Raw genomic sequence first — 143,324 nt, forward strand, 5'->3', positions numbered from 1 at the left:
CAACTCGCATCTAACTCAAGCTACACTCAAGTGACTGAAATCACCAAAAGCCAATCGCTCATCGGTAAGAAAATCACATCCGTTACAGCATCAAATGACATTCAAACGTAACAAAAATTCTAGGACAAGTTTATAAGACCTAAGCACACATGCCTATGGCCTCAAACCCCACTTTAGGTCAAGTTCCAAAATCGCGATTATTAACAGCAGTGGATTTTTGACCTAGTCGTTTTTGACCCAGAATGCATCTAAATGCTTAGCAATGATGCCCCAATACCCCGTCTATGCTTAGTTTTTGTTTTAAAAGTGTAAATTCCTAGTTGCATTTAGAGGAAGTTTCATAGATTCTGGCATTGCAGAGATTGGTTGCTTTGTAGTCAAGTATCGAGGTGTTAAGCGGTGTGCTTTGTATGGTAGTTTATTTTTATCGAACTTCAATAGTCATTGATTGTTTATTTCATAAAAGAATCTTAATATTTCCAGATACAATTTATCCAAGAAGGGAATGTGCACTTGCAATTTGTTGCCTCAAATCTCGTGTGAAGTTTATTGAGTGGGTGGTTCATGTTTTGGTTTCAAAATTGCATTCTTATACAAGATGTTGTGTTAAGTTTTTTCAAATGATTAGTATATGTAAGATAATCTTTGAATTGATCATTGCTTTGTACTCAAGTATCAAGGTGTTAAGGGTGGGTTTTCTATGGTTCTTTATTTTAATAAAATCTCAATAATTTATTGATTGTCTATTCTCATAGAAGAATTTCAATATTTTTAGTTACAGGTTATCCGATAAAATTGCTTACACTTTCAATTTTATTATCTCAAATCTCATAATACCAAGTAGGTTACATCATGTGCTTGTTTGGAACCTTGGGTTGCTAGAACCATCATGATGAAAGAAAATTGTGAAGAACTTGAGCCAAGGAAGGCTTCAAGATTGATAACAATTCACAAAGCATCTTTGACAACGGGTCCCACAACTCTTGGACCATATTTTGAAGGAGCTTTTGCATTTTTCTTTCCATTAACATATTAATTTGTGGCTAAATTAGACCCATGTCCACAACTTTCAAAACAGTTTTAGCATTTTCAAAAACTTTCTATATCTTCTTCCTATATCTTTTCAGTATTTTTAAGTGAACCCCTCCAACTATGAGATTCTACCAAGAGACTTCTCTACTTTTCATGTAGTGATGTGTTCTATTAACACTAGAATGGTAACAGGACACTTTTATGTCCTTGGACACTTTTGTGTCCTGTTAAGTGACCATTTTGCTTGAATTATTTGAAGAGTATGAAAATGAATTTCTAGGTGCTATATATCCACAAAGTTGCCTTATGAGCTGAAAAAAACTTAGCATTTTTTTTGGAGTATCGATCTCACCATTAACCTTACTCTTGCACAACATTTTTGAACCTAAACTATGTGAAAAAACGGGTCCTGTTTTTGGCTTTTTTTCAATTTTTGGCAACTATACCACTCTAAACTTCATGTTTGTGAGGTTTATATGGCTAGAGGTTAGGCCTTCATAGTTCTCAACATGTTTTGATGCTTGTAGGGAGAGCTAAGTGTTAAAATTGAAAGTTATTGCCCATTTACAAGAACTGCATAATCCTGTTTTTTGACCAAAATTAGCACTTTTATGATTTTTTTGGTGGCTTTCTTGATATCCAAATTCAATTTTGATTGTGTAAGTGTAATGTATAACATAAATTTAATCTTCCTTGAGTTTTGGGGGACCTAATATGCTACATAGCATAGTATATGATGATGGTTGAGTTTTTTGATTGTTGAAGAATACGATACATTTTAGAGTAGCAAGTGTAACTTTCTCAATATTGCTAGTTTCTTAGGCCAATTGTGTGTATTTTGTAGGTAGTAACCATATCTAATCCTAGACTACAAACTTGGCTAGATATTGAGTAGTTTCTATGGGTTTCTAGAGGTCATAATGCTAAACCCAGTTTTTTCATGTTTGCTGTATTTAGCACCTTATCATTGTCTCCAAGGTTCCAATTCTAAGAGATCCATTATCCTTTTGACATGCTCCATGGCTCCTTTTGAATCCAAAGGCCTAAAGGGAACCAAGAAAACATGTATATAGTATCTGTATTGAGCGTGACTATAGAAACTTTGATGATAGGTCCGCAAAATGGCAAAAATGTAACTTTTTTGTACCTATTTTTTTGCCCCAAAAAAAATTAGTGAGGTAAAAGCAACCATATGTTTTGGTCACCAACCCATTGAAGTTAACGGGCATTTTATCTCATGTCCTACAAACATCCCCACTCTTATTTATATACAATCAACCGTAAGAAATTGTTGTTTTGGGCAAAATGCACTTGTCCATCAACTTTGGAGGCTTGTAGTGACCAAGTGATGAGAAAAATTACAAGTTTCTTATTTTTTCCATATGTAGTAGTTATTGAACTATAAGCTCATTAAAGGATTTTTCAAAATGAGTGGATCTACGATGGTTTTGGAATTTTTTTTCTAAACCCTGAAAGGACACTTTTATGTCCAGTTAGGTTACCATTCTAGTGTTAATTACAAAGTTTACCAAGAAAATAGGAGTTACAATATTCCCGATTTATCAAAATAATAATCGTTTTATAAGGAGAAAAATGGTGTTCGCGTTAGCTTGCTGCTAATAGTTATTGGTGCAAAAGAAAGACGGCACACATTATCTGTGTGTCGACTATAGAGCACTAAATAGGATCACTATCAAAAATAGGTTTCCCTTTCCACAGATAGAAGACCTATTTGATAAGCCACAAGGGTCGACCTACTTCAGTAGAATTGACCTAAAAAGTGGTTGCCATCAAATAAGGATAGTTGATCAAGACGTTGTAAAAAAGACCGCATTTCGCACTACGTTTGGTCTTTACGAATACATTGTCATGCCTTTTGGCTTGACCAATGCACTAGCCACATCCAACCGCTTAATGGAGAAGCTATTCAAGCCTCACTGAACCTTTACTGGAGTGTTCTTTGAAGATATTATCATCTACTCTAATTCACTAGACAAACACAAGCAACACGTGTAGGTAATATTTCAAGTCTTACAAGAGAATAAACTTTATGTTAATCGAAAGAAAAGAGAGTTTTTCTTACAAGAGACTCAATATTTAGGTCACATTATCTCTCAGGATGGCATCCAAATGGATCCATCAAAGTTAGAGGTAATAAAAGGATGGCCTAATCCAAGGAATCTTCATGAACTAAGAAGCTTTATAGGTATGTGTGCATACTATAGACGCTTCATAGAAAAGTTCTCACTAATAGCAAGACCGATACATGACCTAACAAAGAAAAACGTTAGGTATACATGGTCTTCCAAGGAGAACAATGCTTTTGAAAAGCTTAAAGAAAAGCTTATCTCTCAACATGTGCTTACACTGCCGATCTCTCAAAGCCATTTGAGGTCCGATGTGGTGCTTGTGGTGATGTCGAAGGCTTGACCCTGTTGAGAAAGCTCTAGGCATATATGAAAAGGAAATCCTCGCAGTTTTACATGCCTTAGACTTGTGGAAGCACTATTCACCGGGGACTCCTTTCGTTCTGGAGACGGATCACCAAAGCCTTGAGTACTTCATGATGCAGACCAAGCTCTCCAATAAACAAATGAGGTGGGCAAATTTCCTTTTGCAATCTCATTTTCATATTGCTCACATTGCTGACAAGCATAATCAAGTAGCCGATGCACTCTCAAGACGGCCGAGAGTGAATGCGGTTTTCATAGCAACTCACATTGATCTATCTTCTATGATAGATGAGTATGCTATTGATCCCAATTTTAGAGATGTGATTTCAGCTCTTGCATTAGGGAAGAAAGAGGAAACTTACTTTACAAGATGGTTATCTTCTCTATGGCAATAGACTATGTTTACTAACTCACTACGTGAGAAAGTAATGTATGAATCTCATGCTCCTCCTTATGCGGGGCATAGAGGGATTCAGTCTACCCTAAAAGGGATTGAAACATATTTCGATTGGCATGCCATGAAAGGAAACATACAAGAGTATGTTTCTAAATGGGTGGTATGCCAAAAGACAAAGTCTGATTGATTGAAGCAACCTGGATTGCTTCAACCTTTGCCAATCCCTAATTCACCATGGGAGAGCGTATCCATGGGTTTTATCTTTGGATTACCTAAGTCTATCCATGGGAATACGGTGAGGCGGTATGGGGCAGGCAACAAGAAGAGTGGCCTCCAAGCACTCTTCTAGGCTCCCATGCTGCTCAATTGGGTTGGGTTGGATAAAACAACAAACACACACACAAACCCGCAACCTAACCCTACACAAATTTGGGCACCACCTAGTTTGGATGCGAACTAGGACGCGTAAGAGAGAGAGAGAGAGAGAGAGAAGAGAGAGAGAGAGAGAGAGAGAGAAGAGAGAGAGAGAGAGAAGAGAGAGAAGAGAGAGAGAGAGAGAGAGAAGAGAAGATAGTGCTCGGGCTGCTTTGAAACGTATCGGCAATGATCAAGCAAACACAACTATATATTTAAGAAAGAGAGAGAAAGGGGGAGGGGGTGCTTGTTGCATTAATACTTTCTTACAAATCTGTCATGACAAATCAAAGTGAGATTAGTATTTGTTCAACATAGTTTGCGTAAATTTCACCACAACACATCACAAGAAAAGCCACCCCAATCACTGTCTTAAGGCTAGGGAGTCCTCTCCACCCTGTCGCCCTCTTACAGTATGTGGGATTTATGGCTAGATTGATGAAAACACCAGAGACAAGCTATCAAGAACTTAACAAAAAACACCAAGACACTTACGCATCATTGTTGTCCATTACTTCACGTTGGAAGGGAGACAAAGTATCCAAGCTTAGTCCAAATCCACCCTCCTTGATTCAGCAAATGTTGGGCTTACACTAGTAGGAGAAATGATAGATTTCCTACTCTCTTGAACGATCACTCTCTTCTTACAATGGCATAGAGTTCCCTTGCTAATCCCCTATTACAACACATGCACATGCATAAGACAATGAGCTTCCACTCAAGAGCTCCTTCTAGAGAGGTTGAGCTTGGCTTCTCAAGCTCTTATAGCATAGTGCCTTGCTTATGGCTCCCCCATTTTTGTGCTAGCTACACCCTCCTTTTATAGCAATTTTGAAGGCTAGGGTTACTCCTCTAACCATGGTTGGGTTAGATTTTCAGCAATTTATCTAATTTCTTTTGCTTGGAATTATCAAGAAGTTGGTGGGGAAAGAGAGAGGAGAGAAATGGAGGTGATAGGACTTTTCATAGTGGGTTAGTGTTAGTAGAGTTAGTATTAATTTACAAATGGAATTGGATATTTACAATGGGAGTATCCATGTAGGATACAAATAAAGGAAGAAAAACTCTTAAGAGGTAAGAAAAGGTGGATTTCTTACAAGGTTGATGCTCCAAGTGTCTTGAGTAGGGCCAATTTTGACGTTTGTTGACGGTCCACTAGCTTTGACGGTACATTTTTTCTCCACTCTTGACCTTCCTTGAGAGACAAGGTAATTGAAGCTGAGTAATCAACCACCATGATGCTGTCTTTTAAGAGAAGAGGCTGAATTTTGTGGTTTTTTTGATAGATATGGGTAATTTGGAGGAGGAAAAATGAGACTAGGTGGTCAATTTTGGAATGGAATTGTGTGTGGGAGGTATGAGTTCACCATAGTTTCTATTATTCTTCAAGGTTGAGGAGAAGGTGAGTAGGGTGCAGAGAGGAGTGGTGAGAGAGGTGGGGATGATGAGTGGAGAAGTGTGTGTGAAAGAGGAAAATGATAAAGTGGAAGAGAGAGTGTGGCTGCATAGCATGGGAAAACTGGGGTCCACTAATAAAATCATAGCTCACAGCTCGTAACTCAAAAAAATATGAAAAAATTGGAGGCAAAAGTTCAGCCCACGAGCTACAACTTTTGTTTGTATCACGTTTTCAAATTCGGAGAGCAAGTGAACTTTAAAAATTCAGCAAAACCGACTATTTTTTTCCACTGCACAAAGTCCTTGTGGGGTCCGTCTTTGGATGATTCTTTTGAATACCTCCAAGAGTGAGCCCTCCATAGTGCATGTATGCATGCCACCTACCCTTGACCTTATTTGGTAGGTCTATAATTGAAGATATTGTTGAGATCATGATATAAGTGAATAGTACAACTAAGAAAATCAAATATTGAGGGGTCTAAAAAAATATGTACATGTCAAATATAAATAATATAAGTGGAAAAAATATAAAGGGGTCAAAAGAAATATCTCTCATTATGAGGCTACCATAAAAAGATAAATATTTTTGGTGTTCTAATTTTTTAGAAAAAAAACAAAATAGATGTAGGAAGGGAAAAATCACAATAGTGAAAAAATATACACATAAATAAAACTAGTTTTTTTGGATTTTTGTTGGGGTGGAGTTACACCAAATATAAGAGAAGCTTACATGAAAATATTTCTATATGGAATAAAGAGTATGAAAAATGGTAAGAAAATTGTGGTAATGGTGAGGCAATGTACAGAGCATAAATAACACACACCTAGGTAGAAATATTTAAATAAATACCAAAATAATTATGGAAAAATCTTTTATTTAGGCCCTATATACAAAGAAATATTTACATACGCATGGGCCATAATATACTTATATTTTTATTTTTTTGGCTCAACTAGCCCAATGACTAGCTAATTGAGGGTTTTTTATTTCAGTAAGGAGATATGGGAAAAGTCTCCTAACTCACACGCACCTATATACAGTGAAAGGGTGAGGGTAACCACAGTGTTTGAGTGATTTGATAGGGTGAGATAACTCACTATGGCAATTACAGAGAGCCAAAAAACGGCTATCATTAGCCCTCCCCCAGGATGATGGTATATTCATGTACCATCATAAAGAATCTTTTCCAAAGAGAGTGCTTCAGAGTCCTTGACAAGATCTTCATTGTTTGGCCCCTTGGAATTTTGGTTTGTGTTACACTCATGCTTCATGGAACAATACTTACATGAGATAGTTGCCTTTTGCTCTGGTAGATCCTTTGGTAGAAGGCGACTCAAGTAAGGCTTCAAGCGATAGCCGTTTACCTTTCTGGAGTGCTCTTTCCCATTCAAGTCCATAAGTTGATAGTAACTTGAATTGAAAGCCTTCTTGACTATGTATGGCCCCTACCATCTTGTTTCAAATTTGGCATCAAAACGATTATCGAGTCGATTGTCATACCTTAGCACAAGATCTCCTTCATTGATGCCTTTGTCCTTCAGTTTCTTGTCAAGCTTCTCCTTTGTCTGTGTGGCTTTCCTCTTATAGCACTCATATGCTACTTCTCTTTTCCACTCAAGCTCAGCTAAGGTAAGAAGTCGATCCATCCATGCTTCTTAATCATCTTGTGCTGATTTGCCATGAAGTCGCATTGTTGGAATGTTTAGCTCAATTGGCTGTAAAGCCTCTTGACCATAGACCAAGTGAAATGGTGTGAACTCCATGGATTTCCTATATGTGGTTCGATACGCCCACAAGGCACCATCCAAGAAGTCATCCCACAACTTTGTCTTGTTTTTCACCATCTTTCTAATGATGCCTGCAATGACACCATTAGCTTTTTCTACCAAACCATTTGATTGGGGATAGTAGGGTGTATTGTGACGATGTAGAATGTGAATTTCTTCACAGACTTCTGTGAGCAATCCCTTTCTAAACCCTGGACCATTATCGGAAACAATCTCCAAAGGTGTGCCAAATCTACAACAAATGTGAGTGTAGACGAATTTGCTCATTGTCCTCTCATTTACCTTTGCCACACTTTGTGCTTCCACCCACCTAGTCATATAGTCTACAGCCACTAGAATGTAGAGTTTACCATTTTTTGTCCTAGGCAGAGGACCCATAGCATCAATGCCCCACTTTTCAAAGGGTCCATTTGCAAGCACTATTTGCCTCGGGCCATGCACCAACCTTCTATTTCCATTTATCTGACAAGTGTGACAGCTTTTACACCAATGTTGAACATCCACATGCAAACTTGGCCAAACATACCCCGAAAGCAAAATCTTCTTCACAGTTAATTCTTGGGCAAAATGACCACCACATGCCTCTCCATGAAAACCTTTTAGAATGGCTGCAATTTCCTCGATAGTTGGTACTCGTCTGCACACTTGATCCTTCTCTCTTTGATAGAGGGAGCCTTCTAGGAAGAGATATGCGCTTGCCTTCTTCATGAGTCTCCTCTTCTGAGCCTTCGTGAAGTCTTGTGGAAACTCGCCCTCCAAAATGTAGCTAATAATGGGAGTCAATGAATCCAATCCCTGGTATCTCGGTTGCTTGACAGTTGCTGCCACCATGATGACCTGCACTTCTTTCTTTACACATGCAACGGCTTGTTGTGCAAGTAAATCAGCATCTTCATTTTGTTTCCTAGGAATATGATATAATTGCACCTCCTCAAATTGATTAAATAGCCTACGGATGGTATGAACTTTGGCCCTTAGTCTTTCATTTTTGCATGCCCAAATGCCTAAAATCTGCTTCACAAAGAGAAGTGCATCCCCTTTTACCATGAGACGTTGTATACCATGGCCAATGCATATTTTTAAACCATGAAGTAGTGTGTCATATTCTGCTTCATTGTTGCTAGCTGAACTTGGTAGATTGAACTTCTCTTTCATGACACCTCTCCACTTGGGTTGAGCAACACTAGCCCTCCCCCTGCTTTTCCTGTGGCTCGACGAAAAGCTCCATCAAAGAACAAGGTAAAAGCATTAGGAATACTTTTTTGTGGTGGCAATGGTAGGGTCTTTACTTCAGGCACCTTAATCTCCTTTTCATGCACCCTATAAGTGAGAATCCCTGCCAATTGTGCACGCACACTATCTTCTACCTTGAAAGAGTATTGGAACTCTTGCAACTCCATATTCCACTTTGAGATCCTAGTACTAAGATTCATTTGAGATGACACCCAGGGAACAAATTTTCTGCAGTGAGAATTACAAAAGGTTTTGGTAGCAGGTAGGATCTAAACTTTCTCACCGCAAACATGAGAGAAAGCATCATGAGTTCTGCTTCTGTGTAGTCTCTCTCCAAAGCATTCATGACCCTACTAGCAAAGTAGATGGGTCACATCCTTGTACTGTGGGGATCTTGTTGTAGCAACACAGCACCAATTGTTTCCCTTCCAACACTAGAGCTAACAAAGAATGTGTACTCCCAACAAGGAGGCATGAGTGTTGGTAGCTCTGACAAAATGACTTTAATGTTACAAAAATACTCTTCAAGCTCATCAGACCATGCAAATTCTACTTGTTGTGTCAACTTTTGCAAAGGATGAAGCAACTCCGAGGCTAAGTGAATGAAGCGTGACATATACTTCACCTTCTGAATGAAAGAGATGACCTCCTTAAGACTCTTCGGTGATGGGAGCTCAATAAGAGCCTTTGCCTTTGAAGGATCCACCTCAATGCCTTTATAGGAAACCTTGTGACCGAGCAAGATCACTTCATCCTCACCTATGTGGCACTTGTCGGGGTTGAGTTGACCTCCCATGTCGTAGAGCTTCTTTAAACCTTCTTCTACCCTTTATAGATGCAATGATTTTGAGCTATAAATGCAGAAATCATCAATGAACACCCTAATTGACTTTCCAAAGAATGCTTGAAACACCATGTTCATGAAACGTTGGAATGTTGCAGGAGCATTTGTCAGGCCAAATGGCATGACTCTAAAAGCATAACAACCCCAAGGAGTGATAAAGGTTGTTTTCAATTGATCTTCCAATGCGATACCTATTTGAAAGTAGCCTGAGTAGCCATCACACACAGTGTACTTCTCATGACCAGCTACCTCATTTAGTATCTCATCCTGAAATGGGAGGGGAAAGTGATCTCTTTTTGTTGCCTCATTGAGTGGATGGTAATCCACACACACTCTCCACTTGCCATTTTTCTTAGGAGTGACAACAACAGGAGAGACCCACTCTGAATTCTCCACTGGATAAATGAAACCTGCTGCTAGAAGCTTTCTTACCTCCTTGAGTAAAGCCTGCTCCTTGATGACTCCTAGACTTCGTAGCTTCTGAGCCTTAGGTGTGGCCTCTGGCTTCAACTCAATTTTGTGTTGAACAACATCTACTCCATGCACATCGGTGTAGTCTTTAGCAAAAAGCCTAGGAAAATTCCTTAGCACACATTTGAACTCCTCTCTTTCATCCTTTGTAAGTGTTGTAGATAGCATACCTTCTAGCATTCTTTCATCTTCCACTTTTTGGTTCTCTTGGGAACCTACCTCCTCCAAACCTTGACAAGAGGTCTCTTGGTTGGTTGGCTTAAACCTTACCCCCATGACTTCGATGGAAGACTCCTCTTCAGTAATGCTGCCGCTACTTTCTTCTTCTGAAGTGTTATCGGTCCAACCTTCTTCCGTCTCACTTTGAGATGATTCTTCATGGAGCTCCTCTTGGCGTTGCTCCTTCATGTCAAAGACAACCTTCTTATGATTGTCGTTCCTGCAAATTAGCTTTCCACTCTCCCAATCCTGTAAAGCTCACATTTTCATTAGACATGGTCTCCCTAGGATAAATGGGTAACCATTTTCTTTGGTAGACATGACATAGAAATCCACTGCCTTCTTAATGCCAAAGGCCTCCACAAAAACATTTTTACAAATGCCTACGCACCTAGCCTTGCTATTGTTTGCCATCTTGACCTTAATTTCAGGTGTCTCATGGATGTGCATGCCTGGATTTTGCATGAGTCCCTCTGTCATGATGCAAATTTGTGCACCCCCATCCACTAGACCTTTCCTAACCAATCTCCCTTTTATGTAACAATCTAGCACAGGTGTAATGTCCTCATTCATTTCAGCTTGTGCAATTTTTACAACAGGCACACTCTCTTTCACCTTTCTCCTAGTGCTAATTGCCGTTGTTAAATCCCTCCTAACTTGTGGACATAATGCAAGAAATTGAGGCCATGAAATATCAGGACCCTTACCTCTCATGTCTTCCAACAAGTTGTACGGAGCCATACCATGTCCAAGAGGGACGTCTTGGAGGTTGATACGACATCGAGTCCTCTTAGCTTCCTTGGTCTCCTTTGCCTTCTTTTCTCGTCCATGGTCACTTTGTGATGTAACTCCTTCTTTCTCCTTACCTTTCCCTTGGCCACGCTTAATGCCATTTTCTTCCATGTCAACCTCTCTTGAATTTGTCACCTCTACCACATGCACGTTTGGGTCTGGCAAAGGTGGAACTCCTTCCACTCCTTGTGAAGGTGGTCTTGCTCCATCTGGCCTTTGTATAAGCCGTGGTTGCTAACTAGTTCCTTCACCTGCATTCATCACTGGGTAATTCAAGTTAGGTCTCCCTGGCTCCCCACGGGGCCAAGGAAAATTATACATCCCATGTCCAGACTCACCGCAATTCCAACATTGCAAGACTCTCTTTTTGTTCCGTGAGGAACCTTTCACTACCGTGTTAAAAGATTTTGATAAGAATAGTAGGATTTTTGTAGAATCTTGAACCAATAGGTACTCTCTAGGAGCTCTTAGAAAAAGCCATCCCTATAGTACTACTATCTTCCCTAGTGTCATAGACACACAAATACTCGTGTATATGAATCTCTAGATGAGAAAGACAAATACTTGTAAGAGAAGCCTAACAGCAACAACATTGTCTCCATTTGTAATTATTTTTATGAGGCTGGATTCCTCTATAAATGCAATATAAATATTTCTTTTTGTTAAATGGTGTCGCACTGAGTGAGAGTATTTTATTTAGATTACTGGAGTTTCATACAGATTTGAGAAATATTGTTGATTTTTTTGGATATTCTGATTTGTCTGTAAGATGTTTGAAGTTTCAAGTCTTAATCATTTCACCATGAAGAAATTCATGCAATATTTTGATTTCAGTTTAATCACTAATGGTTATTCTTATTAAGTGGATCATAACCTTTGTCAAGATGTCCTCATTTGGGGATGTTGAATATATATCAATAGCAACATTTCAAAAGTTGAGAAAGCTAAATTCTTGCTTTCTAAAATGTTATTGTTTCCATACTATTCCTATGCCAAGCTTGACTTAGAGAAATGACAACTTGAGATGGAGGTGTATATATAGGGGTGAATTATTATTGATTCTTGTTTCATCATATATATTATAAAGCCTTTGAGTTTCCACCTTTTTGAGTAGTGTTGACAAGTTTTTGGTCTCAAACCTTCTTAATATCCCTATTCATTCGCTATTGGTAGCTATTTATTTGGTATTGTTAAAGATCATACCAATAGCTATCACCTTGTGAACTTAATTGTTGAATTGCGGATTTGATTTTTACTATGTAGCTCATTTGGATAGAGAAAGTGTAAACATAAATTATAGATACATGCATTGTTAACATAGAAGATATGTATCACTCGAACCTATATAACTGCTAATCAAGAAACCTTTGGTCGGATACTATAACAATAGGGGTCACATGTGGTTTTAAATACCAAAGAAATGGCTTAACCAAAACATTTTCAAGAACACGAGGTGAACACAAGGAAGTAAAAATTGGCTCCTTGTTTGGTTGATTTCTAGTGCTAAATGTTCTGAGTGCACAAAATTTGTGAGGCCTTTGACCTTGCGAGTTCACTAAAGTATATGTAACATAGCACATGTGTTCAACAGAAGGGAATTTATATTCTTGTAAAGTTACAGAAACATGTGTAGGTAAGGCCTATAAGGGCTACTTTCAATCCATTGTGGTGAACGCACATGATATAGGAAAATTTGACATAGTGAATACTCCGGACATCAAACACTACAACTCTATCTCATGGCCATACATTAAAACAAAGCCCCTATTTTTCATTTTGAAGCCCCAGAGACCCTCAACAAGAGGGACCACAACGGCGCGTAGAATGCCCATCCAGGCACAAATAGGGACCAAGATATTTCCAAGAACAGGGGATGGACACAAGGAAGTAAAAAATGGTTGATAAGCATGATACAAGGTTTAGGTATCTGCCATTTGGGGGGGGGGGGAGAGGGGTTGCTATGAACACATTAAACTACCCAGTTCTATCTCATGGCCATGTATTAAAAAAAGCTTGTACTTGTCATTTTAGGTGCCCAGGGACCCTCAACAAGAGGGGCCACAAGGGCGCGCAAACTGGCCATCCAAAATTTTGGATGGCCAGTTTGCGCGCCCTTGTGGCCCCTCTTGTTGAGGGTCCCTGGGCCCCTAAAATGACAAGTACAAGCTTTTTTTAATGCATGGCATAATACAATGTTTAGCTATTTGCCATTGTGGGGGGGGGGGGGAGTTTGCTATGAATACATCAATTTGCCCAATTCTATCTCATGGCTATGCATCAAAAAAAGCCTGTACTTGTCATTTTAGGGCCCCAGGGACCCTCAACATGAGGGGCCACAAGGGCGCGCAAATCAGCCATTTTGGATGGCTGATTTGCGCGCCCTTGTGGCCCCTCATGTTGAGGGTCCCTGGGGCCCTAAAATGACAAGTACGAGATTTATTTTTATGCATGGTCATAATTCAAGTGGTAAGTTTTTTTTTTTTTTTTTTAAGTGTTGGACTTTTAGGCTGTTTTCAAGAGCTTCTAGTGTTCAGTTGGCTCTGAATCTGTCTGGGCTTGTCTCACATAAATTTGTTCATCTCGTCGCGCTCTTCGACTATCGTGTGATGCAAAAAAATCATATCCTACTCAGATTTTCCAAAAATCAACGTGCAAGTTGGCAATTTTTTTAAAAAATGATGTAAAACAGACATTTCTTACTTTTTCCTTAATCTACAGGCTCGAACGGGCATTAAAACCATAGAATCTGAAAATACTCAGAGAACCAATGTTTTTTATTGTGTTAAGGACTGCATTTCCTACATACAAAACTTTCTCAAAATCTCACCCTAACACCTTCAAAAGTGGCTTCCAAGGAGTGCCCTCGATCAAAAATTGAAACTGAAGGAAAACAATCAGAATGAACTCCTAGACTGTGTACAAACTTTAAAATAACCAAAATTTCCTTTTTTTAAATTTATTGCTAAACATTTGAAAATAGACCACCCTTAGACTTCCCACAATGATAGAAATCAAAAGGTTCAAAGAGACGTCTGGTGTCACAAGTGCATGGTAGGAATCTAATGGAGGCTTATTCCGTCAAGATCTCTTATACTTTATTATATCTTCTCATGTACAATCTTACCAAACAAAAACCAACTTACACTTTAAATGACTACAGATTTTATTTAATTTATCAAACAATCTAAAATATGGTAGACCTAGAGTGCTCTTACACATCAACAAACAAAAAAGTACAAATTTCTTCTCATTAACTTTGATAAACATACATCTATGAACACTTTACAAGGACTAGTGTGGTCATAGTTCTTACATCCATTCCATGACATGGTATGCTCCTGGGGTGACCTATCACATAAAAATATCTTTGGTAGGAGTGCCCTCATGTTAGGAAAGAGTGTGTTGCTGCTGATGAAAAGTTTTTGCATTCTCCTACTAGGGATCTTCATGTCAGCATAATGATTTTTGGTGTAGTGGGAGCCACATTGCCGCTGAGGAGAGCTTTGTGCCATCGTAAAAGCTTCCTGTTATGCCAGTTCCTTGAGCCATTGTTGCAAACAACGCCACTCAACTAGCATAGCAAGAGGTCACCTTGTAACAAAAACATGTATGAATTCAACATTTGCAAGCTATATAATGAAGAAACTTGTTAAGTATATGTTGTACAAATTTGCAAGTATTTCTATCTAGCTGGGAATAAACAATATAAAAATTATACATTAGGATGAGACTACCACCCCTAATAAGCATGGATTTGAAGCACCTACCTGCAAGATGTAACAAAGAAGACTGTTTTAGCAGAAAAGTGGTGACACTTGGCCTCTCTAACCTGCAGCCTTTCACTATTTGTGCATAAAAGCAAACTTTGTGCCAAGCACTACAAAACAAGTAGAGGAAACACCTTAGACTTCAAAGTTTATGATAAGAAGAACACAATCAAAAGTAAGAAGTATATTGTTACCTTGCATAAAGGGGTGTTTTATTCAAATATGTGATGGTATTGGCAAGATATTGAAGAATCGTCAACATTCATCTCACCGATGGTACGACATTCCTGGGATGACCTCTGCTCACCCTCACGTGCAGCCTTCGATGCAAACGTTGCGAACAAGCAAATATGTATGCATACGATTTGTGATGTCCTTGAGCACCATGGTAGCTGTTGCATGAGGAAGCAAAGGATGAAAAGAGAGAGGGGGGAGGGAGAGAGAGAGAGAGAGGAAACATGGGTAGTGGGGAGAAGACAAGGGGTAGAGGGGGAGAGAGAGAGAGAGAGAGAGAGAGAGAGAGAGAGAGTGAGTGGAGAAGGAGGAGAGAAGGGGGCAGGGAGGGAGAGGGAGGAACATGGGAGGAGAGAAGGGGACAGTGGGAGAGAGGGAGAGAGGGGAGGAGGAGGAGAGAAGGGGCAGGGTGGGAGAGGACAGGGAGAAAGCAGGGAGGAGGAAGAGAGAAGAAAGGTTTTTTTTTTTGGGGGGGAGTTTTTTTTTGAAAAATTGGACTTTTAGTGCTTGTAAGTTTAAAAAAATGTCAAAAAATACTTTTTTGATATGGATATATGTTGGGGGAAAGTTTTAAGTCAAAAATAAGTAAAAATAAATTTTTTTAAAAAAAGTCAAATTTTGGCTCTTAGTGATCCACGTTTTTGATGATGTGGCCACACCTCTTTACTCCCTTCACTTCCTCAAGAAGTTTTACGCGCTACCAACTCCTCTCTATTGTAGAAAAAAACACACTAGTATTGATAATAGTGAAAATCGCTACACTATGTACATGTTGTCCTACCTGTACACATGTGGGCCCCACGTAACCACCTGGCTATGAAAATTGGGTAATCCTTTATTCGATGCACCATGCATGTATATGTACATATGCGCAATCCCTTGCTCAAACAAACTCCTGACATAATTTGCCCATCCCCTAGCCTGCTAGATCATTCATGATCAGCAGCAGCAAAGAGAGATATGAGACTCGCCGCATCACAGGTCTCCTCATCCTTCACACACATTGCTTGCTCCACAGACAGCTCATCTTGCTCCACCATCATCAATCTAGCATGATACAATTTAAGACGCAATCCATTTACCCTTGACTTATGTAGAACACCATCCAGGTTAGCCAGCTGATATGTGCCATTTGGAAAACACTCCACTACCTTGAAAGGGCCTTCCCACTTAATTTGAAACTTCTTTTGGAAGGTGTTGTCCAGCTTACTGTTGTAGCACAAAACCAAGTCATGTTTCTTGATACCCTTACTTTTAACCTTTTCATTTATCTTTGCCAAAGCCTTATCCTGCATCTGCCCATAATGCTCCAATGCGCTCATCCTATCCAACTGGACCTCTTGTAACTGCAAGAGCCTCTCTTTGAATGCATCACTAGGCGACCCAAGCAACTTCTCTAACATCTTGACCGCAGGCAACTCTACCTCCACAGGCAATAGTGCTTCCTTTCCATACACCAAATGAAATGGAGTAAACCCTGTACCTGTCTTCACCGAAGTACGGTAAGCCCATAATGCACTAGGCAATTCCAAATCCCAATTCTTTCCTTGGTGCTCTGTCACTTTAGAAAGAATTTGTACCAACTCACCATTGAATCTTTCATTTAAGCCATTACACTGCGGGTAATAAGGAGTGGTATGTTGGTGCCTAATCTTCATCTTTGTGCATAAGAAGTCTAGCAGTTTAGCTCTAAATCCTGGGCCCTTATCTGAAAGTAGCTCTAATGGCACCCCAAACTTGCAACATATTTCATCATACACAAATTTTGCCACATCCTTTGCACTGATCTGTTTTACTGCTATAGCCTCTGCCCATCTAGAGAGGTAGTCCACTGTCGTCAAGATATAGCTTTTGCCCCTGCTTGTGATAGGTAACGGGCCTATTGCATCAATCCCCCACTTTTCAAACACATCAAACGCCATAATGGTTTTTCGTAGCTCTGGCTTCAACACTCTCTTCCCAAATGCTTGACACCTATTGCAAGACAGACACCAATGGTGAACATCCTTGTGCAAACTAGGCCAGACATACCCCTCTTGCAAAATCTTATGCAAGGTGATCTTTAGAGCAAAATGGCCACCACATGCGCCTTCATGATTCTCTTCCAACACTCTGTAAAGCTCCTCCCGCCAAGGTACACGTCTCAACACGAGATCAGCCCCTTTCATGTATAAGACATCACCAATCAATTTGTACCTGTATGCTCTACGCACAAAGCCATACTTCTTAGACTTCTGAATCTCCGTTGGAATGATTCCTGTTAGCAAAAACTCCTCTTCTTGAGCCAAACTTTCCCGGCCATGATAAAGAGGTAAATTGGTCCTCAACACGAATAGCTCCCCAATCATGCCTTGAGCTGCTTCATGTGCCTCTCCATTTAGAGCACGTTCAATGTGTCTGATGCTCCATGCTTCAAACTTTTTTAACAGGCCTTTAATTCTAAAGCACATTTCCTTCAATCAGGTGTTCTTGCTCTTCCACACACCCAGCACTTGATTCACCACTAACAAGGCATCACCTTTTATGCTCAACCTTCGAACCCCATGCTTCAAACAAATGTGTAATCCGGCTTCCAATGTAGCATATTCAGCCTCATTGTTACTATGCGCATCCAATTTGAACCCTCTCTTGCATACTAGCTTCCCCTCTGGATCATAAAGTGCTATACCCCCTGAAGCTGCATCATGGCTCTTTTTATATGAACCATCAAAGAACAACACATGTGCATTGCTGATCTGTGGAACTTCTTCAACTGCCTTTCTCACCACCTCTTCCTTAACAATAAGGGGATTCTCCTTGTAGGTCAACAAATCAGCTAGGGTAGCCCTTGTACTATCTTCCACTAGAAAAGAGAACTCAAACTCTTGCAGCTCAATTACCCATTTCTTCACCACATTTGACATGTTAGTACCATTAATTAACTGTGGCAAAAAGGCATAACTCGTGAAGAAAACAAAAGGCCGTGGTAGCAAGTAATGACGAAATCGTCGACAAGCAAATATTACACTGGCCATCACTAGCTCTACTTCCGATAATTTTCTCTCCGCTACCAACTTCACTCGGCTTGCACAATACACTGGCCTCATATAATGGCTGCCCTTCCCCTTTTGCAATAGCATGGCTCCAATGGCATCATCCTCTACTGATGGATTTACATAAAAAACTTTCTCCCAATCAGGAGCCTGCATGGCTGACAACCCCCTAACACCTCTTTCACCTCTTGAAACACTTCTTCACACTTGTCATCCCATTGCAATGGATCATGCTTTGCCACTTGCTGTAATGGATAAAGAAGCTGCGAAGACAATGGAATAAACCGTGCCATGTACTTCACTTTGTGTATAAAGGTTGCCAATTGCTTCGTACTCGTAGGTGATGGAAGAAGAATAATAGACTTAACCTTGTCTAGATCAGCCTCAATGCCATTTTCTGACACCATGTGGCCCAATAACTTCACCCTTGGCTGTGCTAGAGATTTCTTTGGATTTAGTTGTCCTCCACATTCATCATATCGAGTCAATACCATCTGCAGCTTCTCATGGTGTTCAGCCCTACTGCTATAAACACAGAAGTCATCCATAAAAGCTTTAACACAACTACCAATGAATGGTTCCAACACCCAATTTGCTCTCTCTTGATAGAAGGAAGGTCCATTTGACAACCCAAATGGCAATACTGTGTAGCAATAGCAGCCCCATGGCGTAATAAAAGTTGTCTTTGTGCGGTCTTTAAGAGTAATCTTCAATTGAAAATAGCCTAAAAAACCATCACACACACTGTACCTCTCATAACCTGCCACTGAATCTAAGATCTGATCGATGAATGGAAGAGGATATGGGTTCTTCTTAGTGGCTGCGTTTAAGGGTTTAAAATCCACACAAATTCTCCACTTCCCATCCTTCTTTGGACTGACTACAACTGGACTCACCCATTCTGTGGTCTCCACTGGAACTATGAACCCTGTCTTCAATAACTTGTCCACCTCTTCTCGCAAGGCTTCCATTTGCTCTTGACCCATCCTTCTTAGCCTTTTCCGCACTGGCTTAGCTCCTTCTTTCAGCTCTATATGCATCTCTTCGCCCTTGAACCCTCTGATCTCTTCATATGAAGTAATGAACAAATAAGGAAAACTAGCCAGCATGTGCAAATATATATCCTTCTCCATAGTTGAGATGTCTCCACTGATCATTTGTGTCATCAATTCCTGCTTCTTTGACAACTCAACCTTGGTTTGCATCAGCCCTTCAATCACTTCATAAGGCCCTTCACTTTCATCTTCAACCTCATTCGAAAATGCAACTAAACCAAACTCCTGCATTTCTTTGTCCATCAAAAGAAATGCAACATCAGCATCCTCATCACTGTTGGTAGTGCTATCACTGTCCTCATCTGTCACCGTGGAAGAGTCTTCATCACTAGACTCATCCTCATCTTCATAAAGCTCCTCTAATCGTTTCCTTGTGTCCATATTATAAAGCTTCTTGGTACATGTCTTTCCATAGAGGCTAATCGTACCATGTCGCCAATCTTGAACAGCTCCCACTGCACGTAACCTTGGTCTGCCCAGTATAATAGGATATGCTCCCAACCTTGCTGGCATCACATGAAAATCAACCAATGCCTTTGCATCATATGCCTCCACTTCTAAGCTCTTTACAACACCCAAGCATTTTACTTTTTGATGGTTTGCCAATCTGATCCGAAACCTTGACACCCCAGCCACTGTGAGACCCATCTTCTCAACGCATGAGTGTGTTATGACGCATATTTGGGCTCCGCCATCCACATAACCTTGTCCCAAATTTTTCCTTTTATGCCACACATCTACTATTGGACAAATGTCTGGTAGCTCGTCCATTGCCAACACCTTCACTGAACCTCTCTCTAGCTCTTTCTCCATTGGGTTAACCATCCTCTTCCACTGTCGCTTTAGCTTAGGCACCATCTCTATAAGCTGCCCAAAAGTAACATCTGCCTTCCTGCTCGTCAGATCCTCCTTCAAGTCATAGATTAATTGCCCATCCCCTAGTGGAAAATCTGAAACATGAAACTTTCGACGAGCTCTCCTTTTCCTCTTGGCCTTGACATCCTCGCCTTCATGGCTCTTTCCTTTCTTCTTACTAGGACTTGGGGCACTTCTTCCTTCCTTTTCCTCTGTGGTCCTCTTCCCAATAGGCATCACTAATGTATCCTCTAGCTTCGATGCCTTCTCCAAGGTGACTACACTTAGCACTTTTGTCTTCCCTTTTTCCTCCTGGGTCAGTCCACTGGTTCCTTCGTCTCCCTTAATTTCGATGCCATAATCATTTGACCTAGTTAGCACCTGTCTTGGCAATGGATACATGTCTCCCCCCATCCTTGGTGGCTTATCACATTGCGGGCTGATGTGACCCAACTCTCCACAATTATAACATGTGGGCGTCTGCCTCCAAAACCTACCATTGCTTTGTCCAACACCATTCCTAGGCCTTTCTTCACCTCCTGGCTGATTTGCAAACCGCCCTCGACCTCGATTATTTCCCACTTGACCTAGCATGTTTAGGCTGAGATTCTTCATCAAATCAACCACTTGCCTCATGTCTTGCCTTAGGCCATCATCTTGCACTACTGTAGTGACCACTGTTGGCATAACCTGAGTAGTAACAGGAACCACTGGTTCATGATGAACCCCTGACATACGACCTTGTAAAGAGTCCATAGGCTGAAATTCAGACCTCATGGGCGAAGACTCCACCCCTAACTGGCTCATTTTCCTCAGCTTCCACTCTTTGTTCCTTGCTACCTCTAGTGCATCTTCATATGTCCTAGGCTTCTTTAGCTCCACTCTCCAACGTATATTCTCCCAAAGACCAGCTAAGAACCTGTCCTTCTTCATCATGTCAGGCGGGGGTACCTGTGGTGCTAAGGCCTTGCACATTCGCTCCCATGCGAATGAAAACTTACGTATGTACGCATCTACTGGCTCACCTTCCTTTTGCACCAAAGCCTGTACTTCTTGCCACACTTTGTCAGGATCTTCTATCTTCACAAACTCCACTTCCAACCCATGTTGTAGATTGTCCCAACTCAACTTTAAAGGTGGATCAGCCAGACGCAACTCCTCGTCAAATGCTTTGGACCAAGCTCGTGCATCACTCTTCAAACAAATTTGGAGAAGACGTAACATTTGCGCCGGTTCATGAATCTGGTTGCTAATGCAGGCAACCTCCATCTTTTCCAGAAAGTCCTCCACATCTTCATTACTTCTTCCATAAAACTCTGGATAAGAGAAAGCCATGGCTAGAGGACCCCTTCAAACACACGTGCAAGAACCCAAAACTTTTCACTATCCAATCCCCAGAAACTTCAATGGAGCTCAGCTTTAGATGAGAACAAACACATGCACATCAAATGAGTTTTCATAGTTGTTCATCGGAATTACAACAGGCAAAGGACATTCCAGGATCTCTCTCAATCTTCTTGGCCCAAACATAAAGACTATGCGCTGCTGGAAAAAGATCTTCGTGGACACATGAACATTAATCTGAATTCTTTGAGTTAAATGAAAAGGAGTGAACTGAGGGCCATTTTGATCATCCATTAAAGCCAACCATGAAGCTCCCAAGAAAGCACACCTGTCTTATCCTCTGATTTTGCCAAAATTTCAGTAGCATAACAACATAAAATGGCTCAAAAGACCAAAAGACCAGCCATCATAACTTGGAAAAATTTTGACAGAGTTTCCCCAGAAGTAGAGCAATGAGAACCCAAAATATAGACTGCATCTGTATGCAAAAACTGCCAACAATAGAACCCGAGCATCAAATAGGAATCACTAATACATAGCCTATGGCGAGGTCACGAAAAGGGTGCTCCAGCTACCTGTATCACCGAAAGGATCTCCACATTTGAGAATCCCCTAGCTCAATAAAAACCTCACACTATCGACCCTCACACGAAGGCTAATGCAAATCGCGTATAGTCAAGTCTCAGAAATGACTATCTTCCAGACCAAGTCTCAAAAATGGCTGGGACTGCCAAATACAACCAAGTATGGCTCCACAAATGCGTACAATGGCAGTTTCCACAAGTAACGTACAATCCAGTAGACAATGCGCTCAAACAGGCGCCAAATGATGCATACCCACGGCAACTGCAACTGAATCTCACTGTCAGTGTAACACTGAACTCCAGCTACCTGTACCTATGTGAATCACCTATACCTGTACCTATCCCTGTAACCTGTAATCTGTAATCTGCAACCTGCAACCTGTAATCCCGAAGCTCGAAGCTCGAAGCTCGAAGCAGAAGGTACTCGAAGAAGATCCTCCGTGGGGGCACCAAAAGAATGTGAGCGGGATGAAAACACACACAGAGCCTCTATAACGACCCGACACACACTCTTGGGAAGATACACACACACACACACACTATGGGGCACCACTCGACTTACACAACACACCTGGCCGAGACAGGGAACACACCTCTGGAGTGAGAGGAAAGAGACTATCCACTTGCCCACTCCACACAGACACACACACACACACACACACACCCAAAAAACTCAGCTCAAAAGAGGATAATTTCTGATTTTTAGATACAAATGAGCTTGGGCCAACACCAATGGGGCAAATAGCTCACACAATATGGGTAAAATAAGCCAGATACAATCACAAACTAGAGCAGAAACTTCGCTCATAGGAGAAACTTACACAGAAAAACAGCAGGAAAAGAGTGAGGAATTTGGCAAAATGGACAGAACCATCGCGTCCGGAACGGCCCAAAACCCCAGTCTACAATGTCAAAGTGCTCAAATCCGACCTCGGATGAGCAGTTTACGGCCAAAACAGGCTCCAAAAACACCAAAAACACACTTGCGGCTGTTCCTCCTCTCTTCTCCACGTTTTTTCTGGTCTTCTCTCTGTTTTTTCAGTCCCACACTTCGCTTTTTTACTTGGGCACCCTTGGCCTTTTAGATGACCTCAAACGGACCCCGAACAGGCCAAAAACTGACCTCGCAGTGCATAGTTGTCACCTTTTTGCATCATTCGCACACCTGGCACTCGGCGTTTTTCCAATAATTCATCTTGCCACCACGTGAAGTGGCCCCAAAAAGTGGTCCTAATGATGACCTTTCTGCATAACTCTCACCAGAAAACACCCACGTTGTGTCCGTCCTCATCCGCGTGCAAATATTGACCTCGTTCGCCCTCCTGACGCCACTAGATGCCATCTGACGCACCTGTTGACCTCACGTCGTCGTCCCGCGGATAGCTTCCTCGAGAAGTTTTACGCGCTACCAACTCCTCTCTATTGTAGAAAAAACACACTAGTATTGATAATAGTGAAAATCGCTGCACTATGTACATGTTGTCCTACCTGTACACATGTGGGCCCCACGTAACCACCTGGCTATGGAAATTGGGTAATCCTTTATTCGATGCACCATGCATGTGTATGTACATATGCGCAATCCCTTGCTCAAAAAAACTCCTGACAACGCCATTAATAATACCAACCATTTATAGCTAGCTTCAGGACCTCCCTTCTTGAGCAAGAAAAGAGAAACCTTGTGCTCTGATACCAATGTAACATTTAATGGCCTAAAAACTTGTTTGTAGCGGAAATTAGCATGAACATAGTGAGCATTTCATTACAATAGATTCCTAATGAGAATTACAAGAGTGCTTGGGTGGAGAGAGCAACAAAAAGCATAACACCTAGTTAGATAGCATGAACAATACTTTCAAAAGAGAGAGAAATTAAGCTATTGACAAAAGTTGAGGACCAGATTTACATGGAGCCCGGTCCCCCCTCCAAAAGTCTTTGTATTATGGTTTCCCCCATAAAGAGAGACATTGTACAATACAATTGTTTGTGTTCCTTCAAGACTAGCTAGTGCAATGAAGATGAAAGCTTCATGCACTAAGCAAAACACTTATCAAACACAACATCAATTCTCTCCGGTCTCAGACCCAATATCTCACACGCCTTCAAAGATGGTGAGAGCTAGCGAGGTATGAGAGTAGATTGAGGGGAAGAAGGAGTAGTCTTACGAGAAAGATGTACATCTCCTCACATAATCACTCATATTAGCATAGCTTAGCTTAGTAATTAGCATGGTAGAGGAGATGAGCATGCATTGAAGCTTGGCTCTTGGTTGGATTTGCATCACAAAGCCAAGAGTTGTTGGTGTAGGCCTCCCTTCTCACAAGCTTGAAGGAGGTGGTAAGCTTTTCATTAAAGCTTGAGAAGGAGAGAGAGTCTTCTTTACTTCACACATGAAATTGTTTGAGTGTGTGTGTGATAATGCCCTTGCAAAAATTAGCCCCCTCTCTCTCTTGGTCGACCCCTCTTGCTATTTGCTCATGCTCCACTCTCATTGGACCTCCCTAGGGCTAGCCAATGATAATTAAGCAGTATAAGTGATAGCCTTCTGACATGTGTCCCCCTTTCCCCTTTTGTGAGAGCTTTATGTAATTAATAAATGCATCTAAACTCTCATTGGGCCCATTTGCCTCCTGGCCATTAGGAATCAGGCAAGCCATTGGGCTACTGAATGCTCATTGGACCCCTTGGGAAACTGTCCAATAGTCTTCTAGAGAGCTTAATTCTCATTGGTTCTTTTATTAAGTGTTTTTAAATAAATTAAACTAGATTTACTCTAGCCTAATTCTCATTGGTCCACCTCCAAGGCCATCCAATAGGAATTGGGTACACCTTGTGGGCATCTGGGCTAGGGAGTTGACATGTGTCCCACATTCCCTTTGTGTAAAGGGATCTTGTGTGTGTGTGTGAGTTTCTCTCTCATCCCCTACTCCCAAGGCTCGCCCCCTCCTATGTAGGGATTTGTAAAGACTTTTGGGACACACACAAAGCATCCAATTCCCCCCATGCTTGACCTTTGGACACAACCTTTGAATTTTGGAACCTTAGCATTTTGGAAGTCTTAATGGGCTGATCCTTAGGGTCTTTTAAGCCCATTGTTGCACATGGCTCTTTTGCATATGGCCCCCCCTTTGGATCCCTATTTTCCCTCCTTTGGATCCCTATTGTGGCCGGTCTGCTAGCTTAACCAATATTCTAGCTTTTTCTCCCCTGGCACTTCCCCATAGGGTGAAGCATGTTAACCTGGCATGCTTTTTCATGTCCCAGACAATGCTAACTAGCACAATTTTGGCATATGCTAACTAGTACAATAACTTGAGCTACATCTCCAAGATCTATCACATATGATATATCAGTAGAAAGCACTTGAAACAAGGAATCCAAATGTACAACCTCCGAAAAGTTTTGATATTATTTGTAAAAAATTTACCGGACGCCCAACTTTTTGAAGCTGTGCTTACTTGAAATGCTAACTAGCACAAAAAGCTAGTTTGAGAAAGTGTTTTAGTGTGTTTTCATTGCCAATTTGGTGTCCATTGTAAGAGGGTATTGTGGTGAGAGGTCTCCCACACCCTAACAGTATGACATTTGGAGCACATTACCGCTCAGATAGACGCACAAAAACAAAGGAAAAGCTCAAGTCAAAAAATATCGAGGGCGGTAGTGCTCGAGTCAATGCTCGCGGTAATGGTCCTTCAGCAATGCACGCGGTAATTGGCCCGGCTATATTTCCGTTGGATTCACCGCAAGGATTATCGCCACCATTACCGCGCACGCAAGTATTTTTTTAAAAAAAGCAGATGACCATTTGGATGGTCCTTGGTAGGACCCATCCAAATGGTCATTTGCCTTTTTTTTCCTATACATTTAATAAATAAAAAAACAACAATTTCATTGCACAAAAACTTTGGACCAAAATCAAATGTTTAATTATATTGGAGAAACTGTTCATTACAAAATTGCCCAAATAGGTGATGCATGGTGGCTATACAACTGTGGCCAAAAGAAGACTTTGGGCCAAAATCAAGTGTTTAATTATATTGGATATTACAAAATTTCCCAAATAGGCGATACATGGGGGCTATACAACTGTGGCCAAAAGAAGACGGGCCCAAAAGCACTTGGAGGATTGAGCTACTCGGATCCTGGGACCTCTTGAGGGACTCCTTGACTCTGGAAAAGAAAAAAACAAAAAAAACTTTAATTAATACAAATGGATACATAATTCTGCATGCACTCATTTAAAAAAAAAGTTCACACTTACAGGCTGTAGTGTACGACATGCATTTTCAAATTCTTCGCGATTGATTTTGTTATTTTCATACAGCCAGCACCATGTCTGATATTCGGAGTGGCTCTCTCTATATCTCTGGATCTCTCGGCTTGGGCGGGTCATAGTAATATTTTGTTGTATATCAATTAAAAAATATCACAAACCTAACCTTATTACCACAAATAAATCAATTCAAATGAAAATACGCGCACTCACAAATTTATATTTCCATGCTGCTTTTCCTCCCGAGCCGTAATGCGTGGGCGTTTGCTGCGCCCTCGCCTCCACCTGTCGAGTGTGAGCCCTAGCACCTGCCGCTCTCTCGTCCTCCAGCTCGCCCTGGGATTTCTCCCACTCCTCGTCGTGAACATTTCTAGGGCGATAGTTGTGACCCTCAGATTCAAATGTTCGCTTTGCTGCCGTCCGCACACTGGACTTCTTATTTTTCAAGAAATTCTTGACGTACTCCTCGAGCCACTGCCTGGAGAACTCTTCCACTTCCGGATCAGGGAACCGCATGAGCAATGTCGTGTGAATGTACGTCAAGTCGGCTGGGTCCTGATCTTTGAAAGATTTAAAGCAATCTTGGTATGTCGAGTGGATCAGCTGGTTAAGGTGCCCTCGAAATGTCCTCCCCAAAGAGGAACCTAGATCCACCTCCCCCCCTCAATGTATATAATAGTAGTAGCCACGAGAGTCCGGGGCGGGCGCATCGCGGTCCTCATCCTCATGTGGAGCTCCAAGGGGTGAGTGAGGAGGTCGGGGTGTAAGAGGAGGTGAATCTGTAGTATTTCCCCCTCCACCACCAAAGCAGCATTGCCCCCTCCACCACCACCAAAGCAGCATGAGCCACTACCTCGACGAGAGCGTGAGCCACCACTACGGGAAGAGCGCTGGCCACCCGAAGAGCGTTGGCCCGAGCCCGAACCGCTGGGTGGTGTAGGCGATGGATAACTCGACGGTGCAGGCATGGATCGCTGCGAATGCAAGGTGGAAGGAGTTGCGGGTGATGGGAAAGTCGAGGGTAAGGTGGAGGGAGGCCCACTGGGAGGCACACTCTGCACAATCGGAGTGCCGGCGCCCGGTGTCACAAGCGATGAGAGCCCATAGGCAGCCAATTGTGCTGGTGTGTACCACCCTCAAAGACTCTGCTGCGAGGATAGCCACTCTGCCTGAGCACGGTATGCCCTCTCGAGGTCGGGGTCGTGTACTGCATCTCGGAACCATCGAAAGCCGAAGGTGGATTGTGACTGGTGGGAGGAAGACTACGAGTAGTAAGCATCACAAGCGTTCTCGTAAGAGAGGCCCTCGGCGAGAAAGTCCTCTATGGATCGATAGCCGGGCGTGGAAGAGGATGCCATATCCTACAATTTCACAAAAAAGGGGACTCTAATTAACATTGGATTCTAGTCAAAGTGAGAGTATTTATTGCATAGGATTCCTTCTTGCATAGGATTCCTTCCTGCATAGGATTCCTTTTATCTCCTAGTTAAGAAATGGTTTGTGTGCTTATTTTTTTTGCATCCATTTAGAGTGTGTGTGTGTGTGTATGCTTCTAATTAATCTATTGTGTGTGTGCGTTAGTGTGTGGCAAAGAAATTAATCTAGTGTGTGTGTGTTGGACCTTAATCTTCCGTTGGGCTTCTCGGTGACCATTGGGGTCTCAATCAACTTCATCGCACACCCACATGGAGGTATGTTTTTGTATGCTAATGCTAATGGAGGTATGTTTTGGTATACTAATGCATGCCCAAGCACACACTAATGCAAGCGTTAGTGTGTGCTTGTAACGCATGCACACACTAATGCTTGCATTAGTGTGCTTGTGCACTAATTAGTGTGTGAAAACACACCAATGCATGCACACACACACACTAATGCATTGGTGTGAAAACACACCAATGCATTACACACACACACTAATGCAATCATAAGTGCACAAGCACACACTAATGCTTGTGTTAGTGTGTGCAATTTTTTCACACACCAATGCTCACAATAGTGTGTTCTTGTGCATGCATTAGTGTGTAGACACACTAATTTGTGCACAAGCACACACTAATGCAAGCACACACTAATGCAAGCATTAGTGTGTGCTAGAGAGATATACACACACTAACGCTTGCATTAGTGTGTGCTTGGGCACAAATTAGTGTGTGGAAACACACTAATGCTTGCATTAGTGTGTGTGTGTGTGTGTGTGTGTGTGTGTATAATGCATGCATTGTGCACAAAATAGTGTGTGAAAACACACTAGTTAGTGCACAAGCACACACTAATGCAAGCATTAGTGTGTGCTAGAGAGGTATGCAAGCATTAGTGTGTGTTAGAGAGGTATGCACACACTAACTCTTGCATTAGTGTGTGATTGGACACAAATTAGTGTGTGAAAACACACTAATTAGTGTGTGGAAACACACTAATGCATGCACACACTAATGCTTGCATTAGTGTGTGTGTGTGTGTGTATAATGCAGGCATTGTGCAAAAAATAGTGTGTGAAAACACACTAATTTGTGCACAATCACATACTAATGCAAGCATTAGTGTGTGTGTGTGTGTATAATGCATGCATTGTGCACAAAATAGTGTGTGAAAACACACTATTTTGTGCACAATCACACATTAATGCAAGCATTAATGTGTGTATAATGCATGCACACACTAATGCTTGCATTAGTGTGTGCTTGGACACAAATTAGTGCGTAGAAACTAACTAATGTGTGTGTGTATAATGCATGCACACACTCATACGGACATTAGTGTGTGATTGTGCACAAAATAGTGTGTGAAAACACACTAATTTGTGTACAATCACACACTAATGCAAGCATTAGTGTATAATGCATGCACACACTAATGCAAGCATTAGTGTGTGCTTGGGCACAAATTAGTGTATAAAAACTACTAATTCTTGCATTAGTGTGTGCTTGTAACGCATGCACACTAATGCGGGGATTAGTGTGTGATTGTGCACAAAATAGTGTGTGAAAACACATTAATTTGTGCACAATCACACACTAATGCAAGCATTAGTGTGTGTGTATAATGCTTGCACACACTAATGCTTGCATTAGGGTGTGCTTGTGCATGCATTAGTGTGTTTACACACTAATTCATGCACAAGCAGACCCTAATGCAAGCATTAGTGTGTGCTTGTAACGCATGCACGCACTAATGCGGGCATTAGTGTGTGTATAATGCATGCACACACTAATGCAAGAATTAGTGTGTGATTGTGCACAAAATAGTGTGTGTGTGCGTGCATGCGTGTGTGTGCATGTGTGTGTGTATGTGTTTGTGTGTGTGTGTGTGTGTGTAGAAGAACGAGAAGAAAGAGAGAGAGTTCGAGCACTTACAGTCGTGACCTGGATCGCTTGGATATGGTGGGGATGGAGATGAAGAGAGTAATAGAGGTTGGAGATGGAGAGGGAGAAGGAGAGAGAGCTTGGAGATGGAGAGGGAAAAAGGCCCGCGTAGAAGAGGAGCTTGTTTTTGAATTTTTGGCATTCAATTTCACGGGGGTACGCAGGTGCCTCCCTTATATAAAAAAATTTGCTGGAGATTTTACTGCGCGGATTACCGCGCTGTTCCCACTTATATTACTACCTGTATTACCGCGAAAATCTCTGATGAGACATTAAGGTTACGCCGACTGCATGACCTCTTGTACCCACCTCCCCTCTATCTTTAATGAGTGTCAGTCATGTCAGTACCAACATTCTTGATTCTTATTTTTCTTATTTAATTTTTTCTTATTTAGTGTGTGGTCGTGTGTGCAGATCGATTGGGATGACGTGGGTCCGCCAGTTGGCGCGGAACGAACTCAATGGTTGAGCGAGTGACTACCATGTCCATGTACGCGATGTAAGCGTGCGATTGCACCGCTTCAGCGTATATGCTTGGCTTAGGTGGATGATTATGGACTATGGGACGATCCGAGAAAACGCGCTCGAATGGAAACTAGCGATCCGAGGGTTTTGGCGTCCATTGATGTCGCTCCCCATTGGAATGTGATCCGGGGTGGAGGCGGGAGGAGGACGGAAGAGCGATTGCGCCAGGAAGCAGTCATGGGAGGGGAGTCACACCCGTCGTTCGATGTGGGTGGGTCCACACGAGCGCATGCGCATCCTACATCCATCACATATGGGGATCTCCCCACCACCCCGCCCCACATGGAGGTGGGAGAAAGATCATTTGCGCAATATGGTTAAGGATCTTCTTGCACGTGAGGCGGCGAATGAGTGTGAGCCTGAGTGTGCATGTGAAGAAGCCGCCCAAAAAACCAAAGATTCATTGCTAGAGGCAGCACACACCGCTCTTTACAAGGGATGCTCCTACTCCATATTACGAGTGTCTCTTGAGATCTTGAATGTTCAAGCAATGTTTGGATGGAGCAATGCAGGGGTCGATGCACTATTGAGGTACATTTAAGTGTAATAAGTGTTAGTTGTGAGTTTGTTTCGTGGTTATATGCAATAACGAGTGTTCTTTAATTATGTCATAGGCTATTAGACAAGATGATGCCTATAGGCAATTATCTTCCAGAAAATCGAAGGAAGGCACGACAGGTGGTGACAGGGCTTGGGATGGACTATGATCGCATACATGCATGTGTCAATGATTGCGTGCTATTCCGCAATGAACATGCAGGGCTTGATGCTTGCCCCGAGTGTGGAGAATCAAGGTACAAAGAGGGAATTCAAGGAACCACAATACCTCGCAAGGTTCTTCATCATTTCCCCCTCATTCCCCGCATCAAGCACATGTTCAACACCAAAGGAACAAGTGAGCTTCTTACATGGCATATGATGAATCGCTCCACCGATGGGGTTATGAGAGTTCCGGCTGTACACATGGCCGAAGTTTAGAGAAGAGCCTCGTCACTTGAGGCTTGGTCTGGCTAGTGATGGGGTAAACCCATTTGGGCATCGGTCTACCTCATGGAGTACTTAGCCAGTGGTTGTTGTGAACTACAACATTCCACCATGGGAGTCAACCAAGAAGGGGAACATTTTGCTCTCTCTTCTAGTCCCAGGAAAACACAAGGTGAAGAACATGGATGTATATTTAGCACCTTTGATTGAAGAGCTTCAAGAGCCATGGAATGGCATAGATGTTTTTGATGTATCAAGACCACTTCGTGATCGGCGCACAATGATTAAGTGTATTCTCATGTGGACCATGCATGATTACTCGGGCTTGGAGAGATTTCTGGTAAGCTTATACTTTGTGATGCTCTTTAATGTCTTTGCATTGGTCACTTATATGCGGTTATGTCTTTTGTTTTTGTAGGACTATCGACATCTGGACATAGGGCATGCCCAACTTGTGGACCCTTACTCGTGACAGAGAGACCCGCTCTACTTGGTAAGGTGATCTACCCCAATAACCATCGCTTCTTGCCGCCCACACATCAATCTTACGCTCCACCCTACAATGGGATGGAGCCACTCCATTGGACCATGGCCGATCAAGACATTGGAACGAGCATCACAACACATTGCCTCCTCCCAATGATCCACCTAGGGGTATGTCTAGGTACTCTATTTTCTTATCACTACCCTATTGGGCTTCATTGAAAATCCAACACCTATTGGATCCAATGCATGTGTTCAAAAATGTTGGGCAAGCTATATGGGATCACATAGTAGGCAAGAAAGCTATATGGGATCACATAGTAGGCAAGAAAGATTCATTGGGGGCTAGAGAGGACATGAGGGCCATAAGGAGGCTCCCTCCTTCGGCCACACCTCGCATGGGGCCTCGGGGGAAGATGGTTCTTCCAAAGGCACATTGGATTCTATCAAGGGTGGATCAAGAGCGGATGAAACAAGTCATTGCATCCATCCGTACTCCAACAGGTTATATGCGTTGGCTCAAGGGTGCCTTCACTAAAACTAAGAAAGGAGGATCCACACAGCTGTATGGGCTCAAATACCATGATTGGCACAAGATTCTTCATGTAATGTGTGTGTATATGTGAGTGTGTGTGTATGTGGTTTAGGGTTTTGGATACTAATAAGTTTTTTTGTTTGTGCAATAGTTTGTGCTTCAAATTAGCATTAGTGGATTTGCGGACACGAAGGTAAAGACTGCAATATTCAAGGTGGGAGAAGTTGTCAAGTATAGCACATTTGATCCTCCCTCCTAAACTTTACTTTGAAGACTAACTTTACTATGAAGATTATGAAGGGTTTTTTGGTTACAGGTTTGTGAGTTCCAAAGAAATCGAAGTTTCAACCATTCCAACAGCTCGACTTCTAGCGATTGAAGAAACTTGTGCTATTGAGGATGCATTCCCACGTTCTATCCTTGTTATCCAAGTTCACCTATTGCTCCATCTTGTTTAGGAGATAGCCATTTGTGGTGTGGTTCACTCCAGGTGGATGTTCTTTCTTGAGAGGTTCCTAAAGACCTTGAAGACTTTGTAACGCTACGATCACAACCGGAGGTATTCATCGATCTTAAGCCTTAAAACTTAGTAGGATTGGATTGTATTCACAACACTTTTTATTGGTTACTTTAATCACTAATGGTTTCATGTGTTCAGGCAAGCATGGCAGAGGGTTGGATTGTACAAGAGGATTTTCTGTATGTCTCTCAATATCTTTTCACAATAGACCCATCATTGCCTCGTTTAAAGACAGAGGAAGAGGATCCAAAACAAAAACGCAAACATTCCAAGTGGGAAAGGTTCTCTCTTGATTTTGGATAGGGAAGTTCAAGCCATAGTAAATAACCATTGTCTACTCAATGCTCCCATCATGGGCAAATGGGTGGATTTGTATGTGGAGGTGCGTACAACGAGAGAAAGGGAGAGGGAAGCATGGAAGAGGTCGTATGGCGGTAGGAGAGCACCTCCCTTTCCTAAAGAGCTTGCCAAATACCCTGATCTAATTCCAATTGGGTGGATACACAATGCCATGACCGAGGCCAAGGCACAAGGAGAACAAATAAGCCCTAAAGAATGGGAGTACGCACGAGGATGTCTACCAAGGGTAATATACTCAATGTGTTTAGTGTGTGTGTGCAAGTGTGTGTGTGTGTGTGGGTGTGTGATGTGTGTCATCTCTCTCTCTCTCTCTCATCACTCTTGATTGGTTTTTGCAGGACTCTATGTGGTCCGTAGGACGTCATTTTCGAACCCACAAGATAGATGAGCGTCGAACCACTCACGATAGTGGAGTTATGGGCAACTTTGACATGAAAACACAAGAGGTGAGGGAATGTGGAACAATAGAGAGGATAATCAAAGTGGATTTCAGAACATTTCACAAATATCTCTTTGACTGTCGATGGTTTGCGGGTGAGGTTAAGAGACATGAGAATGGGCTCTATATGGTAGACTCCGGGCAATTTCATCGTGGGAAGACCGACAACCTGGTGCAACCTAGTAGTTGTGAGCAGGTAAAATCCATGTGCAGCTCACTAAAACATTATATGATACATATAAAACTACATTCATGTTGTTGTTTTCTCTATGACCTACAGGTGTTTTATGTGCCTTGTATGTATCGAAGACGACTTTGGTATGTTATTCCAGTCACACCACGAAGCAGATCTATCTTTGCAGATACGAACATAGAGACTTTGGTAGATCCCACCATACCATCTCAAGAAGACGCCAATGACGATGATGTAGTTGAGGTCGAGGAGAACCAACCATTCCCAATAACCAACCATAGTGAGGAGGAGGACGAGGATGGAGAGGATGATGATGATTCAATAGGAGAGGTTGTAGAGGATGAATCAATAGATTTATTTGTTGATTTAGCTACCATGGGGTTGGACATGGATGTAAGCACTTGTAGAGATCTCTTGGAGGATGAAAATTAATAAATATCTTTTGGATTTTGTCTTCTTTCTCTACTTATGCTGTACAAAAGGGCTATTTGTTTATGAATGCAAGACAATACAATTTGATCATCGTTCGCTTGCCATTTCCATATGAATGCATAGTTGACATAAGATTTTGAGGTGAAAACAAAATATTCTTGTTTATAGAATCTCATGGAGTACAAATGAGTAGAGTAGGAGAATCATACCAATAGATGAGGCAAGCAAAGAGAAGAGAGGTACTAAAAATCCCAATGAGAATGGGATTTCTTACACTCCGTGCAAAAAGGGGGTGACAATACAATTTTGATCATCATTCGCTTGCCATTTCCATATGAATGCATAGTTGACATAAGATTTTGAGGTGGAAACAAAATATTTTTTGATATAGAATCTCATGGAGTACAAAGGAGTAGAGTAGGAGAATCATACCAATAGATGAGGCAAGCAAAGAGAAGAGAGGTACTAAAAATCCCAATGAGAATGGGATTTCTTACACTCCATGCAAAAAGGGGGTACCAATTTCTGAAAAGTAACAAAATAGAATAGGATTTATAGAAAGGGAAAAAGTGGGAGAGGAATGGGCCGCGTGGATTCTTTTTCTATTGCGGCAATATGTGCGGCTATATATGCGGTAATAGGTGCGGAAAAATCAGAAAACGCGCCAGCGGAGCTACAGCATACAATCTCTCTCTTTCTTGAAGCTCTCTCTCTCCTCTTATGCGGTAATGTTGTGCGGTAACAGCAGCATTCTCCCATAGTGTATAAGACACTGTGTGTGTGTGTGTGTGTGTGTTGGCAATGTTTAGCATTCACTAAGCATTGAGTTAGTTTTGTACAAGATCTTTGATAGCATCATAACGAACCATCTCCATTTGCAAGTCACAAACAAGGTATTACATGCAAGTTCCATTCCTCTCTCTCTTCCACTATGAAAATCTCCAAGTGTTTATCACGTTGTTTTACCGTGTTTTGTAGAGATAAGGTGCAAATTCAATTAGAGAAACAAGAGAGAGGAGGGCGGGGTTTGTTTTTGGTGTTTACAGTATTACTGTGACTTTCTCCGCTATTATTATCGAGGTTATTACCGCTGTTATTACCACTATTATTACCATGCTTATTACCATTGTTATATCCGACTGCCACATTTAGCGCCTAAACTTTCAAATTCTGGCTTAACCCTCCCCCTCCCCCCCCCCCAAATTCAAATTTTGGTGTTTCCCTCCTCTCAATAAAAATTTAAGAATATTGTATATAATTTTCAAATATAAAAAAGAAGAGAGAGAGAGAGGAGAGAGAGAGAGAGAGAGAGAGAGAGAGAGAAGAGAGAGAGAGAGAGAGAGAGAGAGAGAGAGAGAGAGAGAGGGGGAGGGGGGAGAAGGAGGCGGGATGTAAGATTACACTTGGTTATAACTCAAATAATCATTGTCAATTGATTAACATAATTGAGCATATTCTCAAATCTAAAGAGAGGAAGAGGAGGGAGAGAGAGGTGAATGGATTACACGACCAAAAAACTTCATAATTGCAAAATGTTTATGAATCATCTTCCAAATGATCTCTACATGAAGCATCATCCAATTCTAAACCCATGGCTCCTAAATCAATAAAGAGAGAAATAGAATTATTGTTTGTGGATGCATTGCTAGCTTCATCATCTTCGAGTTCGTCATTGTCCATCTCATCATCATCTTCATCATCACGACAATCATCCTCCCTAAGACTTGCTGCCGCCGGACTTGATTCATCGATCTCCCTCTCCTCTGTTTCCACCTCATCCAAAGTCAGAGGCGGAAGAGGGTCAAAGATAGTCTCCACTTCATTAGTGGAAAAAATGGTTCTCCCTCGAGGTGTTACCGGAATTACGAACCAAAGTTTTGGTTGGTGGATTACTGGGATATAGATGACCTATAAAATTGAAGCTTAAAGTGAGTAACACTGGTATAACTAGCGCTACAAGAAAATAAGAATAAAAAAGGTACATGTCAATCACCTGCTCACAATTGCACAGTAAAACTAAATTATTATACGTCCCTGTGTGATGCACACTAGAGTCCACCATGTAGAGGCCATTCTCATGTCGTCTAGACACATTTGCAAACCACTTGCACTCAAAGATGAAGGTATGAAAGGTTCTAAAATTAACCTTTAGTATCCTTGCAATAGTTCCACAATACCTTGCTTCATCAACACCATCTGTGTCAAAGTTGCCCATGATGGCACAATCCATGGTGGTTCTACGCTCGTTAATGTGGCGTGTACGAAAGTGACGACCCTTTGACGATATAGAGTTAAAGAAAAGGCACTACAAAATAGAAAAATATATTAATTTATCAAATACATATTAAAGATAATTTCAAGAAATAGCGAGACAATATGGTTTAGGTATATGAGTACTCTACCTTTGGTACGCAGCCTCGTGCATACTCACATTCTTTGTTGGTGATGTCTTCTCCGCGCCCTTTTGCCTAGGTCATTCTCTCATGAATCCACTCTACACTAATGAGATCTGGGAAACATGCAAGGTGTCTAGGCACTGGGGGTGCCCTCCTTAGTCCATGTGCTTGTTTCCATGCTTCCCTCTCTTGTAAACGCCTTGCCTTTGCCACTGTCCACAAGTCCACCCACTTGGTCATAATCTTGGCATTGAGAATGCAAAAATTATTGACCACTCGGGATAGATTCATATCCATGTTAAGTAGTTTCCCCTTTCCACTTGGCAAGTGTAAAGTCACCTTGCATCTTCCTTGTCTGACCACATGCGAGGCATTGAAGGATCCACTTGTGCCAAATGCTGTGATATGTAAACAAATGCCTCTTGAACGATCCACCCTTCAGCTATACATGCCTCTGGTTGAGACCGTAGCCGCACAAAATCTTTGAGAGTCTTTAAAACCTCTCTAAGAAGAACATCCATCATGCGTGCACTACTCCACATATAGCTATCTCCTCCACCACGTGAACCAAGAGGTGAATTTGACTAAGAAGGACCGATTGAGAAAATGCATCTTCAATGGCACACACAGTTTCTGTTTCAAGTGTTTGAGCAACAGGGATAACATCTATTTCGATTTCCTTGGAGCTCACAAATCTACACTAAATGCTAGTTGAAATTATTGTGTACATAAAAAAGGTGTAGTTGAGTGGAGTCTTGTGGTGTACCTTACTAGCTCTCCTAGTTTGAAAATAGCGTCCCTGACTTTCTTGTCCCGATACACATACTCAATGGAAGAAAGAACTACAATGTAAATCAGAGAAAGGGAAAGTGAGTGATAGTCATACACACAAACTATAGATAGAATAGGGAATATGAAGATTACCTGAAGCATCTTGTGCCAAACATAGGACTTCAACCCATGCAATCGAACGCTTCCACCCTTCTTCGCTTTTGTGAAAGCTCCCTTTAGCGACCTTATGTATCCTGTTGGTGTGCGAATAGAGGCAATAGTACCCTTCACCTTGTCTAATTCTTCTTTGGCTAGAATCCATGGTGTTTTAAGAAGCACAATATTTCCATTTGGGACACGCCGTGGAGTAGCAGAGGCAGGGAGACGTTTTAAAAGCCTCAAATCCTCCCTCGCACCCAAAGAGTCCTTCTTGCCAATAATGTGGTCCCATAGTGTTTGGGCTACATTCTTGAATATGTGCATGGGATCCAAGAAGTGTTGTATTTTTTGGTCCTTACAATATGGAAGCCTTAAAAAATATGGAATACCTTGACATACCTTTTGGTAGAGGACATGGAGCCATATTGTTGTTGTGGTGTTCCTCCCAAATGGCTGCCCAATTTGCCATTGTGATCTTTAGAGGAGTCTTCCCATTTGTTGGAGCCTTGTGCTTGTTATGCCCTTGGGGTAAGAAACGATGGTTGTTTGGATAAATTACCTTGTGTAAGGAATCGGGCCTCTCCATCACCAATGATGGCCCGCAAGTAGGTCATGCATTGTGCCTTGATGTGGACAACCCTGCATACATATCTTATGGTTAGAGAGATGAGTGAACTAAAGTGAGCTAAAGGGAGAGAGGGAAAGAGAGAAAGAGAGATAGAGAAAGGGGGTTACCAAAATAGAGGAAAGGGAAAGAGAGATAGAGGAAAGGGGGTTACCAAAAATCCCTCCAAGCCCACGATAGTCGTGCATAGTCCACATAAGGATTTTCCTCGCTTGGGCCTCTCTCTCCCCCTTTGCAAGTGAGACATCGACTACAGGAATGCCTCTGCATAACTCCTCCAACTCCTCGATGAGGGGCTCGAGGTAAATGTCAATATTTGACACTTTGTACTTCCCTAGCACAAGCAAGGAAATAAGTATATTTCCCTTCTTGGTTGTCTCCCATGGTGGAATATTGTAGTTGACGATCACCACAGGCCAAGTGCTCCATGAAGTAGAGTTAGTGCCGAAGGGGTTGACACCATCACTTGCTAACCCAAGCCTCAAGTGTTGAGGCTCCATTGCAAACTCTAGCCATTGAGTTTTGATGTGCCTCCATGCAGGTGAATCAACAGGGGCACGCATCATTCCATCATTTGAGCGATGGTTTGCGTACCACACGAGAAGCTCCACAATAGACTTGCCTTTAAACATGTGTTGGATGCAAGGAATTAATGGAAAATGTCTCAATACCTTGCAGGGTAGGTGTGCCCCGCTCACTCCTTGTTGGAATTAGGGTTGCAGAGAAACACACACAGCTTGGAGAAGACGAAGGAAGCTCAAGGCACACAATAGAGAGTGTATTACTTAGTGTGCAATGGAAAGATAGATAGCCCTAGAGTGATGGGCGTATATACAATGCACGGGGAAAAAACCTCCTAAAGAGGAAAAAAATGCCCCGGCGGTCCTAGTGTGTTCACACACATCACTACCACATGTTATGGTAACAAATCCCCCTGGAGTGATGCGGTGAACGAGAGCTGGCACATGAGTAAAGGGAAGTGCCATGCCCTGAGGACAGGATCAGTCCACAAAGGGGAGTAAGCCCAAAGCTTTGCGGAAAGCTTCAAGCTTCTCACGAGACAATGCCTTTGTGAAAAGATCTGCAAGGTTGTCCTGTGTTGGCACATAAGCCAAGCTGATCTCTCCTGCTGAGAGCCTCTCCCTGACATAGTGGTAGTGCACCTCAATGTGCTTTGTGCGAGCATGAAAAACTGGGTTCCTCGCAACTGCCAATGCGCTCTGACTGTCAGTGTAGATAGTGTTGGCAGTGTCCTGTCCAACACCCAAGTCAGCCATAAGGCGTCTGAGCCATACACACTCAACCGTAGCTGTGAAGACTGCCCTGTACTCAGCCTCACAACTCGAAGTGGCCACAGTAGGTTGCTTCTTGCTCAACCATGATATACATGAACTGCCAAGCATGAAACAAAAACCACTTGTGGACACTCGCGTGTCAAAACAACCAGCCCAATCTGAGTCCGAAAAGCATGTAAGTCTGGCGGCAATGATCCCCCCTTGGGATAAAACAAGCCAAGATGTAAAAGTGCCACTAAGGTAGCGGAAAATCCTCTTGACAGCCTGCCAATGCTTAGACCCTGGGCTATGCATAAATCTGCTGACCTGCGAGACTGCAAACTGAATATCTGGCCTCGTGTTGCATACATAAATGAGGCAGCCAACAGCAGTTTGGTAAAGAGTGACATCAGCAGGATCGCCAGCATCATGTAGACTCAACTTCAAACCTGTTTCCATGGGAGTGGCAATAGGTTTGCAATCCTCAAGTCCAAACTTACATAGCAATGTCTCTATGTAACTTTTTGACACAAGGCAATACACCTCACACTGCTTAAACTGTATACCCAAGTAATGATGCAACAACCCCAAATCTTTCATCTTGAAAGTAGCATTCAAATCAGCCTTAAATTCAGCAATAAGTCTCTCATTTGGTCCAGTGATCAGCAAATCATCAACATAAAGAACCACAATGAGAAATACATCATCCTCACGCTTTACATACAATGTGCTTTCTGTTGGACTGTTAAGAAAGCCTCGTTTAACCAAATGAGTGTCAGCTTTCTCATACCAAGCACGAGGAGATTGCTTCAACCCATACAAAGCCTTCTTACATTTGCACACTTTGTCCTCTTGTCCTTTTATGACAAAACCGCGAGGCTGCGTTACATAAACTTCCTCAAATATGTCACCATTCAAGAAAGCAGTAACAATGTCTGATTGATGTACATCCCAACCAAAATGAGCTGCCAATGCACATAGAAAACGCACAGTAGTCATACGACAAGTGGGAGCAAAAGTCTCTTCATAATCTATGCCTTTTTGTTGTGCATAACCCTTTGCAACAAGTCGAGCCTTATGGCGATCGATCTCACCATCCGGCTTGCGTTTCAACTTGTAAACCCACTTCGTACCAATGGCCTTTTTTCCAGGAGGCAAATCACATAAAGTCCATGTGTCATTCTCTATAAGTGCATCATATTCTGATTTCATGGCAGCAATCCAATTTTCTGAATTCTGTGCTTCATCAAAAGACAGAGGCTCCTCAACATCATGTAAACTAGACACAGCCAAAGCATAACAATCTGATGCATAAGATGCATGGCGAGAGCCTGAACGAGTACGACTAGATAAAGGTGCATCCAATTTACTGTCACGCAAAGTGTGCACCAGCCATTTTGGCATACCTCTAGCCTGCTCATTTTCAGCCCTTTCCTCATCAAGTACATCATGTACATCTGCATCAGTAATAGGCTGTTCTAAAACATTTTCAGAAACCCCCATAGGCTGTACATTTGCCTCATTGGAACTTACATTCGTATTTCCACCACTGAAAAGAGGCAACAAAGTGTCATAAATGTCCTGTGAGCTTACATTACTGTCTCTAGTACATGACAGCAAGGGTTGAACAGAATCTTCCACAAACACTACATCCCGTGAAACCAAAATACGTTTTGTTTGCGGATGATACAACCTGTAACCTTTGCTTTCAGCACTATAACCAACAAAAATACATTTGACAGCCTTATCATCCAATTTTCTGCGCTGCACTTGTGGCACCAAAGCATATGCCAAACAGCCAAAAACACGCATGTGCTCAATAGAAGGTTTTCTATCATGCCATGCTTCATATGGAGTAATAGACTGCAAAGCTTTCGTAGGACACCTGTTAAGTACATAAGTGGCACACATGATGGCCTCAAGCCAAAAAGAATGCGGCAAAGCTTGACTTTTGACCATACATCGTGCCATTTCCGTTAGTGACCTATTTTTCCTCTCAGCAACACCATTTTGCTGAGGTGTATAAGGCACTGTACATTGGTGTTTTATCCCACGACTAGCCAGAAATGCATTAAATTCATGAGACATATACTCCCCCCCTCGATCGGAACGGAGGGTGCCCATAGTACATTTTGAGACATTTTCAGCCATAGCCAAAAATTGTTTGAAGCACATAAAAACTTCGGACTTTGCTTTAAGCGGAAATACCCATGCATGCCTGGAGTAATCATCAATGAAAGTCACGAAGTATAGGTAATTGCCCAAGGACGGAGTTTGCATGGGCCCACAAACATCACTATGCACAAGTTGCAACCTGCATGTGGCCCTAACTGAACCATCCTTTGGAAACTTAGAACGCTGCATTTTACCCAGAATACAGCCTTCACAAACATGTTTGATAGGTGCTTCAAGAGGCGGCAAAGAAGCAACCATATCAGATTTCTGCAAACGCAGCAAACTGGCAAAATTCAGATGACCAAAACGTGCATGCCAAAGTTTTGCATCGGAAATAGCCCTTGAATCTGCAACAGCATTTGCAAAATTTTGTCCACACTTGTCATACAAAGTGAGCTTATACAGCCCACGGCACAAAAGCCCAGATGCAACAATTTCATCACCAAAACTGAGATCATGAACTGTACATCTGTCAACCACAAATTTGACTACAAGTCCAAGTCTAGCAAGTGCGGATACAGACAATAGATTCTTCTTGATCCCAGGTACATAAAGTGCATCAACAAGTGTGAAGGAACTGCCATTAGCAGCAGTGAGCACAATCTTTCCAACTCCCTGAACTGGATAAGAGGCGTTGTTGGCACAAGTGACTGAATTCCCATGAGGGACAGACTCGAGAGAGGTAAACAATTCACGATGTGAGGTAATGTGCTTTGTAGCACCACTGTCGAAATACCACACATGTGAATCTGCAGCAACTGACAAGCATGCATCATGGACAGCAGGATTGTAAGTGCACTCTGCGCTAAAAGCCCATTCTGCATCAACATCAGCATCACAATCTCCTTTCACAGAAGACTCAACAATGGCTGCATTTGTAGTGGAACCAGCATTTGCAGTGGAACCACCCTCTTTCTTCTTAGCCTCTTTGGCCTTCAACTTAGGACACGACTTGATCAAGTGATCATTGGCTTTACAATAATGGCAACGCATTTTCTTTTTGCCCTTATCACCAGAATTGCCAGACGAACTGCTGCCAGCAGAAGCATTAGGAACAGAAATTTTGCCACTCGCAGCAGAACCATAAGAAGTGGCTGCATTACTGTTACCACCCTTTCTTTGAGAAGCAATAAAAGCCTGTTCAATTGCACGCTGCCTAGTCCTGTTTTTTCTAGAAAGTGACTCTTGCAACAGCAATGTGCATAATGCATCAAACTTGACAACTTCAGGATTTCCTTGGGTCATCAGTCTCCAAGTACTAGCAAAAGTCTGGTAGGAATCTGGTAAGGCATCAAGAACAGTCTGCACAAGGGAACTGTCAGAAATGACTTCACCTGCAGAAATGAGTTGCTCATTGATATCCTTGACACTAGCAAGGAAAGTGTCCATATCATCTTCCTCATGCATAATCTTCGATTCTAGCTCTTTACGCAGCAAAGCAATTTTAGCCTCATTGCGGCTTGCATAAAGACCTGCTAGAATATCCCAAGCCTGTTTTGCAGATTTTGCTGAACGGATGTGAGGAATAATGGTGCGCTTCACAGACAACGCAATCAATGCATGAGCCTGCGCATCCTTAACATCCCAACGAGCTTGTTCTGCTGTAGGCAAAACAACTCTAACAGCTGCAATCCTTGCAGCAAGACCTGCAACATCCTCAATATCGCCTACATCTTCAGAACCAGGACGTACATCAATGCCCTGCACAATGTTCCAGACACCTTTTGACACAAGAACGTGTTGCATCATATAAGCCCACATAGGGTAGTTGTCCCCATCCAACCTGTCCTCAGCAGCAAACATCTTGAACACATCTGTGTTGTTGTTGTCAGCCATGGTAAATGCTGCACCTGATGTGAAAACTGCCCGAAAATAGGAGAAATGGAGCGGGAACAACTTGTGCTATATAGCACAAACCGTAGAAGACTATAAGGCACCTGTTATGCAGAAAACGGCACTGACAGAAAATCTGCACAAAATGACGAAATAGCCTGTGCAGTACTGCCCGTAGTGGAAACGGAGGCCGAAATGAGCCCAAAATATTTGTCGACCTGCGAACGCTTGCCAAAGCTCACTGAAATCGGAGAAAGTGAGCAGGCGTGTGCTGGAGCAGCTGGCGACTAAGCCCGGGAGGACGTGACCTGCTCTGATACCAATTGTTGGAATTAGGGTTGCAGAGAAACACACACAGCTTGGAGAAGACGAAGGAAGCTCAAGGCACACAATAGAGAGTGTATTACTTAGTGTGCAATGGAAAGATAGATAGCCCTAGAGTGATGGGCGTATATACAATGCACGGGGGAAAAAACCTCCTAAAGAGGGAAAAAATACCCCGGCGGTCCTAGTGTGTTCACACACATCACTACCACATGTATATGGTAACACTCCTGTCTTGTATCGTGCCTCCCAGCAAAAGGGACATGAGGTAGCATGCGCATGCTCATTGCGGTATAGCATGCAATCGTTGATGCATGCATGGATGCACTCATACTCCATTCCAAGTGCTGTGACATACGATCTAGTTCGTTGACGATCTGGAGGCATGTGGTGATCTTCTGGCAACATTTTGCCCATCAAACTACAACAAACATGTGTATTAATATAATTCCTAGAAGACAACACCATAAAGAGAGAGGGAGTGAGTATATAAAAGCCAAATTCCATACTTATAGAAGTAGTGCATCGACACTTGCATTACTCCAACCAAATTTTTCTTGCAAGTTGAGTACTTCCAACGATGCTCGAAGCACCGAGTACCATGCACCATCGTGAAGAGGTGTTTGGGCACTCGTCATCAATCTATCCTCCATTTCGACAGTCCCTTTAGTGCAAGGCTGACAATCCTCCTTCCATACGTCACGCTCATGACTTAGTAACTCATCACACATGTCAAACATGTACTCATCCTCTTCCTCAAAGTGCGACGAAGACGCTATAGGAGTTGCCGACATAGAGCCAACGGAAGGATCACCATGCGATGCACCCAAATCACCCAGTCGCTCTTGCCTCTGCTATTCGGCCTTGCGCGCCAGTGCACCACCACCAAACACACACCAATGGGGCACCTCCTCAAGTGACGGGTGAGTCGCACTATCATCTCTCACAGTGCTTTTTCGAGGATGCCAAAGCCCTTCGTTCTCCACATGCTCCAAAGCAATGCGTCTCAATGAGGGATTGCCCTTTTGCATTTGGCGCAAGGACAAGGTAGTTTTTCCTTGAGCCAACGATCTTGCTCTGGGCCTCCAAGAGGACCACGATCATCCCACTTGATGTCCTGCACACGCAAGATGTTGTTTATTTAGTCATGTATTCTAAAAAATAAATAATTAGAAAAGCACTTAATTCCATTAGAAAAACTACATATAGTTAAAGTCAAAGGAAATAAATGACAATGAGTGTTAAAATTATTTTTTAACTAAAGAGAATTAAAAAAATGCAATTAATAAACATTTAAAAGTACTACAAAATAAAGTATCCATTAAAAATTAAAAATCTTCATCAAAAAACTCAAAAGGCTAAAAAATGGAATAATGTATAGCTAAGGGTAGAGGGGGTGGTTTGTACCCTCCCCCCCTGCCTGCAACCTCCGATTCGCATGCATCCATTTGAAATGACCGACCGCGGTCATGACCGCAGTCATAACTGGTGCCTAAAAAAGGCAAGAAGACAGAGTATACCACGTTTTTGTAGCATACCCTGTGTTCTTGCTCTCCACCATCGCTCCCATGCTTCCCCCCCTCCCCTCCCCCATCCCCCCTCTCCCTTCCCTCTCTCTCCTTCAACAAGCCTCCCCCCCCCCCCCCCCCCCCTTACCTCTCCCTTCCCCCTCTCTCCTTCTCCAAGCTTCCCAAGTTTCGGCGAAGGAGGTATTCCGCCATCATCTTTGGAATCTCAACGTGCTACAAAGAAAGAGGTAAACACAAAAGCACATCCCCTCTCTTTCCCTTTTGTTTACTACTACTACTACTACTACTACACACACACACACACACACACACACACACACGCATAAATCCAAAAAAAAAAGAGAAAATAGAGAATCCATAACATACCTTGTTCATTAGTAAATGGTTGCTTTGCACGGCTTGTTTGAAATCGTTGCTTTGCTAAGCACGTTTGAAAATGGTTGCTTTGTAACGCACATTTGAAAATCATTGATTTGTTAGGCACGTTTGGAAATGATTGTTTGGATAGAATGTTAGATAGAAATAGAGAGAGAGAGAGAGAGAGAGAGAGAGAGAGAGAGAGAGGGAGAAAAATGTTAGATAAAGAGAGATAAATAGATAAAGAGAGTGAGAGAGAAAGAGGGATAGAGGTAGATAAGTGGAGAGAGATCATAAATGAGAGGGAGATAAATGTTGAGAGAGAGAGAGAGAGAGATAAAGAGAGAATGAAGGAAAGAGGGAGAGAATTAATGTGTGTGTGTGTGAGAGAGAGAGAGAGAGAGGGAGAGATAGAGAGATAGGAAAGAGAGAGAGAGAGAGAGACAGAGAAAGAGGGATAGGAAAGAGAGAGAGAGAGAGAGAGAGAGAGAGAGAGAGAGAGAGGGAGATAGTAAAGAGAGAGAGAAAGGGATAGATAGAAAAAGGGAGAGAAAGAGAAAGAGAGAGAGTAGATAGGGATAGATAGAAATATATATATATATATATATATATAGAAAGAGAGAGAGAGAGAGAGAGAGAGAGAGAGAGGGAGAAATAGAGAGAGAGAGAGAGAGAGAGAGAGAGAGAGAGAGGGAAAGAGGGAGAGAAAGAGATAGAGATAGAGAGAGAAAGAAAGAATAGAGAGAGAAAGAGAGGAATAGAGAGAGATAGGGAAAGAGGGAAAGATAGGGAGAGAGGGAGAGAGATAGGGAGAGAGGAAAATTGCGCTCCAAAGGGATACCTGAGCAAACAACATCAAGATTACCTTCAAGGCGGGGGCGCTTTGTTGAACGAAGTACTTGCTTTACATGGAGGCGTAGACATGACACTGGGATGGAGCTTCCACTTCGTAGTTCAACTGCACGATTAAGAAGGGGAGAGCAAGAGAGAGAGAGAGAGAGAGAGAGAGAGAGAGAGAGAGACTCAGTGTGAGAGAAGTAGAATTACTTATTGCATTAAATTAGAATCGTAATGTTACGATCATGATCACTTAGATGTTGAATCTAGGTGCAGCCAACACAAAACGATGGCTATATTTACAACCTTAATATATATTTGTGTGTACATATATATTTGTTTAAGCATGTATGTAGGCACTAAGTACGGGAGCATAGCCCCCGAAGGTTAGACGCTTCCTCTTGGGTATAGTCCTTTTTGAATCGTGGCGTTGTGGTCATTGATCCACTCATGCATGGATTACCGCAATGTACCTTTGGTTTTACCACGGTTGAGACTGCGATGATATCTAAAGAGGTGCAGTTGACCTTTGGCACTACTAGCCTCTACTTAGATCTACTAGTATGTATATGTATCTATGTGTTTGTGTGCTAATATATATATCCTCTGGGAGAGAATTGTAATATTACGATCAATTGATCATTTAGACGTTGAATCTAGGTGCAGCCAACACAAAACGATGGCTACATTTACAACCATAACATATATATTTGTGTGCATATATATTTATTTATGCATGTATGTAGGCACTAAGTACAGGAGCATAGCACCCGAAGTTTAGACGCTTCCTCTTGGGTATAGTCCTTTTTTAATCGTGGCGTTGCGGTCATTGATCCACTCATGCATGGATTACCACAATGTATCTTTGGTTTTATCGCAGTTGAGATTGCGATGATATCTAAAGAGGTGGAGTTGACCTTGGGCACAACTAGCCCCTACTTAGATCTACTAGTATGTATATGTATCTACGTGTTTGTGTGCTTATATATATATCCTCTGGAAGAGAATTGTAATGTTACAATCAATTGATCATTTACACATTTAATCTAGCTACATCCAACACAAAACGATGGCTAGATTTACAACCATAACATATATATGTGTGTGCATATATATTTATTTATGCATGTATGTAGGCACTAAGTATGGCAGCATAGCACCCGAAGGTTTGACGCTTCCTCTTGGGTATAGTCCTTTTTTAATCGTGGCATTGCAGTCATTGATCCACTCATGCATGGATTACTTCAATGTACCTTTGGTTTTACCATGGTTAAGACTGCGATGATATCTAAAGAGGTGCAGTTGACCTTTGGTACTACTAGCCTCTACTTAGGTCTACTAGTATATATATCAATCTACGTATTTGTGTGCTAATATACTTGTGGACGTATTTATAGATGAGTTAGTAGGGTGGAAAGCTTAATCTTATATTCCTCTTTGTAATATAGATATCAGACGAGAGACCAAGTGGTGAGGAGCAGCCAATTAGCTCTTCTTTTGGTTGCTTCACATCTTAGGTGGACTCCCATCCGGGGTGGACATCACCTCCAGTGGACCCAAGCCTTGAGTCGGTGAAAACAAGAAAAGCAATAAATATTGTTTCTATGTAGTTAACCCTAAACCATGAGTGTCATAGGTTTTTTTTTTTTTTTTTTTTTGCAGGCATGGCCATCCTACACCTACCCTTCTCAGGTTCCTCCACCGGTCGTAGATCCTGACTCACAGTGGGCTATCTCTTTACGAGAGGAGTACCTCCATTCAACGGAGGATTTGTTTGGCCGCTACACTCCGCAGCAGCTTGCAACCTATGGAATTCTCTGCAGACTACACCATGGGGGAGTCAGAGAGGGACTCCTTACCTACAGAGCCTCCCACGGATCGTCCTACTGCTATTCCCTTGCAGGGTCCTACTCCCATGGCATCACAGGGTCCTACGCCACTCCATTCCACTCTTGCTTTGTCAGGACATCGTTGACGGACTTCATTTGGCAGCGTGCATCGACGCTCGTCTTAGGACAGCGAGCGCCATGAGAGACAAAGCGGCGGCGGATCTTGTGGTTTCACATGTTTTGGTAGTGGTGGGGGAATGGAGTCCCCACTTTCAGAGCGTGTTGCCCCTGACGCAGAGGACGAGGATACTGACGCACCCGTGCCAGACACGCATGGATGCTACTACAGGGTTAAATATGGCAGGGAGGTGGATTTAGGCACAGCATAGGACAGAGCATCTTGACGCCATCTACAAATTCTTATACATGCAACCTATGAGAACTATTTTATAAAGTTTAAACACCAACTGCCCGATCATGCAGGGTACATTGAGGACGCTCTGTTAGTTAGATTTCCAAACGCCCTCGATCAATGTTTTTCACGACAATGGTTGGAGGGCTACTTAAAGACATTTCTAAAAAAACAAGCAGTCCAGTGTGCGGTGCGCAGCAGCCAACCAGGTCAAAGATCCAGACAGGAGTTACCACGGTGGTAACATGGCAGACACGGAGTGGGAGTGGGCAATTCAAGAGAAGAGCGATCAAGTTCTGATGGGCTCATCATACAGACAACAAGGCGAGGCTCGCGCAAGACAAACTCCCTTGCACTATGGATCAGGAGGCAAGGGAGCTTGGAAGGATAAATATGTAAGATTAATTGAATTATAACGTTGCGATCAGTGATTATAAAGATTGTAGTTGATGATTTGGTATTGTTATTGCTAACTTAGGAAGATGTCACTCTCTCTCGACCAACCAGAGAGATGGTCAAGTATCGGGAGCGACATACAACATTTGATACTTGGTGATGGTTGTTCGAAAACAACCACATCTCTTGCGAGAAATTTGACGTGATGGTTGGACCACTACAAGCGGTAAGTTTAAATTAACAAGTAATTTTGTATCAATTGTTTTGAGTTGTTGAATAATTGTTTAATTTGGTTTTGGTTTATGTAGAGTCAAAGCGATCCAACATATGTGCCTCTGCATGACGACAAGATAGAGAAGGATTAGATAGAAAAATGTTCTGTCAAAACTTTCGTAAAGTCCCAGTCTGGCACAATGTATATACAACTATTTACTCTTTATTGTAACTTTTTAAAATAGTTGATCTTTTACATTTTTAATTGTCAAGGTAAATTCAATTCAATTTCACTTCTTTGGTATTTTTTATACTCTTCCAAAAAACAATTGATGTTTCATTGTTTTATGGAGGTCAAAAATAAAGGTGCTCATTTGGGCCACCCATCTTTGGTATTTTTTATACTCTTCCAAAAAACAATTGATGTTTCATTGTTTTATATGGAGGTCAAAAATAAAGGTGCTCATTTGGGCCACCCAAATTTGAGCACCTTTATTTTTGAATTGGCGTGTAGCGGCAATAACCGTGGTAATAATAGCGGCAAAGGTCGCGGTAATAGCAGTGGGTATATTGCTGCGACTTTTACCGTACTTATTGCTGAGAAACCACTACCGCGTTCATAGCCGCGGTTTTTGCCGCCCCCGCAAATTTTTCTCTCCTTTTTCCTTTGTTTTTTTGTGGCAATGTTAGCGGTTATAGAAAACTCCTCTTATAGTGTTCACTTTGCTCTAGCTCTCCCTGCTCCATCTGGTGTGTGTCTTGGTGTGAGATTGCTTGTGTATATTTTGTGTCGCATCTTCTTAGTTGTGATAAAATCTCGCTTGCATCCTAGTTCGCATACCTCCCCTTCACTTGTTTGGCTGTGGGTTTTTTGTTGTTTCTTGCTTACGGTTGCCCCAGCCCCAATTGAGCAGCACGGGAGCCTTGAGGGGTGTTTAGAGGTCACCTCTCTTGTGGCCCTGCCCCCGATCGCCTCATTGGAAATATCTTTGGTTTGGCATGATTCATACTTCATCCATAATGGGAAAAAGTTGATCAATCCTTTAGGTAATGCTTCTAAAAGACTTGTCTTGGGCAAGGGCATTGCTATTTTCAATCATGTTGCTTTTGTGTATCAACATTTCAAGGTTGATGAATATGGGTTGCAAGAAGGCGATGTGGAGAGGAAGGATTAAAAAAATTGGAGATCAACACAGAGATTAGCAGGGCGAAAGCTGTAGGCGTGTTTGAAGGACTAGCACATTGGAAGAGGATGCTACCATGAAAGAACACTTGGAACGGAGTTGTATCTTTGTATAGTTGCAGCATATATTGACATATTTTTGTCTCCAACGAGCTCTTGTTATTTGATAGAATGAAAGCTACTGGCAATTTTCCCTTCTTTTTTGGGTATTCATATTGGTGACTTAAGATGGTTTGGAATAAATTAATGCTTACAAATGATCTACATGAATTATCTTTTGTTGTATCCTCAGGATATGGAGAATGTGGATTATGAAGCAAACAATGTACACTCTCAAAGAGAATTTTATAAGCAAAGAAGCCTTTCAAGATATTCATCTCTCTTGTTACTTTGCATTCCTCCTTATAAAGCTATTTAGGGAGAAGTTTTCTCATCTCAAAGATCCTTTGTCTTCAACTGGACCAGATACTAGTGAAAACTTATTAAGCAAAGTTGGTTGTATGGGAAGGAATGAGAGAAGCTATAATGGAGTTGATTTGTTGAATAGTGCAAGGACACTAAATAGACTTTTAGAGATCCAATCCTCCTCATTTCTTGTTTTTCCAGTAGCTCACTTTAAGCAAGAAACCATATGGATTGTCATGAATCATGCACATGGTGTTCCAATAGCTAACCTTGGTGACTACGGGTCCGTGTCCAGTGATGAGAAAATTGTAAGAGCTTTAAGAGAGGGTTGTGTGAAGCAAAGAGTGTGTGTGAAATGCTAGGTATGAGCAAGTATTCTTGGTGTCATGATGCATGGCAAGAAGGGGATCTTCAAGATATTTTTGCTACAAATGTGGAGAATAAAGTTCCCGATGGAGGGGATGTTGATGACATTCCTCATGAGATCAATGAAAATAAAGTGATTATGGCCTAGTGTGAGTTACAACATGTGCTGAACTCTATTGTTGATGAAAAGGAAAACATTCACAGTCAAGTATTCCCTTTTGTAGAGATTTATGGGAAGTAAATTTGTAAGAGTATCCTTGTGAGTCAAATAAACGACAACCCTACACTATCTAAAGATAGACTAACAAGAGTGAAAAGTGGGGCCTATCATGTAGTGGACAAAAAGGTCAGGCTTCAAACAGGGACATCTCTTGTGGTAGGCTCAGATTGGTGTGTTTTATTTGAGGTATCACCTTTTAAAGAGAACAGAAGATGCAAGAGGAAAGGAAGGATTTGTAGCACGCACATGGTATTTAGGAAGGATTGTGTGCATGAGAAGAAAACTAGGGTCTACTATGAGAGAGACAAGAGGTCCCATTGATCTTCTCAATCGGCTTGCTATTGTAGAGATACATCTTGCATAGTATCAAAAAGCAAAGGGAACCAGAAGTTACACATACGATCTTGCGGACAATCAATGTGTACCCCTGTAATCTATAATATCTCTTTCCAATTTGACATATAATGTGGATACAAAGAAATATGAGCTTGATGCTGATGACTACAAGGTCTTCGAAGAGTATGTCAAAGGTAATAAAATATTTATGCAAAGCCTCTTGAAATGGTTTTTTTAATGATATTTATTGTGAAAAGGTTTAAGCAATATGAAAAATAAATCACTTTATTTTTTTATTGAAAGCTATTATTCTCGTAAATTTCTTACAAGATGTGATTTGATTTTTGCAGGTTCACACTTGATTCTAGTTCTCATGATAGATGGGAGATGACAAGACGAGGTGACATTGTGTGCGCTTAGATTTTACATCTTAATTCTATGTACTAAGTGATCTTAACTTTGACATTCAAGCATCAAGAGTTGCAAGGAGTTTTGTTGAATGAGCTATTTTGCTATTTGTTGTTAGTAATGTACTAAAATTTCCATTGCAGAGATTGGTTGCTTTGTAGTCAAGTATCGAGGTGTTAAGCGGTGTGCTTTGTATGGTAGTTTATTTTTATCGAACTTCAATAGTCATTGATTGTTTATTTCATAAAAGAATCTTAATATTTCCAGATACAATTTATCCAAGAAGGGAATGTGCACTTGCAATTTGTTGCCTCAAATCTCGTGTGGGAAGTTTATTGAGTGGGTGGTTCATGTTTTGGTTTCAAAATTGCATTCTTATACAAGATGTTGTGTTAAATTTTTTCAAATGATTAGTATATGTAAGATAATCTTTGAATTGATCATTGCTTTGTACTCAAGTATCAAGGTGTTAAGGGTGGGTTTTCTATGGTTCTTTATTTTAATAAAATCTCAATAATTTATTGATTGTCTATTCTCATAGAAGAATTTCAATATTTTTAGTTACAGGTTATCCGATAAAATTGCTTACACTTTCAATTTTATTATCTCAAATCTCATAATACCAAGTAGGTTACATCATGTGCTTGTTTGGAACCTTGGGTTGCTAGAACCATCATGATGAAAGAAAATTGTGAAGAACTTGAGCCAAGGAAGGCTTCAAGATTGATAACAATTCACAAAGCATCTTTGACAACGGGTCCCACAACTCTTGGACCATATTTTGAAGGAGCTTTTGCATTTTTCTTTCCATTAACATATTAATTTGTGGCTAAATTAGACCCATGTCCACAACTTTCAAAACAGTTTTAGCATTTTCAAAAACTTTCTATATCTTCTTCCTATATCTTTTCAGTATTTTTAAGTGAACCCCTCCAACTATGAGATTCTACCAAGAGACTTCTCTACTTTTCATGTAGTGATGTGTTCTATTAACACTAGAATGGTAACAGGACACTTTTATGTCCTTGGACACTTTTGTGTCCTGTTAAGTGACCATTTTGCTTGAATTATTTGAAGAGTATGAAAATGAATTTCTAGGTGCTATATATCCACAAAGTTGCCTTATGAGCTGAAAAAAACTTAGCATTTTTTTTGGAGTATCGATCTCACCATTAACCTTACTCTTGCACAACATTTTTGAACCTAAACTGTGTGAAAAAACGGGTCCGGTTTTTTGTTTTTTTTTCAATTTTTGGCAACTATACCACTCTAAACTTCATGTTTGTGAGGTTTAGATGGCTAGAGGTTAGGCCTTCATAGTTCTCAACATGTTTTGATGCTTGTAGGGAGAGCTAAGTGTTAAAATTGAAAGTTATGACCAATTTACAAGAATTGCATAATCCTGTTTTTTGGCCAAAATTAGCACTTTAATGATTTTTTTGGTGGCTTTCTTGATATCCAAATTCAATTTTGATTGTGTAAGTGTAATGTATAACATAAATTTAATCTTCCTTGAGTTTTGGGGGACCTAATATGCTATATAGAATAGTATATGATGATGGTTGAGTTTTTTGATTGCTGAAGAATACGATACATTTTAGAGTAGCAAGTATAACTTTCTCAATATTGCTAGTTTCTTAGGCCAATTGTGTGTATTTTGTAGGTAGTAATCATATCTAATCATAGACTACAAACTTGGCTAGATATTGAGTAGTTTCTATGGGTTTCTAGAGGTCATAATGCTAAACCCAGTTTTTTCATGTTTGCTGTATTTAGCACTTTATCATTGCCCCCAAGGTTCCAATTGTAAGAGATCCATTATCCTTTTGACATGCTCCATGGATCCTTTTGAATCCAAAGGCCTAAAGGTAACTAAGAAAACATGTATATAGTATCTGTATTGAGCGTGACTATAGAAACTTTGATGATAGGTCCGCAGAATGGCAAAAATGAAACATTTTTGTACCTTTTTTTTTTTCCCAAATAAAAATTGGTGAGGTAAAAGCAACCATATGTTTTGGTCACCAACCCATTGAAGTTAACAGGGCATTTTATCTCATGTCCTACAAAAATCCCCACTCTTATTTATATGCAATCAATCGTAAGAAATTCTTGTTTTGGGCAAAATGCACTGGTCCATCAACTTTGGAGGCTTGTAGTGACCAAGGGATGAGAAAAATTACAAGTTTCTCATTTTTTCCACATGTAGTAGTTATTGAACTATAAGCTCATGAAAGGATTTTTCAAAATGAGTGGATCTACTATGGTTTTGGAAAATTTTCCCAAAACCCTGGAAGGACACTTTTATGTCCTGTTAGGTTACCATTCTAGTGTTAATTATGGTGATGAGAACATTTAAGATTCAACATCGTGAATCATGTGAGCCTTTATAGATGGCTTAAGGTACACTCCTAGAAGTCAAATAACCACGAGAGGAACCAAGATATAGATAGAAGAAAACTATTTTAAGTTTGACTTAAAATTGTAACCTTCAAGTGGTGCTCATGTATGAGGCTTGTATAAATTGCTTTACTTTATTTTCTTGTGAGATTGAGTCAAATATTATTTAGCTAGTGTGTGGCAAATAGGCATTATATGCCCAAGGATGCAGAGTCCCCAGCTCCCCTACCTGAGAAGGTTTGAATTGATTTTGGCAATCACTTCACTCAAACTAAGTATAATATGTTACCAAAAATCTTCCAAACACTAGACGTAATCATGGTTCTTGTATAGTTGATTGTAGTTTGGTCTAGGCAGTATAGAAAAGATCAATTTGACTTCTTGCATCAAGCTCAGCACACATTTCAAAAATCAAAAGCAACCCAAATTTAAGATAATGTATGACTCCAACTGCATCCACTTGAGTATAAGTAGGTGGGCTTTTAATGTGTCCAGCTACAATATATTCAATTGGATATTTTACATGCCATGAGCTCTGTTCAACACAAATAAGTTCATCCCTTTCTAATAAGTGTATAAGTATTATAGAGGTTAGTGGAGTGCAAAAAATCAGTATAAAGTCAAAAATACACAAATTGGACTACCAAGTTTGGGCTTGATGGGGGTATCACTAGCAATAAACCCCACCGTGAGAGCATCCCCTGGTGGTGTTAGAATGTTTATAGCTAAACTCAACCAAGCACATACATCCATCCAAGCACATCCACTTGCACATTCATCTTGACACTCCATGTCAAGAGGCCTTACTCAAAGAAGTGTTTGACACTCTTGTAGATCCTTAAGTTTATTGTTCATGTGTGTGTGTGTGTGTGTGTGTGTGTGTGTGTGTGTGTGTGTGTGTGTGTGTGTGTGTGTGTGTGTGTGTGTGTGTGTGTGTGTGTGTGAGAGAGAGAGAGAGAGAGCTCTATCTTCTTTGCCTTATACAAATCTAAAATTAATTTGCATTTAAAACATGAGAAAATAGTTGATAGGTGAAAAATCACGATGGTCATTCATTAGCTTAAAGTTGAATGATGTAGATAAGTAAAAGTGGAGAATCCTCTTTTGATTAGAGGGTATGGCACTTAGTGTATGCCTTGGAACTTCATAAATGACAGCACATGAACCTGTTTTCATAATTAAGAAGCGTAGGGAATATAGACAAGGTGATGACTCTTTTTGGTTTTTGGCCACCATGTCAAGGTGATATTAAAAATGTGTGTGTGTGTGTGTGTGTGTGTGTGTGTGTGTGTGTGTGTGTGTGTGTGTGTGTGTGTGTGTGTGTGTGTGTGAGTGAGAGAGAGAGAGAGAGAGAGAGAGAGAGAGAGAGAGAGGATGGATACAAAATCTAGTTACTTCTCATGAAGAATAGTCTTTTAAAATATGTAATAACATTGCAAGGTAGAGTGAACAAGGATAAAGCTAGAGTCATCATCAACAAGATGTAAAATTCTAATTTGATACATCAGTTTCCCCCAAAAGAGGAGAGAGAGATAGATAGATAATTTGGATTATCATCCACAAAGGTCAGGATATGACCCATGGGACCGGATACAAAAGCATTACAATGGTTTATGCCACGTGCAAGCAATGAGATACATATCAGTTAAGGATTGAGGGTCCGTAAGCAGGGTAAAGAAAAGAAAACAAAACCTAATGGGAGTCAAGTGGGAGGGGGGGACTGCTCTACGAGTTTGGAACTCCTGAATGATGGCTTTGCCTCCACGGTAGATCTCCCATTTGCCTTGCTTGCGGGCTTCATGCATCTTCTTGACTTCACTTTTTTTTACCTTGAGTTGATTTGGAGTAAGCTCCTCAGTGATCCAAAACATTGTTCCCTTGAGGAGATGTGACTGGTGTAGCAATTTGATAAGCTCTTCCTTGTCCTTGAAAGTAAGTAGCAGTGCTCGAATGGCACGTGTCTATGTGTGTCGTTGATCCAAGAGACGGTTTCCATCTTTATGACTGGTTGAAGGATGTTATTGAGCTTAGTATTTGCTTCTTCGAGAGTGTCCTCAATGGTGCACCAAGTTGAGGCAAGCCCCCCAATGCGGACCTTGAGTGCATTCTCTTCTTGGGATCGGTGCTCGCGGAACTCCGTTGTCACACAAGTTTGCACCCTAGCAATGGTTGCAGAGAGAACTTGGGTGACCTTAGCTTTGACTTCTTTCACCTTATTGGTACCTAGATTAGTAATGGAGTCAAAACGTGCCTCGAGCACACTAATGCGTGCTTTAAGCTCACGATTTTCCTCCATAACTTGATCCAGGGCTATTTGGAGTTGTCTAATCCGATCAAGGTTGCTTGGTGCTGCTACGATTGCAGCAAAGCTCGATCAAGTCCTTGGAGGGATCTTGGGGGTGTTCATTCTTGTGGAGCCTGCAGAGAAGACATCCAGCCTTCAAACTTGATAAGAGCCTTGGGCCTTTGACAACCTTGGATGAGACCTTTGGGAACCAACCCTAAGAGATCAAGGGCTCACTTCGAGGAACTGGAGCCACAATCGATGCCATCAACAAGAGCTCTATCGTGCAGCAAATTGCGAGAACCGCCACAGCAAATCGAGAGAGAGAGAGAGAGAGAGAGAGAGAGAGGTATTTGCAGACATTTTTCTCAAACAGTCTTTGTCTAGCAATCTCATTTGAATTCTTGTTGATGCCATCACTATCATATCTAATGAAAACAACACTACAGAGCTTCCTGGGCATATTCATTAGGAGCATCTCAGCATCAACACGTTCCGCTTGGGAGAAACGCTATGGAATCCCTTAGTTCCCATAGCACCTAGCTAGGTTTGCGATGCCTCCCTAACTGTATCTCTAGTAAATCATAATGTTGAATTATGGTAGTACTGAACTTTACATGGTTATGCTTACATGAAATTGCTAGAATATCAAGATTTGGATTTTCACTATTAATTGTTCTGGTGCTTTATCCCTCTACCCTACCACTTGGCCTATCCTAATGCCTTGCTAACATGCCCTCTCCTAATGCTTTGCTAACAGCTCAAGTAGATGTATGACATGGTATGTTTGTGACATGATTTCATGTCTTGTTTGTAGAATAACTAATAGTTTTGAATAGCCTTCATGTCTATGCTCGTGCAATATATTATTCATTTTCCTATGTCTTTCCTTGTATGTCTTGTGTATTTTCTGGAGTAACTTTGTCATGATAAGGCTTACATGCTATAATAAATTCCACCATGGGCATGCGTACATCTTGAATCTTGATTTATTAATTATGTGTTCTTAATTATGTCTTTTTTTTTAGCATGGTTATATTTTGAATCCTTTTTTTCTTTGCAAAACTCACAATTGTGAGTGGATAGTATTAAGAACATCAATAATATACACCAACCTCAAGCTCAAACCGAGCCTTGAGGGTCAAAAGATTACAAGTTTTCTGCTTGACAGAGAAACCACAACTACTCCTAGGCTTTACTTATTACAAGTTGTCATATTCATGTCATGTATGGTTCTAGCACAGTCCTCTGAGGCTTGTTTGCCCCCGATCATGTGGATCGTCACTCTGATCTCTTGTATGATTTCACAAAAGTTTGCCACAGCCAAATCCTCCTCAAACACGCGGTGGTTCCTTGCTTGCAAAATATGGTGAAAGAAGTAGTATCTGATTATTTGAGTGCAAACAAGAAGAGCATGACTTCCCATCCTGTTACTATCAAAGAGCAGATCAGTCTTGAAGAACTTAATTTGCCATGTCCTTTGAATCCACTTGCTTATTTTCCCGGCCATGCCACTGATAGCCTGGCATCCCATGAAAAGGTGGGCTAGATCTTCACTCACTATTCTGCACCCCGAGCAGCGAACGGACCCGATTCCTCTTTCTTGTATCTTTATGCCCGTCGGGAGAGCACCCCACATCACTTTCCACAGAAATACCTTCATATACTGAGGCCACCTTGGCTTCCAGATGTTCTCCGTGACTCCCTCCCACCGCTTTTCCGTCCAGTGCCTCTTCCATAATTTGTTGAGGGGGCTACACCAGTTAGCCTCGTGCTTTAATGCATGGTAAATGCCTTTAAAATGTGGTTTCCAAAAGAGGCTACTCCCGGGCAATCTCCAAGCGTCCCATTACATCTTACTATATTTTGAGTCCTATTTGCTTAGTTATGTTTGCTATATTACATCTTACATGGTGTAATTCAAGTGGAGGATTTTGCAATAAGAATTATAAAACCTTGGTTCATAAAGGGTATTGAATTTACCACACTTTTGGACGTGGGAAAAAATATGATAGGATGCAGTTTTCCATGAATCAAAAATTGGAAGAAGCAAAGGTTTGAGCCTGTATTGTGCCTCGTTATAAACAAGAGGTAGCCAAAGCTCTCACGTTCTAATTAACAGCTTGTCATGATTCTCGATTGTGAGTGAAAGAATCTTGGCAATTCGTTGCAAGATGTCACATGAATTGACCTGTTATTTTCTTGTTTTGCGTCAAACAATCAAGCATAAACTATAAGGAGAAAGACCATTGCATGGGAATGAGGTGATGTTGCGATTCATGGATCCAGAAGCTCTATTTTAAAAAAATGGAACATAGTGCAACAATGCACCTTGTCAAGATGTTGCGATTCATGGATCCAGAAAATCTGTTTTAAAATGGAGCATGGTGCAACAATGCACCATGCACCTTGTCAAGATGTTGCGATTCATGGATCCAGAAAATCTGTTTTAAAATGGAGCATGGTGCAACAATGCACCTTCGACTCACGATGTTGCCCGTGAAAAATTTTCATCGAGTTTTGTTACCAATATTGGCAGGCCTTGTGATTTTATCGCTTGTTTACATTCACACAATGACATGCTAATTAACTAAACATGCTCAAGGGAACTTCACTTATAGAGATTCAATACAGTAAATACTTGCTCTTATCTACAAGAATGGAACATTGTATTTGAAAATGAATATTTATTGTTTAAGGACAGTAAATCCTTGCTCTTATCTACAGAAATGAAACATTGTAGTTTAAAATAAATATTTACTCTTTAAGTTGGAAGACAATGGCCAGAAACAAAGCAGAAAAATGAAATCCCCATGAACTTTGTCTTTGGTTATCCAGGTTTCAACCGGCCTTGATCCAAGCTGATGATGAAAAGATCGCTTGGGATGCAGCATTGTAGCAATCATAGCATGTATTCTTGCACGCAAGGGACCGCATGGGTGTTGTACTGCAGTACCTAGTCAAACCTTACTCTGTTTCTTAAAGCTGCCAACTGCTCCAAACGATTTGGATGAGCTGCTAGCTGCGTGCCAATTAGCTGAAGAACAGCTGGCTCTGCGCACCGGTGGAAAGTTTGGGCAGCCTTCAACTTTTATATCTGTCGTGGGCGGAAGCTCCTCGATTGCAACAAGGCGTGACAGCTGCAGGTGCATCAGATTGTAACAGTCTATGATTTCCAACTTCTTAAGCTGGCTGACGTCTGTCAGCTCCAATTCTGAGATTTGGACACGCTCTATCTCAAGTATCTTGAGCGGAGCAAAGATGGCGCCAAGAGTCATTAGGCTACTGCAATCACGTATCACCAAGTAAGAGGGTCCATTGATTTCGTTTGCCATCAGAGAAGGAAAACCTGTGAGGGCATTGCACCCACCGACAAATATTGCTTTAAGATTGGGTAGCTGGCCCAACTCTATCGGTATTATGGAGAGGAGCTCGCAATCGTACAAGACCAACTCTTTCAGGCTCTTCCATTCATGCACATACCAAAAGCCTGTAAACTTATGACAATTGCAGATTCGGAACCTTTCTAAAAGCTGCAGCCTATGTGCGGCTGGCAGGCTAATGAGGTCTTCACACCCATCCAGAGTGATTTCTTGGATTGTGCTGGTGCACGCTGAAAACCGGCTGGATTCGGGACAATTTGCATCCAAGACCTTGAAATTAAATAACCTTTAAGGTTCAAAACACACTCTCTCTCTCTCTCTCTCTCTCTCTCTCTCTCTCTCTTGAAACACTACAGTTCACGATCATCTAATAAGAGTATAAAATGAATGATGATTTTGTACTTCTGAAAAGACAGGGCTATATCCCCCCGTGGCCTCTATCTCACACGGGCATGGGAGGAGATGGGATCTACGGTGGGATGATTGAGGACCGTAGATCCCGGGCCTCCGTGGACAATGTAAACTCGGGTACAATGTAAACTCGGGTACCCGAGTTTACTTCACCCCTCCCCCCCCCCCCAACGGGATTGAACCCACAACCTAGGGTTTGAGGGCCATGTGGCCTATCCACCACGCCCACGCACGTCATTGTGGAATGTACACGTTTCCATGGAGTTTTGAAAAATACCCGGATTTACTTTTGCAACAAGATCTACGGCACGCGCCTAATGTCGGGGCCCAATAGTGATGGGAGCCTTTGATCCCATCTCCCATGCCCGTGTTAGATATAGCTGAGGATATCCCACCTATAGACTGTTTCCTAGCAGGCTAGCCGTTAATATTTATGTCGGCTTCTATTCTATTGTATTCTAAGCACCCTAAAAGTACCAGGTACTCATGACCTGCTACGTGGACAAACGATGTGATTCCTCATGGCGCGCTTAGAGAGAGGTCTACTGTGTGTGTGTGTGTATCTATATTCTATATATATACTATATATTAAGGAGACTGGTTTTCCAGTGCCACATGTCGCAATTTGCTTTATCCGGCTACAGTGAGGACAGTTTGCACACAGGGGGAGAGAGAAAGAGAGAGAGGCGACCGAAGGCCGCCGGCCACACTAGTATATATATATATATATATATATATCGAGAGAGAGAGAGAGAGAGAGAGAGAGAGAGAGAGAGGCGCTCATTGCCGCTCAATTATACACCTGCAAGAAGCCTACTGCAGTGGCATCACTCCTTTGCAAACAAGACAATTGAAAACGACATAAACTCTCAATGTGTCTGTGTGTGTGTAATGGCTTGCTTTGTGGAGTCAGGACTTAGGACTCAGCAACAAGTGCACCATTGGGTTGGGGGTCAAACAGGCGGCAATTGCGCCCGTCGCAACGGTGGTGTCACCACAGCTGCACTATAATTAGATACTCTCTCTCTCTCTCGCTAGTGTGTCGCAATGTGTGTACTGTCGTGATAATAATCAGAATAATTATATTAACTTTACATATTATTAAAGGAAAAGATGTCAACCTCTAATGTACAAAAAAGGCTACGCCCAATCAATTGAAACGTCATAACTAATTAATCGCGTCTCTCAATCATGTCGTCTTCTCTCTTTGTCTGTGTGTGTGTTCCACTACATGGTATCGGAGCAGCATACTTAGGGGAGCCCTCATACATAGCAAGCGAAGAGCGATATTCAGCGCAATACTTCCAATGCAAGCGGGTGCGCACGCTCACAGCAAACAAAAACAAAAGCTTCACATGAAATTCTGATCGTTAGAAGAGTAGTTTCTCGCTGAAAACCTCTTGGCGCAGAAAAAAGGCAGCCCAACCTTTGGCTAACTTTCACGAAGCAAGTTTGGCGGTATCATCTTTCCAGTACGTGCTGCATTTTCAATCTTGCTATAAAAACATTGTAATACTTGACATTAAAGTTTGATTCTTGGTTTCGTAAACATGGCTCATACCAGCCGCACCTACAAGGTGGCGAAACTCAATGACAAAAATTATCAGCCATGGAGATAATAATGGAGAAACAAGACCTCCTTAAAATGGTTGATGGGATAGAATTATACCCTGCCCAAACTAGCCCCGCAACGGCGGCTAATACCACAACATTAATTGCTGTAAAAAATTAGACTCCAACGCATGCTTGGAGCTACTCCTTCACATGGAGGATCCCTTAAAACAATCCGTGCGAACATTGACTACTGCACGTGAAATATGGCTCCGTCTCCAGGAGATGTACGAACACAAGGATATTGCGAGCCAAATTATGAACTTACAAAATCTAGTGAATCTTACACTAGTTGCCGACCAAGATATCCCTAAATTTGTGGAGTCTTGGCGCCTTTTTCTTGATGAGACTATACTCTCGGGCGTTGATCTCTCCACAAGTGTCCAAGAAATGTTACTCTTGGCCGCTTTACCATCCACATGGCAACCTTTCATCACCACAGGCACCGCCGCTCATCTTTCCGTTCCCGCCCTCATTCCCATCATTCTCCAAGAGCACACCTTATGCAATACAATATCCAAGAGCACACCTTCTCCAAGAGCACACCTTATGCAATACAATATCCAATGCTCCTACCACATCCACCATGTCCATGTTTGCACGGCAACATCGTCCATGCCAAGGTCAAAACCACAACCCCCCCCCCCCCCCCCCCCCCAACTATCGAGGTAGTCGAAATCCTAGTCGTAATTCTACCTCACATTACTCTCACTCTCGTCCTTCATCATCACGTCCTTCCACCACTACATCACATCCTACCCATCCTGGCTTTCGCCTCAACAAACCATTTTGTAAAATATGCTCTAAATCCGGTCATCGTACCTCTGATTGTTGGCATAATACACACGGTAACAATCGCTCCCGCAATCAGGCCCATTATGTCTCTGACCCTGATGCACCCTCCACTTCATCTAATAATCCAGTTCACTCTCTTCCTAACTCCAATTCTGAGTCCAATGAAGGTGCTCATCTTGCTTTCACGGCCACTCATGACTATGACATTAATAGCAATACCACCTGGATTCTTGATACAGGTGCTACCTGCCACCTCACATTCAATAAATGATGGCTTCATAATTATCACTCGCTTTCAAATTCATTTAGCATACGCTTTGGTAATAATGAGTTTCGTTATTCAGAAGGTGTAGGCACAATTAATGTCGAGCTCTCTGATGGAAATACGGTTTCCATCGATGATGTTTATTATGTGCCTTATCTTGCTAAACATCTAATTTCGGTTAGCAAACTAACTTCTATAGGCACTACCATTGAGTTTTTCCATGATCATTGTTTAATAAAGCATTCATTACCTAATGGTTGCACTTACGTGGTTTCATGTCCTAAGATAGGACGCCTCTACCTTCTAGGGCGTTCTCCAATAGTACATGAAGTTCACTCCGCTACACACCATGTGAACGATGATCACAACACACTACTATGGCATTATCGCTTAGGTCATGCCAATGTACGCACCATGCAACACATGGCACAACACCATCGTGTTAAAAAAATTCCATTTCGTTCTAATAGCGACATTAGTTTATGTGAAGGATGCATTTATGGAAAATTTGCACAGCAACCCTTTCCACACCACCATCGATGCACTACTGTTGCATTACAACTTGTGCATACTGATTTGTGTGGGCCTCTTCAAAAGTCCCTCATCTCACACAAATATTTCATTACATTCATCGATGATTACACTTGTTTGACCATAATTTCATTTTTAAAAGAAAAATCAATGCATGTTGTTTTTTACGCATTCAGATCATACCATTCACTTGTGGAAAATCAATTAAATACACGACTCAAAGCACTTCAATCCGACAATGGTTTTGAATTCAAAAATTCACATTTCCATAACCACTTTACTAAACATGGCATTGTCCATCGTTTTACCGTTCTTGCTACTCCACAACAAAACGGTTTAGCTGAACACAAAAATCGCACTTTGCTAAATTCTGAAAGAGCAATGAGCTATTGGCAAGAAGCCATTACTACTGCATGCTACCTTCAAAACCGTACACATCATCATTCCATCCACGCCATTCCTTATACATTATGGTTTGGTCGTGCACCCGATCTATCTAGCCTTCGTGTTTTTGGATCCATGGTCTATGCTTATGTCCCTGCCGAACATCGCTCAAAATTACAAAGCCATGCCATAAAGGCTTTATTTGTGGGATATGGTGAGCCTCATGGAGTCAAAGGTTATCACTTATATGATACCTCACGCCATCAATTCTCTTTTTCTTGCTCACTTATTTTTTATGAAGCACCACTTCTATCCACAAGTCCCACACTCACTCCTTCCATTCACACCCCTAAAATTCACACTCATTCATCATTACATGACATACCCTCCACCTCGGTACACTATCGGGTCCCCTTTCCTGATCCTCTTGTGCCTGTCGGTGCTCCGCCACCTCCCGCCGCTCCACCTCCTCCTCTTCCACTTCTTCCACTTCCTATTGCCGCACCACTACCTCCTCCCATTACTCCTCTTCAACCTACAATACAACAACCTCCCTCTTATCTTAACGCTGCTCAAAGGGCCTCTCGCACCCTTTATCATTCACCTAACCGGCGCCCACCATCAACCAATCCCATTACATCTCACACGTTACCCTCTACTTCAGCTCCTAATACATCCCACCATTCTCGTTTACTCTCAACCTACTTACGACTTCATGATTTAGATGCCCCTCCACCCAAATCTCCTTCTACCTCCACATCCATCAATCCATGTCAGTCACCCAGTCCTCCTCGTACTCGTTCTCTCACTGAGCTCTATGATGCTACATCTCGCCTCGATGCACTTCTTGCATAGTATTTTTCTCCTACATGTCCCACTGCACTAGTTCTATCTTCTATTGACTCTAGTGATGTTGATGCTTTTGTCTCTTGTGATGATGAGACACAACCTACTGTTGCTAATGCTCTTCATGGTCCAAAAGCCTCTCATTGGCGTGATGCTATGCAATCCGAGCTCGATTATTGTCTGCAAATAATACCTGCTCACTTGTTCCTCTCCCACCTGGTCGTAAAGCCGTAACATGCAAATGGGTCTTACAACGCAAGTATAACCCTGATGGCTCCATTGCCCACTCCAAAGCCCGCCTAGTTGCACGTGGTTTTAGCCAAGAACCTGGGTTAGATTACAATGAGACTTTTTCACCTGTTTTACGTATGACTTCTCTACATGTTCTACTTGCTTTGGTGACCTTACTTGACTTGGAGTTGCATGACCTTGATGTGATCACTGCTTTCCTTCATGGCGATCTTATGGAGGATATCTACATGCTACAACCACCTGGCTATGAGTCTGCAGATTTGTTCGACTTTGTACGCAAGCTGCATAGGTCCCTCTATGGTTAAAACAATCTTCTCGCCAGTGGTACCAAAAATTCAATGCTTTTCTCCTCTCTCGAGGATTTACATGTTTAAAAACAGAACCTAACATATATACACGGCACATCAACTCACAAATATTAATAGTTGCATTATATGTTGATGACATTGCCTTACTAGGTTCTAGTCTTGAAATAATTACTTATGCAAAATCTGAAATACAATCTGCTTTTAAAATCACAGATTTAGGTCCACTCACATACTTTCTAGGTGTTCAAGTATATCGTGATAGAAAAAAGGATACATTAATTTTGCATCAAAAGAAGTTTGTTCAAGAAATATTGGAACATTTTGATATGTCTACATGTGCTCCATCTTCCACCCCCATGCCTATAACTTGCAAACTCACTACACAAGATAGTCCTACACATGCCACTGAAAAAATGCACATGAAAAAATATCATTTTGCATCTGGCATTGGTAAAACACGCTACTTAGTTCAAAGCACACGTCCAGACATTTGCTATGCTATCAATTACCTATCACAATTCATGCATAATCTAGGACTACGTCATTGGAAGGGTTTTAAAAGAGTTCTTCGTTACCTACAACATACTAATAATTATGGCATATGCTACTACCGCAATCAATCCTCTAGTCCTACCATCTCTCTCGAAGGATGGTCTGACTCGGATTGGGGGGGAAATGGGGATACTTGAAGGATTGGAGACATTGTCTGTAGGTGGTGCGCAGATTGGTGCACTGGTGCTTGCCTCGCTCTTTTTTATATGCTTACTCCTTGCCTCAGTGCACTAGCTCCTCTGACCCTGCAACAGCCCACATGGTGCTTTAAGCCCACATTGTTGTAGTGTACATGTGCGAGACACCAACAAAGGGGCCCTGCTAATTGAAGCCGGCTGTTTCATTGGTGCCCATCGCCTAGGCTCGGAAAAAATTCTCTGTTGTTGAAAAACATTTATTTATCTTGAGGTATTTAGATTAGAGATACTAAACGTTTTGAAGATTGTATGCTCTCCAGCATCTTCAATTTCATGATGCGGAGGTGGGAGTACATTGGCAATCATGGCGTTGGATAATAACCATGGATTATACTATGACATCAAGGAGAAGTATCTATCATTTCTTGAATACTGGCAACCATGGCGTTGGATTATAACCGTGGTAAATACGGCTAAAAGAAACCAAGAGGGCTTCCTATTTATACATAACCAAGAGGCACTTGTTGTCTATACATATAAGTGGCTCACTCACTAAGAAAATTGATAAAAAGAGTACATGACTAAGGGTAGAAATAGCAGCTGCCACTAGTATTAATGCAAAAGAAGTAGAATTTTCTTTGAACACATTTGCTTCTATTTTTGGACTTCTCTAGAGATCATCACTAATAGAGAGCCGGGTTTTAGAAGTGAATAAGTAGGTGATCCAATAAAAAAATTGAAATTTTACGATATCACTCAGCTCTCTAGTATCCTTAATGCAATGTTCTAGTAGAAAAGGTAAACGGTATGATTTAAAAGGTCATTACTAAAAAAGTAGATAACCACCCAAGTAATTGGGACAAGCATCTCATGGTTGCACTACAGGCGTCTCGTACTTTGTTTCGGAGGTCTCTTGGGTTTACTCCATTTTATTTAGTGTACAGTAAGGAGGCCAATTTTTCCAACTAAAGTTCAATTAGCTAGCCTCAAAGTTATGGCTAGGAAAGTTGGGCACCTCATAGCCCATCTTTGCAATCACATCCTTGATTTGGAAAGGCTACAAGTGGATAGGAAGAATGTAGTTAACCACTATGCAACAGAGATAGAGCAACGTCACCTCACTAACATGGGAGTCAAAGCAAAGAGCCTAAAGAAAGGTATTATTAAGTAAAGGTATGACAACACGTTTGACACTAGGAAAGATAAGAAGTTCTTGCCTAGTTGGAAAGGGCCATAATCAAAAAGTGCTACGATAATTGTAGCTATAGGCTTATGGAAGCGCATAGTAAAGCTCACAAGACTCGAGTAAATGGATAGAGGCTGAAGCAATATTTCTTGAGGTTTGTTCAAGTACCAATGATGGACATTCTAGAAGAGGCAAATTCCTCTTAGCTCTAGTCCACATGAAGAAGACTTGCATATGGAGCTAGAAACACGAATACCTCTAGCCTAGGGGGAAGGGCTAATGAGGCCAGAAAGTGAATTTATGCTTCTCTCGCTCTTATTCCTATGAGAAGCATCCCTTAAGAGGCTAAATTTAGAAGAAACTTGTTCAAGTTGGTCCCCTTTTCTCTTCTTTACCCATATGGTCCCCTTTGTCTTTTGCCCTTCTCCTCTTTTACCTACATGCATGGTCCCCTTTTCCTTTTCCCCCCTTCTTTTCATGGCACAAAACCCTCTTTTTTCCCTTCTCTTTTACCTACATGCATGGTCCCCTTTTCCTTTTCCCCCCTTCTTTTCATGGCACAAAACCCTCTTTTTTCCCTCCTCTTTTACCTACATGCATGGTCCCGTTTTCCTTTTCCCCCCTTCTTTTCATGGCACAAAACCCTCTTTTTTCCCTTCTCCATGTAAGCCAACCACAACACACAATTTCTTTCTACTCCTCTACAGGTTTCTCCTTTCTCCCTCTCTCCTTATACATCTCTCTCTCTCTCTCTCTCTCTCTCAAATGTCTCCCTTCTCCCACTCTCCTCCAAATCAGCCCATTCTCTTTTTCTCTCTTTTTCATACATACAAATTATTTCTTACTCCTCTATATCTTTATTTCTCTCTTCCATTTAAATTTAAACACAAAGAAAATCAAAATTTTCACTCTCCTTTCTCTCTTGGTTGAATGCTACCTGTCTTTCCTTGTCATCTCATACATACACGCTAACTCACCCTCACATGTAAAAAACAATTTTTCTTTCTAAAGCTCTGTGAGTGCCCCAAAACACGCAAAAATCCTACACCTTCTTTTCTCACATTAGGAAAAATATGAACCCTCTAGGGGCCCTTTGGGATTAAGGTTAATTAGAGGCCATCCAATGAGAAGAGGGTGGTGGACACACTCTATGCGTGTGATGGAGTAGAGGATGAGTGTGATTGAATGTATAGCTCCTCTCTCCTCCCCTACCATGCTATACATGAGGAGAGAGGAGTTATACATTCAATGCTATACATGTGGATATTGGAGCAACAATGTTCCCACATCTTTGCCCAACCAAATTGATTCACAGAAGGATTTTCTTCTATTCTCACTCCTATATTGTCCCTACTTCTACACAAGCGTTTGGAACGCTTGAACCCATCAAAGTAACTTCCTTATTAAGTATGGAGTGGCTGGTGCTAGATTTGTGGTCGGTAGCATCTTTCAAGCAAAAGATGATAATAGATATCCAAAACTCTTTGAAATACTCTAAAGCTTCTAGGTCTGTGGGCTTGAGTTGGTGTTTGCCTATTCATTGTTTTGTGCACAATTTTAAAGAGTTTGGATTTGTGGAGACTACCACAATGCTTGTATGTAAAGATGTGCATTACGAGGAATTAGGAAGGCTTTTAGAAGAGGACTAGGGTTTTGTGGAGGGCATGCACAACGGGGACCGGTACCGTTGTAAGGTTGGAGCTTCAGGTATTGGAATGTGCTATTTGAAATCGTGCATCTCCTTGTACATACGATTTCGCTATGATCGTTGGATGTGCAAGCTTGGAGTGTGGACTCTCTTACAGAGTGTAGACGACGCTATTGCAAGCTTTGACATTGCAGTGAAGATGCCCAATGATGCTTTGGAGGCAGTCCAAGTGAACAAGCATTGGACTCTCAGTAATGTGCGAGAACATTTGGTTATTATGGGTTTTGAGGCCCTTCAACAAGCACAATTTCGTTTACAAGGTCACAAGGTGAGAATCCTTCCACCACATTTTCAATACATCATGGTTTGTCGATCATTGGATGCTTATTGTAATGACTGTCCGTAGATTGGGAACAGAATGGAAGACAAATTGAAGGTCGAGGAGGACTGGGGGATGGATTGAACTATGCTATCGATCTTATAACTTTGTAACTCTTGCAATTTTCAAAATGATCCCCGATGTAATCAACATGATTTGCTTCGGCAAATCATGCCTTTGAATATAATTTTTCGCATTGAGATGAGAAATCACTTTTTGGTGAAAGTGCCTTTTTTTTAATGTCTTTAAAAAAGGGTCCAGTATAAAAGGGGGGCCACCTAACTCATTCACTATTTTCACTTTTGCAACTCTTGAGCTCCTCCACTCTCTATCTACACCCCAAGCTAAATATGGATGCTTCCACAGCCTCTGCATCTGCAGCCACATCCACCCCTTTGTCACGCTTCATCCTCTTCCTCAAGGACACCAAATACAAAGGGAAGTTGGACCTCCACACCTCTTTTACTCGTCTCATGACCTTGACGCCACAATTTCCCTTCACATGGATGAATTTGCCAAGATTTTTGCGTTCATGGAGGAGCACATCATAAAATATTCTGTATCTATCTCCCCACATGCAGGGATCTAGGTGCCTTTCGATCTTTTGCGCTATATACACAAAGGTGAGCGCCCATTCTCCAAGCGGTTGCAGGGTGAAAGCATGTTAACCTGTCATGCTTTTTAATGTCCCGGACAACGCTAACTAGCACAATTTTGACATATGCCAACTAGTATAATAACTTGAGCTACATCTCCAAGATCTATGACATATGATATATCAATAGAAAGCACTTGAAACAAGGAATCCAAATGTACAACCTCCGAAAAATTTTGATATTATTTGTAAAAAATTTATCGGACGCCCAACTTTTTCAAGATGTGCTAACTTGAAATTGCTAACTAGCACAAAAAGCACGACAGGTTAACATGCTTTCAGTATGCAACGATTCCAAGAAATTGCCACCGATGCAGGCCATTACTTGGACGAGCAAGCCCAAGGGGTGTCAGCGCTCAAGAAGCGCAAGTTGGGGGTGGAGTACCTTTCTCGGTTTGCAACATTTATCTTCTTGGTGAGCGAGGAACCTGATTTGGAGGAGCTCCGCTTACCACACGTTCAGGTTGGGTCCTTTATCAAGGACACCAAGGAGCAGAAGGTTATCCCTATGAACCTTGTAGCAGAAGGAAAGACACTCCGGCTCGAGTACCCCAGGGGTCTCAAGGAAGTGGTTGAGAAATCCATAGTTGTGGCTGGCCCTAGTGACACTCCAGTGCCACTACCACTAACGGATGTGGCTATCCCAGAGGTAGAAATCAGCCGCTTCTCCTCAGTGGTAGTCGATGGGGAGGAGTATGTGTTTATGCATGATTTGGAGAAAGCATTTGGCCTACGCATGGATGAATGCTTGAGCGTGCTATGCAACAACACCAAATGTCCCTTAGATAATACGCCACATGCCCTAGAAAGCAAGCTCTTGCCAGTTGGGGACTCTATTGATGACACTATTGCAGTTGTATGTGCGGAGGTCCTGGCAACAGAGCAGTTGCACGTGGCTGAGAAAGAATTCCAAGCCATGCAAGCCAAGGTTGAGGCTGCTAGGATGCCTTTGCCATTATGCAACCTCCCATCTGATGATCCAAAGCTCGTATCTGCGGTGCATGGGAGCATTGACTTGGATGCAAAGGGCAACAGGGAGGAGGACGACAAGGAGCAGGAGGTAAACTGTATCCTAATTTTCATGTTACTATTTTATCCTTCATTGTCTTTTTTCTCAACCTTCATCGGTTTATGACAGGATGTCATGGAGCTTGATGATTTTGCTGCAAGGACGGGTGGCAAGCGGACGGGCTTTGGACCTCAAGCTTCCCTTGAGCATTACCTAGGACAACTCCCCCCTGGCGATGTGGCCATTATCCATATTGAATTTACTCCCCAATCCCATTTTATGACTTGGTCGTTGAAAGCTTTGAGCAAGTTTTATTCTTTGAGCACCATTGCTCAAACTGAGCATCAAGTGTTTCTAGTGCGTAGATCCCTTGTATGCATAGCGTTTGGCACTGGCTTTCGTGGTAAAGTGCTTGTCCAGATAGGGATACATGCTTCCATTGGCTCAACTGACCCAACGGCCATAGCGCAGTCCCTGTTGACTGGGGAGTTGCCTTATGCGCAAAATAGGCGCCAAGAAATGGTCAAGAAAATTATGAACTCCTCATATACATGATGTAAAATCACCGTTTTGGAAGTAATAAAAAATATTTGGAATTGTCTCTCTATCTTGCAAATTATTTTAAATGTGATTTGTCAATCTTGAAAATTGTTGTAATTGGTGATATGTTTCAATAAGCTGTCTTTTTTTCTTGAAGTAACAACATCGTTCTGGGTCTATTATCTTTGTAATGATACGACTTTGCAATTTCAAGTTCTGTATGTAATTTCAGTTAATTTCAGCTAATTTAGGTATTTTAAGTATCCTAGGGGATAGAGATGCCTACCAGGAGCAAAAAAAAGGCTGGCCACAAGGGCGCGCAAATGGCCCATCCTCCAGTTGTGGATGGGCCATTTGCGCGCCCTTGTGGCCAGCCTTTTTTTTGCTCCTGGTAGGCATCTCTACCCTCTAGGATACTTAAAAAGCATAAATTTATTGAAATCAATTGGTTTTGCATCATTTATTTAGATGGAGCCTTGTGGCCACCCTTTTTATGGAAATTTCAGCATATATTCACACTCAAGGACACTAGAAAAGGTGAAATCAATTATGAGTTTAAGGTTCCAGCACACTATCACCTGCTTTAGCTCTACCTAGTACACCCCTGCACCAAAAAGCCCAATTACATTGTACATTTGAAATTCAAAGCTTGAAATGTCCAAAAAAGGGTGGCCACAAGGCTCCATCTAAAATAATGATGCAAAACCAATTGCTTTTAGTAAATTTGTGCTTTTTAAGTACCCTGGGGGGTAGATAAGCCTACCAGGAGCAAAAAAAAGCCTAGCCACAAGGACGCGCAAATGGCCCATCCATCAGTTTTGGATGGGCCATTTGCGCGTCCTTGTGGCCATGCTTTTTTTTTCTCCTGGTAGGCTTATCTACCTCCCAGGGTACTTAAAATACCTAAATTTACTGAAATTACGTACGTATAGAACTTGAAATTGCAAAGTCATCTCATTACAAAGATAATAGACACAGTAGACACAACTGTTGATCATATTGTCATTGGAAAGTCAAAACATTACAAAGATAAGGGTGTGCAATACAAAAAGAGGGGTAACTTCGGCTAAGCTCAAAGTCTCGTCGCAATCGACGTGCAAGCTGCATATCTTTTGGATATATTGTCACTCGCTTTGCATGAATGACGCATAGGTTGGTATCTGCCAACACCGAAATGATGTGGGCCTCTGCAGCTTCTTGAATAGCCTCTAGCGGTATTGCTTTCATTCTATACTGATTTCCATAGCTTTGAAGCACCTCCTTCACTGTGCGAGCAAAGGGGGCGCGTCGAATCAAAAGCTCCGTAGTCTTCTGGTAGTGGCAGACTTCTGCAAATGCCCTTGCTATTTTTCGGCGCCGCTGCGGTTGTCTTGGGGGCACTTGCACATTTACTGGCGGGCGGTGTTTAGCTTGAAAAACATAGACTTGCGCCTATTTACATGCTTAGGGGCTGGTTCTGCAGCCTCTTCTGATTCATCCTCTTCCCTTGGTTGCCGATCTTGTTGTGTGGGGAGAGCTCCCTGGCCTCGAGATAGTGTCTTCCCCCCAACGGCCACCCGGTGTGCGCGCGGTATTTTATCTCGCAGCCATGGTGGCTCACTCTCTGATTCAGTGTCTGTATGGACCACCCGAGTCCTGGATGGTCCTGCTTGTGATTGGTGGCGCTATGGCTGCTCCCTATCAGACTCAGTTGTTTGCTGGCCGTGTTCTTCTCTCCAGCGCTGGGCACGTTGCTTCATTCTTTTTCTAGGTGTTATATCTTGAGGAGGTGGAGATTCAACAGCCCTCGATGACTCTGGTGCCCTACCACCATGCCCACTGTCAGAAGAGTTCTTGGAACGGCCAGGTGTTCGTGGCTGTTTTCTTGTGCCTTTAAGACATGCCGGCTTCTCACATCCTTGGAGGGTGTTTTTGTTGGCAGGCAGATGCTCTTTCGTGGTTTGTTTGGTGCGTGCCATTTCGTTGGTAAGAGATCACTTGTTCTTAAGAAATGAGTGGTTTATGAGAGCTGCAATATTTATAAGGGCCCATTTAAAAAGGACCCTGTTCACACTAATTTTGAAAAAAAAACTATTATTTTTCAAATAAACATGACGCTAAGAGTTGGACCCTGCGTTCATGCACGTTTAGTGACTCGCGCAGTATCCACTTTGATCCTTGTCGCACTCTGCATCGCTGCCATGCAGTATGCTTGGTGGGACCTTGCAACATTTGCCACTTTTTGCTATGCTCTTGACGACTCCATTTCCGCACTTCAATAACAATCTTGGATTGTCGTGCACGCTCCATTGTGAGCTTACGAGCAAATGTTGTGCAAAAAAACCAGTTGAAAATCTCCTCCAAATAATTGGATTGCTCCATTCCACCACCATGTCGAGTATTTTTTAAGTACACTCCCCTTGCTCGATAATGGGACTTCTCCATGCCTTGAGTGCTAAAAATTTCAAGCGATCCATACTTGTGCATAAAAAAATGCACCATGCACAAACAAGATATGCTGTTCACATGAGTAAACGATCCACATTATTTAATAAAAACAATCCCTTTTAATAAATACACCACGTAAAATGGCTTATCATGTAATGTGTGATGTTATTTTCACCCCAAGAAAGGGTGAAGACCTTGGTAAAATCCGCCAAGGCTTCTTGAAATGATTGGCGTTGTTTTTCTGTTGTGCTGTTAAGGCCCATAAGCTTAACCATTTTATCAAAATGTGCCCAAACTTGCTTGCATTTGTTTGCAAGCTTGCCATTTGAATCATTATCAGTAGTAGTTTTGCATAACTCCTTCCAAAGCTCCCAAAGGTTACCTGCCTACTGGCTGGAGCTGTTTTGAGCATCATATCGACTTGGCTTTCCTTGGAAAACTTTCTTCAAAAAGTGTCTAGCTTTTTGTCCACTCATTGACATTTGTTGAGCAATTTCATGGGCCAATAGACACATTTCCACCGTGACAGCCAATGGAATTCAAGAGTACCTCCACTCTTTCGATCGCTTCCTGGAACTTCTCCAACGGTTTCATTGTGAAAGCATAGTCAATGTGGAGCTTCAATAGCCTATCAAAAATGCGCATGAATGCGCACGTAATGTACAAAAATGTACATTCGATAGAGGAAATGGAAAGATTGGATTCCAAGCGTGGTCCTTTTGATCACGGTCTGGGGCATTGAGCATGGGACATCTCAGAATAGACGCTTCCCATTCTTTATCTTCATCTCAGACATCACGACAATCTAACCCTTGTTCTCCATGCCCTTGCCATGGAAGCATGGAACCGACCTTTGCAGTGCTCTTATGTGATTTTTTTCCATTAGGTTTGTATCCTCGAGTGCAAAATGGACAAGGCATGAGAGAAGAAGCCCTTGTTTGCAGCCAAGCAAACACTTTATGGTCTTCAAATCTCCACCTAAGTGCCACTCCACATCATAACTACCAAAACCCTCAATCTCCAAATTCTGACCTGCAATTTGGGAGTGTATTACTTCTGTGATCCATGGAGTTCTCTCAAAAATCCATGAAAGTACTCCATTGGTCTCTTTGGGCACCTCAATAGCACCCAACCACCAAATGTCTTTCTTTGATTGCACGCTAAAAGATGGGGTGGGAGATGTCTCGACTGAATCCCTTCGCTTGGTTTGCAGAAGGGCCTCGTTCCTTAGAGTGACACTTAGCCTCTCTAACCTTCGGCCTTTCACTATTTGACACTCATCGAGTTTCAGCACAAAAGCGACTTTTGTGCCAAGCACTACAAAATAAATAGTGCCAAGACCTTAAACTTCAGAGTCTATGATAAGAACAATACCAAAGAAAAAAGTAAAGTGTGTCACATTCTTCAGGTAACTCGTAAAATCTAAGCATGGCTTCTTGAAGCCTTCTAAGATCCACGAGAATATTGTTCCACATTGTGTAAGGAAAGCCCTTCTCCGAAGGTCTTATGGATTGTTTCTTACCTTTTCCCCTTGTCTTTGTTACGCACGAAGCATAAAGGGAAGTTGGCATTGTGTCCTCAATGTGTAGGTATGTCCCAATGTGAGAGAACACATCTTCGTTTGTGGCCTTCTTTGCGAGCTTGACCTTGTGAGGAACGGGAAATAGGTTTTCCACAATGCCATGCTCTTTGAGGGCATCCTTTAGGAGTTGGAAAATAGCCTGATAGGCTTTGGTGCCGATTCCAGCCTCATCACAAGCTTGTTGCACGTCATCATCACTAACCACATTTCTCAATTTATGCATAAGGTCCTTGGTGACTGCATCCTTAATGTGCTTACCTCCAGGTGATTGTAAGATAGAAATCACATCTTGGGTATTGAGACAACTATTGAGAAGGTTGACTCGATCATCTTGGCTTGTTCCACCGCATGCCTCCTGGATGAATTTTTTAGCAACAAATAAACATAAATGTTAGAAAATAGTGTGAAGTAAGAATGCATCATGCAAGTAAAGACCAAATTCCCTTGTGGATGTAACTCGTCGTTTGCGTGCTCCTCCCGAATGTGCAAGAGTTTCAATGGATGAATAAGTGCGTTTGCATTCCCTTGCACCAAGGGGTGTTTCTTTCAAGTATGTGATGGTGTTGGTAAGCTTCTGGATGTGGGACTCCTTTTTTTGCATTTGTTGTTCAAGAGTTTTAATCACCCTCTCTGAAGAGACAACACTCTCTTGTAATGTCGTCGTCTTGAGGTGAACAGCTTGACATTCGTGCATCCACATATGCAAAGAAGCACCTACACCCATACACAACCGCTTGCAATAGCCTAACAAGCCTGCTTCTCCCCTCCCAAGAAATTGAAGAAATATGGAAAGGCTATTAAATGGTGGATGGAAGCGGCTTATAGGATCGTAAGGTTACAAATGGTCATCCACCCAAATGTCAACATTGGTCTCACAAGCAGTGCGACGTTCCTGTGATGACCTTTGATCATCCTCACTAGCGGTCTTCGGTGCAAATGCCATGGGTAAGCGAATATGTATGCTTTTGGTGTGTGGAGTACGTGGTGGTGGAAGAAAACCATTTGTGATGTCCGTGAGCACCATGGAAGCTGTTGCATGAGGAAGCAAATGATGAAAAGATAGAGGGGGAAGGGTAGGAAAAGATAGAGGGGGAAGGGTAGGGAGATTGAGGAAGATGGGAGGAGAGAAGGAGGGAGGGGGGGGAGGGAGAGATTCGGGAGGAGGAGGAAGGTAGGGGCAGGGAGGGAGAGGAGAGGGAGAGAGGAGGGAGGAGGAGGAGAGAACAAAATGTTTTTACTTTTTGGGGGAAAAGATTTTTGAAAAAATGGACTTTCTAAGCTTGTGGGTTAAAAAAAGGGTCAAAAAAAGATTTTTGGATATATATATATATATATGTGTGTGTGTGTGTGTGTGTGTGTGTGTGTGTGTGTGTGTGTGTGTGTGTGTGTGTGTTGGGAGGAAGTTTTAAGTAAAAAACAAGTAAAAATGTTTTTTTTTTTTAAATTAAATTTTGACTCTTAGTGACCCACGTTTTTGCTGATGTGGAAACACCCCTATGCTTCCTTCACTTTAAAAAAAGCTAAAGAGAGAAAGTAACCCCTTAGGTCCACATCCTACATTTGTCTAAAAAAAAGGCTAGAAAAGCCTACTCAAAACTACCTTCTTCAATGCCCTTGCCCCCTAAACCCCACACAACATTAGCCTTAATCCCTAAAAATTAGGATTCCTTACAAGGCCCATGCAAGGTTCATATTTCTCCTAATGATCTCTTTAAGTTGGTTGCCCTTTGGATGAGAAGAGATAAGAATTTGAGAGAGTTAAGAAACTCCCTATAAAGAAGTAACCCACTTGTTCCACACTTTCCGCATCAATGCCTCATGGGTGGCAACCAACCGACCTAGCATATTCCACACATATTTGAATGCCACAAATTTGATTAGGATGCAAGAATGCAAAAGATATAGATGTTTTGGACTACTCGACACATCTCTCACTACAAGTTATAGACAGTTTTACACCTATAAAAATTTAGCATAAATATAACTTTTATCACTCTAAAGTGTGAATAAAGTTTTTTAGACTCCATTTGAATGTAAATACTATGGCTTTTACACATGGCGTTTTTTCTACATCCCTTTTCTCCGAGTGAAAAATTTAACTATACTTTTTTCAAGCAATGAAATAGGAGTTTCTAGGTACAAATAACAACTTTTTTACGTGTAAATATTTTTACCTTAAACAGGCTCATTTTTTTTTTTTCAATGAGTTTATTTTCTTACCTTCGAGTAGCATTTCAACGAAAATTATTTTAATACAACTATACACGGCGTGAATTTTTATCACACAATCATAACTTTTATATATTTTCATGAGATATTTCCATAATTTTTTTCACTCTTATTTGAGCTCCACACTTAATTAGTTCTAAGTAGCTATCTTTTACAATAAGTATTTTTCTTACCATCTAATTTTTTTCTATGAGGATCAATGATTAATTGTAACCTATGTACATACCAACATCCATATTGAAAGACAAAAGCATTCTTTTTTCCTCCTTCCAAGATGGATCTTTAAGCTGGAGTCTGCTCCTTCCACTATGGTTTCTTGGTGAAATGGATTCTCTCTCTACACCAATGCCCATGCATGTGTGCTTCTCAATCTATGCTCCACCGTCCTCTTGCAACTTTGGAAAGGGCTTGACAAGTGCACAAATCTCTCAACTCCTTAATCCATCTCAAGAGTGCTTCTACCTTAACACATGAACAGAGCTCACGTCAATCTGATCTATGTTATCTTTAAATTTCTTCATGATGTGGTATAGAGCTTCAACACGTGCTCATGTGGCTACCACAAGAGTGTGATGTGGTCGGGGTGGCTATCCTTAAGCTGGCTACTACTGCTTCCACTATGGTTTCTTGGTGGAATGGCTTCTCTCTCAACAACAATGCCCATGCATCTGTGCTTCTCAATCTATTCTCACCGCCCTCTTGCAACTTTGGAAAGGGCCTGACAAGTGCACAAATCTCTCAACTCCTTAATCCATCTCAAGAGTGCTTCTACCTTAACACATGAACAGAGCTCATGTCAACCTGATCTATGTTATCTTTACATTGCTTCATGATGTGGTATAGAGCTTCAACACGTGCTCATGTGGCTACCACAAGAGTGTGATGTCGTCGGGGTGGCTATCCTTAAGCTGGCTACTACTGCTTCCACTATGGTTTCTTGGTGGAATGGCTTCTCTCTCAACAACAATTCCCATGCATCTGTGCTTCTCAATCTATACTCCACCGCCCTCTTGCAACTTTGGAAAGGGCCTGACAAGTGCACAAATCTCTCAACTCCTTAATCCATCTCAAGAGTGCTTCTACCTCAACACATGAATAGAGCTCACGTCAACCTTATCTATGTTATCTTTACATTGCTTGATGATGTGGTATAGAGCTTCAACATGTGCTCATGCGGCTACCACAGGAGTGTGATGTCGTCGGGGTGACTATCCTTCATATGGGTTTGCAATGTATGTAAAGAGCAGATAATGTTTAAAGCTTAAATAAGAAATTCAAATCTTGCACTATGTTTTTTCCACTTATAAATAATTACCACAAGAAAAAAATGAAATATATATTTGCTCTTTGTCTACTTTTGATAGCTTCAAACATTTTCTACTTTAATTTGAACACAATCCCTCTCTCTCTCTCTCGCTCCCACCCTAACGTGAGCACTACAGGAAAGATAAAATGTGGGCCGCTTTTACCAAAATGAGTATTCACCTCCTATATACAAATTAAACACTTGTTTAGCTGAGGTTTCTAATGTGACAAACTCTTTAAATGTTGAAATATTGAGCGCTACAATGAGTGAACTTATCAAAATTTTTATGTCTCTTTCTTAAAACAAGTAGACATGGCATTGACATTAATGAAATTTTGAATCGGAGACCGTCCACAAAGCACCTCCAAACATGTTTCACAATTTTTCCATTTGTTTTCTCCTTGAACATTTCGATGTGGGGTATAAAGCCCAATGTGGTCACCCAGGTAAGTGGGCGGGCCGCCAGGAATGTACACATATTCTTTTTTAAAAACCTAATAAGAACTCACTATGCTCTACACATTACAGTAGAGCGAGTTCACCATATCGTCGTGCTCTTCTTCTCGCACTCTCTCTCGCGTCGCACTTCCGCTCGTACTCCTTCAACTGGTATCAAAGCTCAGATCGAGGCTCGGGGCAGCATTTGCAAGTAGCCAGAGTCACCTGCTCAGATTGGAGTGAGATTCGACAGGCGAAGACACGGCCCCAAATCCTGTGGGCATGCCCAAAGGGCTCGGTGTTCTCAGAATTTCATTCTAAGGTCATCTCGGCCACCGTTCGGCTTCAACAAAGTTCTGCGCAGGCCATTTTCGACTACGTGGTCTCGGCGGGTGTAGATCCGACTCTACAAATTTGGGGTTTCGGCCTACAATTGCAGGTGCTGAGGATATCTGCACTTCCAAAGTGCTCATTTGTCGCTGTCTACACAACGAAGGACTGCTCATAGTTCTTGGAGGCGTGTCACATACGACACGGACGCACCTATACACAGACTATAGGCGACATCCACTAGTTCATCAGGTAGCTTCTGTTTGGTGCTTGATATTCCAGATTTCATCCTGACATTACAGGTACTTCCACATGGGATGTATTGTCAGAGATGATGTATGTCTGTTGAGGGTTGTTGGTTGTGAGTCACGCAACAAACAACCGCCGCAGCGGTTACAGCATAAAGTGGGAAATTTGTGGATGTATGACTTTGTGGGAAGTCTATGTACTGTCAGATTTACTGCAGCCTTTGTTGAGGGTCCAGTGAGGTTTTATTGAACTGGGGGATTCTCGAATGTTGAGATCCTTTCGGTGATACAAGTCTTGGAGCGATCCCTCGAGCACCATTAGATAGGCAGCTAGGATGTATTGACTGTGAGTTAGACAGTTGGGATTGCATCTTTGCTTTACTTCCGTTGAGGCATTCTCGCAGTCTATGCTTACAAGACAGTGACAGGACAGTGAGAGACAGTATAGGTGCAGGACAGGTTTACCCATAGCTTACAGTGTTAGAGAGACAGTGTTTTTTTGAGCTGTTTTTGGTCTGTTTTTGAGTACACCAAAGCCATTTTACAAAGGAGACTCTGCTGAAATTTCTGCAGAATCTAAAGCTTTCTTGGTTCATTTGACAGGTTGATATTGGTTCAAAGCTCAGTTTACAGGGGAAACTCTACCGAATTTTTCCCAGGAAAGTAAACTATTGTGAAGCGTAGCTATGGCTGGATCACAGGACACTGCTCTTTACAATATCAAGAAGCTGGATGGAACCAATTTCCCATTGTGGAAGAAGCACATTTGGCACGTGTTGGTACAAAAGAAGTAGATAAAACCTATAAAGCTCAAGGGGATAAAACCACAAGATATGGACGAAGATGAATGGAGCGAAATGGATGAATTGACACTTTCTACCATTATGCTGACTTTGGCAGAAAGCGTTTACTTCAATGTAGCAAAGGAGATGTCGGCTTATGAAGCATGGAAAAAGCTGAGTGATCTTTATGAGAAGCAGAGTGCAGCTTCACAGGTATACTGGCTTAAGAAGCTTGTTGACTTGAAGATGAAAGAAGGGACACCTATGTCCAATCATCTGAATGAATTCAACACCATCTACAGTCAGTTGTCAGCTCAAGGTGTCAAGTTTGATGAACCTGTTAGAGTTATGTTCCTGTTAATCACATTGCTGGAAAGTTGGGACACTTTTCGCATAGCTTTGAGTAATTCTGCACCTCCAGATGATCTGACCATAGCAGGTGTAGAAGGCACTCTGCTTACTGAAGAAACCAACAGAAAGACAATGGACAAAGGCAAAGAAACAACCTTAGTTGTCAGGGGAAGGACCAAAGAAAACTACAAAGGTGGAAAGAGGGATCAGTCTCGTAGCAAGTCCCGCAGTGCTAAAGGAAAGAGTGACATATAATTCTACCATTGTGGCAAGAAGGGTCACATGAAAAGAGACTGCAAAGAATGGAAAGCAGAAAAAGGCAAAGAGAAAGCTGAAGACCATGGTGAGAAGAACAAGTCCTCAGTGAAGATTCAAGAAATAAATGTGACAAACACTGTTGCAGAGGATGACAGTATAGTGTTAGGAGACATCTACTTCTTGAAGAATACAATGGACTCAGCTCTTCTTACAGCATCTGATGGAAATGCACTGAGTGACTGGATTATAGACTCAGGGGCATCACTTCATGTGTCTCCAAACAAGGAGTGGTTTACCTCTTATGTGACCACTAAAGATCATGTTTGGCTAGTCAATGGGTAGACATGTGAGATCTTAGGTGTTGGAGATGTTCAATTGAAGTTTCAGAATGGCTCTTCTTTAACGCTGAAGAATGTGAGACATGTTCCCGCAATTACAAAGAGCTTGATCAACACAGGTTTACTTGATGATGCTGGCTACGTCACCACTTTTGGACAGAACATGTGGAAGATATCCAAGGGTTCTATGGCAGTAGCACACGGAGTAAAGTCTGGAGGACTTTACATGATTTATGTATCAAATGTCTCTAAAAATGTAATCAATGTAACCGAGCAGCCGAACGTTTCTTTGTGGCATAGCCGGTTATGACATATGTCCAAGAAGGGAATGGAAATCTTGTCTCGTTCTGGTTATTTTCCTGGCTTGTCATTTAATGATTTTGAATTCTGTGAACATTGTCTTCGAAGAGATACACAGTTGACACTTGTTCATAGTGATTTGTGTGGACCTATGCCTAACCTATCTCTAGCGGGAGCTTCTTACTTTATGACATTTATAGATGATTACTCGAGGAAAGTATGGGTTTACTTTCTCAAGCATAAGGATGAAGCGTTTAGTGTTTTCAAAACGTTTGTGACACTTGTGGAGAATCAGAGTGGCAAGAAGCTTAAATACTTACGCACTGACAATGGTGGAGAGTATGTTTCAAAGGCCTTTCAAGACTTTTGTGAGTCAAAAGGTATAAAACGTGAACTTACTGCTCCTTACAATCCTCCTCAAAATGTTGTTGCTGAGAGGATGAATAGGACCATACAAGAGAAGGTCATAAGTATGTTGTCTAATGCACAGTTGCCAAATGGGTTTTGGGTTGAAGCTGTATCAACAGCTGTTCATCTTATAAATAGATCTCCTAGCAAGATTTTGAAGAAGGATTCAGTGGTTGGCAGAGATGGTATGGTCAGGCAAAATGCCCTCATACAAGCATCTCAGAGTCTTTGGCTGTGAAGCATATACTCATGTTCCAAAGGAATTTAGGAACAAAATTGAGCCAAAGACTCATAGAAAGTGCATCTTTCTAGGCTATGGTAATTCTGGTGAGATGGGGTACAGACTTTGGGATCCCGAATCCAGAAAGGTTATCCGCAGCAATGATGTTCACTTTAATGAAGCCAAATATCATTCTAAACCAGAGAGGGTTGAGGAGATTAGAAGAGTTGTCTTCCAAGAAGATGGACCTGCACGTGCAAGACAAAATGTCAGGGCTCAAGAGGAGCAAGGACAGGATAGAGTGGAACCACAGGTTGTGGCTGAGCCTGAGCCACCTATTTTGCGTAGATCTAGACGTATCACGCGACCTCCTGATAGGTTTGTTCCATCTATGAACTATGTCATGTTGACTGATTGCAATGAGCCTTCATGTTACAAGGAAGCAGTGCAAATGAAGGACTCCGGGAATTGGCAATTGGCCATGCAGTCAGAGATGACAGCTCTGCATAAAAACCAGACATGGAAGCTAGTTAAATTACCACAGGGAAAAAAGGCTCTACCTTGTAAATGGGTTTACAGGTATAAGATCACCACTAATGATAGTCAGCCAAAGTACAAAGCAAGGATTGTTTCCAAGGGCTTTAAGCAAGAACAAGGCATTGACTTTGATGAAGTCTTCTCTCTGGTGGTCAGGATGACTACATTGAGATGCTTTCTTGCATTGGTTGCCATATTAGATTTGGTGTTGCACCAAATGGATGTCAAGACAGCGTTCTTGCATGGTGATTTAGATGTGGAAATTTACATGCAGCAGCTAGAAGGGTTTGTTGAGAAAGGCAAGGAAGATTTGGTATGCCATTTGTTAAAGATTCTTTATGGCTTAAAACAATCATCGAGGGTATGGTACCATAAGTTCCACAAGTTCATGCTTTCTCAAGGCTACAAACGTAGTGAGTTCGATCACTGTCTATATACAAAGAAGGCTAAGGATGGCAATTGGTTGATCCTTATTTTGTATGTGGATGACATGTTGATTGCTGGCAAGCACTTGGAAGAAATTTCAGCTTTGAATTCAAAGATGGAAAAATCGTTTGACATGAAAGACATGGGTGAGGCAAGTCATATACTTGGTATGCGCATTGAGAGAGACAGATCAAAGAAGTTGATTTGGTTATCTCAAACAGAGTATATTGACAAGGTTTTGCAATGTTTCAATATGGAGAAGGGAAAGGCATTTAGTGTTCCATTGCCACCATATGTGAAACTTAGCAAACAAGATTGTCCCGTGTTTGAGGAAGAACAGGCTCAAATGGATAAGATTCCATATGCGTCTGCAGTGGGTAGTTTGATGTATGCAATGATTGCTACTCGCCCAGACATTGCATTTGCAGTGGGAGTAGTAAGTCGATACATGTCAAACCCAGGCAAGAAACATTGGGAGGCAGTGAAAGGAATATTGAGATACCTGAAAGCTACAAAGAGTATGTGTATATGCTATGGGAGTCAGGAGCTAAGTGTAAAGGGTTTTACAGACTCAAATTATGCAGGTGACTTAGACAACCGAAGGTCTACGTCAGGGTATGTCTTTACATTGGCTGGTGGAGCAGTATCATGGCGTTCTAGATTACAAGATTGTGTTACTCAGTCTACTACAGAGGCTGAATATGTTGCAGCATCAGAGGCATGCAAAGAATCAATTTGGCTTAATCGACTAGTAACAGATTTGGGAATCAAAGAAGAGATGCCTATGTTATATTGTGATAGTCAAAGTGCTATACAATTGGCTCGCAATCCAGTTTATCACTCAAAGACAAAGCATATATGTGGATGTGAAGTATCATTTCATCAGGGAAATGCTTGAGGATAAGCAACTTCAGCTTGTCAAAGTTCACACCACAGAAAATCCTGCTGATCTACTTACAAAAGGACTTCCCTCAGAGAGCTTTGCGCATTTTCGCAAGCAGTTAGGTGTAGGGTAGTACATCACTTCTCTACATCTCTTGTATATTAGCTTGTATAGTAGCTTCTCTCACACTTAAAGTACCACATTGGACTTTAAGTGGGAGGTTGTGGGGTATAAAGCCCAATGTGGTCGCCCAGGTAAGTGGGCGGGCCGCCAGATATGTACACATATTCTTTTGTAAAAACCTAATAATAACTCACTATGCTCTACACATTACAGTAGAGCGAGTTCACCATATCGTCGTGCTCTTCTTCTTGCACTCTCTCTCGCGTCGCACTTCCACTCGTACTCCTTCATCCGATAATATGTGGTTGCAACTCTCCTCAAAAACCCTAGCTCAACTGCTTTTTGTTATGCATTTATATTGAATAGGACAACAACCTTCAAAGATGGAGTAGACCAGGAGGAGCTGCTTACAACCAATACTACATCCCCTATTTCCAGCCATGGTCATGCACATCTAGCATTTCCAATATGTAGCACCCAAACTCAAAAAATGGTGTCGCTCATTTGATAAATCACCTTGTTTCGTGTATTGTGCAATGGTAGAAAGAAGCACATGTGTAGTATGGCATATGTGGGTAACATGTACTTCTTTTTGCAAGCTAAATCCACATCACATATGTGACATATGATGCCATACTTTATGAACCAGACCTTCAATGTTGTTTCTCCTTGTTAGACGGATAGCTTTGTGACCATGAAGTTGGCACAAGGGAACCCAAGGGAGTGGTTCCTCACACTAAATTAATTCGTGCTTGGCCATCCAGTTCTTTAAGAACTTTGTGTCAAGCTCAACATATGTGCCCATCCCCTTTACAACTAGCCCATATGATTTCAACCCCTCTTGGGTTGTAGCTCTCACAACCTCGCCTAAATTAGTTACAACAATTTGTGAGCTCTCTTCCATGGCCCTTTATAACTTTGAACATGTTCAATCAAGATATTCAATAACAATAACTAGACATATAATACTTACAACACAAAATCACAATGCACTTTCTAGATATGGATTTCAATAGCACTTCCAAATTGCTTATACATTCTCAACTTTAATAGTAGCTACCAATTTGTACATCTCTCTCTCTCTCTCTCTCTCTCTCTCTCTCTCTCTCTCTCTCTCTCTCATGGGTTATGGTGTGCTGCCTATGGTGCATTTATCGGCACAACAACTTGAGATTTGATGCTGGTAGGTTCAGAGGGATAACAACAGTCAACCCGATATGTCGCATATGCTATATAGAGTAAGATATGAAGATACATTATTTATGTCAGGGCACAATGTATTACGAGCTATGGGGTCGCTTCCACTATCTATTCAAAGAAGGTTTTGACATCCAGAGTGCAGAGGAGGCTGGATAAAGTACCCATTATAACACCCTCTTATTTTGGGCACCCGTGGTATTAGTGATCACAAATACCCCACACAGTTCCTACTAGTAACACTTCTAGATTCAGCTTAGTATCTCCTTTTTATATTGAGACATGGTATCAAATTCACCAATTTCTGATGGATTGGTCTCATGGGTCATTTTGGCCTTTTGGAGATGTTAATATATCATTTTATCTCTCTGTCTCTCTCTCTCTCTCTCAATCTGTACATCCATCTATCCTCACCAACTTGTAACAGATTGGTCTCATAGGTCAATTTGGCCTTTTGAAGGCGTTACTATGTCATTTTATTTCATTTCCCCCAATTTAGGTCATTTTTGCCTTCTTATTCTTAAGGAGATAATATATCATTAATTTCATTTCTCCTGCCAATATAGATCATTTGGGCCTTCTAAAGGCGTTTTTGTCTACCACCACAAGCCATTTTGGCGTTTAGAAGGTGTTAATGTAACATACCATCTCTCTCTCTCTCTCTCTCTCTCTCTCTCTCTCTCTCTCTCTCTCTCTCTCTCTCTCAATACGGTTTTGCTTACTAGCTTGTCCATAGTCAATAGGATCCTCAGCGACAAGCGTGATCACAAGTTGTTATGCTAGGGTTTCTTTGTATAAGACAAGGTTTTCCTATTTGGCTATTAAGCAAGTGTAATCCTCGTCAGTAACAATGTCCGTTCCATGCACACGATGGTTCCTTAGGCGCGGTGCAATTAGTACAACACATAGCGGCATTTTCCCATGATGTTAAGCTTGAGAACATCGCGGCCTACTACTACAGGCTAAGGCTGGGCTCAGACGAGTCGGAGGCAAGGAAAACGAAAGGCGTGCCAATCGTGCAAGGTGTTGTTCGATTCAAAAAAAGCTACCTACTTCATATCCGGACCCACACAGAAACTGGTGACACCCCCCGCTTGGAAACACAGTGCGTCGTGATTGAGCCTACATGGACGTGATGGCAGCCTTTAACCCCACCACTCATGCTCTGTCATTGATATTGGCGTTCGAAAACAAAGATTATATGCTACTGCCACCTTTTGTGAACGAGGAGGGTGGAGGAAGGTGTAAAGCGTTTTTTTGGCCGCTGTGCTTATCTCAACCGGGCTACATTTATGGCCAAGCGCCCTTATATTTTTAAGAAATCGCACCAATATGCAGAGGAGCAATACGCCTAAACACCCAAGTTGTGGCATTTGAGGAAAGGCATGGCGCATCCTCCCACTCCCTACAATGTAGTCATGAAGCGTACCATGCTAGTATTCTTCCAGCAAATGAAAGCCCTGGCCTCATGCATCATTCGCGTATTGTGCATAGCAGCCTAGTGCAGACATTGCTCGCACTAGTTGATCCTCCCCGTCTCGCCTCCACACTATCTCACACGGGCGGCTTCAAATGGGATTGACAGTTGAGGTGATTCGGACTGCCAGATGTATATTTGTAAATTTGGGACATTTGGTAAATTCGGGGCGGTCCACACCCATGTCTTGAACTTGGGACCTCCCCACTGCGGGCCATGAGCACTAACCACTACGCCCGCATGCGTTCGTTGAAATATAGGTGATTCGAGTATGTCATATTGTAAATTCGGGGCCGAGTAGTAAATTCGGGCAGACTAGTAAACTCGGGGAAAATGTCGAATCTGACTGTCCACGATTGGCGCACCCCGCATTTTTCTCCTCCACCATTGATCCCATTTGAGCATGCCCGTGTGATATAGTGATGAGGCCCGTCTTGCCTGTGCCATCACCTCGTGTTCATTGGCCATTCAAGGAAGGCGAGTATGTACTCTAGCAACTCTTACACTTGCGCCTCCTCGGCGTCCATCAGCGCCATCCAATGGACTATGGGCACATTTGTATGGAGAGACACTATCTCCCTGCCCAGCACAAATGGCAAGAATGTTCTCACCACAATCAACATCCCCGAATTTGAATTTGCACCAACAACACACTGCTAAAAGGCGGCAAAGGACGGCTGCCTGCCGGAGTAGTGGCCATTGCTGGCCTCAGGAAGGCTCCCGAGTCCCATCACAAATTTCTGCCAAGATCAACACCATCAGCCGCTTCTAATATAGGTGACATTTTAAATCAAGAGCTGCTGAAATAAGACGTCATGCTTGGAAATAGATTGACGTTAGCGGAAAGGTGAGGGAAATAGAGAGAGAGAGAGAGAGAGAGAGAGAGAGAGAGAGATGAAATGGAATGATATATTAACGCCTTCAAGAGGCCAAAATGACCTACCTCTTCCACTTCCCTAGGTTACAATACTACCTAAATTGTGGGCCTTTCAAGATACTGAAGCGAGTGGGTAATCGAGCTTACAAACTCTCAGTACCGCTACATTCTCGTATTGATCCGATTTTTCATGTAAGCCGTTTATGAAAATGCTTGCATGGAGCAACAATGTTGTTGACCAACTAATTTTGGTTGATTTCAGGCTCTTGTCAAGTGGAAAGATCGACCTAAATAAAGTGCCACTTGGGAAAACATTAGTGTTCTAAAGAAGAAGTTTCTCATTTTTGTTTTTGAGGATGAAAACACTTCTCCAAGGGTGGAGTAATGTTATGCCAAGCCCCAGTGGTCAAGGACCAGGCCCAAGGGGCCGACTGCTAGTGTGGATAGAGAATGAAGTCCAGGGGCTATATAAAGGGGGGTTGGGAGGTTCATTCGAAGGTAGTCCTACCAGGGGCCTTATATGTATCCACTTTGCATATTTGTATTTCTAAAAATAGCTCTCCTCTAAGCGCAAATCTACCTATTGACTTGGATCATTCAAATGAAGAAGTGAGAGAGGTAGATTGTGATCTTTTCCACAAAATTAATTACATGCAATCCCTCAACTTTGGCTATGTTTATTGGTATTGGTGCATGGAAGATGTTTGATTTGACAGAAGCTGGTAAAAACCATGGCATTTCAATCATCAAGTATTTTGTGAGGATTTTTTTATAGTATTGGTTATGTCATGGGTTGAGACGTACTTTTCTGCTTATAGATGATAGTTTATGTAGGTGCTTAACCATGCATTAATATACTTTGACGACAGAAGTGATATGGAAACATCTGGATGGGTAGACTTATTTGGTTTGTTATCTTGTTGAGCTAAATCTTGGGACTTGCATGCTAATGTCAATTTTGTTTTAGGATGATGATACTACACCACCCATTACCATATCAAAAAATAAGCCAAAGGTCATGATGTGCTTGAATGAGCTTGTGGTAATTGTCCCAAACACAGAGTATGAAGAACCTATTAATGGTGTTTGAATGGTATCTATATGTTTACTTATAGTGTGGAAACAAAGAGACCTTTAAAGAAAAAGGTTTGGTATTGGTGATTTCATGTCATTAAAGGGCGTCCCCCTTCAAAGGGCTCTGGCAATTCTTGTTTTTGCAGTCTTTAAAGGATCTCACAAACAAGAAATCATCTCACAACTTTGTCATCATTTTAAGGGTCTCCTCATTGTCAACACTGGCAGAGACTTTAAATCTCTATTTTTGTAATGTTCAACTCTACCCAGGTACAAGCCCTTTTCTTAGTATACTAATCCAATCAAGCATGTTTTAATGTTGTGAATTATTTCTATTTTATTGCAGGTTTGCAAGTCTAAAAAGAGGAATTTGATTCCTTCTCATAAGAAAGTCACATTATTGACTCATGTATTGCTACTAACATCTTTGGTCTCACAAATGAGCGTGTTGCATTGTAAATTTAATAGACTTCTTATCAAGGTCCTTACACAAGTGTAATATGATTTTTGCAGGATGGGGCACTTAAGATGACAACAAAAGAAGCGATAGCTCTTAGATTAATGGGTAAGCACAACATAGATGTCATGTATAGGCGACTAGTTGACTTTAAAAGAGTTTTAATGGATTACTATGAAGGAATCGTTTGATTTCAAGAAAGAATGCCAAGACTCAAAGGCATTGGATGTTTTTAGTATGTTGTGACATTGAGCAAAACAAGATTAAGCTCAAAGACACTAATGTGATAATGAGTCAGGATGAAGTTAAACTTGTTTAAAATCAAGTTCACTATGGAACTTTGGTGATAAACATTGTCGCTATTTTTGACATCTTGTCTAGGGAATTTGACATGTATTGCACAGCTTCATATCTGACTTATAAAGCTAAAAGATTTTGTTTTTTGCGTTAATTGATATGATCTCAAGGCATTATTGCTCTTGTTATAGTCTTGAATGCTTGTATGATAGTTGATTGATCACTATTAGCATTTTTCATACTAAACAACTAGCCATAGAAGATGTTTGAATTGAGGTTATCCCATAATTTGGATAGTTTAATGCTTACAAGATAGAGATTCCTTTCCATATGTGATAAATTTATAGCTATGAAAATACATTAGAGGTGTGAATGTTTCAAAAGTGTAAACTTTTTAGGTGTGAATAATATCACTACAAAAAAATTATATATGAGAATAATGATCATTTTGTCATTGTGAAGTGAAAAAAATTTACCTTGTTTAATTCTTTGCACTGATGGTGACCATTAATGTCTCTCTTTTGCAATATAGAAAATAAGGCAAGGCTCCAGCTACAAATGTTTTCCACTGGTTTTCTACCTATCCAATGTTTAATTAGCTCGTTAAAAAAGTCAACTTAAGAATGAAAATTTTTCAATGTCAAAAGTGGAAATAATTTACACTCAAGATTGATAATTCTCTCGGTTAAGAGAGGAAATATTTATTATTATAAGATGTGTGAGTAAAAAATATTTGCACTAGCAATATAAATGTAGAATGAAAATATTTCTATGGTGCTAATGTTTACCTACTTTGTGGTACAACACAATCTTTAGGATCCTCGATTAGAAAAAATTCACACCATGAACTTACAAGGTCTTGAGTGAAAATTATTTTCATATTGTGAATTTGGTTTTTTGTTCCATAGGACCAGCATTTACGCGTTAACACTAGTTCTGTAATTGGACACTTAAGTGTCCTAAGACACTAGAGTGTCTTGTTTTCCTACCAAGTTTTAGCAATTAATTTGTCAAGCTATTTTTTTTTTTTTTACACCTTGCTTTTACCATAGATTAGTTATGAGGGAAAGAAAACATTGGATTTTTCTTTATGTCAAAATACAATCGGTATAGAGGGAATTCTGGTAAGTTTAAGTCATAAATTTTAGTAAAATTTCAAGTTGTTTTGCAAAAAAAATCATAAAATTCTTATATCTTTTTGTAGAGATGTCTTGTTTTATGTTTATAAAAGCCAAGTGTTAGCACTTAGTATTACAAAACAATGGAATGTACTTCAAAGACAAGTTTCCAAGTCACACTTAGTATTACAAAACAATGGAATGTACTTCAAAGACAAGTTTCCAAGTCACACGCAAGTTATAGACATAATTTCATACTTGAGCACGTGTAGAATAAGAGCATAATTTTGGTCTTTCAAAGGTTCCCTCATGAAATTGGTACTATTCTAGTGTAGTTTGACAACTACAAATGACTTTATATGTTTAAACCAAGAAACTACGTATTTTTTGGGCTCCCTAACTCAATTAAATCTCATTGCTAAAGTAAAAGAGGCTCACTGCTGCTTCTGCGCGTTCCCCTCCCCCCCCCGCCTGCTCCTGCTCCCCCGCGCCATAGCCCCCCCTTCGCCCTCGCCCTCGCCCTCGCACTGCCCCTGCCTGCGTGCTGTCTGTCCACGCGCGCTGCTGAGCTTGCACCCAGCCTGCGCGCAGCCCAGCCAGAGTGCAGCCCCGCCCACTGCCCCCCCTTTTGTTCGCTGTCCGCTGCCTCGCCGCTCCAACCCCTTATACCCATTCCCCCCCCCTCCCCCTCCTCCTCAGGCCTCGTTTGAATTGCCTGGCACTGGATTCTCAGTTGGTTTCTCCTTGCCGAGCTCTCAAGCGTTGGCCTTCTCGTCCACCCTTCTCCTTCAGAGCAGCAGACACTAATGGAGGCTCATGCTCCACCTCAGAGGGACTCCTCCGAAGCCCCCTCGCCTGACACCGCTGAGCCCACCATTCGACTTGCTCTTTCACCGACAGAGCAAGCGAGCCTAGCCGATGAGGTAGACCGTCTGCAGGCGACCTCGGTCATCTGCAAGATTCTCGGCACCCGACCCAGCAGAGGAGAGCTGCGTGACCTTCTCTAGGCCCGCCTTCTCGCAGAGGTGGGCAAGATTTTGGATGTCCAGATCCTCGGACGGGGGTACTACCAGATCGAGTTCCAGACTTCCGAGATGGCCTCCAAGGTCATAACTATGAGTCCACTGGCTATCCGAGCATCACGCGCCCACTTTCGACAGTGGCGACACGGTTTTGACCCGACTTCGGATGTGCTCGTAGAGGAGGCAAAGATCCCCATCTCAGTCTGCTTTCCGGGTTTACGGAGGGAGTACCTTCCACTGCTCTCCAGGATTGGCTCCGCCATCGGGACTGTTCTGGAGACACCTCATACGGCAGCATGAGTAGCTGCCAAGGTGGCCGGCATCCCTTCAGTTCGAGTTTTGGTCAGAGATACCCACACGCTCCCGAAGGTCATCCTTTTGCCTCGGGTGAGTGTGGGTTGGTTTAGGCAGAGTGTGGAGTACTCGGGTCTCCCAAACCAGTGCTTCATTTGCAGACAGATGGGCCACCTAGCGAAGGCCTGTCCACGGAGGAGACCACGACCTGCACCTCAGCCTGCCAAGGCTGGGCTGCAACCTCAGCCAGCGACACAGCGCACAGATTCTGAGCCACCCTCAGAGCCTGGAGCTCCAGCGGAGGAGGGGTGGCAGCAAGCCCGTGGGCGTCGACCCCAGGGGCCACAACGACAGCCTAGCACTAAGAGTGGCCCTAAGGTTCCTACTCAGCAGCAGTGGGTTCCCACGGGGAACCGCTTTGGTCCTCTTGAGCAGGAGGAGCCTCCTACGCCAGCCTTCTCTTCCGTTTCACCCTCGCCAGCCCCTCCACCTTCAGATTTCCCCTCTTCCTCCTCATCCCCTCCCCCGCCCTTTGCTCCCGCCCACTCCCCACCTCGCCCCCCTCTCTCTGTCGTCCCGCCCCGCTTCTCTTCTCCTCCGCCCCCCCCAGCTCCTTCTCCCCCTTCTCCTGCTTCAGTACCACAGTCGACTCAGGAGACCGGTCCCTCGCCGGCGGCTAGGAGATCTCTTGGCAGCGCTTTTGCCACGAGTTGCCTAGCGAGAGAGGGTCAGCCCTTCTTGCGGCCCCCTTTGCAGATTCAGACATCTTCCCTTGCAGCTATCCCTCGTGGTCTGACGATCATTGACCTCCGACGCCGCTGGGACTTCTTCGATTACGGATTCACTCGCTTTCTCGGCGATTCCGCACCAGACCACGAGGCAGCCTGCTTCAGGGTCCACGCTCTGTTCCTCGTCGCTCGGGGGACAGAGGCCTTGGACTCAGCAGTTGGTTTCTCCTTTCCTCTCTGCGGTAGAACCGAGACAGAGTGGTCCCTCGACTCAGTGGTGGGATGGTTTCATACACAGGTTCTCGAGTTCTCTCACCACATGGGAGAACTTGGAGTTACAGATTTGCTGTAGACTTTGTGGCCACTGGCCAATTTTGTGGTTACACCCCCAGACTCAGCAGGATGTAGGCACATTGTGGTGTACTTTTTTGTTGATACACAGTGTTTTCCTTGCTATGTATACATACATGAGGACTCTTGGACAGAGGAGGTTGCTTTACGCTCGGATCGCTCTGCTTGGGCTTGGGCCAGGCACTCACTACAGGCTCGCCTATCTAGAGGACGCTCGGATGCGGACTACTCCCCATCCAAGCCTGCCTCGAAGATAGCCCGTCTTGCTGCTGCTGCAGCATCTATTCTCTCTCGCTCCCCATGAGGATCGTCTCATGGAACGTGCAGGGATTAGGTGGGCCCCAGTTTCAGCAATAGCGGGGCCGATTGCGGCAGGAGCTTCAGCGTTGCCTTGTGGGAGGAGAGATTGATCTCCTTATGCTTCAGAAACACCATTTGTCTGAGATCCGCATCCGCCGCTGTGGTCAGATTTTGCATGGACGTTATGATACCTTTTGGTCAGCTGCTTTTGGACCTGGAGGCATCTAGGGTGGGGTATGTATGACTATTGAGGACTCATTGCAGCAAGCCATTGTGGGCAGAGGGATTATTGTGCCAGGCAGGGCTCAGTGGATTACTTTGCAAGTTCAGGGTGGCCTTGTGGGCTTCCTGAACATCTATGCGCCCAATGTGGCGAGTGCTCGTGCAGAGTTTTGGTCACAGATTGTTGAGTCTTTGCCATAGGTTGACCATTGGTGTGTAGGAGGGGACTTCAACATGTTGGAGGACCCTTCTGACAGGATCGGAGGCAGCCATGCTATTGTGCATAGAGTCGAGTTAGTAGCTTGGGAGAGGTTGTGTATGACCTTGAGGGTCTCGGATACATGGCAGCATTCTGGCTTTGTGAGGCCTCCAGAGAGTCTTGCCTTCTCTAGATCAGAACGCAGAGTGGGAGGAGTGAATCTATCACGGATAGATCGCTTCTACACTAGTGACCACTTAAGTGACTTGGGGGGATCAGTGGGCATCCTGGCAGGGACATCCTTCTCGGACCATGCACCAGTGATCCTCACAGTGGCAGACAGGCTGAGGAGTGGGAGCACGATGCTTCGCATCCCAGAGCGGGTCTTGTTGGACACAGCACTCAGAGAGAGGGTAGAGGCTCTTTGGACAGAGGGCATGGATAGCCAGGCTCTACCGGCAGACAGAGTGGCCTTAGGCCTAGCTCAGCTTAGCCACTTTTTTCTCTAGGAGTCTTTGGCTCGACGGGCCGCAGCGAGAGAGGAGGAGCAGCGTCTCAGACGAGGCATTGCTTCACTATAGAGGATGCAGGAGCAGCATCCAGACAGTCCATGGTTGGAGGAGCAGTTACAGCAGGCTCGACAGGAGCTTGCTTGCACAGAGGAGAGGCGCCATGAGTTTGCCTTTCACCGACAGGCATCTCAGTGGACTCAGGTAGGTGACAGAGTGACAGGTGCCTTTTTTGAGACAGTAGGACCTCGGCGCTCGCATGCCAAGGTCACTCAGCTGAGGAGACCCGATGGGTCAGTTGCTTGTGAGCCTGAGGATATGCGTGCAGTTGCTACTGACTTTTACCGTGAGATACTGACGACTGAGCCCCAGTCAGAGAGACAGGATGCATGCAGGGAGCAGGTTTGGGCGCAGATGCCTTGTCTTGTGACTGAGGAGATGCGCCAAAGGCTGGAGACACCTCTTCAGCTTGAGAAGCTGCACACGGCTCTTAGGGCCCTTCCTCATGGTAGTTGTTCAGGTGAGGATGGGCTGACTCCCAGCTTCTTCTTGGAGTACTGGGACTTGCTTGGCCCAGATCTTTGTAGTGCCTTTCAGTACATTCTGCACGCAAGAGTGATGCCGGATAGCATGAGTGAGGGCCTGATTTACCTCATTCCAAAGGAGGGTGGCTCCTTGGATGAGATTCGACAGTGGCACCCCATCACCATCCTCAACTCAGCCTACAAAATTCTTGCCAAGGCTCTGAGTTTGAGGATTCAGCCACTTTTGGAGAGCCTTATACATGGGACTCAGACAGGTTTTGTCAAGGAACGCAGTATCCTTGACAACATCTTCACTTTCTGGGAGGCTTCTGCCCTGGCACGTCTCCGTGGGGAGGACCTTGTGATTCTTCTTCTCGATTTTGAGAAGGCATACGACAGAGTTGACTGGGACTTTCTAGAGGGCACGCTTCGCAGGATGGGCTTTTCAGATGCTTGGATCAGAGGGGTGTCGGCTTTGTACAGACAGGCTCACAGTCAGGTGCTTTTGGAAGGAGGTAGAGGTGAGCGCTTCATGCTCACACGATCGGTCAGACAGGGTTGTCCTCTTGCCCCCTTTCTCTTTCTGTTCTATGCGGAGGCGATGAGCAGATTTTTGGTGTCACAGCAGGTTGGTTTGAGGGGCTTAGCACTCCCGATACGGGGAGATGAGCTTCTGGACGCTGAGTTTGCTGACGACTCAGCCTTGTACTTAGAGGGCCAGGAGGCCAATTTACACAGGTGTGGGTAGGCTCTTGAGACCTTCTGCTGTGCATCGGGCGCATTGATCAACTGGAGAAAGACAGTGGCTTTCTCGGTTGGCAGTGCTCCTATGCCAGAGTGGATGCCAGGAGAGGGTTTCAGGTGGATTCCCCCAGGGACTGCAGTTCGATACTTGGGTTGTCAGGTTGGTTTGGATTTGTCCCCCGAGTAGCAAATTGCTCCTCTTCTCCTGTCCATCAGGAGAAAGCTGTTCCACTAGAGCTCAGCACGACTTTCGCTAGCTGGTAGAGTAGTAGTTGCCAACCAGGTGTTGTTGGCAACTATGTGGTACATCACTTCTTGCTGGATCTTCTCGAGTTCTTGTATCAGCCAGGTAGAGAGGCTGATCAGGAACTTCCTTTGGTCAGGTCGCGACACTCAGGTTGCCCGAACCAAGGTGGCTTGGTCGGTCATCACACTTCCTTGTTCTCAGGGAGGGCTTGGGATCATTGATCCAGCACAGCAGAGCAAAGACCTTCTTGGGAAGTTCGTCGTTAGAGGACTTCTTCCAAGCGAGGAGCCCTGGAAAGAGTTCTTGCTGCAGAGGCTTCGTGCCAGGGTGCCTCAGTCAGGAGGCCCTTGGCAACCTTCGACCAGGTGGATCTTTACAGAGTTGCGCCGAGTTGGTTTGAGCAGGAGACTGGAGGACCGATTCGCTGTGAGTTTGCTTCGCTCTTGGGAGCTCTTACGGCGTGGCCTAGAGCAGAGACAACCGACATGCACGGAGGAGAGCCTACGACAGCCCCTCGTCTGGAACCCCATGGTTAGCACTCAGAGAGGCCACCTGGTTGGGAGTAGGCCTCATGTTTCATGGGGTCCCATGGCAGCAGGTCTAGCGCGCTCTCTAGGTGACTGGCTAGAGTTCACAGGTTTGTCAGAGGAGGTGCAGGGTGTCCAGCTACAGGGCATGAGAGGGGTTCAGAGCATGTATTAGGACATCTCAGAGTCAGTTCTAGCTGAGTGGCTCACGCCTCTCGAGCCTATAGCACCCCGATGCATGGGAGCCTTCACACGACTGGAGCTTCTCATCTCAGTCAGGGCTTGTTCAGAGACTGTCCCAGCCCTGTTCTTTGAGCTTCAGGGTGGGGGACGATTACAGCGAGTTACAGTAGAGGCCCCGCGGGTAGCAGAGTGTTGTTTCCAGAGGATCCGAGTTGTGGGCATCTATGGGAGGACTTGCGTCATAGACCCTGACCCAGCAGCTCTCGAGGCAGGACACTGGAGGCTATGGGCTTGGGAGTGTTGTCCACTGGCACGAGTATAGTGGGATCCTGGTGAGTGGCTATGGAGGGACCCCTTCTCTTCTGCAGACCGCCCAGGAGTCCCTTTCTTTCAGTACACTGTTCGGCTTGGACGTCATATACTTGCAGTGCAGAGAGAGGCCCGTCCCGCTGCAGCACGTCATTGGCAAGAGGAGGGTCTCATAGTTGAGTTCTTGGTAGCTTTTTGGCAGAGGCTGTGGGACTCCAGACAGCCGAGGCGCGTCACTTTGTTCCAGTGGTTGGTTGCACAGAGAGCCATAGCAGTAGGGAGCTCGCTTGTGCATAGTGGTCTCTCGGCCGCATGTACAGCCTATGACCAGTTGGTGGAGAGTCAGCGACAGTGTCTTTGGGACTGTCCTTCGGCCAGCAAGTGTGGCTACGAGTTCTTCGGCTGATGCCTGCTCTCTCCGCGGCTCGACAGTACACTTGGGGGGCAGCGGCTTGGTCCACCCTCACGGGCCCGGCACTACAGTTTGAGCTATCTTCCACCAGCAGGATGATAGTGATACAGGGGGGGCGACCTGCACTCCAGCCTGCTACAGACCTTACTCCACAGGAGTGGTGCAGTGAGAGAGAGGAGTGCTGGGAACTCATCAGCGGCCTAGCTCTTTGGTTCATCTGGCGGGCCCGTTGTTTCCGCATCTTTGAGGCTCGCCCTATGCCACCAACAAAGAATGTTCGTGACTTCTTGCTAGAGCCGATCCATACTCTCAGAGGACAGCTTGAGGGACTACAGGGCAGCTCCGACCGCATGCGGGAGCGCCGCGAGGCTTTCCTTCGACTCTGGCGCCCTGGGCCTTTCTACAGCATGGTCCAAGGGGTGCTCAGATGGCACTACTGTCCACCTGTGTGGCTCTTCCCTCCTCCCATTTCTTGATTTAGCCCCATTGTATATATGCTGTTTTTTCATTGGGAGAGTCTCCCCATCATGCTTGTTGTAACCCTCTCTTGCAGAGGTGGATGTAGCCCTATGGGCAGTTTTCATTAACTAATAGAAGGATCTTTTTCTTGGAAAAAAAAAAAATCTCATTGCTTGAACTCTATGTTGATCTTTTTTCCGTATAAAAACTCTTGAAAATCTTTGAGTTCTCCATAATAACATTGAAACCAAGGTTTTAGGCACCCCAATTGTGTATGTACCACGTACTTTGATACATTTAGTTGATCTACGTGGAAAGTTTGATATTATTTGAGGTTTTGAATGCTTATGTCTCAAGAATGAAAATATCAAAGTTTTCTCTTATGCGGTTTTGAATATTTAAAATGATCGAATAATTGTTGCATACCAAAGCCCTTTTACTTGCCATCTTGAGTCCTCAATGAAAATGGCAAGCAATTTATCACTTTCTAAAACTCACAAATACATCAAACACATACTTTTCTTTGTATACAACCATATTCTTGAAATGCCCATATCAAATACACGAAACTTTCCAGTATTTTATATACTCCAAGGTCGATCTTTTTGCACATCAAACTTTCCGTTACCTATAGCAAAATTGTGAAAAAGTCACCTAAAATTTTCTACAAGGTACACTTGGCGGAGAGAGAGAGAGAGAGAGAGAGAGAGAGAGAGAGAGAGAGAGAGAGAGAGAGAGAGAAATGAAATGTTGATAGGCCTAAAAGACCTATGAGACCAATACATCACATCCTCATCCAGTGTGTCAAAGTGTCCAATACAAAATAAATAAAGTTAAGTACTGAAGTAAAGACTAAAGCACTAGGAAGGGGAGGTGAGGGGAAGTTGCTTATATAAGAGACAACTTGTTGAGCTCAAAGGTGGATGTTGGGCCTGGTCCTGTCTTCTGTCATCCCATGAATTCTCTCATGGGTCTCTCTCACATGATATCAATCTCTTGCTCTGTAAAGAGCCTCATAGGAGTAGCTTTATATTTCCCAATGATAGCCTAGATATGTTGGTGGTAGACAAAACGACAGCTTAATTTGTGAGGAGGTCATGGGCGTCGAGATCTTCTGATCTCAGTAGCTCTTTCTAGCAGAGTCCCACGTAGTGCGGGGTGGGTTGTTGTGTTTTGTTGCCTGAGGGGGGTCGCTTTGGAAGTAGTCTGTGACTAGTATTTGGGTTGGTCCTTGCCTAGAGCACCTCATCCTCTGTAGTAGGTCCTCTATAGTAGTGCGGGGCGGGTTGTTGTATTTTGCTGCCTGAGGGGGGTCGCTTTGGAAGTAGTCTGTGACTAGTATTTGGGTCGGTCCTTGCCTAGAGCATCTCATCCTCTAAAGTAGGTCCTCTCTGTGTCGTCGTAGTTCTAGCAGGAAAAGCCCAAGACATCTCTGGTCAGTGTAATCCATTACTCTAGACACGGACCCAAAGCCATCTCTGAAGAGGCAATGGAAATGCCCCCTAATCTCATAATACACTAGACATCGACAGATATAGTGCTCCTCTGTCTCTGGCTCAATATCACATAGCTCGCATACCCGCTCCTCTGCTGGTGTTGAGGTGTATCTACTTGTCTCTATCTGTAACTGATGAGAGGAAGTGCGGAGCTGACCTATCACACATTGGAGCCCATGCGAGAGATGTGAGTCCATGTATTTTGGCCATACAACAAAGCCATCCTCAGACATGTGAAGAAATTGCTCTTTATAAAAAGCCATTTTCTTTCTCAACTCATGGGGGGGACTCAACCAGGTCTTCTGTGTATCAAGCTATGTGAGATCCTGCCTGACTATCCTGTTGATTTCCAGGCCAGTCAGTGCAAGAGATGGTGCGTCGAAGGAGTACTGAAAGGGTGGTAAACTATCCATCTGAAAACCATGTAATTGAAACCACGCACGCTAAAGTTTGTGCATACCAACATCTGGAGTTGCCCCCCAGAGCTAATTGACGGGATGATTTGAGGGCCAAACTAGCGTATCAATGAGGTGGCAGATCCCACAAGCCATATACATACATAACTGATCTGGTAAGTGCCTCAACCACCATCCGAGTAGCTCCCAGTTTTGATCTGACTCTGGGAATAATTAATCCACATCATCACACAGTCAGCATCCTAATAGGCACAACTACCCGACTTCCTAGGAACCTCATATGACATCCATAACAGGCCTATAACGGCCCATTCTTGTGTATATAACTACCACTCTAGATCAATCCATACAGCACATTGCCTTGGCTAACGCCTTGTCTCTAACTCACGCCTCTGCGTGTTCTCTCTCTCTCTCTCTCTCTCTCTCTCTTCTCTCCCTTTCTCTTACATGGTACCATCGCAGCAGGCGACCCTGGCTGCCCTGTACCAAACCCCACCATGCCTTCTGCGCATACCTTGCAGCTATGGCGAAGAGCCTCATGGCTGGTCTCCTCGCTACCTTGCGGCAAGCTGCACTCCATGCCTCCTGCTTCGCAACCCCTGCTGTGGAAAAGCGCCGCACTTCCAACCCGGCCTAGATGGTAATGCTACCATCATTGAAATCTTCCTTGGGAACTTGGATGAAAACCCTGCTTCAGACGACGACCCTGCTGCAGACAAAGACTCTCATGTAGATGACGACCATGCTACAGAAGGAGATGTTGCTACCGCTAGTGCTGCCACCCCTGCAATTGCTATTAATGCAGACCCTGCTGTGGTTCAACCTTCCCAAGCCCCATCTCTTTAATCTGGCATTACCTAGCTAGCATTCCATGCTCATGTTGCACCCAATCTCACCGTTGGCGCATGCGATGCTAAGGCAGCACCCAGCCTGGCCATGCGTTCAACCTTGTCCTGTAGTGGCTGTGGCCACGAAGCAGACAATCCACTATCTTCCTTTGCCTCACTCATGGCTTCCGACACAGCCCTCAATGCTCCTGAGAAGGATACCCTTGCTGCCGCGGTTACTGCAAGTGTAGCCACCATAGCAACCACGGCCGTTGTTGCAAACCTCGCTTCCCCTATCCAGAAGCCACTTGGTCATGCACAACCCATCAATGGCCAGAATCTTGCACCTGCTGCAACATTGTACTCTTGCAATGAGGCCCCCTCCGTGCTCGGTGCCCTCCAAGAACCCAAAACTGCCACTTCAGTCATACCCTCTTCCATACAAGGGCGGCAATAAACAGGCCAACTGGCGCCCAAGCTTGCCTCTCAGGAAGCCCACTCTTTCTGTGGCAATCCCTCACATGCCCACATAAAGCCTCCATTGGGCGTCTGTACCCTTCCTAACACACCATGAACCTGATGGTACACAGCCAGCAAACCCCGCTCTTATTGCTCCCAATTTGGCAGTTGGTAGAGACATGTGTGCAAGTTTTGAAGGTTTTCCTTCTGCACACACACAGCCGCTCATGGCTGACGATGCGGATGCGGATGACACCGCCATTCAAGCCTTCCTTGAGAGCCTTGCTCTGCTGAAGAACCTGCTTTGGTTAAATCGATCCATGCCCGGCCCCTTGAAGTTTCTATCCATCAAGCTCCAAGTCATGCTCCTGAAGCCTCTCAACAACTTGCTCTCGAGCCAGCCATGCCTACATTCTGTCAAGGCTGCCCCGTTAATACTGCCATCCGGTTGAGGCATTCCAGTCCTCACGTCGATGATAAATTTCGAGCGCTCAGCTGAGCTGGCGCTTGAAGTCCTCGTGCCATCCTGGCATCTTCTCCACGTTGGCGACTTCCATTTTGTATACGTCATAGTCGTCCTCCAGAAACCACGAAAAGCTGCCAAGCCAGTCACAGTCGTCCTCCAGACTTGATGTGTGTGTGTATGTGCGCGCGCGCGAGAGAGAGAGAGAGAGAGAGAGAGAGAGAGACTCCAAGGGTCAAGACTTGAAAACTCTTCGTTAAAATAAAAATAATTAGATTTTATATTTCTTGTAGGTTTTTTTAAATTAAAATTTAGAGGAAAATTTGAAAATGTGTAAGTGGGATTTTACTAAACCTAGGTTTTTTTAAAGAGACAGATTTGCTAGAGATCAATTATTAGCAGGATGTGCAGGTTTTTGAACCTAGGAAGATACAAAAAGGAGGTGATACAAAAGTGCAACAAAACGGCATTCTAGCGAGAGACTATCACAGTTTTCGGAAAAAAACATTTTTTCAAACATACAAAATTCCTTTTCTTGTTTATTTCAAGAGGAAATTAAAAAAAATTAGGGTACTTTTTTATATGTTTACACTGTTTTTGTCTATTCTGGGGCGCCATTTCTCCTTTTTCTCGTGCCCTCAACCGGCATTTTTGACATTGAAAATGACACGACATGAAGCTGAGACACATTTTTACCTAACACTGGACTATCAGGTATTTCAAGTGCTCCATTGCCCTTGGTCACCATGGCTCTTGAAGTTAAGAGGAGGAACCTTGAACTTCTTATGGAGAGAAGTTGCTAGAAATGCAGATAACCAAGGGGTTTGTAAGTGGTAGAGCTATTTTCCTATTTTTGTTAGTTATGTGGGTGTCCCTTAAGCTAGTGTTCTCAAAAAACTGAGGTTCAGTGTATGGCACATGGCTCTCTCGAGTGTTAGAAAAAATCGAGGTCTAGTGTAGGGTAAAAGTCCCTGTTTAGAGACGACGAATTTGGGCAATAAATTGCACGCAGCCTGCTCAACAATTTTGAGTTTGAAGATGCACAAATAAAAGATTAGCGCAGCAAGTATCCTTAACAAAATTTCCAGTTCAATCGGCACTCACATGAGAAGATGCGTGACGATTTTTGTTTTTGCATGTAACAAAACAGGGTACGATTGAGAAGACTATCAGGGAGGTAAATAGAGACATTGCGGCCAACGAGGCTTGAACCCCACACCCAACGGCCACGATCGTTCCCCCTTGCTTCTCTAACCATCCAAGAAAATGGATGAGCTTGTCCTAGAACTAGCACAGACCTTTACCCTATTTTAACCAATTAACTAAAATTATAAAATCCCGATTAGATTTTGAGCTTGCCTTTAACACTAGGTTGGTAATGGGACACTTTTATGTCCTGGGAAACTTTTATGTCCTGTTAAGTGACCATTTTCCTTGAATTATGTCAAGAGTTTCAAAATGGATTTTGAGGTGCTATCTGTCTAGAAAGTTCTCTCATGAGCTGAAAAAAACTTGACATTTTTTTGGAATATCAATTCCAGTTTTAACCTTGTCCTTGCACAACATTTCACAACCTAAACTGTGTGAAAAAACGGGTATTGTTTTTGGCTTTTTTCAACTTTTTGCAACTATACCACTCTAGAATTCATGTTTGTGAGGTCTATAATGCTAGAGAACTATCTTTAGTAGTCCTCAACATGTGTTGATGCTTCTATGGAGAAATAAATGTTAAAGTTGTAAGTTATGACCAAATTACAAAAATTATCAAATCCTGTTTTTTAGCCAATTTTAGCTCTTCTATGATTTTTTTGGTGGCTTTCATGATATCCAAATGCAGTTTTGATTTTCTATGTCGCATATTGTAACATAAAGCTAATATTCTTTGAGTTTTGGGGCACCTAATACCCTATTTTGCATAGTAGACAACGATGGTTGATTTTTTCAATTATAGAAGAAAACGAAACATTCTAGTATATCAATTATAGCTTTTTCAATATTGTTAGTTTCTTTTGACAACTACATGCATTTTGTAGGTAGTAACCATATCTAGTCATAAGGATCAAATTTGGCTAGATATTGAATAGTTTCTATGGGATTCTACAACTCATAATGTTGAACCCAGTTTTTTCATGTTTAATTTGATGTATTTAGCACTTCATCTTTGTCCCCAAGATTCCCCTTGGTAAGAGATGTATTATTTTTTTGACATGCTCCATGGCTCCTTATGAACCTAAAGGACAATAAGGAACTAAGAAAACATGCATATATTATTTGTTTTGAGCGTGGCTATAGAAACTTTGATGATAGATTTGCATAATGGTAAAAATTCAACTTTTTTGTACCTATTTCTTTTGGCAAAACAAAAAATAGTGAGTGAGAAGCAATCATATGTTCTGATCACCAACCCATTGAAGTTAGCTAGGGAATTTATCTCAAGTCCTACAAAAATTCCTAATCTTATTTTTATGCAACAAAACGTAAGAAATGGCTGTTTTGATGAAAATGTACTGGTCCATCAACTTTGGAAGGTTGTTGTGACCAAAAGATGAGAAATTTTACAAGTTTCTTATTTTTTCCATGTGTAGTAGGCCTTGAACTATAACCTCATGAAAGGATTTTACAAAATGAGTGGATCTACTATGGTTTTGGAGGTTTTTTTCAAAACCCAGAAAGGACACTTTTATGTCTTGTTAGGTTACCAACCTAGTGTTAAGGAAACCCGTGAATTTACACAAGTTTTAGTGTAATTACCGGCAAAAGCATCAAATTTTGACTACTGGGAGTAGTGTTCGGGAAAAATGTGTCTCAGCTTAATATCATGTCGTTTTCAATTTCCAAAAATGCTGATTGAGAGCAAGGGGAAAAGGAGAAAGTTCGCCTCAAAATAGAGAAAAATAGTGTAAAACCCTGAAAAAGTAGCCTAGTTTTCTAAAATTTCCTCTTGGCAAATTCAAGGAAAAGAATTTTGTATGTTTGAAAAAATGATTTTTCCCGAACACTAACTGGGAGAATTTCAAGTTTTCCCTTAGTAGTAGAAATCTCTCTCTCTCTCTCTCTCTCTCTCTCTCTCTCTCTCTCTCTCTCTCTCTCTAAATAAAGACGGTGAATGCTAAATACGCCGCAATCCATGAAAACTGCCTCCTGGCGACCTGCAGGCTTTTGGGGGTCGTACGAGGCGAGAGCACGATTTTGAGCACTGCATAGATCGTACGAGGCGAGTGCAAAGAAATTGCGTGCGCTCCAGCCACAATGGCAAGCCTGTTGAGGTGTCAACGAGCCCCCTCCTGCCACGCTGGAGGGAGCGGGAGCGCTCGAAATCTATCCTCAGCCGCTGCTAATCTTCTTCATTACGAAGTCGGACCTTGATCCAGGTTGAAGACCTCGGAAGTCACACCAAGGATAATTGCATATGCATATTGTATTTTCCCAAAGCATGTAGATATATCTCATGATCACATTGCAATATGCACACATACATGCCTCTGTATGGACGATGTGTCTTACGGGGTGGTGTGGGAATAATTAATCCACATCATCACACAGTCAGCATCCTAATAGGCACAACTACCCAACTTCCGAGGAACCTCATATGACATCCGTAACAAGCCTATATCGGCCCATTCTTGTGTATGTAACTACTACTCTAGATCAATCAATACAGCACATTGCCATGGCTAACGCCTTGTCTCTAACTCACGCCTCTGCGTGTTCTCTGTAACATTTAATGGCCTAAAATCTTATGTGTAGCGGAAATTAGCATGAACATAGTGGGCATTTCATTAGAATAGATTCCGAATGAGAATTACAAGAGTACTTGGGTGGAGAGAGCAACAAAAAGCATAACACCTAGTTAGATAGCATCGACAATACTTTCAAAAGAGAGAGAGCAATTAAGCTATTGACAACAGTTGAGGACCGGATTTGCATGGAGCCGGTCCCCCCCCCAAAAGGCTTTGTATTATGGTTTCTCCCATCAAGAGAGACATTGTACAATACAATTCTTTGTGTTCCTTCAAGACTAGCTAGTGCAATGAAGATGGAAGCTTCATACACCAAGCAAAACACTTAATCAAACACAACTTGAATTATCCCCGTTCTCAGACCCAAGACCTCACACACCTTCGAAGATGGTGAGAGCTAGCAGGGTATGAGAGTAGATTGAGAGGAAAAAGAAGTATCTTACGAGAAAGAAGTACATCTCCTCACATAATCACTCATATTAACATAGCTTAGCTTAGTAATTAGCTTGGTAGAGAAGATGAGCATGCATTGAAGCTTGGCTCTTGGTTGGATTTGCATCCACATGCCAAGAGAGTGTTGATGTAGGCTTCTATCTCACAAGCTTGGAGTAGGTGATGAGCTCTCCATTAAAGCTTGGGAGGAGATAGAGTATTTTCCCTTCACACATGGTCAAGTGTGAAAGTGTGTGTGTCAATGCCAAGCAAAAATCAGCCCCCCCTCTCTCTTGGGCGAGCCCTAGCTGCTAAATAAGTCTGGCCTTTGCCTCATTGGACCTCCCCAGGTCAAGCCAATAGGAATTAAGCAGCATAAGTGATAGCCTTTAGACATGTGTCCCCCTTTCCCCTTTTGTGAGAGCTTTAGGTAATTAAATAATTAAACTAAACTCTCATTGGACCCCTTTGCCTCCTGGCCAATAGGAATCAGGCAAGCCATGGGGCTCCTGAATGCTCATTGGACCCCTTGGGAGACTGCCCAATAGTCTTCTAGGAGACTTAATTCTCATTGGTTTCTTTTATTAAATGTTTTTAAATTAATTAAACTAGATTTACTCTAGCTTAATTCTCATTGGTCCACTTCAAGGGTCTTCCAATAGGAATTGGGCACACCTTGTGGGCATCTGGCCTAGGGAGCTGACATGTGTCCCTCATTCCCTTTGTGTAAAGGGAGCCTGTGTGTGTGTGTGGCTTTCTCTCTCATCCCCTAGCTTTGGGGCTCGCCCCCTCCCATGTAGGGATGTAGAAAGACTTTTTGGGCACACACTAAGCATCCAATTTTCCCTAGGGTTGACCTTTGGACACAACCTTTGAATTTTGGAACCTTAGCATTTTGGAAGTCTTAATGGGCTGAACCTTAGGGTCTTTTTGGCCCATTGTTTCACATGGATCTTTTGCAGATGGCCCCCCCTTTGGATCCCTATTTTCCCTCCTTTGGATCCCTATTGTGGCCGGTCTGCTAACTTAACCAATATTCTAGCTTTTTCTCCCTTGGCACTTCCCCACATTAAATGATCAGTTTAATATGAGAAAATCATTTAGGAGAATTAGATATGGATTATTATGACATTACCTCTCTCTTGAAATCATAGTCGTCCTCGACTATGGTGTAGAGAAGATAAAGCATATGCATGAGTCCTTTTCTTAGCGGGTAGAGGATCCCTATGTTACCCTACGACATCATTCCATAATGGATGACTAGTCCATTTGGCACTTGAGAGCCTGAGGCTGCCGCAAGCATGTCTGCACATTAGTCCTATCAGTCTTCCATAGTAGAGTGACAAGCTCTACTTTGGTGTTTGGGAGACGTCGTCCCCGCAAACTTGATCTAAGCATGCATACTACTTCATTTTTGTGCACAAATAAAGAAAAAGAGAGTCTTATAAGACAAAAATTTTTGTTCATTTTTAACATTTTGTACATTTGCTTACTCTTAGGAAGCATTGTAAGCATTGACAAGGTTTAGGTTATCCTTTAATTGTATGCCTTGCATCCATCTAGTATCTTCAAAAGGATAATTCTTAAACTTAATAAGATATCGTCGGATAGTCTTACCGCCTCTTAATACCTTGTCTTCATGTCGGAGAATGGACTCGGGCTGCAGCACCTCCTCGTGGTCCTCGATCTCCGGTGGGTCTTCAATAGTTGGTTCTTGAGGTGGCTCTCCTTTGTAAGGCTTTAAGAGGCTCACATGAAAAGCATTGTGTATGAGCCAATGATTGGGCAACTTAAGTTGATAGGCCATCTCATTGATTGGCCTAAGAATCTGGAAGGGACCATAATACCTTTTTGCTAGTTTAGCATAGTACTTTTGGTGGCCCGTAGGATTCTTGCCCGTCGTGTGCCTTAATCGAGCCTTGGGAAACTTTAACAAGACCCAATCGTTTTCTTTAAAAGTTTGGGCTCTTCTGTGCTTGTCAGCAGCAGCCTTTTGCCTTTGCTGTGAGATAGAGATAGCATCCTTAATCTTTTGGAAAGATTCTTGTAGGTCTCGGCTATACTCATCTGCAGTGAAGATCTTCCCATGTACCTTAAGTAGCAAGGGACTTTTTGATCTTCCCTCAATTACCTCGAAAGGTGCTTTTCCTGTAGAAGTATGTACAGTGTTATTGTAAGCATACTCTACTAAGGGTAAGTACTTCTCCCATTGGGATCTTTGATCTACTTCCGTTACATAGGCTTTTAGTAGATCGAGAATGGTTAGGTTAGCTATTTCACTTTGGCCATCAGTTTGTGGATGATAGGCCGAAGAGAAGTTTAGCCTTGTTCCTAAATTCTCAAAGAGACCCTTCCAGAAATTACTGGTCATTCTAGGATCTCTATCCGACACTATGGACATTGGCAAGCCATGGTACTTGAAAATTTGTGAAATGAAGAGGGTTGCCATTTGATGGGCTTTGATAGTCTTTTTGACAGGTATAAAATGAGCTTGTTTACTGAACCTGTCTACTATCGTCCATATTCCTGTATTCCCATGGATAGACTTAGGCAATCCAAAGATAAAATCCATGGATATGCTCTCCCACGGTGAATTAGGGATTGGCAAGGGTTGAAGCAATCCAAGTTGCTTCCCTCTATCAAATTTTGTCTTTTGACATACCACACATTTGGAAACATACTCGTGTATGTTCACTTTCATGGTAGGCCAATAGAAATATGTTTCAATTCCCTTTAGGGTAGACTGAATCCCTCTATGCCCTGCATATGGGGGAGCATGAGATTCATACATTACTTTCTCACGTAGTGAGTTAGTAACGCATAGTCTATTGCCATAGAGAAGATAACCATCTTGTAAAGTAAATGGTTCTTCTTTCTTCCCTAATGCAAGGGCTGAAATCACATCTCTAAAATCGGGATCAATAGCATACTCATCTATCATTGAAGATAGATCATTGTGAGTTGCTATGGAAACCGCATTCACTCTCGGGCGTCTTGAGAGTGTATCGGCTACTTGATTATGCTTGCCAGCAATGTGAGCAATATGAAAATGAAATTGTGAAAGGAAATTTGCCCACCTCATTTGTTTGTCGGAGAGCTTGGTCTGCGTCATGAAGTACTTAAGACTTTGGTGATCCGTTCGCAGAATGAAAGGAGTCCCCAATAAATAGTGCTTCCATGAGTCTAAGGCATGTAGAACTGCAAGGAAGTCTTTTTCGTATATGCCTAGTGCTTGCTCAACAGGGTCGAGCCTTCGACTCTCATAGCCTATGGCGTGCCCTTCTTGGAGCAAAACAGCCCCAAGGCAATCACCACAAGCATCACATTGGACCTCAAATGGTTTTGAGAGATCCGGTAGTGTAAGCACAGGTTGAGAGATAAGCTTTTCTTTAAGCTTTTCGAAAGCATTGTTCTCCTTAGCAGACCACGTATACCTGACATTTTTCTTTGTTAGGTCATGTAATGGTCCCGCAATTTGTGAGAACTTTTCTATGAAGCATCTATAGTATGCACACATACCTATAAAGCTTCTTAGTTCATGAAGATTCCTTGGTTTAGGCCATCCTTTTATTACCTCTAACTTGGATGGATCCATTTGGATTCCATCTTGAGAGATAATATGACCTAAATATTGAATCTCTTGCAAGAAAAATTCACTTTTCTTTCGATTAACATAAAGTTTATTCTCTCTTAAAACTTGAAATATTACCTGGAGGTGTTGCTTGTGTTCCTCCAATGAATTAGAGTAGATGATAATATCATCAAAGAACACTCCAGTGAAGGTTCGATGAGGCCTGAACAGCTTCTCCATCAAGCGGTTAAATGTGGCTGGTGCATTAGTCAAGCCAAAAGGCATGACAATGTATTCGTAAAGACCAAATGTAGTACGAAATGCGGTCTTTACAATGTCTTGATCAACTATCCTTATTTGATGATAGCCACTTTTTAGGTCAATCCTACTGAAGTAGGTCGATCCTTGTAGCTTATCAAATAGGTCTTCTACCCGTGGAACGGGAAACCTATTCTTGATAGTGATCCTATTTAGTGCTCTATAGTCGACACACATACGATATGTGCCGTCTTTCTTTTGCACTAATAGCACAGGTGAGCAAAATGGAGATGAGCTAGGCCTAACCATGCCCTTCTCAACTAACTCATGCACTTGCCGCATAATCTCCTCTTGTTGAGCTTGAGAAACTCTATAAGGAGGTTTGTTAGGCGGTGAACTTCCTGGAAGAAGTTCAATTGCATGGTCGTCATTACCTCGTTTAGGAGGTAGCTCACAAGGGATGTCGTCAATAAAGACATCTTGAAACCCCTTGAGAAAATTGGATAACTCTAATTCCTTTTGGTTGCTTTTATTTTCTTTTGCTAAAGCATTAGGTTCATTTTGAGAATCTTTAACAAAAATCATGTACACGGAAATAGAGCTCTTTATTGACTTGTTGAAAGCTGGTGTATGTACAATGGGGATGGTGTTACCCATCTCCTTAGCATCTATATACATGTCCTTTTCCCTGAACTTAAAGGAGATTCTCCTTTCAGGAAATTTAACATGGGCAGCCAGGCGGTCAAACCATGGTGCCCCTAGGATTACATCCTCATGCTTGAGAGGAGAGATAAAGAAGTCCTCTTTGTCCACATAGCCTTGGACATGAAGCCTCAATTTCCCGATTAAGGGAGTGACTGAAGCTTCTTGCCCCTTGAAGGCACTGTCTGCGGGTAGGATATCTCCCATCTCGTAGGATTGTATGCCTAGCTTGGTGGCTAACTCCATAGATATGAAATTGTGAGTAGAACCAGGGTCAAAGAGAATAAAAGCATCATGTTCTCTTACCTTTCCCCAAGCATGGCATAGAGGAGATCCTTTGTGGTGAGTTTGGTGAATCTCCTCCTCTTGGATTTCAACCAAAGAAGCTCTAGGAGGATCTTGGCGGTTGTTCTTTTGGGGACAAGCGCGGTACGCATGCCCTTGTTCGCCGCACTTGAAACACCGGTTATCTTTACGATAACGCTCAAGCTCTTCAGGAGAGAGTTTATTCTTTCCTTTGTAAACTCCCTTCTCTTTAGCTTTGTTGGAAGTGCCCTTAGGAGACTTTTGGACATTGTCCTTCCCCTTAGGCTCATTGGAACCCTTGTTTTCTGGGGGCTTATTATTTCTTTTACCCCCCGTTTGGAAATTGATTCGAGAGGCCACCATAGTATGGTGTATTACCGCCGATATGGTACGTGGCCTTTGGGAGTTGACATACTCCGCCATTTCTTCGGTTAAGTCCGCACAAAATTGTTGCTTTTGCTCTCCAAAATCCAACTTTTTGAAGACAGTGGCCTTGAGTTGTAGGTCCCAAAACTTGTCTACATATTTGTGGATGGATTCATTGGGAGAGAGCTTTAAGCTTCGCCATTCGGTGAGTACTTTGTCTTTGGCATCGGTGGCCAAAAACTGCTTCATAATGAAAGCTCTTAAAGCCTTCCATGTTCGTGGAGCTTCACCGTTGGCTCGTAGGCTAGACCACCATTGTCTGGCGGACTTTTGAAAGTGCATAGCTACATGGCGTAGCTTAGAGGACTCCGTGAAGCCCTCATCTCCAAACGCCGCATCGAATTGCTGGATAAAGGCCAAAACTTTGTCTGTAGCACCGAAGGTGCCATCATAGGTAAGGAAAGAGATGCTCTTCCCTCCCTCTTTGAATTTCTTCAGCTTGGACGACCTCTTCCATGCGGCATAGGATTTCCTATGGCCTCTTCTTTTTGATGGTTCAAAAGTTGCACCATCACTTTCTTCAGAAGGTGAAGAATTTGAAGAAGGTGGAGAAGAGGGTGACCTCTTTCTCGCCTTTTTCTTGTCTTGATCTTTGTCGTCTTCACCATAGCTTTCATAAGAGGAAGAGGATGAAGAAGATGGAGAAGAGGGTGTCCTCTTTCTCACCTTTTTCTTCTCTTGCTTTTTATCATCCCTCTTTGAATTATGGCGTGGAGAAGAGTGTGATGGTCTTCTCCGCTTTGGTGGTGATGGAGAGCGTTTAGCCCGCCGTCTTCGTGGAGCCATCTCCGCCGAGGTGGCGGGAGACTCGCTTCTTTCTCGTTCCTTCGGTGGAGGCTCTTGAATTCTCCTTTGGGAAGGAGATGCATCATCCAGAAGTAAGTTCTTGAGCCCTTCATATGGATTCTCTTCTTCTTCCCGAATCGGAGAGAGACCTCTTTTGGTAGTCTCACAAGGAGGCTTCCTAGGTGTTCTCTCGTCATGGTGATGAGCTTGGAGAATCCCGTGAGCACGGAGCTGCCGTTGCACTTCACTTTGGAGAGATGGATTGCCCATGGCTTGTTGAAGCCTAGAAACAAAATAGTTAACAAGCATTGAAGCATCATTAGTAGCTTGCTCATGAGCAAAATCAAAGTTATCAACATTAATTTCACTCTCTTTACTATTGTCAGCCATTCTAACAACTTTTAGGTGTAAACTTTTTAGGTGTACTTTGGCACTTCAAGCCCTAGTTGCTACTCCTCTTTACCCCTTTAGAAAAAGCACTCAAGCTACTGTACCCGCGGCTCGAATACCATTAATTGCAAGGAATAGAAGAGAGGGTCTTTCGACACCAAAACAGCACCGGCTCCTGTCAAGCTTCTAATAGCTCAATAGTGGTTAAGCCGTAGGCAAGCCCCGTAGGACTCCACTATTAAGACCATAGCTCTCGACGGTGATGCCCCGTTAACTGCACAAAGGCAGGCGCACTGCAAGGCTGAAAAATCCCTATTCTACTTACTCACAGGCAATTAATAATACCAACCATTTCTAGCTAGCTTGAGGACCTCCCTTCTTGAGCAAGAAAAGAGAAACCTTGAGCTCTGATACCAATGTAACATTTATTGGCCTAAAATCTTATGTGTAGCGGAAATTAGCATGAACATAGTGGGCATTTCATTAGAATAGATTCCGAATGAGAATTACAAGAGTGCTTGGGTGGAGAGAGCAACAAAAAGCATAACACTTAGTTAGATAGCATCGACAATACTTTCAAAAGAGAGAGAGCAATTAAGCTATTGACAACAGTTGAGGACCGGATTTGCATGGAGCCGGTCCCCCCCCCCAAAAGGCTTTGTATTATGGTTTCTCCCATCAAGAGAGACATTGTACAATACAATTCTTTGTGTTCCTTCAAGACTAGCTAGTGCAATGAAGATGGAAGCTTCATACACCAAGCAAAACACTTAATCAAACACAACTTGAATTATCCCCGTTCTCAGACCCAAGACCTCACACACCTTCGAAGATGGTGAGAGCTAGTAGGGTATGAGAGTAGATTGAGAGGAAAAAGAAGTATCTTACGAGAAAGAAGTACATCTCCTCACATAATCACTCATATTAACATAGCTTAGCTTAGTAATTAGCTTGGTAGAGAAGATGAGCATGCATTGAAGCTTGGCTCTTGGTTGGATTTGCATCCACATGCCAAGAGAGTGTTGATGTAGGCTTCTATCTCACAAGCTTGGAGTAGGTGATGAGCTCTCCATTAAAGCTTGGGAGGAGATAGAGTATTTTCCCTTCACACATGGTCAAGTGTGAGAGTGTGTGTGTCAATGCCAAGCAAAAATCAGCCCCCCCTCTCTCTTGGGCGAGCCCTAGCTGCTAAATAAGTCTGGCCTTTGCCTCATTGGACCTCCCCAGGTCAAGCCAATAGGAATTAAGCAGCATAAGTGATAGCCTTTAGACATGTGTCCCCCTTTCCCCTTTTGTGAGAGCTTTAGGTAATTAAATAATTAAACTAAACTCTCATTGGACCCCTTTGCCTCCTGGCCAATAGGAATCAGGCAAGCCATGGGCCTCCTGAATGCTCATTGGACCCCTTGGGAGACTGCCCAATAGTCTTCTAGGAGACTTAATTCTCATTGGTTTCTTTTATTAAATGTTTTTAAATTAATTAAACTAGATTTACTCTAGCTTAATTCTCATTGGTCCACTTCAAGGGTCTTCCAATAGGAATTGGGCACACCTTGTGGGCATCTGGCCTAGGGAGCTGACATGTGTCCCTCATTCCCTTTGTGTAAAGGGAGCCTGTGTGTGTGTGTGTGGCTTTCTCTCTCATCCCCTAGCTTTGGGGCTCGCCCCCTCCCATGTAGGGATGTAGAAAGACTTTTTGGGCACACACTAAGCATCCAATTTTCCCTAGGGTTGACCTTTGGACACAACCTTTGAATTTTGGAACCTTAGCATTTTGGAAGTCTTAATGGGCTGAACCTTAGGGTCTTTTTGGCCCATTGTTTCACATGGCTCTTTTGCAGATGGCCCCCCCTTTGGATCCCTATTTTCCCTCCTTTGGATCCCTACTGAGGCCGGTCTGCTAACTTAACCAATATTCTAGCTTTTTCTCCCTTGGCACTTCCCCACATTAAATGATCAGTTTAATATGAGAAAATCATTTAGGAGAATTAGATATTGATTATTATGACATTCTCTCTCTCTCTCTCTCTCTCTTCTCTCCCTTTCTCTTACACTGACAATTTCATGGGGTGTTGCTGCCTTGTATCGGATCATCTTGGAGATCATAGTGACAAGTGGTTTCTCCATCTTCCTCCACCCATCAGAGGTTTCTCCAGATCGCATGCCGTGGTCAAGACTAGGTCCCCAAATCTGAACTCCATACAACACTGTGGATGTCACTAGTGTATCAAACAGCCATAGCTTAGTTCGGGGCTCTTGAAACTGAACTAGTGAACACATCTGCTCCAATTGTGCGAGGGCTGCATGTCCTCGTGTCAGTCTAGCGGCTGTTGCCTCTCTCATGGAGGAGGGTCTTGTGAAGACAACCCCTAAATAAGTGTAATTCTTAGTCAGCTCCACCTCTTCCTCATCATATAGAAACAATGGCGCTGATTCCCTCACCCATTTTGTTGTAGTATTGAAAATCATCACTTTGGTCTTGCTTAGGTTCACAGTCAGGTCTCTATCATGTGCATATCTCTCCAATGTATCCAGCTGGCTCTGTAACCCTTCTGGTGATTCAGAAATGAACACAAGGTCATCTGCATACAACACCATGTCTCCATCTCTGTCAATGTAGTCTGAAACCTCATCAATATACATTCCAAAAAGAGTAGGAGAGAGTGGACAACCCTGTTTCACTCCAATGTTAGAGTCAACAGTCTCTAAGAGACCTTCAATTGTGCACACTCTACCTGTTACTCTCTCATATAGTGTGAGTATACCCCATGAAATATCATTGGGTACACCAAGATCATACAGCCTGCGCATCAGCCTTGCTCTAGGCACTGTGTCAAAGGCTTTGCGGAAGTCGACAAAGCAACAATAGATACGCTATCCACGGGCTCGACCCTCTTCGATGATGGCTCGAAGAGTAAATATGTGATCAAGGGTAGCAAAACCTCTTCTGAATCTAGCCTGCCCACCTGCTCTTACATCCTCTTTCTCTGTCCATCGACTGATTTCGTGTTCAAGCACAAAAGCATAGAGCTTAGCTAAGGTATGGCATATCATGATTGTGCGATAGTTCCCAAGTGACGTAGAGTCTCCTGTCTTGCATACTGGCACAATGATGTTAGCTCCAGCTCACTGGAAAACCCTCAGCTACAGCTCTGTTAACATATTGACCAACAAGCGTGCCAGTGTACCTTGTGCATGCCTTAGGTGCTCAGCAACCAGCCCCTCATGATCATATGCTCTGCTTGTATGAAGTCTATCAATGGCTCCATGTATCATGCTCTCAGTAAAGAATGCTCATACCTGAGGACGACTACTCTCAAGGCAGGCTAGAAAGTTGCGTTTCTTTCACCTTACAATGCACAGAAAAGTTATCTGTGACTGTCTATGTGTAATGATCCCTGCTGCTACTTCTTTGCAAAGTTTGGTCGTCATCTCTCGACATTCATTGTCGTACCAGCTATTTCGGGGTCTAGTGACCTTCCTTTCTCCTTCCACACCCCGAGAGTGGGGAAAGGCTGTGTTTGCAGTTGCATGGAGAGAATCTGTAAATCTTGCATCAACTTTGTCAAAGAGACATTTGGATCTACTGTTGATAACAATCTGAAAATTTCAGCTGTGTATATCTCTTCAGTTTGCTTTGTAAATTTATATATGGGTTATGACGGGCCTTGCTGGGTTGCCATGGATTGCGTAGAGTAACGACAATCTAGCGCAAAAGACAAATGAGCATGATCAATGGCGGCCTAGCTTGGTGACATTGAGAGCTCTCGAATGCGGGGATGAGGTCAAGTGGTGCAAGTACATAGTCCACTGTACTGAAGCCATTGCTGTGTGTGAAGCATGAGATTGTGGCCATCTGGCTGTGCCATTAAGGATGGCTAGTCCGTGCGTAGCCCCCATCTCTAAAAGATATTTGCCATAGGTTGTGCATTTTCCTTTATCTTGCGAGACTCTCTCAATCCCAAGATCCACATTATCATATTCTCGCATCTCAGCTGCGGAGGTTTTAAGGAAGCTTGCAACGATTCTGTCCTTGCATTAAAATTAAATCCCCAGCAAGCAAGATATCTCCCATTCGAGAATATGAATTAACAAGAAGAGAGCCGTTTTTATGAATTAACAAGAAGCATCTCTTGTAGATTCTATGTTTTTCCCCAATATAAATAGACTGGGGACCCTACGGTACTAGGAGGTACTGTAGGTGTTCATCTATTATATTTTCTCTGCCAAATCTTGTTTCTGTTGATCCTTGCCCCTTACCATTGTGAACAAAGTGGCCGCAATTAGAATACAGCACAGGTAGTCTCTCAAGCACACTTGTGTTGATTGAAGGGAACACATTGTGAGATGGAATTATCATCTATACTAATAGATAATGGGGGAGGGAATCCCCCCCCCCCCCCCCCCCCCCACGTGGCGAAAGGAGGTTCATCCGGCCATAGCTGCAGCAGTGTCGCCTGCACCTGAGTGCGCTCAGTGAGAGAGAAAGCGTCTGGGCCCTGCGCGGAAAGAGAGAGAGAGAGAGAGAGAGAGAGAGAGAGAAGATGCCGCCGGCTGCACTAGTGACAATAGCGCTTAGCTTGGAAAGCACATTCATGTAATAAAAGCAAACTGACTTCGGTATGAAATATAATCGTGCTATCAGAAGACGTGTTTGGTAGACTTTTGAGAATAAATCGTGGTTTTGCAACCAATGGATGGTACTGACCTGAGATAAAATGTCCTCGCTTGAGTTGCAGTCTGCTATCATTAGATACCGAAGACCATAAGGTCTGCTATTATTAGATATCGAAGTCCTGTAGAAAGTAGCCCAAAGCTTATATTTATCATGGTCGCAAATTATTAGTATCTGCATGTTCTGTGCCGTCGCTATGAAATATTTGATATCATTGAGAGTAAAGTTCTTCGAGCAAACAAGAAAGTTTCTCACATTGCCCAGTCTCTCAAAGTAGTCGTCACGAGTGGAATCTTTGGTCAAAGCACATATGCCATCCTCCTGCAGAATTAAGGGCAACTGCATGTCATTTTGATAAGCTGACAACTGATTATTTAAGAGGTTAAATGAAAGACAGACTTACATTACGAAGAATACGCTCCCCTAAGCGGAATGCCAGGTCATGCATTGCCACACATTTGTCGTCAAAGGCACCCCCATAGCAATAATCAAAATTATATCCGAATCTGAGAGCGCCATGGTTGCACATGTGAATGCTGTCCACTGCTGAAACGAGGGAGCGATTCTTCAGCTCCTTCATCACATCCACGTCCACAATCCTCTCCACTGTTTCCCATGACCACCCATAGAAGGTGCTCACTATATCCAGGAACGCCTCCTGACGCGACGGTGCTAGCCTTTCAAAGCTGAGCTGCAAAAACTTTGTTACAGGAGATGTTTCTTGATTATCCTGACGAACGGTGAGTATGTTTCTCTCTACAAGCCACCATTCTGATTTTACACGCCTACCTTCGTCCACAAATATGTTTCCTAAAACAGTGAGTGCAAGGGGGAGTCCCCCACACAAGGGCACCAGCGCATTGAGCAAGTCCTGGTGACAAGGGTCAGAATACTGCATATTAGCAGAATCTGCAAACAGCTTTTTGCTCTCGTCAGCTTGAAGACAGGGTGGTTCGAAATGGAAAACCTGACCCTCCAAATTCCCCTGAAGATGGCATTTATTTAGAAGCGCCTGTACAACTCCGTAGTCTCTACATGTGACAACTATACAGCTTGATGCATGCAGGTTGTCACTTCCTACCCTGAATGGCAGGAGCTTGTTTAAGTCCTGCGCATCAATTACATCATCTACAGCCAGAAACAATGTTTTCCCGCCATTTTTCAGTTTGTGCAGATGGTCGTTCAGCTGTCCTCCCCCCATCTCAAAGCTCGGAAATTCAGTGTTGACATGATATTCAAGCTGCCCCAAGATCCTCGTTTGTGCTTTGCAGATCGTGTCGTCATTTGCACCATCACCAATGTGCACAAAAGCTCGTGCACCAAAAGTCAATGAAACTTCCTTCCAAATATGGTTGAGAATTGTAGTTTTTCCTAGTCCTGGTAGTCCATGGATTCCAATCACTCGAAATAGTTGGCCCTCGCTCTTTTTCAGAAAATCCATGATGGGCATAGAGCGATCTAAACCAATCTTTGACGGAGGAAGGCTCACTTTGTCATGGGCGACTCTAGGAGCAATGTGAAAAATTCCGTCCACCACCACCACTTGTGTTGTAAGGGCTTGCAGCGTTCTTTCTAAATCCTCCAGCTTCGAATGCACATCCGTGGCACATATGCAACTCAATATGCAATCGATTCCAAAGCCATATTGCCTAATTGGCATGAGCGGATGAAAAAATCCCAGATTAGTACACGTAATTATTTGTACATTATATAAGTCCACTACGTGCAGGGCATTAAGCTATCAAAACTACAAAGCATACCGTTTTCCGATGGACTGCACGGTTTGCAGCAATGACTGAAGCTGCTCCTCGAGCGCGACTACAGAGGCCGGGCTGGACACTGTACTGCATACGATCAGACTTAGCCTATCGATGAGAGCCTGTGTGAGAAGCTTGAGTTGACGTCTATGAGAGGGATTGAGGCGAAGGTAGTCGATATGCCTAGCCAGTTGAAGGAGCGATTCGATGGCAGAAGCTACACCCAGGCCAACCTCCATGTTTTTCAGATCCACCAAATGCGCAGAACGTCACAAGAAACTTGCCTTGTTCTCCATAAGAAAGGTTTCGCATGCCATGGTCCAACCATGGCTTGCTAAGGAGGCCCTCCATCCTGAAAAAGCTGCTACAGTTTCCCTAAGAGCAGGGTCTCACTATGTACTAATAGAATTAGTGGGATTAATTTAATATTGATAAATTGTGGTCACTCATGCTTTCATTTGATTTAGTAGTACTTGGCAGACAGGCTGCCTGAAAATAGAAACACTACTAGTACTCAACTTGTATTAAGAGCCTCACTAGAGTACTAACCAATCAAAATTCAATCTTTGCTCCCTATTTTATTCATTAGTGCTGCGATGCTGTCTCAGATTCCTTCGCTCCTCTCAAGTGAATGCTTTCCTACCCTTACAAAAGGGTTTTTCGGTTTAGAACCTCAACCAATCCAACAAATACCCTACTGCTACTCCCGTAACCACTTCAACGCCCGGCTTACGTGCTCCAAAGGGCCTGCTTCGATATGATGATCGGTTTCGCATGCTGCATCCGAATACTCTCTCCTCCCCTCCCTTCCGTGCTGCAACCTGCCATGAACTCCAAGAGATGACGCCCTAGACAGGAAGTGCATGCTCTCTCTCTCTCTCTCTCTCTCTCTCTCTCTCTCTCTCCGTGCGACTGAAATCGCCTGCTCAAAAGCATCTGTCTTGATTCGCCTCTTCTTTTCTTTTCCAAAGATTGTATCACCTACTTTCTCTCTTGATGCTCACGTTCTTACTTCCATACCAAGGATAGAAAAGTTATGCTCAAATGTTACTTCTCTTAGTGTTATTGTGACCACTCCACACTCTCTAATATCCTTAATATCATTAATTTTTTAAGCTCATAGGGGGACTCGGCTCTTAGAGGAACAGGCGGGCGAATATAGAGCAAAAATGGCCGAGTTGGACCTCGAGCTGGATGCCCACATAGGGGCATTACTGGTCGATCGGTTTAAGGATACCTGGGCCTACTTGCTTCCAGAGGAGCAGTGGCATGAGTATAAAAATCAAAGGTGGGATAGCCCGCACGGATGGGCTTACGAGATGCTCAATAAGATAGAGGAGGAGACGAAAGGAATGGGGGCCGCGTTCACACAACCCCAAAGGAAGAGAATGAGCTCCCAACATCTTCTTAAATCAGTAGAGGAGTGCCTGCGCCGGCTCCTTAAGCGGGCCAGGACGGTTGATGCAGGGCTCCCCTTTCTCAACGGAGTCCTCGTCCCTCACGAGTAAGGGCCGTTGTTACACCCGCCCAGTCCCTTGTGGATCTACACAAGCTATGCAGGTATTGAGCTGGATATGTGTACATCGATGAACCTAACTGGACAATGTTTTTGGCCTGTGGAAGGCCATAGGGTTCGTTTTACAAGGTTGTTGCAATACCGAGACGTTACATCACCTTTTCATGGATATTATGCAAGTTTATTGTTTCTTATAGTGATTTGATCTACCTTTCTTTTTTGTACAAACAATTATAAATTTCTCTTGTTTTTTGTTTGTAAATATGTTCATTCATTTCATAGCATTACTATGGCTCGACTTTCCATTCCTGATTCTTTTAGAATGTCCATGTGAAGTTTTATATTGTTTCTTACAATTCAGATATAATTTCTTGTAAATCTTAGCAAATATAAGCCTTGTTATGGTATTTAATTGGTGTTCTTGACGGGTATAACAAAAATCCCACGTACAAAATCTTGAACTTTTCAAGAGAAAAACTAAGCTAAGTAAGCCTCTTATTTATAGAGTCATGACTTATTAGCTTAAAGACCTCCAATAAACTAAGTGTCTCTAATCGTCTCTTCTTTTATGAATATATCTAAACTATCTCTCTTTAATTCACTTACGCTGTTTAAGAATTACTTGGGATAATAATTAGTGATATTTATGAAAACTATAAATACTTTTTACATTGCAAAACTGCACACTAAAAATTCTTGTTTAACACGCAATATAAGCTATTAAGATGAGCATGACTTCGAAAAGTTACATCGATCGATAAATCATAGCAAATTCCACAAGAAAAATCTTACTAAAGCATTTATATTCTCACTTCCATACGTAGATAATCACAATTAAATTAATATTTTGATAAGTTTCATTCAACCAAATCTCAAGATGCATAACAATGTGTACAATTTATGTAAAATTGAATCTCAAAAGAATTGATATTTGATTGATTTTAATCTATAGAATCACTTTACATATTTTTAACTAAAATTACCACATTGATTTTTGTCTTTCTAAAATAAGCCTTAGTCGAGAGTTGAGTTAGGCGTACTTTCAATGTTTTTAGTGATGGTTGAGATTTACCAAAAATGTTATTTAAATTTTATAATATTAAATGGATCTTTTTATTTCATCTTTCATTTCGCATTCTCACATGGCTTGACTTCTCTTGCATTCTAATATTTTAGAATGGTAAAGAGAAGCTTTACCTTACATAATTCTAGTAAATTCTATATATACATACATATATATACATACACACATATATATGTACTTATGTTTATTAAACCTACCTTTTTTATAAAGGCATTAAAAAAGAAGTCCTTAAATAACAAGACATTAGGTAGCGCGTTTATAGCATAATCCGTCGTTAAAGACACTGGTGGGATCAAATCGACTAGTAATTGCCGTTCTAGAACCGTTACTTTGTGATTGTGTTTGTATATGGACAATACATTTTTATATTAAAACAATACGAATGCAACACTTATTAAGACCCACTTTCCCTCCTTACCTTCAATAGACCATTGTGACTCCTCACCTTGTTTTTTTTTTTTTTAAAGTGTTGACAAGTCAGCTTCTTGATTCCACCAGCATTGTGCATCAAGCTGAGCACCCAGGACCATCCTTTGCTTTGAGATACCACCAAGGGTTGGACTTGCATCACCAAGGTGATCGGTTCAACCCCCACTAAAGGCAATGTTTTCCAATGATCTTCTTTGTTGTGGGGAAAAGTTGATAATTCTTACACCCGGAAAAAGTTTAGGGAATGTAAGTATTTTAAGTGGGAAATGAGGATCAAAACTTTTGGCATCCTGTACATCCCTTCTACATCCTCCCTCCTTTTTTTCTTTTTTTTTTGCAAAACTCACAATTGTGAGTGAATTATATTGAACAGCCCAAAAAATTACAAGGTCTTGTCATGCTCTTGTTGAGCCATGACATCGGCTATCAGGACAGCCACCCCTACCGACCCACCCCCTCCTCCTTGACATACAAGGTCCATAATCTTGTCCTTCTAAGATCTTTTATTTACCGATGGCCAAGATTTTCCCCCGACCTAGGCATTCCATCTGCTGAAAACAAGGCACAAGTAGTCCTAGACCAATCCTCCGAGGGTTGCTTGCGCCCGAGCGTCCATATTAGCACTTTGCTTTCTTGAATAATTTTTGCGAAGCTTGCCACCTCAAAACCTCCTTCAAACACACGGCGGTTCCTTGTTTTCCATACATTATGTAAGAAGAAGTATCTAACGATTTGAGTGCTGACGAGGAGGGAAGGATTACCTGAATTCTTACCTTCAAGGAAAAGGCCGGTCCCAAAAGTGCCCAAGTTGCTTTAGACCCTTATTATTAAGTTTCCTGGCTGTCTCAATCTAATAGGCAGTTTGTGGCGGATCTACAACTTTGGAAAGCTAGGGGGACCAATGCAAAATGGAGTTCTTGAAGTATTTGGCTTCTTCCCCCCACTTTAAGACTCCTGCTGCTCTTTTGCATTTTCTTATCAATTCTCCTGAGCTGCCCACCAATCTTAAGATATACCCCTTCGGGGCTAACAATTTATCATGAACCTCCACCCCTCTCCACTTTCCACCATTTGAGCCAAGTTTAGCTACTTCTATCATATCTCTGACCATGAAAAAAAACATCCTCCCCCATTTTAACACCTTACGAGTGTGGAAGATTAATTTTCCTTGTGACAAAACACAATTCCCCAATCTATGAGGGTAAGAAAGAGTCCTATATAATATATAAAAGTTTCCATATCAACAAAGTGGTCTCCATAAGAATTACGTGTCCTTTTTGCTTAGCTTCTGTTTACTTGTACCAAAAGCTTAATAGATCCATTTTGTGCTTTACTTTTGCCTAAGTGTACCACAAGCTTGTGCCTTCTGCATTTTATATAATGGCACAAGCTCTATCTTTCCTACTTGTTGTATTACTTGCTCTATCTTACCTACTTGTATTAGGAAGAACCTACATCAATTTCTCCTCCCTCCTCTCGCGCACCCCCTCCTACTCTACTCTGCCTCCGTCCTCGCCCCTAGTGCACCCCCTCCTCACCTGTTTCGCCTCCCTCCCCCTCTTGGCTACATGCTCTGCCTCTCCCCTTCTTGTGCCAACCACTCCCCTTGGCCACTACACTCTCTACGTGCCAACCCTCTGCTCTCTTCACTCCTGCTTGAACCACTACAAGAGCTTAAACCGTTGTAGGTGCTATTTTTTCGACGCTTTTTACGAGCACCGCTAATGTCGGCACACTTAAAGTATAAAATTGAAAGCTATGATGGACGCCGAAAATATCGACATAAAGTACGGAACATCGAAACTATCGGCGCCTGACAGGAGTACCAATGTGTCAGTGAAAGGGTGCCAAAATTACCAACATGCATGGGTGGTAGTCAAATAAAATATTCTTTCCATCATTAGTTGGATGGGGTTACTCTTTCATGATTATTTTCGTTATATGAATTATGTTTGAATTGATTTGTACAATAAAAAATACACGTATAAATACGATTTTTGTTAGGTATAATAGGAAAATATGTATGCTAGTCTCCCTATATAAAGGAAACTCTATTTCTCCATTTTCACATTCACTAAAAATAACCTCTAGCTATTTCTACCAATGGCGTTTGGCAACGGCACGTTCGCGACAGCCTTGCTCGTGGTCGGAAGCATAATATGCGCGACGTTCGCATCTTGCGCAATTTGAGCTTGGTTGATTTCTCGATGGAAGGTTGCCCACGTGGATATGCCCTACCTCCTCCACCCCCTCTCCCTCTTCCATGCAAGGGGCCGCCCCGCGTCTAATACAGGATCCCTCTCTCTCTCTTTCCTCTTGCACACCCTCACCCTCTTTCTCCCCAGTGATGTATCCACTTTGGTCATAGTTACCCACCTTGTACGGCTAGCGCATGCTAAAATATTGAACATTTTCTAATCATACTCTGCTTGAAATGAAAATATGAACTTCTATTTTCTAAAAAATTGTGTGAATATGCGTGGTTTGGAGGGGTGGACACCACTCTAGGTGCTCACCCCTCCAAATCGTGTGCTCGCCTGTAGCGCCGATAGTTTGAGGGATGCGCATAATAAGACGCCGATAGTATCAACGTGTAGTAAAAATAACTAGTGCCAGTAATATCAACACTGGTTAGTGAAAATGGCAAAAAGAATTACTTAGTCTTAGACCTTGTGGTACTACATGTCACAAGGAGAACAATGCATTGCATTTTTTTTTTTATGAGTTGTGTTGCAGTTTTTGAATGTGCATGCTAGCTTGTATGTCTTATGCAGAACAAAGACTAGCATTGAAAATGCTCAGAACGGCTGTACAATGATCTCTATGCAAGATGTGTCTGTGATTTGCAGCAAGCTCCACAGTTGAGGAGAACTGTTTTATAAGTCAGAGGGATGTTACAAAATAGGGTTTTTGACCTTATTAAAGAAGACTTGAAAACTCTTCAGCAAAACATCAAAATCAATGAATTGATGGAGAATACAATCTTGATGCATAGGGCTTTCATCTGATAGACCATGCCTCAGAGATTTTCAAAGGGCTTGATTTTTCTTATCCCCAAGGGAGAGAGAGTGACACATGACATTCAACAATGGAGGCCTATCACGATCCACAACACATTTACAAGGTCTTAGCCAAGGCCTTGAGTTTGAAGATCCGGCCCTTACTAGGGGATCTGATCCATGCTAGACAAACTAGATTTGTCAAAAAGCGGAGCATCCTTGACAACATCTTCACGTTTTAGGAGGCTACCATGCTGGCTAGACTTCTGGGAGAGGATTTGGTAATTATCCTTCTCGATTTTGAGAAGGCGTATGATTGGGTTGATTGGGGAGTTTTGGAGGGGACTATGCTTTGCATGGGTTTTGAGGTTGGTTGGATTCGGGGTGTTTCTATCCTTTACTCTATAGCACAGAGTCAGGTTCCAATGGCAGGAGGACGTGGGCCTATTTTTGAGCTGATTAGAACCCTTCCTCTTTCTTTTCTTTGCAAAGGCCTTGAGCATGTATTCGACTGTTGAGGTGGTTGGATTGCGTGGGATACAAATTCCAGTTAGAGGGGAGGACTTGCTGGACTCTGAGTTTGTTGATGACACTGGGTTATATCTGCATGGCCAAGAGGCCAATCTACAGTGTGCAGAGCAATCGCTCCAACTTTTCTGTGTGGCATCCGGGGCATTGATCAATTGGGTAAAGAGAGTGGCCTTTTGGATCAGTAGCTCCCCCACCCAAGCGTGGAGTCTTGACCTTCGTTTTAGATGGATTCCACCTGGTACTGTAATGAATTATTTGGGATGTTAGGTAGGCCTGGATTTGTCACTCGATCAGCAGATTGCCCCCCTTCTTCATAGAACTCGAAAGAATCTACTCTATTGGAGCACCACTCAACTCTCTTTAGCTGGGTGGGTTGTGGTGAAAAATCAGGTTCTCTTGGCGACTATGTGGTATATCACCTACTGCTGGATTTTTTCTAGTTCTTGTATCAGCCAAATCCAGTGGCTGATCAGGAACTTCCTTTGCTTTGAGCGTGATGAACAGCCAGCCCAAGCGAAAGACACACATGATACTTTACCTGCTGCTCGCAGTAAACAAAACAATCTGTTTCTCACAAAATCATCGTGAACCATTGCTTCTTGCAACAGAATCTTCTCTATGCTTGGCGCTAGCATCTCCTTCTTGCTCTGTGTAACGCGTCATCCTAGAATAGAACAAGAAATTAAATGATTTAGAAAATCCAAAAACCTATCTTGGGATTCGCATCCACGCACTCGCGCAAGCAGCCAAAAAATAAATAAATAAGGGCTTGTGTGAACTTGTTTCTCTCTGTCTAGCTTCCCTCATCATCTCTTTTGGGCTATTTTTAGCACCCCTCTTCACCCCTGGAGTGCTTATATAAAGACCCCTCTCTTACACACAAGCTCATAGAGTTAGAAACTCTCTTGCAAGAAGGCTTGAGAGGTCCTACCTCCATCTCCATCACCATCTCTTTCTCCGCCCCTCAATTGCCCCTTGGTTTTTGAAGCTCTTTACTCTCTTGCCATCTCTCGGCAAGAAGGAAGAAGAAACTCTCTCTCTCTCTCTCTCTCTCTCTCTCTCTCTCTCTCTCTCTCTCTCTCTCTCTCTCTCTCTCTCTCTCTCTCTCTCTCTCTCTCTCTCTCTCTCTCAAGTTAATCAATGACCCCAAAGCGTGTAACAAGAAGCTAGCTCGACGGAGGCTCCTACTACTGCACCTCGAAGAGTGCAAATGAGGGTCTCTTTCGCACCCGTCGCTATGCAACCCCGCGCGGAGGCAGCGACCTTGGACGAAGTTCAACCCAATCAACCACAACCAATGGACGTAAATGAACAACCGGCAAATCCGGTAAAAAGGTTTAACTTTTGCATCGTTGTAGCATCATGACCTAGTGTGCAGCCTAGGCAACCCACAACTATCCAAGAACATGATTAGTCATGAGAATCAACATGCATATGTTTTCATTAGTAGAAGGGAAATAACTGTTTTTGAATGTTGTTTGATTAGATTTAAGAAGTAATTGACCGTGCTTATTGGCACTTCAATGGTAGCAATCACTGAATAAAGAATCTTTATGTCAGATGGGACTCGCAATTAGCAAGATCATCCGCAATTAGCGAATATTAAGGATTGAGGTTATCAGCTTTGACTTCTTTTTCTTCTCACAATGAATGAGATACCACGCGAGTAGCGAGAAGCCCCCGCGGTTAGCGATTGGGGAGTGCGCATTCGCGAGTAGCGAAGAAAACCTTTGCAAAGGCTCTACTGGCTAAGCAGAGAAAGTACGCGGTTGGCGACAAAGATATTTTCCATTGTAATTATCACTACAAGAGGCTATTCATATTAGCGACGCTCAAAAAAAAAATTCCCGGCGTCGCTATGAGCGTCGCAAATTTACAAAGAAATTTGCGACGCTTATAGCGACGCCGGCTGGGCTAAAAAAATAACCGAGCATGCCCAAAAACTCAGATCTTAGATCTGAGTTTTTCGGCGCCCTCAAGCAAGGAGCAGGTAACGCTCTCCCTCACTCTCTCTCTCTCTCTCTCTCTCTCTCTCTCTCTCTCTCTCTCTCTCTCTTTTTCTTCTCCACACACACACACACACACACACACACACACGAGGAGAGGAAGGAGAGCCAGGTAGCTCCTTCCCTCTCCTCATTCTCATGTTCCCTTCCCCTCTTTCTCTCTCCCTCTCTCTCTCTCACACACACACACACATAGTGTTTTTGAGAGAGAGAGAGAGAGAGAGAGAGAGAGAGTACAAACAAAAACAAAAACGCACACACACATACATAAACAAAGAATGCACACACAGACAATGGACATCCTTGTTTAACCCCAATAGTGCTTACAAAAATTTCTGAAATTTCTCTTCCCATGCGCAATTGACAAATCACCTTCTCATAGATTCGAGAAACCGCAAGCATAAACTCACTTGGCACTTGGAGTTCTTCCATCCTTCTCCACAAATTGTTACGTGGAATCATATCAAAGGCTTTCTTAAAGTCCACAAAACAACAATACAATCGCTTGCCTTTCAACCGACTTTCCTCCATGAGAACACGAAGAGTGACAAGATGATCAATGGTGCTATGGCATCGACGAAAACCCGCTTGTCCCTTTGCACGCTTGTCATTCTCTTCAGCCCAATCACTCAATTTCATTTCCATTATGCACCCAAACAACTTTGCCATAAGAGACCCAATCATTATAGTCCGGTAGTTGCTTACATTCTTTACATCCCCTCCTTTATACAAAGGCTTTACCCAATTAGTACTCCAATCATAAGGCTTACCATGTTGAAGTGCAAGGTTGAACATATCACACATCCACTCATGGGTAAAATCTCCCGTCCATTTGATCATCTCCGGCTTGATACCTTGAAGACCTCCTGCTTTCCGAGTGGCCAACTTTTCAAGCCCACCGCATACATCCTCAATAGTAAAAAAAGACGGCATACATGGGAGTGAACCATAAAATGGCATTTTTTCAGTATTTTCTTGCTCATATAATTGCCTACAATGTGTGTACATATCCACTAGACTCAAGTTACCAAAATTCTCAATCCGCTTGCCTCTCAAGTTTCTCCAAAATCTTCCACATGCATGTGCCTTTTCTTGGACTTGAAATTCGACGTGCAATGGTTCAAGATAATCATGGAGGGTCGCAACGCTACTGTGCGTAGAGGAGAGTCTGGTTTTCTTGAGGTGGATTCTACTAAGAAATGGACTGACCTAAGAGACACTTTCGTACTACCCGAGCATTGTGAACAAGTAAGTATGTAAATAGTTAACATCCCCCTTTTACAAGTTATGTGCTTGAAAGCTCTCATGTAAGTTATGTGGCTCTGGCAGGTAATATTTCATCCTACAAAGTCTACATCAAACTGGTGGTACGTCATAGAGGTAGCCCCTCGTAGTGCAAGGACGTATGAAGGCTACCATGTGCCAATCACAACGGCATCAATGGAGGAGATCAGAGAAGATGCTCAATCAGAAGCCGCTGCGGTGGTGCCAGACGAGCATCAAGATGCTACTACTCTATATGGGGTGCATGCAGAGGAGCTACAAAATGAAACAGAGGATATGTGTTTAAACGGAGAGCTCTATATAGATATAGGAAGTTATGCTGAGTTATGCGAGGATGAGAGAGAGATCTCTTAAAGCCACAAATATTGTATTTGAACAATTTTGCTCCGTGTTGTAAAAGCTCTGGCTCTCTAAGTACCTTCCATGGTGTATAACGCTCTTTTCTACTCGCGCTCACATCTTTTGATTGAAAATTCTGAGTTTTCGACTTGCCTCTTCTATCACTCAATTCATTGCGTCATTGTATTTATATGCGTCATTACGTCATTGTATTTAATGGTCTTTGCGTCATTGTCTACTCTATTCATTCAATATTAAGTTTAAATATTCGTGTGTTTAATGCAGGTATAGATGATGAGGAGTTTCTTTATTCTTTGTCACCGCAACAGAGACAGTGGTACGTGGAGCGTCATCGCTCTGGCGCATCATCGCGCGTTCCTACTCCATCCGCATCTCCCTCTCTTTCGGAGCATTCGGCGCGCTCCGAAGCTTCGGCGTCGATGAGACGAGCTTCACACTCGTCTAGACACCGGCGCTCTAGTGGTGGCGGTGGCGGTTGTTGTGGGGATTCCACCACCGATGCCTCCACACCGCCTCGTGTTCGACGAGGCTCTTTACCCTCCCCTTCTTTGCCCGCCCCCACACCAGCCACAGCATCGCCCTCTACACCAGGTTTTGCACGGCTGACTGTTCCTAGAAGCTACACACCTCTACCTACTCCGCCAGGAGCCACCCCACTCGACACTCCTCGCTTCGGGGCCCAGACGCCGGTGGAGACACCTGACGTCTGTACCCCCATCGACACGCCGCTAGAGACCCCTGCCGGGACACCTTGGTTCACGCGTCACCAGCCAGAGGGCTTGTCTTACTCCATCGACTTCAGCGGCGGCATCATCATGGATGATGACGGCAAGAAGGTGATCTCGCGCATGCGTGGTCTTTGCTCTCAGCTGTTTAGACACTACATACTAAACAAATGGAGTGAAGTACCAAGTGATTTAAAAAACAGAGTCATCAGCATGCTTCATGATGAGTTTCCCGTTCCAACACAGGATTAGCGCTTCAATGAAGACCTGATGAAGATTTGAATGCGCGAATACTGCAAACACAAGCGTTCCGAAGTGCAAAAAGCAATCAAGAATGGGTGGAACAGGCCAGATTGGCTGGCCAAAGAAGATTGGAAGAATGCGAAGAAAGCAGCGCGCGAGAATCCCGACAAGTGGAAGCAACAAAAGGATGCAGCTAGAGCGCAAGTAGAGGCAGGGAGCTCGCACCACTTGGGGAGCGGTGGATGGGCATCATTTGAGGCCGATTTTGTAAGTGTTTTCACATTGCTCTTTATGCTCGATAGTTTAGGGTTTATGAGTTTTTTAATTCTAACATAATGAAATCTTTGTATGTTTTGACAGTGGTCGATGACAGGACGTGATCCCACACCGTACGAGCGCGAGTACGCAGGTAGGAAGGGCTTAAACGCCCTGATGGACATTCTCAGTTCTCGCGGTGGCATGGTTAGTATTAGGGTTTACTCTTTTTTATTTTTTGTATTGTTTTATAAATATCGTTATATGTTTATACTTACTGAAAGCTGTCTTATTGTCTTTTTTTGTAGAATCCGACAGATACGCCGCTTGGACGCGATGAGACGTCTGACTAGACGACGTCAGTTTAGCCGTAGCTAGATAGCATTAGTTTAGGGTTTCTCATAGCTTATGTATCATGAGACGGATTTTATACGTCTTTTTGAACCATGTATATTATTACATTTGTCACCGCAGTTCCTTTTGCCAATCAATTCTTTATGCCTATGATGTTGTACAATTGTCATTATTACATTTGCCAATCAATTCATTTTGCCTATGATGTGTACAATTGTCAATTTTGCAAACAATGCGTCTTGTGGGTGACTATTTTGGGTCTATTATCTACCCTTGCACTTTTTTTAAAAAGTGAATCAAGTACAATATGGTTGATGGGTGGCAGGGCATTCAATGCCCTGCCACCAAAAAAAAATTCTCTCGGGCGTCGCTATAACCGTGGCTATTTATGGCTCTGTAGCGTCGCTATGAGCGTCACTATAGTCTTCTGTGTAAACGTCGCTATAACCGTCGCTATGACCGTCGCTATCAGCGTCTCTATATAGAGACGCTTATAGCGATGCTCTCGTAGCGACGGTTTTAGCGACGTCGGGGGTTATTAAAACCCAGTGTATTTCCGTCGCTAACAGCGTCACAAGAGCACACAACCTCTTGTAGTGTATTCATTATAATAGAATTTTTTTGTTAGCAATTGATTGTGAAAGATTGTCTTGGTGATGATTGACAAAAAGGACTGTCTTAAGGAACCTATGCTGAAACTAATTAAAGAACCATGTGTGTATGTGTCGAACAATGTGGTAGAAATTAGAAAACAAGCTACTAGGGTGAATTTTGGGGTGGAAAGTGGCAATATAGAGCCCTGACCGCACCATCCTATGGACGGGTGGACCCGATTAGTCGAGTACTTCTCACAACCTTAAAGTAGGTAGAATTAGTTAGGATAGGAGGTTAGAATCAAGATTCGCTAGGACTATTGTGGTGGTTGTGCCTCTTAAATGTAGGAAAAAAGAGTAAACCATATGTAAAGGCGAGTGCTTGTTTAGGTTATAGTTCAATCAAGCTCCGACATAACCTCCAGGTTACTGACCGGACTTGTAGAGTAGGGCCTAGTAGACTGCACCCAGTTGGATAGGGAATTCCTCTTTTCTGTTGCTTGTATCCTTGCATTCTTTATAGGGGCAAGGTGTCGTCAGTGGAATTTAGTTGAACTAGGAAGTCCAACTATCAAAGTCGCCTCAACATTCTAGATTGTTAGGGACCTCACAACGGGTATCAGAGCCAAAGGTTAGGAGTTAAATTATTGCGTGATTGCATATTCTTGCTTGAATTAGTGAAATCGTCTTGGTGAATCATCTGAAATGGTTTAACTTTTGCTTTATAGAGTATGATTTGCTTCATGGACTCGAATAGCCGTACACTTTTCTAAGATATGTGTACATCAGCTAGTCAATAACCGGATTTTACGTTTTGCAAGAGTGTCTATACAATTCTAGAGAGGATCTACGCTCCTTATCTCTATGCTTAACCAAACTCTCATTAGGTGCGTCCATATTTCTGGCATCGTGGGTATTCATTTATTATTCTAGCATATGATTTGTAATACCTAGAGATTGATCTTCATCGGATCAAGTGGGCAGAGAAGCTAAAGTTGGCTCACTTCTATAGCTTTGTTGGAGCACACCCAACGGTGATGGCCCCAAATGGAGTCACACCTTTAAATCGTTGGGTCTATGACCAAGTCATTGCAGTAGTCCCAAATGATCGCATTATTGTTTTCCTCAGAGATGGTCCATATTTTGGAGATGAACAATTGTATGGTTACCCCAAGCTTCCTCATGAGTCATGAATATCACATGTTAGATATACTCAAAGAACCACCTTTATTCTATACAAGGAGAGCCGACGAGTATCATGGCTATTGTTATGCACCATTTTAGAATCTCTTTTGAGATTATCCATGTACATTGACATTTTATAATCTCATGGTCTGCTGTATTGAAGGTTTTGTTAAATGGACCGGTTAAGTTCTTATATTCAGATGTGATTGTCAAATGCTTGTGGTAAAGTAGATTTTGGATAGGCTGGTTAAGCCTTTGAATAATTGGGTTGGTTAAGCCCTATTATGATGTAAGGGGTACTTACATTTAAGTGGAAATCTAGTATTCATTGTTAGTGACATGATAGACCAAAGTTTGATAAACCCTTATGTACCAGGGAAAAAACCCAAGGCAATGCCTTATACACAGAAGTCAAAGAGAAGAAGTTGTTTCTTAAGCAAATGCAACCTCCTTCATTTAAAAGAGAAAGGTTAGAGACTGAAAAGGAAGCTAAGGCATGGATCGAAACCATGGATGATTACTTCATTGCATCAGTGACTACAATTGCAAATCGATCCATGTTAGCCTTATTTTGTCTCTTAGGTGAAGCAAAACTCTAGTGGAAACAAAACTATCGTGATATGGGAATACCAAAAAACTCCTAGAGTTGGCCTGAGATTAAACAAGCGGTAAAAGAGAGATACTTACCTCCTGCTCATGAAGCCCTAAAGATGAACAAATTCTTTAAGCTAAGACAAGTCTTGATGACCTTGGAGGAGTACTATTCAAAGTTTGTGACCTTGTAATGACATGCCCCAAAAATGTCCATTGAGAAGCAAGTCACACGATTCTGCCAAGGACTTGATGAACCAGCGAGTTGCCTCTTGGAAGCAATGAGGCCGACGACTGTTCAGGACGCACTTCTACGTGCCAAGTCGCTAGTGTGAGATCAAGCTAGTATTGGAGTAAGAAGAAGATTTGAGCAGAACCAAAGCTTCAATGGTGCTAGACAACTAAGAAGGTACTTCCATCCTACACCTCAACAAGGTGCTTATGCTATTAATGCACAAAAGCCATCCCGAGAGGATGTTCGATGCTTTGAATGCAACGACCTGGGTCACTATTGTAATCAATACCCAAAGCTAGCTAATAGTGTAGCCACAACAACTGTAGAAAATCCAAGACCTCAACTTGGTGGACATAATGGAGGAAGAGGTAGTGGTCAAGGGAGATTAGCAAGATCTTATGGAAGGAACCAAGGAAGAAATGCTCATGCCAACACTGTGTTAGGTGAACCAACTCTTGGAGAGGCAGAAGAGAGGGCAACTCTCTATGCAGCTATTAAATGCCAATTTGTTGTTATTCAGACATTGGCCACTCATTGAGGTAAAGAGTTCAACCTTCTCATTGATTGTGGCAGTACATATTCATTTCTATCTCCTAAGTGCCTACGAAAGTTAGAGTTAAATCAAAAGTCAGAAAAACCTATGCTGCTAGAATTGGCCAATGGGAAGACTATAGTATCTCGTCATTCAGTGGGAACCCTTGAGTTTGAGTTAGGTGTACACGGTACTTCTGCATTCTTTATAACCCTTCCAGTTGGAATGTATGATGGAATTCTTGGAATGGATTGGCTAGAAATGCCTACTTTAGACACACACAGCATGGAGGCTCTCAAAATAAGGCAAACAGTCTAAAGGAGTTATTTCACTGTGACCAAGGATCGTTGACCTTTAGAGATAAAATGACTCAACCATTCAAGGTTCAAGGGAAGAATAGGACTCCTAAGGTTCAATTAGTTAAAGCAAGCCGACTTTTGAGAGGAATGAAGGCTAGACAATAGATTTATATGGTCAAGCTAAACAAGGTTGACCCACATGAAGACACACAAAAACCTACTTGGCTTAAGGAGTATGTTTATGTCTTTCCTGAAGAAATGACCAATCTTCCCCCAGCTCATGAATTTGACCACGGAATAGAGATTTTACCAGGAAGCAAGCCAGTGTCAAAGAGACCTACAAGATGTCCTTACCAAAGACCATAGAGTTAAAGGAACAACTTCGCCAATTGATAGAATAAGGATTCATTTGACCAAGCAAGTCAATTTGGGGAGCACCGGTACTATTCTAAAAGAACAAGGATGGTACTATTTGACTTTGCATCGACTATAGAGGGTTAAATTAAGTAACCCTCAAGAGTACGTAGCCCATACCTTGTATTGACGAATTGCTAGACAAATTTCATGGAGCAAAGATTTTCATAAAGATAGACCTAAGATCAGGGTATTACCAGATCAGGATAAAGGAACAACATATACCGAAGACAGCTTTCAATACTTGGTACGGTCATTTTGAATTCATAGCAATATCATTTGGATTAATAAATGCCCCTGCTACCTTCAACAGATTGATCTAGGACATTTTTAGACCTTATGTAGATGATTTTGTGCTTGTCTTCTTCGATGACATCCTAATCGATGAAGAGGAACATGACAAGCATGTGAAGATAGTTTTAGAACTCCTTCGACATCACAAATTATATGCAAGCTAAGCAAATGTACATTCTTCTAGCCTAAGATCAAATATTTGGGATTTATTGTATCTCAAGATGACATCTCAGTTGACCCCGCAAAGGTTGTAGACTGGCATGTACCAACCAACGCCAGTGAACTCAAAGGATCTTCAAGAATCACGGGCTGGTATAGAATCTTCATCAGAGACTATGATGTTGTCCATCACCACTAACCGATCTTTTGAAGAAAGGAGTGAAGAATAACTGGGAGCCTGGTCATCAAGAGAGATTTGATGAACTCCAGAAGTATGTTACAACTGCTCCTTGCTTGAAACTACCAGACTTCACCCAACCTTTTGAAGTTATTACAGATGCGAGTGATGTGGCAGTTGGAGGAGTATTGACTCAAGAAGTAGGACCAGTATCTTGTACATTTAGGATCCATGAGAAGAATTACCTGACGCATGATCTAGAATTGTCAGCAGTTTCAATGCCCTAAAGCTTTGGAGACATTACTTATTGGGAAGGAAATTTTGACTTGTTACTGACCACAAGAGCTTAAAGTGGATTTTCACTCAGCCAACCTTAAACATATGACGATGACGCTGGGTAGAATTATTACAAGAGTATGACATGGACATCGTCTATCATCCAGGGAAGGATAATGTAGTTGTTGAGTCGAAAGCCATTCTTGAGCCTTATATCAATGCCTAGCAATACCTTTGTTGAGAGAGTCAAAGAAGCTGCACTATCAGATCCAGATTATTAGAAGCAGCTTGCCTCTGTTCAAAGAGAAGACTCAAGGAGTAATCTCGCTTTGCAGCATTTTACTTTCCATGACCAATGTCTCTATTATAAAGAGAGATTGTGTGTACCTAGGGACACTACATTAAGGAAGGTCATCTTAACAGAAGCCCATGATGGTCCTATTTCAGGTCATCTAGGATATGCAAAGACCCTTAATACAGTGCGCAAGAGTTTTCATTGGACCGCACTGAAGGGAGATGTTTTACTCTATGTTTGCCAATGTTTATCGTGCCAAAGGATCAAGGCTGAGAGACTTAAGCTACCTGGAAAATTTATCCACTTGAAATTCCTCAGATGAAGTGGGAGTGCATAAGCATGGATTCCATCAGAGCATTACCTACTGTACAGGGAGGGTAGACTCTATAATGGTAATTGTTTACATGCTTACCAAAGTATCTCACCTCATTCCAGTAAAGACAACCTTTACTGCATCTGATATTGCAAGACTCTTTGTCAAAGTGATTTTTATATTACATAGTCTACCAAGACGGATAATTAGCAACCAAGATACAAAATTCACCTAAAAGTTTTGGACTTCTCTCTTCCAAGCATTTGGAACAGAGTTATGCTTCAATACTACCTATCATCCTTAGTCGGATGGATAGACAGAGGATCTTAATCAAGTCATTGAAGACATTCTCAGAGCCTATTGCAATAGAGAATGTCACGAGGACGTGACTCATAAGTACCTTTTTGTTGATTTCTTTTATAATACTTTATTGGCTGATTTCCTTTTGGAGTATCCCTCTTGGAATCTAGACGCCTGGGAGTTGCATGGCCAGTGTGAAACGCACGAGAATGTCCAGATTGGACAAGAATGTCCAATGAGAGTCAGGACGTGAATGTTCATTGAGAAGGACGGTCTGTTATGACCTGTATAGGCCTGTTGGTACTGAATTTGAACAAGGTATTAAGAGGCTAGCTAGAATGTGTGCTCCCACCATGGAAAGGTCAGTGTATCTGTGCTACATTACGTTTCTAGAAGTGGATACAATGTTGAAAGATGGTCAGATGACCAGAAGGAATGCAGAGGACATGATTCCGGGACCTGCTATTTTTGGACCTTGAAATGATTTTGTGTCATTACGTCTGTAATGTCGAGGGGATCAATAATGCCCAAAGCGATCATGTCAAATTTCTTCTAGATTGGGACATTTTTTGATTGGAAGGTCGAATGAGGGAAATTGCTTAAAATGTTGCCAAGTGTCTTAAAATGCACTAAAGTGCCAAAAATGAGAGGCTACATGAGTATATCAAAGAAATTGAGCATACGACTTCATTTTTAAGTGGATTGTCACAGGTTATAGCTTCAATGGAAAGCTTGCCTTCTCCCTTGTTTCATGCACACTGAATTGCAAGAGTGATGCCTTGCTTTCTCACTGAACTCTCTACCCTACTATTATGGTTATCCCCCTCTAGTGGGCCTATCAATTGAAATATGTACATTTTGTGTGGGAATCATTCTTAATTGCTGAGGAAAGAGCCTCCTTATCAAGTACAGAATTAGTTAGCTATTGATTCAAAGCAGGTATGCTGGATTCCGCGCACAGAAAGTGCTAATTTGGGGATTTCTCGCATGACATCTTTCCCAAATCAAGGGGCAAGTGTCTCAATAGGTGCAAGAGCTTAAGAGGAGCACAAAGGTGTGTTTGCCTCGCCGAAATGGACCCAAAACAAAGAATCACAACTTCTTGTGTTTTTCTGTAGGTTTAGGGTTTTGCTCCGTTTTGCCACCTAAAGTGCCCAGAAGCTTCGGGGAAAAGCTTCAAAAATAGTATATAGGTGATCTCGAGCATTTTAGAGGCTGAAAATAGGGATTTCAGCACTCTGAATTTTCTCGCCAGCTCAAAAAAGTGCCTAAAAGTGTAGGGAAAGTCACTTGTAAAGTGGGATTATAGGCTATAGAAATTATAGTAAAATTAATTATGCTATCAAAATCAGGTGAAAACAGGGGTTTTTTGCTTGATAACAGTGGACAGCTTGTGTAATCTCTTACATGTGTTTTCGTTTTAAGGCTATTATAAAGAAATACCGCAAGGGGCGCCACTTTGGGGCCAACAAGGTGTCACCGTATTAATCAAGGGCATTCTAGCTTCTTGATTTTTTGTTTGGTGTTCTTTTCAAGGGTGAATTCTTTTTACAGGAAAATTTGGACGACAAATAAATTGGGTGAAAGTATTGTTTCTACCGCCCTTTAATGAACTACAGGCCAGTTTCATGGTTCCATTATCGGGATTTGAATCACTTTTTCTTTAAGAAGTGAGCCTTGGGTAGTTTGAATGAAGACACACACTTTACAGTGTTCAAAATTCACAAAGGTACATTATGGCTGGCAGAACAAATGACACCAGAGAAGAGGGTTCTCCTCTTCCGTGCGAACAAGCTCTTCCTACCATATTTGAGGCTGGTGAATGTTCAAGACCACCTAAGTATATGGATGTGAATGCACAACAAGCACAAGCGATTGAGATTGGGGACTTGGATGCAGGTGCCACTAGATCACAGATGGTTGCTGCTGTGAATACCTTCAATAGATTGATGCAGAATCCTCATTTTATGGAGTTTTTGCAAGAGCCATCAGTGCCACAGCAGGTACGGCAGAAGACCCATCCAGTAGAGCCTATTCATGCTCAGGGACAGATTCCTAATGCTCTCCAATAGAATGGAGAGCATTCACATGTTGCGGAGTCGCAACAGGTTCCAGGGCATACGTATGTGGTGATCGAACATGTGGTTAGTCTCTAGTTTTGTAGGCTTTACGAGCTCAGCCTACTACCTTTCAATCACCAAATCATGGATTTAATGCACAAGGGAGTACCTTCCCGGCTTTGCAACAGGTTTTTCCACAACCCATGGGACATCCTGGCTATTTTGGGGGTGGATCTGTGTTTCAAAGTATGGCTGGTTATGCCCTGGAAATCAGTAGTTTATGCCAGGAAGAGTCAATTCACGATCTCTTACCCTTTCATACAACCTTTATGTTATTACCACAACCTTTACCTCTAATATTGCTGCTACTATTACTGTGTTTATTCTCGGAGCACGATTTAGCGCCTAACATTCAAATTTTGTCTTAAACACCCCCCCTCTCCCCCCCAAATTTTGATGTTTCCCTTCTCTTAATTTTCAATTTTGGAAAAATTACCAAAACACCCCTTTAATTTGTGCAAATTCCCAAAATACGCCCAATAGTTTTTCATAAATTCCCAAAATGCTCTTCAAATTTTTCAAAATTTCCAAAACATCACTCGTCGTGAGAGTAAAATTTTCAAAATATAATTTTTTTTGGAGCTTTTCATAAGAAGATTGATTATCTATCATCTAGGATGCTAAAACTAGAGTTTGAGTTGGTTATTTAGGCTCCAAGGATGAATTGCTTCATTAGCTTTAAACATAATTTCCTTTCTTGCGAGGTAATTTGTGACAAATTACATGCTAAGCACTCAAAGAAAGATCTCAATTGTCAAAAAGGAATGAAGATTAGAAAACCTTGAACAATCAAATCAAAATAGATACAAGGGTATATTGGGAACTTTTAAAATCCGAGTGGTATAATGGAAGTTTTACAAACTAGAGGTGTCTTTTGATAATTCTCCCTAAAAATTAAATAACATTATATGAAATTTTCAAATTTAAAAAAAGAGATATGAAAACATGGAACGCTAGTTAGCTATGTAAGACTACACTTGGTTACAACTAAACTAATGACTATCACTTGATTAACATGATTTAGGATGTTTCACAAATTAGAGAGAGGAAGAGGGGGGAGAAAGAGATGAATGGATTACATGACCAAAAAAATTCATAACTTAAAGTATACAACATGTTTATGAATCATCTTCCAAAAGATCCCTACAAGAAGTATCATCCAATTCTAAGACCATGGCTCCTAAATCAATGAAGAGAGAAATGGAATTGTCGTTTATGGATGCATTGGCTTCATCATCTTCAAATTCTTCATCCTCCAACTCATCATCTTCATTATCATGGAAATCATCCTCGCTAAGATTTGCGGCCGCCAGACTTGATTCATCAACCTCCCTCTCCTCTGTCTCCCCCTCATCCAAACTAGGATCAGGTGGAAGAGGGTCGAAGATGGTCTCCACTTCATTAGTGGAAAAAATGATTCTCCCTCGAGGTGTTACGGGAATTACAAACCAAAGTTTTGGTTGGTGGATTGTTGGGTTATAGATGAACTATAGAAGAGAAGCTCAAAGTGAGTAACATTGGTATCAAAAAACAGGAATAAAAAAGGTAGTCACTCACCTGCTCACAATTTCGTGGAAAAACTAAATTGTCATACCTCCCTTTGTGATGCACACTAGAGTCCACCATGCAGAGGCCATTCTCATGTCGTCTAGACACATTTACAAACCACTTGCACTCGAGATGAAGGTATGAAAGGTTCTAAAATGAACCTTTAGTATCCTTTCAATAGTTCCACAATACTTGGCTTCATCACCATCTGTGTCAAAGTTTCCATGATGCCATAGTCCATGGTGGTTCTACGCTCGTCAATGTGGCGCATACGAAAGTGACGACCCTTTGACCATATAGAGTTAAAGGAAAGGCACTACAAAATAGGAAAATATATTTTATCAATTACAAAGATAAAATCAATAAAAAACTATACAATATGGTTTAGGTATATGAGTACTCTACCTTTGGTACGCAGCCTCGTGCATACCCCCATTATTTTTCGGTCATGTCTTCTCCGCACGCTTTTTCTTCGGTCATTCTCTCATGAATCCACTCCGCACTAATGAGATCTGGGAAACATGCAAGGTGTCTAGGCACTGCGAGTACCCTCCTTCCTTCGTGTACTTGTTTCCATGCTTCGCTCTCTTGAAAGCGCCTTGCCTTTACCATTGTCCACAAGTCCACCCACTTGGTCATACCCTTTGCATTGAGAATACAAAAGTTATTGACCACTCAAGATAGATTCATATCCATGTTAAATAGTTTTCCCTTTCCACTTGGCAAGTGTGAAGTCATCCTTGCATCTTCCTTGTCTCACCACATGCGAGGCACTGAAGGATCAACTTGTGCCAAATACTATGATATGTAAACAAATTCCTCTTGCACGATCTACCCTTCGGCCATACATGCCTCTGGTTTAGGGTTTGAGAGTCTTTAAAAACCTCTCTAAAAAGAACATCCATCATGTGTGCACTACTCCACATATAGCGATCTCCTCCACCATGTGAACCAAGAGGTGGATTTGACTAAGAAGGACCGATCGAGGAAATGCATCCTCAATGGCACACACAGTTTCTGTTGCAAGCATTTGAGCAGCTGGGATAGCATCTATTTCAATTTCCTTGGAGCTCACAAATCTACAAGAAAACACACAAGGATACACTAAGCGCTAGTTGAGATTATTGTGTACATAGAAAAAGTCTAGTTGAGTGGTGTTTGGTGGTGTACCTTACTAGCTCTCCAAGTTTGAAAATAGCATCCTTGACTTTCTTGTCCTGACATATACACATACTCACCGGCAAAATGAAATGCAATGTAAATTAGGGGAAGGGAGAGTGAAGAAAGTCATACGCACAAATGATAGACAGAATAGAGAGAGGGACTTTACCTGAAGTACCTTATGCCAATCATGCATCTTCAACCCATACAATTGAACACTTCCACGTTTCTTCATTTCTGTGAAAGCTCCCTTTAGCGACCTCATGTATCCTGTGAGTGTGCAAATAGACGCAATGGTACCCTTTACTTTGTCTAATTCTTCTTTGGCTAGCATTGACGGTGCTTTAGGAAGCACAATCTTCCCATTGGGGGCACGGCATGGAGTAGCAAAGGCGGGGAGACATTTCAAGACCCTCAAATCCTCCCTCGCACCCAATGAGTCCTTCTTGCCAATAATGTGGTCCCATATGGTTTGGGCTACATTCTTGAATATGTGCATGGGATCCAAGAGGTGTTGTATTTTTAAGTCCTTCCAATATGGAAGCCTTAAAAATATGGAATACCTTGACATACCTTTTGGTGGGGGACTCGAAGCTGGATTGTTGTTGTAGTGCTCTCCCCAAATAGGTTGCCCAATTTTCCATCGTGATATTTAGAGGCATCTTCCCATCATTTGTTGGAGCCTAGTGCTTGCTATGACCTTGGGGTAAGAAATGATGGTTTTTTGTATAGATCAACTTGCGCAAGGCATCTGGCCTCTCCGTCACCAATGATGACCCGGAAGTAGGACATGCATTGTGACCCAATGTGGACAACCCTGCATACATACCATATATGTTGAACTCGAGGGAGAGAGTGCAGGTAGACGAGAAGAGAGAGAGACGACACCATCATATGCAATCCCCAAATTGTGTCTAGAGCACACACTGAGTACACATATATAGTGGGGACGCCTACCTATATATAGCATGAGTGTGGGCTCTCTATATAGCTCCAACACCCCCACTCGAATAGGAGTCCCTAACTGTGGATGAAAAAACCCTTGGGGGTACAAGGGAAAAACCCACAGCACCATATACATGCACTGTTATATTAAAAATTATTGAAGCTTACAAAAGTCATTTTTCAGGAGCTGCATCACTCCATAATATACAATATGTGCTTTCAAGCATCTTTGTAAGTACAATAACCCTATATATATAATTGAATTGATGCAAATTCTTCAAGATCTTTGAGCAACATCAATATCTTTGAGCCGATGTACACACTGCTTGAAGTAACTTTTATCCTGTAAACAACATCAACTCAAACAACATATCGATAGGTGAAGGTTAGAAATAACCACGTCACATTGTCTTTAGAGACGGTTCGCGACACCGCTCTAGAGACGACATAAAAACAAACGTAATGCCGATACAATCACATCTGCAGATGATATAGAAACAAATGTATATCAACGTAACCACATGTGCACACATATATACAAAGCCGCGATATATTGAACATACTGGGGTCCCCAAGATCTCAATTGTCAGCTATCATCATCATGGCTTTACATACCATGGCATTACGATATTCACCATTGCATTAGAGACGCTCAGAAAACTTTGAAATAGCAATCATCATCATGGCTTTACTTACCACATCATCACGGTATTCACCATGGCATTAGAGACGAATATAAAAACTTTGAGATAGCAATCATCATCATGGCTTTACGTACCATGGCATCACGGTATTCACCGTGGTATTAGAGACGCATAGACAAGCTTTGAAATAGTAGACATGCTTTCAACAAATCAAATAAAAGATGTAAAATAGTAATCATCATCATGAATATACGTACCATGGCATCAAAAACGTTTTCAACAAATCAAATAGAAACTTTGAAATAGCAATCATCGTAATGGTTCTACGTACCATGCATCATGGTACTCACCATGGTACATTTTCTGAACATCTCCGAGCACTATCAGAATTACA

The 143,324-nt window shown here is 42.5% G+C and overlaps 1 protein-coding gene and 2 pseudogenes across 1 annotated transcript; 2 read left to right on the top strand and 1 right to left on the bottom strand.

Moving 5' to 3' along the window:
* Positions 1 to 59,433: 59,433 nt before the first annotated feature.
* LOC147443480 (disease resistance protein RPS4B-like) lies at positions 59,434 to 119,366 on the bottom strand. The gene is made up of 4 exons (XM_086529880.1): positions 119,066 to 119,366; positions 117,709 to 118,954; positions 117,339 to 117,626; positions 59,434 to 60,406 (listed from the first exon to the last, which is right to left on the bottom strand). The coding sequence occupies exons 1-4, from the start codon at positions 119,299 to 119,301 to the stop codon at positions 59,714 to 59,716; spliced, it is 2,463 nt and encodes an 820-aa protein (XP_086386006.1). The 5' UTR covers positions 119,302 to 119,366; the 3' UTR covers positions 59,434 to 59,713.
* Positions 88,045 to 90,232, top strand: LOC147443481 (uncharacterized; annotated as a pseudogene).
* LOC147443482 (uncharacterized) lies at positions 100,114 to 102,211 on the top strand (annotated as a pseudogene).
* Positions 119,367 to 143,324: the final 23,958 nt, after the last annotated feature.

Source organism: Adiantum capillus-veneris, chromosome 14 (assembly GCF_014529385.1).
Source record: "Adiantum capillus-veneris isolate H3 chromosome 14, ASM1452938v2, whole genome shotgun sequence".
Classification (NCBI taxonomy): Eukaryota; Viridiplantae; Streptophyta; class Polypodiopsida; order Polypodiales; family Pteridaceae; genus Adiantum; species Adiantum capillus-veneris.

Excerpts from the sequence above, each read along its gene's own strand:
- LOC147443480 (XM_086529880.1), bottom strand. The coding sequence starts at position 119,301 with ATGGAGGTTGGCCTGGGTGTAGCTTCTGCCATCGAATCGCTCCTTCAA. Across the intron at positions 118,955-119,065 it reads GTGCAGTCCATCGGAAAACG|GCAATATGGCTTTGGAATCG; the intron begins GTATGCTTTGTA and ends CATGCCAATTAG. Across the intron at positions 60,407-117,338 it reads GCGAGGACATTTTATCTCAG|GTCTTGGATGCAAATTGTCC; the intron begins GTCAGTACCATC and ends TTTAATTTCAAG.